Below are 113,510 nucleotides of genomic sequence, written 5' to 3'. Positions count from 1 at the left end.
GCACATTGGCAGATCGGGACTCGAACCGGCTTCCTTAACCGCTATGGCCACCCCTGCCCATAAGTTGCTCTGGATAAGCGCGTCTGCCAAATGCCTTAAATGTAAATGTTGCCGGTTCTAATCCCGACCCGCCAAGGTGCCGCTGAGCAAAGCACCGCCTGTCATGGCTGCTCACTGCTCATCAAGGGTTAAAAGCAGTTGTTGAGTTTCGCTCCATTTCTCCCAACTAGTGAGCGTGAGCGGCGCCATGCGAGCACAAAACCACATGGACACCCAGGTCCCGGCCCAGAGCCCAGTTCATATGCAAAATCAATATCGGTCCATATTCTTGAGATTTCTCTTGCAGTTTTGTGTGTTTTGACACAGTCTTGTACAAGACACACACATATCCGCCACACACACACATATATATGTATGTATGTGTGTGTGTGTGTGTGTGTGTGTGTGTGTGTATATATATATATATACACACACACATATATACACCACACACACACACACATACATATACATATATATGTGTGTGTGTGTGTGTGTGTGTGTATATATATATATATATATGTCCGTGTGTGTGTGTGTGTGTGTAGCCTAGCAGTTAAGGAAGCGGCCCCGTAATCAGAAGGTTGCCGGTTCGAATCCCGATCCGCCGAGGTGCCGCTGAGCAACACACTGATGGGTTAAATGCAGAGGACACATTTCACAAGTGACAATCACTTCAATCCACGTGGTCCGTCTTCGTGGTCGGACGACTGTTGTCCGAGTTCCGCAGGCCGCAAAGAATAAACGTCCCAAGCAAATAAAAGCGGCGAATGTTCTCAGCCTGTAAATAGCTCCTGAACGCGCACGGCCACAAGGACGCCACTTCCTGTCACCACCAGTGCCCCCAACAACCTTGTTTTCATTGTAAATCTCATTTCATTACCAACGGCACGGACTTGTCCTCCCCCCGGGGGGGTCAGCTTCGAGGGACCGCCGATGGCAGAAATAACGTTGGCTTGCACTCCGCTCACTTTCCACAATGCTCGCGTCGAATCTCCGACTCCAGGAGGAAACCGGAGGACCTAGAGGGACGAGGAGAGCATGCAAACACCTTCGTGCGAGGTCCAGGAGGGAATGGAGCCACATCACTAACCATTCGGCCTGGAGGGACACCATTAGACACAGTTTAGGATCATCGAGAAAAGCTGCAGTAACGCTCGCTGGCCAGAAAAGGCTGATTCGGAGTTCAATCCGAATTAAAATGGCGAATCAGCATCACTGCATCTGGGACGTATCGGGGATTTCTGCTCCTTTCCAAAGCTTCGTGGCATCAAGACGTTTCCACAATTTCCCCGTAGCATCATGTATAAAAAGCACATATGGATAAAATATGTCATTCCTGAGCTCATTTCTCTCTTACATTTTACATTTACAGCATTTACCAGATGCCCAGTCCCCCCCTGGAGACACTCAGAGTTCAGTGTCCTGCTCAGGGACACGATGGTAGTAAGTGGGGTTCGAACCTGGGTCTTCTGGTTCATGGGCGAGTGTGTTACCCACTAGGCTGCTACCACCCTGTGTGAAGGTGCCCGGGGCGCTCCGACGTGCCCCCAGCCGCGCCGGGCGTTCCCCGCCGTCACACACACAAATGACGGTTCCTGCATCCAGAGCAGATGCGACGGCCTCAGCTGTCCCCTCGGAGCAGGAAAAGGACCGTCGAGCTCGTGCCTCAGGGCCTTCCCTCACACACACTCACACACTCACACACACACCCCATCTCAGCAACACTTGTTCAGCGGATGTGAGGCGCCGGGTCTCCGCGCAGACTTTTAAACCAACAACAACATTTATTTCTTATAAAGCCCCAAATCACATCCAGTACGTCTCAATGGGCTTCGACAGGCCCTACAGATGACATCCCCCCCACAAAAAAGAAAGGAAGAAACATTGGGAAGGAGCGATACAGAGAGGGACACCCTTCCAGGGTGGAGTGGGCATGCACGTGGTGTCGGTGCAGGGTTACCGTACAATATAATAAAACGAAGGGACCCACTTAACGTCTGACCCGCCCCTCCGTTCATCAGGCGACAAATGCAAACTGAAATACAGGACAAGCGCTTGTAAAATGAAGAAGGTTAAAAAAAAAAGAATCTGTACACTGAAGCACAGTGACCACACGGAGTCTGGACAGACTGGTCCATCTGACACATACATGAGGAAGGTGACCAGGGGAACCAGGGACATTTTCTAAAAGGATGGGACATGAATCTGGGGAAGGTTCTGGGGAACCTGAGAGCGCAACAGGTGACAACACGGACTCTGGACAGACTGGTCCATCTGACACATACATGAGGAAGGTGACCAGGGACGTTTTTTTTTGCGTCGCTCTGCCGTTCTAAAAGGATGGAACATGAATCTGGCCGTCGGGCATGTTCCGGGGAACCCGAGAGCGCAACAGGTGACAACACGGACTCTGGACAGACTGGTCCATCTGACACATACATGAGGAAGGTGACCAGGGAACCAGGGACATTTTCTAAAAGGAAATGGGACATGAATCTGGGGAAGGTTCTGGGGAACCCGAGAGCGCAACAGGTGACAACACGGACTCTGGACAGACTGGTCCATCTGACACATACATGAGGAAGGTGACCAGGGGAATCAGGGACATTTTCTAAAAGGATGGGACATGAATCTGGGGAAGGTTCTGGGGAACCCGAGAGCGCAACAGGTGACAACACGGACTCTGGACAGACTGGTCCATCTGACACATACATGAGGAAGGTGACCAGGGGAACCAGGGACATTTTCTAAAAGGATGGGACATGAATCTGGGAAAGGTTCCGGGGAAACCGAGAGCGCAACAGGTGCGAAGGTCCCCGGCCGGACCCTCGCGTGGAAAAAAGACGGCAGGGAACCTGCTCTCCACTCACACGAACGCGTGGTCGAACGCCCAGCCCCGCGGCCTCTCCAGCACGTTGTACAGGTAGTTCTGGAGCCTCCGGTACCGCGCGTTCCGGCGGCCGCTCTGCGCGCTGTAGGTCAGCGGCTTGCCGAGCAGGCTGAGCCGGGCGCCCTGCTTCCTGCGCGGGCAGTCCACACCTGTTGCGGCCGGGGACAGCGGCCCGTCCCCCGTCATGGCACCGGCCTCCACATCGTGCGCCCGCCGGCCCGGCGAGGTCTTCATCCAAAGGCCGGGGCCGCCGTCTTCTCTCCCCGTGGCTGCGCGGCATGGCATCACCGCGCTCCGGGGACCGCACGCATGGGCCGGAGGGTCGGGGGTTCGGTCCGGGGCGACGCGACGAGTCGCCTTCACCTGCGTCCGAGAGGCGCGACGTTTGGAGAGCTCCGCCCGCGGCTCGGAGCGTCTGCGTAAAGGGCGCCGCGATTCGGGGTTCTGGAGGAGTTTCCACCTTGCGGGTAGAAATGTGGCGAGAGGAGGGCATCGCCGCACACGGACGCTCTTTCTTCCCGCCTCTCTCCCTCCCCGGGTTCGAACTCCGTCCAGACGCGCACGGCAGTCGAGCGCCGCCGCGGCGGGGTTGCCAGGTGGAGGCAGAAATTCCACGTTCGGTCTACAATGAACTGTTCTAAAACTCAGCTTTGCTGGTGGGGCAGTTGTGTATTAGCGTCCTCTGCATTTGTGGGAAATATGCATATGAAATAATATTATATTTTTTTCAATGTCTTATTTCAATGGCTTAAAATTACATGAGTAAAATTATATTTTGTTCGCATCTGTTACTACTGATTTTAACATTTACTAACCTATACTGAATAATTTAATAAAAAATTTAATGTAAATAAAAAGTTTCAATCATGTTTGAAAGGGTGGCAGTAGGCGAGAGGGTTATGAACCAGAAGACCCAGGTTCAAATCCCACTTACGACATTTATAGCATTTTATAGCATTTACATTTACATTTACATTACTACCATTGTGTCCCTGAGCAAGACACTTAACCTTCAGTTGCTCCAGGGGGACTGTCCCTGTAACTACTGATTGTAAGTCGCTCTGGATAAGGGCGTCTGGTAAATGCTGTAAATGTAAATGTAAATGTAAATGAAAGTATTTACACCAACCAATGAATTGGCTGTGCATCTTTCCAGCATTACGGACCTGACGTGAGGACAATTTTGAGCAGAAAGGGTTCTTGTTTATATTAAGTAATTCTGTGGAAACAGATTTTTAATGTCGAAGTAGATTTACATTTATGCCATTTAACAGACGCCCTTATCTAACGCGATGTACAATCAGTAGTGACAGGGACAGTCCCTGCTCAGGGACACGATTGTAGCAAGTGGGGTTCGAACCTGGACCTTCACAGTACCACCCTGAAAGATAATGTCACATAAACTGTCCCTATTTTCGGTACGTGTTCCAGCCTGTAGTTTTGTCTTTTTCTTTCCTGCCCCCTTTTATGAGTCCCCGTCACTCTGGTTTTTTTTAAAAACGCCCAACCTGGCAGCCCGGCGCAGACGCGCGGAGCAGCTGCGACCCCGGACCCCCGGACCCCGGAACCCCACCCCGTTATCTCGCCGAGGTGCGTTTCTGCAGTGCTGAGCTTTTTTTTTCAAATAAAGAATGAACAACTTTAATTGACTATAAATAAAGCGAATAAAGCGGCCGATCGAGGGATTTTTACCGATGAACTGGCGGGACAGGGACACCGGGGACAGAGTGTAAATGCTTTTTTTTTACATGGAAAAGCAGCAGACCTTTTTACCACTGCAGCTGTCGCGACCGCTGGGGACTCCCGCGTCTCTCTCTCGACCACGTGGTCTGTCGCCAAAGTGTCCCCAAGGGAAAACACGCAAATTGACGCCCCAGTTTATAATTCCTACTTCCGTTTTTTACTATATCTATTTTATAACGTGGAAGACAAATCTTCAGCCTAGTGACGTCCTCACGTGACCACATGACCCGAGAAACCCCTTCTGCCGAACCAGAGCAAAGGGACATGGTGGCTTTTGGTGGCTAACACGCAATTCGTTTAGATCAGAATATACCGTTTTAATTATGGATTGTTAATGTGTGCTTTGTTTTTTTCATAAATTCCTGGAATTAAAGATAACGCTGAATATTTATTTATCGAGGAGACTCGGTTGATTAAGCTACTGGGACTGGGATTCATTTTGGTTAAATTATGAGGAGAGCTATACGTCGACATGGCGCTTATTGGCTGTTTGGCGTGGAGTGGCTTCATGGTGTCGTTTTTATTCCCGTACTGTCGTCAGGTCTCCGTGAGGCGTCCTGTCCCCCCCGGGCCTCTTTTGTGAGTTTTCCGCCCTCTGCTGGTGAGACGTGGTCATCACCACGAACCGCTCAGCGCCGAAATCATTTCGGTATTTGTGCGGTTTGGCGGTGGTTGAAACCCGTTTAAGCAATTTTCAGAAAATGTCCATTTTAATGTTAGAATGTCGTCTTTTATTTAGATATTTCCTTCGACCTTTGGCTGAACACACGGGTATTTTCGTGGATGGAACCCACGTCTACGTATAAATGTGTAGATGACAATGGTTATGAGTAACGTCTTTGAACCGTTATGAAAAATACAGTAGCGTTCGTCTTCATATCTTGCTTACACAGTAATATGAACATAAGGAGAGATGGCTGGTGATAAATCGAGAGATGCTGATGCAGGTTTATCATTGAGGGTCTCCAGGAAGCGTCCACCATCAAATGCTCAGGAGATTACATCGCCGTTGGAAGCAAGGCTGAAGAATATGAATTTGTTATATGTTTAGTAAGGCGTTGCAGGCCAGGTACAGTACAGGCCAAAAGCTTGGACACACCTTCTCATTCAACGTGTTTTCTTTATTTTCGTGACCATTTACGTTGGTAGATTCTCACTGAAGGCATCAAAACTATGAATGAACACATGTGGAGTTCTGTACTTAACAAAAAGTGGAGACCTGACCTCCACAGTCACCGGACCTGAACCCAGTCCAGATGGTTTGGGGTGAGCTGGACCAACAAGTGCTAAACACCTCTGGGAACTCCTTCAAGACTGTTGGAGAAGCATTTCAGGTGACCACCTCTTGAAGCTCATCGAGAGAATGCCAAGAGTGTTCAAAGCAGTAATCAGAGCAAAGAACTAGAATATAAAACATGTTTTCATTATTTCACCATTTTTTGTTAAGTACGTAACTCCACATGTTTCATTCATAGTTTTGGTGCCTTCAGTGAGAATCTACCAACGTAAATGGTCACGGAAATAAAGATGTCATGATCCGGACCGGAGTTTTACGTTTGTCATGTGTAATGTTCCCTAATCGTTTTCAACTGTGCCTAATGTATAAAGCTGCCCTGTTCGTTTCTGTTCGCCATGGGGTCTTTGATATGTTCCATGTTCACCAATGTCTCGGATGTCTCCCCTGTCCTGTTCTTCACCCATTAACCCCGGTTTCGTGACATCGTGCGATTGCGTCCTTCTTCCTTGTCCAGTTTCGTCATCGTCTCCGTTTACCTGCCTCGTCATGCCATCATGGTTGTGACAAAAGAAAACACATTGAATGAGAAGGTGTGTCCAAACTTTTGGCCTGTACTGTATATGTATACATATTTGCATGAATAAATATAAATCTAACAGATCTGGCTCAGCTGGTAACTTGTAAGACACAGAAATAAAGTAACGTGGCAGAATTGTTGATTCCCTTTGCATCATTATACACACTTTCATCAGTGTGACCAAACAAAGAATATTTAAAAAAAGTTCATAGCATTGTAATAAAGGCCCATGATGGGGTAGTAGTTATTCCTTGCTCTCCCCATGTTGGCATGGGTTTCCTCGGCGTTCTCCGTTTTCCTCCCGCCGTCCAAAGGCACGTACACGTACGGCAAGTCTGGATTGTCTGTATATGTGAGTGCGTTAGTGAACGTGTGTGTGTGTGTGTGTGTGTGGGCCCTGCCCTTGTGGAGTTTTCTCCATATTTATGATTCCCCGCCCTGCACACAGCCTCTTCGGATTCTAACAGTCACTGCAGGCGCTGCCACACCGACCGGAGATGAAGGGTCTACAGCTACTATACTGCCAATAAATGTTATTTTTTGACTGAACGTGTCCCAGGTTTGCACCTCATGTAGTCTGATTGTTGATGTGGATGTAACGTTGTTTAAATGTTACATGTAGGCTCCGAACTTGAAGGGAACTTGAAGGGAAAAGGAGTTTATTACATTCTACATGCCCTTATGAAGCAAAACCTCCAATCAAAATGGTTTTTGCAGGCTACGATATAACTGTAAAAATGAGATGATGACGATGATGATATTGTGGCCAAGAAAGTCTGAAAGCAGCAGGCAGAAGGCGATGTGTCTTCCACACAATCTTTTTATTTGTAAATCATAAAAATGAACTCTCAAATATAAAACATACACATCTTTTTAGCCACATGTGTTGTACAAAGGAGAAATGTTGCAGTGAACACTTTCTATATGTTTCAGTGGAACACATGGATTGTAAACAATCAGTATTGTCGACTAATACTGACAAAGTAATGAAGTCAGTCTCAATGGACACCAAAAAGGAAATGGTTGTTAGAAAAAAAACGCCGCGGGTCGGGACTCTCTTTTTTATTTACTCTCTTTCTGAAACTGTCATATACGCGATCGGTTAAAGAAAACGGGATATATGAAAAATCAAATAAAAAGCAGTCCAATTTAGATTTTTGGCCTTTATTTTTTACATAAAGAATAAAAAAAAAAAAAGAACAAGAAAAGCAACAAAAAAAAGTGAAGGTGTCCCTTGGTGGCCTTGGCTCCGTTCAACGGACCTTGGGGACCTCGCGCGCGCTGACCGGGGGGGCTTTCGTAGGTACCAGGAAGCGAAAGTTACACTTCACGCCTGTGTGTCTCAGCGACACACTCTTCTTTTCAATATATTTCGACATATATCTCTCTCTCTGCCATCATTTCCATATAACCATAACTACAATTTATACACGCGTCCTTGCTCGCTTCTAGTCCCTCTGTAAAAAACATTAACGTTTGTCGGTGTTAAGAAGGGGGAGGGGCTTGTGTTTGCTTAGTACTACTGTACAGTAGAGCACTTGTTAAATCAAAAGGGATTTTAAAAAAATTGAGGAAGAAGGAATGAAACAGAAAGAATAAAAAAAACACCCCATAGGGCCTGAGCCTCCACACGAGGCCAGCGAGGGTGGGGCGCTGGACCTGGCCAAATGTCCACTTATGGAATGGATGGCTTCGGTTTATTGGTAATCAATTATATTAAGTACAAGCAAACTGTACAAGTACATGCAACACACAAGCTGGCCTACAGTATGTGGAACTAACACACGTTGTTTTTCGTCTCTTTTTGTGAGTTTTTTTTTTTTTTTTTTTTACTTTCTTTTTTTGGACTTTTTATTGGCTGTTTTATTGTCTTGTTTTAGAAATTGTGCATGCACCTTGGGACAGTTCCAACATCATGCTGCTCCCCTCCGAGGGCGAGGAGAGGGTGGCCGTTTTTTCTCATTTGTCTCCAAGACACGGCTCTCAGATTGCTGCCGCGTGTAGAGAAATGTGTGAGGGGAGTGTGTAGGAGTCATTAAAAAACAAGGATAATCGTTTGACCTCCTCGGTTTTTCAAAATGGGTTGTAATGATAAGCTGTTGTGCAACATAAACTGCTCTCGGATATTAAAAATGAAATTATAAAAATGAAATTAGACGTAGATTCAGCATTCAGAGGTCACTTCCTGAAACCAAATAAACCATGACTGGCTAAAGACGAGGCAAACAGAGGTGTCCATGGTGACTCATTCCGTGATGTCATAGCAACCGTTCGGAATGCTGAAGCTCAGCTTGATGATCAACATCTTTGATGATGGGTGTGCATAGAAAAAAAAAAAAAAAAAACGAGAAACGAAACGAAATGTCCGAATTGCTCAGGAGGCGTCTGGAGCTTCCGGGATCTGTTGCATGTTCCGTACCTTTTTTTTTGTCAGAGAACATGCTGTCACATTCCACAAGTGGGTGCCCATGTACAGCAAGAAGGCAGAGCAGTGGGAGGAAGCTGCTGTAAACAAACGTGTTAAGGTCAGCGTTCTCCGGGGGTCAGGGTCTATGAGCAGGCTCACCCTTTCCCTTTGACCCTTGAAACTATGACGCATGGCACTCCCTGGCCTGTGCCATGACTATGCTGAGTGGGACAGGGCAGTGGCTAACCGTAAGACCTAACCCCTGAACACGCCTTCAGTGCCCCACCCACCTCTTATGATCACTGACGCCGGGCAGCATCCCTTCTCCACGTGTGCGAAGGCATCACATTCCATGTGAAAGAAGCCAATAGTACAAAAAAGACGTGAAAGGAAGAGGAAGGGGTGGTGATTGTCAGACTCCAGCAAAGCTTTGATCGTGATCCTGTGGGTCGCTCTGTCCTTCCGGCTCGGATTTTTGCCACTGGCTCCTTGGTCCTGTTCGTGGTCCTCGTGGTCTCCTCTCCTACATTTGGTACTAGGATCGCATGCCCGGCGGTCCCGAAGAGCTATCAAGTGATGACTGGGAAGCACGACGAGTGAGGGGTGCTAACGTCGGGTCCACCAATGACGAAGGGGGAAAGAGTTTGTACCAGCCAATCACTGTGCTAGAGAGGTCCAGCTCCTCCAGTAGGATCTGTGCAACTCCCATGAAGCATTTGTGGTCCATTCGGCCGTAGTCACCCCAGACAATCACCTGAACAGAATGCATGTCTGAGTTCGAATTCGAACATTTACTCATTTCATCAGTAAATGAATCAGGATTGTGATTGGAAAACAAGGTGAAGCATTTTATTATACGTGCAACTACAGCAAGAACTGACCTGGAGAACTTTACCCTGCGGACTCTCGTCAAAAAGCAGCGATTGCTGGTATAATGGGTCGAGGGTTTTCCGTGCAATCTTGGTTTTCTTTTTGGCTTTGCACACCCCATTATCGAGTAAGTAGACCTTGACGTAGGGAGCTGTTTGGGGACAGACAGAGTTTATTTTAAACCCTTTTAATCACATTTCACAACTCGAGAAACTGGAAAACCCATGACCTGAACCCACGAAGGCCTCGAGGTAGACATGCTGAAAGACATATGCATGGGACAGAGTACCTGGGAGATTTTTGGATCCTGGTTTGGGTGTAAGGCCACGGGCCCTGATCACCTCAACCTCTAATTGACCTTTCTTATCCATCAGGCCAATCTGAACATCTCCTGAAGGACAGGAAGGCGAAAGAATTATGTGAGCATGATCATTAGCTGCATAGTTTAATAAAATGTCTGTGTAATACAAAGCTCACCCATGGCAGGCGTGGCCAGGGTTTGCCTCCCGACAAGCTGGCCAGGTCCAAGGCCATCCAGGAAGTCACTGAACTGGCTGTCGGCACCAAGCCTCATTCCTGAGAAGATCAGGCTGGAAAAGGAGAACAAGAACGTCTGATGGATGCCGTGTTCAACAATTGGGCACCAAAGTAAACAAGATGCAACTGACATACTAAAACAAACACGAGGCGAGATGTAAATGCTGGTCATGTGACGTTATTACAACAAAATATATCATTTAATATTTAAAAACGTGACTAAATATGGTTTACAAGATAAAAACGAGACAAAACGTGAAATGAGATGAGACATTATTTCCAATCATTTAATCGTGTTATTATACCGCGGTTTTTGTTTCCTGTATCTCCCATTCAGTCGCACGAATGACGTCACTACGCAACCGTGGCATTAATTAGACTTCAGGATTCTTCTGATACTTTAGCAGATGGTTGGGAGAAAATGACGAAGCGATCTTTGGGTGCACTTTCGTTACAATGAAGTGGAAAAGAAAACAGAATGTCGAGTATTCTTCAGTCTATAAGGTAGCAATAATATAATAATCAGATAACCTTGTTTTTATTATGAAATGACTTTTTTTTTTTTTTAAAAGACTAAATCTAGACTATAATATTCATGGATAATTATGACTAAAATAAGACTAAAACGCTCCAATGAAACTTGACTAGACTAAAATGAGTCTTGATGTGACTAAGACTAATATTGACCAAAATGACAGCTTGACGCAAAGACTAGACTAAAAGTAAAATTAAGACAGGCCACAAAAAAAAACTCGAGTTGCCACATTACCCACCCAGTGTCCCGCCGAATTTAATTTAACATGAACTATACCACAGAAAATTTTACAAAGACTACTCGTGAAAAAATGAATGTGGGCGAGGCAGGCATAACAATTAAGGCCACAAAAGCCGATGACGCCCTGCCCTTCCTCATATTCCAGGCAGCTGTACCAGCAAGGCCTAGGTATCTGAAACATGTCCTCTTCTCCTCTGTAACACAATCAACATTCCCTTTGAAGCCAGCAACCTTTCCATGATCTCACCGCTTCAGGAATGTCAGCGGAATGTGCCAGCCGTTGTCACGTATGAGAAGATGGGCGCATTCGCATTTATTCACCGCTCGGAACCCCCGAAAGATCTGAACCTCCAGTGCCCGTTCCATGAAGGAGCTGTCTACGGTTCTGACTGCTCTTTTTTTTTTTTGCTTCCCCTGGTAGGCGCTGGCGTGTTCGGTTCTGTGTCAATACAGCCACAAGGAGGCCGCCTTTTCACTCACTTCCCCTCGGAGCTGTAGCTGTTCATGCTGCCATCTGTGGGCTCGCGACTGGACTGCCGCGCCATGGCGTTGCGCGGGAACTCCACCGCCATGCCCGTCCCTGACTGCGCTGGATCTGGCTCCCCTTCGTCTTCTTATTGACGGCCTCTGGAGCGGTGAAAAGAACAATATAAATGTATTGATATCGTAGTAAGGACAGAAAACAAAAAGCCATTCAAATGAGCAACATTTTAGCTACACTGATGTTAAGGGGTAGGGTAAGGATTAAAAAAACCTTGTTTTAAATAGTATTTACACATTTATAAACCACATTTATAGTTTTTCCCTGCTCGCCTAAATTTTTCGAATAATTTTTTACATTTAAAAATGGTTGTGAATGGTAGGTTGGTGAATACAGGCCATTGTTGGGCCCATGAATAAGCTCCTTGACACCTCCCAATGCTTCAGTGCATGGTGTGAGACGGTCCATCATGCTCTTTGACCCCAGCCTCCTCTGGCATTCGCAAAAAAGCAAATCGGTGTTCGGCATTAATGCAAATAAAACGACTTATTCTAACAATCAAAGCAGGCTACTCTACCCATCAGTCTCCAGGTGTCCTTCACCTCATCGTACAGCGGCGTAGTATCAAGCCACAAAGACACAGCACCGCAGGGCCATGATATCCTGCCTGTTTTCCTGGCTGGAAATGACTACAATGGACCTTCGGCTGCAGGCCAGCAGAGACGGTTAAAAAGGCCCAGCTCTCAATCTGATTTATCACCCGAAGGGCCTTTTAAGATATTATCTAGGGGTTTGGCAGCGAGTAAAGCCAAAAACTTTTTAAAAATCCATTTATTAAAATATAAATAGGCTCATCTTAAAATATGGGATTTTAAAAGATATCAGATCCAGCTTCAAAGCACTCATCTACATTACATATGATTAGTGTCCAGAGATGATCTCTGCATGACAGGCTCCAACTTTGCCAAGGCCAACAAGAACCTGCTGTCTCTGCTTACCATCTACAGTATCAGCTTGGAGAGAGGGAGGCTTTTTACATTCGCTTAAAACAAAAGGGCTCATTTACTCCCTGGAAAATAAATACAAAATGTTCCAAATCTCTAACGTACCACCCTTGAAAATATTCTAATTAGGCTCGCCTTTCATACAGCCATTTTTAAATGATAGATGATTGTATAACAGATATTGATATGAAGCCAATGACAGATGTCTCATCCATGACACTGCAGTCAGGTGGCCTATATTTTGGTTCCCTTGATAGCATCTTGAGCCCCAAACAGAAAGTTTTAATTGCTTTATATATCCAGCTTTACCTACTGCCGGGGTTTATCGTCACTGAAAATGGCGGCTGATTGCGTGACAAGTTAAGGTGACCTGCCTGTCTGGCCGAGCTGCGAGGTGCTCCGGCTGCGTCGGGACGGAAGGCCCACGATGGCGACCACCCGAGCGCTCAGACTGGAGCGACGCTTCTTCCCGCCGCCTCCCAGCGATCCCAGAGCCGTGTCCGACTGGCTGCCATCTGTGCGCTCCAGAGTGTAGATCTCGCCGCTCACACTTGTGCTCTTCAGCATGCTACGGCTTGAGGGACGTATCTGACGACTGAGGGACAATCTTGTCAAGGAGGAGCGCTCTTTTTTGTCATGTCCTCAAGTAGTGTTGTTTTAGTCAACGAAATTTTTGACAAAATATCTTCGTCAACAAACATTTATGACAACACGTAAATGGTGGTCATGTGACAATAACTACAACAAAACGTCATATAAACAACATATCATGTAATATTATTGACGAATAAAAACAAGACTAAATGTGGGTTACGAAATAAAATTTTGATGAAACAAGACAATGCATTATGTCCTCTCATTTAATTGCGTTATTATTATTTTATGCAGTATTTCTATTTCCTGTGTTTCCCATCCGGGTGGGAATTGATGTCACTTCCACAATTCCCGTTCGTGCATAATTTAAATTTCAGAATGCTTGTGGTCGGTCAAAGACATGGTGGCAGATTATCAGATGGCTGGGAGAAAAAGACAAAGTGACCTTTAAATGGACATTTTTTTTTTTACAATTAAGTGAAAAAGAAAACGGAATGTGTGGTCGAAAAAAATGGGGAGAAATGCGGACACTGGAATGGATGTAGAGTATTCTTGAGTCTATAAGGTAACAGCAATGTAATAATAAGGTAAGCTTGTTTTTAAGATAACCTTTAATTGTTTCATGGCTTTTCAAGTTTTTCTCTATTCTAGTAGGTACTTGTACTATATTGGCTTGGTTAAATAAATTGCATTACTAAAAAAAGAGACTAAAATATATTTTTCAACCTGACTAAAATTGTGATTAAAATGAGACTAGAATGCTGAAACTTGGCTTGACTAAAACGAGCCTAGACACGATTAAGACCAATAAAAACTAAAATGGCAGCTTGACACAAAGAGTAGACTAAATCTAAATCTAAAAGGTGAACTATTTTCAAATTTTCAGGATTTACATAAATCAATCGAACAAGAAGAATCTATATCTTGCACAAGCGAACAAAGCCCACGCTTTGTGGAGTTGCTCATCTAAAAAATACGTCCCTTGTCTAAAGAGGAATAGCCGAGGTTTGGAATGGGGATTGTCTTGTTGAATTCATATAGATGTTATCAGGTACAGGGGAAAGGTCAGTGCCAGGTCTGCCATGATTTTTTTTTTTTTTGGGGGGGGGGGGGTCACTACAACAGGGTCAACTAAATGACCCCTGACCTTTACCTCAGGTGTACATCATCAGAGTGCCTTCTCGGCTGCTCTTCCTCGGTTCCGTTCAACCCCCACGTTATCCTCCTCTCCTTCCTCTCACTCTCACAGCCTTCTAGTGACTTAGATCTGCATGTTTCCGGCACGTGAAGTGCATGCAATGTTCACAAAGTATTGACAAAAATGGAGACATGCAAAAAGAAGCAATGGATAGTGAAAAAGAAAAAAAGATTAACAAACAAACTGAAAACTAAAACTGATGACGCAATAAGAGTGTAGAAGAGAAATAAAGAAAGGAGGATGGGGGCGGGACTCGCACCTGATTCTGCCCCTTGGCCGTTCTGACTGGATGGACATATAGCTGGTGCTGCTGATCCGAGAGGCACTGCTGGCTCGAGAGATGGCTGACACGTCACTGACGTCACTGTCTGAGGACTTGTGAGACACGTTTTCAGAGCTCCGCCGCTGCTCCTTGTACAGCTGCAGGGTCAATCACAGCAGAGCGAGGCTTGAAACAACATGGCGGCCCCGGAAGCCCGGTTCCAGCAGAGTGACGGATGGAACAAAAATGAAGCGTGGCCACCGCCGGCCCACGGAACAGAGCATAAATCACTAAATTGTTTTAGAGACACTCGGCAGTGAAAGTGCAGGGGGTGAGAGGTCACCTCGCGTTTGTTCTTGGACGACCGCTCTTGCTCCTGGCTGTTACCGGGAGGGGGCCGGAGTTCTGCAGGGATGAACCTTCATCGGCAACCAAGCTCTGTCGTCTCCAGCAAGGGCTGCAAACAGAGAACAAGCGGCAGATGACAAAGTGAGAAGTGAGAAAGTGAAGTGATTGTCACATACGATACACAGCAGCACAGCACACGGTGCACACAGTGAAATTTGTCCTCTGCATTTAAACTGTCACCCTCGGTGAGCAGTTGGGCAGCCATGACAGGCGCCCGGGGAGCAGTGTGTGGGGACGGTGCTTTGCTCGGTGACACCTCGGGATCTGAACCGGCAACCTTCTGATTACGGGGCCGCTTCCTTAACCGCTAGGCCACCTGTGAGTTGAGGCACGGACGCCTGAACCAGGCCTTTCTCTGGCGTTCGAGGCGTTCGGACCGAACTTCAAAGCGTCCACACGGGGGATCAGAGGACTGTATGTTGGGATGGTGTCAAATAAACACACCGACGTGGCATCAATTTCTGCTGAAATCCAGATGAACACTAAACAGCATCGAGTGGACGGCAGTGAAATGGCAGCTAGACGGCGCGGCAGAAATGCCCGTTCGGCGCTGTACTCAGATCAGGCCGCAACAGTCACTACTGGCACTACGTTTTAACCAGAACTACATTTACATTTACATTTACGGCATTTATCAGACGCCGTTATCCAGAGCGACTTACAACCAGTAGTTACAGGGACAGTCCCCCCTGGAGACACTCAGGGTTAAGTGTCTTGCTCAGGACACAATGGTAGTAAGTGGGATTTGAACCTGGGTCTTCTGGTTCATAGCGAGTGTGTTACCCTAGGCTAATACCACCACGACTCACATGCAACGTCGTTATGACGTTAATATCGATTTGTTCAATGCAGAATCCCACGTCGCGATGCGGCGACTACGAGATTAAACGCCCCTACTTTAGTTGCCAAGTGGGTAACACACCTGCCCATTGAGCAGACAACCACAAAGTCCCAGGTTCAAACCCCACTTACTACCATTGTGTCCCTGAGCAAGACACTTGACCCCGATTCCCTGTCACTACCGGCTGTAAGGGCATCTGATAATGAATGCCGCGATGCACACCGTCGCTGTACGTTTTGCGTGTTTTACTGCGTACTTGACTTTTCACTTGTGCCCCCGACTCACACACAATGTGTTAGGAACCAGAGGGAGAAGCCCAGGCTGAGGCTCACCTTGTTCTATGCTGCTGCTTTTGGCAGGAACGTGTGGCAGCTGCCTGCCCCTGCGTGCTGCCGCGGGGGTCCCCGCAGACGACGGGTACGAAGGCCCGGGGTGTGGATGCGTTCTGCAGGCGGCGAGAGACAAATGAACCGCGTTAACAGATCGACTTACCTTTATTAATTACACACATATTGTATAGTCATGACGAGTCAACACAGAGGAACATTTGGGAAAAGCTTATAGTCCTACACACACCAGCAGAGGGAACAAGACAGTCACCGCGGAGCACGGTTGCTGCGAGGGGTGCGGTTAGGTATCAGTCGGAGAGGAGCGTATTGAAAGAGCAGACACGGCCTACTGGGAGCGGGCGGGTAATCGCCACCGCAGCGACGGCTTGGAAAGGGGAGCGGGTTGAGCGTGGGGTCGGCACCTGTCCAGATGGGGCGAGCCTGGGACGGGCCCCCCAGGGACCGCCTTGCCCAGCGGGGGCAGGGCCACCAGTTTCCGTCTAGAGCCTCTCAAGATAGAGGTCGGCTGTATTCTGGAGGCCATAAATGACAGCGGCGTGCGGGAAAAGACAGCAACAACAAGCGTTGTAAGTCGCTCTGGATACGGGCGTCTGATAAATGCTGTAAATGCTGACAGGCTGGTAATAGCCTGTGAACCAGAAGACCCAGGTTCAAACCCCACTTACTACCATCGGGTCCCTGAGCAAGACACTTAACCCTGAGTGTCTCCAGGGGGGGACTGTCCCTGTAACTACTGATTGTAAGTCGCTCTGGATACGGGCGCCTTGTAAATGCTGTAAATGAGTAAAAGAATTAACGGGTTCCGATTCGTCTGGTTTACCAAACAAGTTCCTAGTAATGACACATTTACGGCCTCAAGCTTCCGGTGGGCTTTCGGTAAACTCCACCGTCAAGTACCACACATGTCCATGTGGTCCCACGAGGCCAGTATGTGCGATGGGTGCTAATGAGCAGGCAGCTATTTTTGGACCGTTTTCTCGGCCGCAAGCTGGGGCCTGAACTTACTGCGTTTACAGCTCTCCTGCGCCGACTGCTTAAATCCGACCGCCGTCCTCGTCCCAGTATGCATGCATGGGAGGGAAGGCGGTTTCTCCACTGACTTGCACGAATTCCACAACCTTACTTCTCTGTGCTTTTTCAACCCGATGAGAGAGTTTATCCAGATAATTTCAATAATTTGATTTTCTCACGTAAATACACTAAATAGTTTCGTGACTAGTATTGACTTTTTTAAATTAAAAGAATCTTGACAGAATGATCAAACATTAAAAGTTCCAGTAGTAATGCAGTAAACAGATGAGAAGATGTCATGGAGAAATATGGACGGAGGACACTTTAGAGGACACTTTAGAATGCAGAGCCATTTTTGTTTTTTATATCAAATGATAAATGGTCACTAGTATTTTCTGAATACTTTCATTACCAACCAGTAATTGACGAGCGGTGGTCAGTAAACTCTCAGTCGCGCTCTCACTGAAGCTCTCATTTCTAAAGTGTGTCCAGTAGGTCATTGGGGCGACATGGAGGATCTCCTTACCTGTCACTGTCAGAGAATTTCTTGCCAGGTTTCTGACAGCCAGGCTTGTCCAGAGATCTTGGCTGCCTATGTCGTGGAACGTGAGCGACATAAGAAACAAATTTTAAAGAACAAAAAAACAAAAAGGGCGGCAGAGTGATGAGAACGATGCGGCAAAAACTCTATTGTTCTGGTGCTTCCAGAAATTGCGTGGCCGCACACCAGAACATCGTTTTTTTTTCCAAACGTGTGCATTTGAAAATAAAAATAAAAATCCTACATGTTGCAGATGCACAATGAGCTGAAGGAACAGCCCGCTTTACTGTATATACCTCCGGACCCCCGGCTTTGCGCTCAGATGGTTTACTGTCTCCTGAGCGGGAAAAATAGGCTCCGCCATCCAGCTGCTCAATTCAACCGGGCCAGTGACACGGGAGTGAATGGGGAGAGGAGACAGGACAAAGACACACAGATGTGGATGGTTACGCCACACAGAAGGATTCACTATGGGGTGAAGTCAAGTTTTCACGGCGGTCGCTACAGTTCTATCGTTGCATTAAGCTGGAATTGGGAGGCGCGGCACGGGCAAGAAGGCGGCGAACCAGACGACAGACAACAGACTCGGCTCTTGCGTAACAGGAGTGCGTGTACGGCTCAGGGTGAGTGTTAGTAGCGCGCCTCCTCGTTCGGAGTCAGTGGCAGGGCATTGCACACCGAAACGAGTCCTCGGGATGAAGGATGTAAAAAAACCCCAAAAAGGTGCACCCGACAGCAGGCCTGCAAGAACGGGGAAATAAGAAGGCGGACGCGCACACCACATCGGAAAAGGGGAAATGTGAAGAGCACACAGCAGGAGCTACACGGAGCGTCTACGGAATACAGAATGGTCTGGGGAAGAACGTTATTTTGCGACAGCAGGGAGGGTCTAGGAAGCGTCTCTGCAGTTTAGGTCGAAGCGAACAACAAAGCACACGAGAGTTAGATAGATCTAGAAGCAGGGACAGCTACATCAGCTACACGTCACAGTGTCACCAAGGGCTTGGGATGGGGTTGGGATGGGGCAACAGAGGCGGAGACCTTGGGGAGGGGAAGTGATACCTGTCATCCTCAGGGGAGGCGTGTTGGATTAATATCCGGGGGCTGGAGGGTCTGGTGCGGGGCAGAGACTGAGTTGTCCTGGGCGTGGCGTGGGGTGGGCGCACCAGCAGTGCCCCCGTAGGGAAGACCAGAGAGAGACAGGGAAGGGAGGATGGTGAGTGGAGTGGATGAGCTCTGATGGGGTGGGGGGGGGTCAAAGAAAAATCTCTCGGATTTCCCAACCGTAAAAAACTACCACAACTGTCCAATGCAGACAACTTCAATGCACCCATTTTTAAAGACGTATGAGTCACTGTGGACACACGTTGCATTACACTAAATGTGCTAAAACAGCTAAACACACAAACATTTCATGAAAATAAAAATGCATGCATTTGGTTCATGATTCTTTACTGTGGCGATGCTGGTCAGTGCATCATGGGAAATCTGGTGCTAGACCTGGTGCATTTAGTGACTCACTTTCAGCACATGAACTACCAACAGGAACCAAGCAGCGCGGGTACCTTTCTCTCTCAGGGAAGAGGACTTAGTGTCTGGCCTCAGACAGTTGGTACTAGCACTCCTAACCCTGTCAAGAGACGGCTGCAGACCACTAGCGCCACAACATCCCGTCCAATGGAGGCAGAGAACAGTGGGAAAAGGAAGGAAAGAAACCAAAAGAGTACAAAAACAACATAAATCATCATGTTAGATCAAAAAGTTGGACAGGTATATCTCAACATGGTGATTAAGAGGATGAGACAGGTTGACTGGAATGCTTTTTTTTGGGGACAGGCTGCACCACTGCAAGAGAATGGACTCTCTTACCCAAACGAGATCTGGTCAGTGAACCTGAGCACGCGGTTTGTGGCGGTGCTACGAGTGGCCGTGATGCCATTCAGTCTCAGACGGGACTTGCTTTTTGCACATGCAGGGAGTGTAGAACTACACACATATACACACACACACACACACCACACACCACACATGCAAAAAGAACCATGCAAACGGTAACATTTTACAGCTCAAACATTTAATATAACTGAACCAATTAAAGTGTGATGCTCTTGATCTAGGCTACTGGCACCAACGTAAAGAAATAGGGCACTATTTTCAAAATGGCGCCAAGCACAGGGCCTGTTCGCGAGTGCAAGATGTTTATGTAAATCCTTGATAGATTTCTGAATATTTAATATGTAAATCCTTTTGTAACCCTTTTGTTTTGTTGGTGTGAATACAATCTTTAATTACATTTTTTCTCCTAATTTTAGTCTAGTTCAAAATGGGAGGAGCCAGATGACTGGCAACTCTCACACACATTACTTCCTTATTCTGGATTATTTAAACCAACACCGCAGTGATTCCTTCTTCTTTTATCCATTTATTTTTTGCAAATCCTGACTAGTGGACTAGCGACACGCTTACCGTGGAGCGCCAGTTAGAAAATTCCTAGTAATAATAGTGACAGGTTTGGGATGGAGTGGGTACTGTGTGCAAGGTCACTCTATTTAAAGACATGGCAGACATGTTTGCAATAGAGTCGTTCACTTCTAATAATTATCAGTGTGTAAGAGAAAGGTGCAGCCAAATGATCTGAAAACTCTAACGGCACTGTTTATAACCATACCTAGGATTTGGTTGCATAACAGCTCAGGATACCAGTCAGGGTCAGACTATGGTCGGTGGAGTGTTCGATATGGATAAAAAATGTACAGGTGGGCACTGGGGTCATTTCTCACAGTGCCACTGCGCTCTTACCTGTAAAACTCTTTATGAATGCCATTGACTAAACAGAAGGCATCTTAGGTGGGAGGGTGCTACTGTGCCTAGACCGAGTCCTGGTCACGGGTGTGCGGTGTGCATGCATGCAGGGGAGAGAACATAAAAGTTGCCAAGCGAACAGATACACATACAAACCACTAAGCAAGCAAAGCAAACGTGTACTCGGCAAGTGGCCTAAATGGATTCACAGCCATTAAAAAATCCAGCCACAGAGACCCATTACTGCCCGAAATGAATTACATTGCATATATGGCAAGCATAAAAGCTATAGCCAAAGCAACAGTGTCATAATAATTTCACATTTTCTGCATGTAAGTATGCTTTTTTTGCTGGCATTAGTGAGCTATTAGAAATATTAATACCATCTGCCTTTCTAACCATGTCCCCTCTCATTTTCAGGAAGTTATGTAAGTGAATCTAACCGTAAAACCCCATTCACGGTTATTTCCTTAAAATAACTTAACATTATTTGCAGCATTTCTCTCATAAATCACTAGCCACAAAAGTGGTTTTGGCGATGTTGCCTATGCTGCCTGTTAAGCACATGAAGGTGTGAAAATGTTTTAATTATGTACACTAATCTGGCAAATTGGATTTATTACCATAAGCATTTCAAAGCAGCATCAGCGAATAACCTTGAAGACATTAACACATTATTATTGTGTTTTTTCCCCTGCTTTATAGTTTTTTCCTTCCCGCAATAAGTGCATTTCCTTCGCACTGTTGGCTGGTTCACTGACAGAATCCTCCATGGTCCCGCCCCCAAACTGTCAAAATCACCCACGTGTCAAAGTGTCTGTGCAAAGAACATTTGGGGAGGAAAATTCCCTGCTGGGAAAAGTCTGCACGGTGCCGGTGCCTGATTTTAGACCAGCACGACCAGCATAAAAGTGGATTTATCTGGTACAATCCATATGTAAAACTGGTCAAGCTCGCTGCTCTATCGGCTTAATGAATCGGGTCGTGCCGTTCCTTTTACCACGATAAAACACACACACGCGAAGATTTAACCTCGAAAGGGGAGGAAACGAGGAATGTGACACCGTTGTGGAGCCACACGAAGCCAGTTTGCCTGACCATGTTAGGTGCAGCGATTCCAGGCCAGCGTTGCGTGAAGTGCTGCGGCCTGCGGCTCCCGGCCGCGCATCATATTTATGAGAATGGGTTCAATGAAGTCAATCTGGCACAATAACACTTGAGCGCGCCACGATTGTTATTTGGACACCGACTAAACCGTGTCCTTTTACAGGAGGCCGGCAGGGCGCCACCAGCCAGTGGAAAGTTCCACTGGCCAGGAGTCATGTCTGATGGGCGCTGATGGACGACGGCGCGGCCTCCGGACTTTGTAAGCACTCGGAGGAAGGGGCCCCAGGGAATATGGAAAGAACACGATGCCGGCCCATGCATCACCCGCACAAATTCGACCTGACGAGAGCGGCCCGAGAATCGGGAGAGCTAAACAGAGCAGAGGCCGTGTAAACATCTTGGGGCGGCGAAGAGAGCCGCACTTCATCACGACTCGCTTCGCGCTGCAAAAAGCAGGTGCTAGTGAATGGCGCGCGGCGTTGACTCAGGGACGGTCCTGGGCCTGGCGGTTTTACCTTCTGTTGTGCAGGCACTCGGCGCTCCGACCTCGCATTGAGCTCTGCATCGGCACGCCCTCCCTGTAATTACCACGGTGATGGACGGGATGTGAGGAGACAGACCCAGACCACAGAAAGAACATCAACGGAAACATGAAGCAAGTAAATGAGTAATTTGACATTCAGTCACTGCTCTAGATGTGAGTCTCTCTTTTCAGGGCATTCGTTCATCGACTAAATTTATATATCAGGAAATGTGACCCAGCCATAGACCTAGAAATCAGTCTACATCTACACTTGCCTTTCTGAAACCAGTTATTTATAGTTTGCCATTAAATATATTTTTTTCATGGATTTTCCTTATCCATGAAAGATGAAAATAATTTTCAATGGGTAACAAAGATTTCAGAAATTTAAAATGTTAAAATTCAATGTAGATTATACAACTAGCTCTAGATAGATTGGTGGATTGATAAATGCTGGTCGCTTTGGATAAAAGCGTCTGCCAGGTAAAGTAAAGTAAAGTTAAGTAAAGTGAACTGGTGAGAAGGTCCTAACTGTCCTTGTTCTCCTGTAATAATGAAACAGCAATGGCGGCCGCGCCACCTTGCAGAAATACACACAGTATTGTTCCAGATAATATCAGTGAAATGCGACTAACCAGAAGAATCCAGGTTTTTAGTATATTTTCACGGGGTTGCTAAATCCTAGAAACAAAAACGTTTGTATTTATTACATATTTTACACATCCATATTTTGGAGTTTGTGCAGTCAATGGCACACGCTGCTATTTCTTTTTAACACACCCCTTCCAACTAATTGGCCAATTGCACAGCCTTAAGAGCGTGCATATCATGAACGCTGGGCCTTGAGTCTACTGCACCTACTGCACCAACTTCTTTAGCCATGTAGCAATAAAAATATACTAAAAACCTGGATCATTCTGGTTAGTCACAATTCACTGCAATTCTTTTGAACGATACTGTACAATCATAGTCCGATCATATGTTCCTAAAAGGAAGATTAGGGGGGAAACATCGATCTGAATGCAGACCGAACATCCGGTTTACCTCTCATCCAGGTACTCTCGCTCCGGCTGCCCGCGGCCGTGGTCGCTGTAACGGGTGGGGGATCGAGAGCGGCGCCCATGCTGCGTCTCATCCAGGCTCCTGCCGGGCCGGGGGACAGAGAGCGGGCGACAGGGTGAGACACCGTGTCCCGTTTGCTCGGGTAAAGCGTGCGCGGCGAGCGGGCGCCCTACCTCTGCGAGGGCACATTGGGCGGTCGGGAGCGCGCCCGGCCCTGCTCCTCTCTGTGAGGGGACACCGAGCGGGACCGGTGGTGGGGGGACCGCGGCGACTCCGGGACCTCCAGGGTGGTGGACCTGTCCCTCTCTCGCTCTCTTTCTCGCTCCCGCACTCGGCCTTCTACAGCTGCACGCGAACACACACACAGAGGACACGGTGAACACCACGCTCGTCCACTCACCACCTTCCATGCCACTGCTGTGGGTGTCTGGGGATCTACTCATGCCGGTGAGACTAGGAGGAAGACAACCGGCTTCTTCTTCTTCGTCATAAACACATCCAAATAAGAAGAAAGAATGGAGCATTAAAATCCACTCCATTCATATTCTAAAATTCTTTTTGACACTATTATTGCAGTTCTCAATGCTGCTTGTTCTGTTTCCTTTTTATCAAGCTGTTATTAACAGAGACAATTGCATTTCTTTTTCTTTTTTCTTTGCGCAATTTACATATAATGGCTGGTCTGTTGGCCAAGTGGCTGAATTGATCTTACAGATATTTTAAACACACAGTCAAGAGGTCACTAAATAACAGTACATCTTGATCACAAATATTAAGAAATGATATTATCTTATCTGTTGTTATCTGTTAATAGGCAGACTGCACATACAGTGCAGTGTTTCTCAACTGTAATTTTAGGTGATTTCTTTCATTCTCAGTGGTAATATAGTGAAAAGAACTAAACTGATGCCAGGCCTGGCACAACAAAATCAACCAGCATATGGCCAGTCAAGGGTCAACGCTGCTTTCAAGCAGAAATGAAAAGAGTTCTCATTTCATTCTCAGTGAAACGGCTTCCCTGTAGCTTCTTAATGATGCGTTTGCTTTAGGGAAAAAAAGCGATGAAGAAGAAGAAGAAGAAGAAGAAAGGCGTTGTCGTTCGCCAAACATTTGATTTGTACCATGCAAACTGAAAAGAGTCTCTTCTCGTTCTCCGTTCCACGTCTCATGCACCAGGGAGTGTGTGCATGGTGGAATTTATGCTACCGACTCCCGAGGGCTGCGTTGGGACCGCGGCTTAGAGCCTCAGATGCCACCACTGGCTTTAGGGCAGTCAATACTTTAACACGGATTCTTTTTTTTTTACGCATTTCAGGTTTATTCCAATATCTAATTCTGGCTTGTACAATATTAAGATCGAAGCTATGCAGTTCGGCAGCTGAGGGCTCACAGGTCCGTTCTCCAGGACGACAGCAGCACCGCGACGTGAGGTGCTGTGTCTCCGCCCCCTTTCTGACTCCGCAGACATCTCTACAGCAGGAAACACAACGTCACTTCACTCACACCCCCCACCCACCTGTGGCCACTACGCCAATACCATCATCAAAATCTGTTTCTGTGACGCGCTGTGACCCTGTATGGTGATGGACACACACAGACAATAAAAACAAGACACACATTTACATGGCAAGAGCCGATGATTGACAGAATACAGATCAAGACAGAAATGTTTCTCTTGTCACACACACACACACACACACACACACACACACAGAGAGAAATAAAGTATGCTCTCACACACACACAGAGAGAGAATTGACAGAAATATACACAAATTCACAATTTTGTCAGTGTTCCAGTGGCAACAAATCAAGTTCATCCATCAGTGAGCTGCATAATCCTGGAATAAGATATTCAGCCATCATACATCATACATATTTCCAAAAGTTCCTGGACAGTTTGGTGGCCTCTAGCTATGCACTTACGTTGAAGCTTTTTGCCGGGTGTTTCGGGCTGCGCGTGCCTCCGAGGCAGGTACGGCGAGGGGTGGGGCAGTGGAATGGAAGACACATCATGGGTCTGGAGTTTATACCAGTGGGGTTTATCGTCCAGCAAGGCAGTCTCCAGCTCAATCAGGATCTACGCAGCACAGGAGCATGTTGGGAATTAAACTTAACACCTTATGGTGACTCCATCATACCTGTCACGTTATCTGCTGTCATAATCAATATACCTGAAATATGAACCATATTAACCTACACCTACCTAGTGTTGTTTTTAAAATTTTTGATGACATATTGTAGTTAAGGAATCTTTATGACATAAATGCTGGTCATGTGACAATAACTATAACAAAATATATCATGTAATAATGTTGACGAATAAAAACAAGACTAAATGTGGTTTACAAGATGTTATTTATCTATTCTACTATGTTGACTGGGTTAAATAGAATTGCATTACTAAAAAGACTAAAAATACTATTTTCATTGACTAAAACTAGACTAAAATTCATTGATAATTCAGACTAAAATGAGACTAAAATGCTCCGACTATACTAAATGAGTCTGGACGTGACTAAGACTAAAAAAAACTAAAACGACAGCTTGAAGCAAAGACTAGAGGTCACTAAATAACGTAAAATTAAGACAGAACAACTATACACCCACCTCTCCTAGGAAGTCGCTCGCCTCCTCCTGAACCCTGGGCTGGTCCCACACCGTGATCTCCAGCATTCGCTCTCTGAAGTCCCGCCGGTGCACGTGACAGTACTGGAAAGTCTGGTTCCACTTTGGTTCCAGACTCTTCTTCACCGTTTTTGTTCGCCGTTTGCTCTTATCGCTGAGTAGGAAGCCGGACCACACACACACACACACACACTTTATATAACAACATTCACATGCATATACTGACCTATTATAGGATGACATGAAGGTGAAGTGCAGGCCTACCTGCGGTCAGGCAGGAAGTACATTTTCACGTAAGGGTTTCTGGGTCGTCCATCGAGCCTTGGTGGCAGGTCGGTGGCCTGGAGAACGTTGACTATCAACTGGTGTCCTGCTTTATCGTACCACATCTTCACCTGCAGAAAAAAAGCATAGTCACCCTGGAACCAAACCAAACAGAAGAGAATTCGTGGCATTGCAAGAATGTAGTCACACACCGAGAGCTGCCCAGGCAGAGTTTGAGGGGCGTCTCTCAAGGCGCCAGGGCTGGTGGGGGATAGGACAGATATTGAAGGCCGCTCCATCTTCTGTGACTCAAAGGAGCTTGAACCTGCTGGAGAATGCAAAATCAAAGGATGGGACGTTATCTTCAGTTGCTAGAGGCTCACGTGCATTTCCACGCAACCTGTGTGATACTTACTAGATTCTAATGGCGGATGCGATGTTTCTGGAATTCTCGGTATATCGCTGAAAACAGCACAAAAGACAAGAGCCTCGATGGTTCAGCACAGGGCATTTGCTGCGCAGAGGCATGACATATTTCTGTTCTCTTACCCAATTGGCCTCGAAACCACCAGTTCCACTTGTGGCTCTGATTGGGAATCCAGAATTATGTTGTAAACTTCTTTGTTGGTGGCTCCTGGCAACGACTTCCCATTCCACTGAAGCACCTCATCCCCTAGAAAGAAAAAATAAAAGCCATTTAACACGTTCAGTGCAGCATCCAGCTCCAACAAACATCAAAAATCAAAGCACTTCTCCATCTCCATGAAAAGGGCCTCAGAGCTAATGTCACATTCGAGCAATAAAAAGAGATGTGTTACTCAAACCAGGGTTTACGCAAACCCGGCGTGAAAGAACCCAGACTCGCCTGCTCGGAGATGGCCCACGACGTCTGCCAGGCTGCCCTTCTTAACTTTGGTGATGAAAGCCCCGAGTCTTCCTGTTTCCGTGATCTTTCCACCAACCACCTGCTCTCGCGCAGAACACACGGCCGGATCAATTCACTACGAAACGAATTCATTTAAAAACAGGTCTTGATGGCTTCAACATTCAAAAAATTTATATATATTTTTACATGATGTACACACTTCTTGTCATGATCCGGTCCAGAAGGGTTTACTCCGGGTCCGGGATCCGGACCAGAGTTTCATGTTGGTCCTGTGTAATGTTTCCTGATCGTGTCCACCTGTGTCTGATTGTATAAAGCTGCCCTGTTCGTGTCTCGTGTTACATGTTACTGGACGTCTCTCGGGTCCTCTTCATCATGTATTCGTGACGTCACCCCTGTTTCGTGACGTTGTGCGTATGCGTCCTTCTACACCGTCATGTCCAGCCATCATTCCAGATCATCTGCCTCACCATGTCATGATGGGTTATGATGATGGGTCATGTTGTTATGATGCAATACTTTTTCTTACACTCACACTATTACACTGACTGCACTATGCAGCCATGTAAAGATGTATATTTCTTACTTTGCCGATCTGTCTGAAAGCACCGTTTGTCCTGTTTGTGTTGGATGTACAATACCAGTAAATGTACAATCATCACCGCTTGCTCATTAGATGCTAATTAACGTGGGTAAACGATAAGAGAGTGTTCAGCATGAACCTTCAGGACTGGTGGAAACAGTCTTTGTTGTCTAACGTAAGGTTAGAAATGCTGACTGATTTTGGAGAGATGCAAAACTTTTTGCTTTGTTAGTTTTTTTTTTCTATATTACATAACCTCATGTGTGTTATTTCATGCATCCAAACTTTTGACTGGTAGCGTAACACTTTTTTTGGTCCAGGAAGATAGTATTTTGTCTCGGCACTGACTGCTGTCATGTATTCATGTAATACGAAGCTCTACTTGACTTGCCTAGACATGATATATGAGGACATTTTACTTTTAATTTAGGCACAAATGTTCCGTTAGGAAGCACCCCGAAAAACAGAGTGAGTGACAGCATGGGCCTGACCTTTAGGCCGAGCAGCGCTCCAGCCTCCTTGGGCATGGCTGTTCTCTTGCTCAGGATGATTCGGCCGATTAAATGATCACCTTCCTTGGAGGGCTGCCATGTAACCGGATGCTGAGGAGAACAAGGCTGCGATTTAATCCCATCAGAGAGCGGAGCTTTTCATTACAGCTAACCCTTCACCCCACCCTTAACATGCACACACGCACAGACACAACGGAGAAAAAATATATATAAAAATTCTTAACGAAAAAGCTCTTCAACACTCACATGCCACACAGTGGGGTCCAGCGGATAACACTCCCAGTCACCTACAGCGGGAGGAACAAACGCAGTTATGAGTTCGGGACAAAGCAGAGCGTAGCTGGGGACCTGTCGTCTGTTTACCGGCGCTGCCCCGACCACCACACCGGCGGAGCGTGAGGCAGCTTCCGGCTCTGGCTCCTGTGTTTAGGTCCCGGGAGAAACGTAAAGGTAAACAGCAAGCTGTATACGGTCCAGCACACGCAGGAGTGTGCCAGGCCGATGGGTGCACGCGACGTGACGGAATTATTCACACTATGAAATTATTCCCAAATTATCCAATGAGGGAATCATGGAGTCATGGTGTCATTTGATTTCCAGGAAAATGCACACAGAATTGACTACCAACCACACATGTGTTCTAAAAATGAACACAACAACACTAAAACCGGGCAATTTCTTTAAACGTCCTTCCTTGTAAAGCGGGATGAGCGGCCACAGGCCTGACGAGAAGCCGTTCATGTCCTGCCCCACCCCGCCTGCCTGGCCATTGAGCAGGAGCTGCTTGTGCAGGTCCAACGCCGAGCTAAAAAAGGAATCCCTGCTCAGCCAGGCCCGCTGCTGCTCAAAGCCCCGGAGCCCCAGAGCGGCAGCGACTGGACGGCCTGATTTACAGCCGACAGAGGGGTGGATGGAAGTGAAGGGCGCTCGCTGAACATCTAAAAGACCACGTCGCTTATGGCGAACGCCACTAAATCAGCGATCTGACAGTTCCGATCTTCGAGCGGGGCGCGTTGTTGAAAGTCGATTGTACCGGGAGATTTCCCAGACGTTGAGCACATTGAAGGACGTCCATCGAACGAGTACGTGGCACACGGTCATAGGCAGGCAGTTCATTACCTACAATATGGTAAAAAAAAATGCTTTTCTAACGCGCCCCAGTTTAAACTATCACAAAATCCAATTCTAACCCTACAGCACTGTGCAAAAAGCCTCCAGCCAACCCCCATTTCTTTTGCCCGTAAAACGAGACCACGTCTGCAGAGATTTATTGCATACGGTATAAAGCAGCGGTTCCCTACCGTAAAGCCCCCCCCCCTGCCTGTGTCCAAGGTAAGCCAGGTGCCCCCCAAACCCAGTTTCTTCCCTCATACACACAATAAAATAACACAATGATTAATTACAAACCTTTATTTGCACAGTTGCGGGTTTTTTACTTATTCTCCATGTTTTACACTGCGGGCCATATACAGTACATATCAGACAGTTTGCTCCGTGGTGCATTTAAATAAATGCATAAAGCCCGGCCACAAGCGCTAGCCTAAACGGGAACGGAAATGTGCGGGTTTAAAACACAATCAGCGGAGGCCGGCCTCCGTTTCGCATCCGTATGTTGCCCTCCTCACTCAAAAATTGCACCGCGTTTAATAAAACAAATTTTCAAGATGTGAAACACTTTCACCAATCACCGAAAACAAATTTACGAGCAGCGAGCCCCACTAAACTGATAGAGATTGAATACGAACCCGACCTGGGTCACCATTTATGGATCTGGTCTATATGACATACAGGATTATAGGGATTTCATGCAATTAATGTTTTGTTAACCTCTGCGACCCCTGACCCCCCAGTACGACGTATAGAGATCTAGTTTAAGTCTGATGAGCGTTCATCTTGCTGTTTTGGTAAATTTGCAACGTTGGTAACTGCACCGGTTTTATCTACTGGCTGACACAGGGCCTCCATCGTGTTTTATAGGTGGGTGACCTCCTCCGTCCAGCCCAGCAACGGTCTGAATGATCTGAAATTGCATGTGGTTAAAAAGCCCGTGCGGAAAAGAAAGAGAAAGAGTAAAATGTGGTTATTTCCTCCCGTACGTCCCCTCGCGTGTCCCCTACTGCGCAAGGGTCACACCAGGTCACATCACACTGCGTTATGCTGCAATATATTCTGACACGTGTGTGAAAGGGTGATTGTAAGCGAACGATGGCTTCTGGTGGCGAAAACATCCAGTAAAGCGTAACTCCCGACGGCACTCAAGCACTAATTAAAGATTTATAACCCGAGGGCCACGCCGGGATGCCGTCGGCAGGCACGCTTAGCAACAAAACCGTCCTAAATCCCTCCCGGCTGTCGTTAACAACGGCGGCCAGCTTACCTGCGGAGCAGCGGGGTTCCTTCGGAGGTTCCAGCCCTGCGCCCACCAAGCGGGGCAGTCTGCACTCTCTACTGTTTACATTTCCACCCCGGAGCGCTCCAGCGCGCGTGTGTGTGTGTGTGTGTGTGTGTGTGTGTGAGAGAGAGAGAGAGAGAGATGCTCAATGCTCTGACCTTTTAAGTCTGTGTTCAGTCACTCTTCCCCAGCAAACCTCGGCTCTCTGGCCACTGTTAAAGAGCGATGCTGGCACTACGGGACGCGGGTGTTTACAGGGGAAAAAGTGCGGAGTTATAGCCCCGGCAACGGACTTTTAGAAACCGGGCGACTCGTTCCGGTGGGGTTTCGGTCAAGTCACACGATTAAAGAACATGAGTAGATCTGATCTTTTTTTTACAGTAAAATTTACAGTAGAAGTCAGTCAAACAAGTAAATGCACACTGGAGGCAGCGACTGGATATAAATTCATCCAGGCAGTGGTGGCTTTTTAACATTCAACGTTTTTTTTTACATTTAGCCAGACTAAATTAGCGGCGAAACATTTTGCTCGTCTTTGTTTGAGTTAAATTTGAATTTGAAGAACGACACAACATGCGTGCGCGGGACACCATGATGTTTGGAGACGTGGGGCTCTGCGATTTAATGGGGGACTACCACATGGGTGGTTAGTGGGTGAGACACTCGCCTGTGAACCAGAAGACCCAGGTTCAAACCCCACTTACTACCATGGGGTCCCTGAGGAACACTACTGATTTTAAATGCTTTTTTGGCATGAATTGTCCTTGAGGGACGGGGGAAATCGGGCGGCCTCATGACACTTCGACTCTGTGGATTTCGTCCGTCGTGAAACCTCAAATTTTGGGAAAACGAAATGATTCAGAAAGATTTTGGGTGGAAACCTTGGCCCTCACCTCTCTCGCTGACACTCTCGATCTCCACGTCCTCGCAGCTGGTGTACTCGGGCGTAGAGCCGCCCTCCTCCTCCGAGCTGCTGACGGACGTCTGCCTCTTGTTGCCGCCGCCGCGTTTGCTCTTGTAAGGGCGGGGCGGCGGCGGCCGCAGGGACTCCGATTGGTCGGAGCTGAGCGAGTCGTTGCGCAGCATGGTCTCCGCCTTCTGCCTCTTGGCGCGCCGCAGCAGAGAGGCGGAGCCGGGCTCCGGCTGGCCGGGCTGAGGCTTCCTGAGGTCCGGGCCGGGGCCGGCCCTGGGCGCGAGGGGCCCCGCGTGGAGCCCCGGCGGAGGAGGCTGCACGGCCGGCGCCGGCCCCTGCGTCCCACCACCTCCCACGGTCCTGTCAACCCTACAGCCCTGCTGCTGCTGCTGAGGCTGCTGGTTCTCCAACGAACCCTGCCGCTCAAGAGCCTCGGGCCTCCGCCGGCCCACCGCGCGATGGGGCTCCGGCACCCCCGTTTCCCTGACCTCCTTGTCAGGGTCCCCCAGCCTGCCACGAGGTACTTTAGGATTTGTCCGCGCCTCCTGCTCCCCTGACTTTGCAGGATGCCGAGAAGCCCCAGCTTCCCTTACTGTCCTGGACTCGTCCTCTGTCCTCCTGGCGTCCAACTTGACCCCTTCCAATGCTCCCTGGTCATCGTACTCCTGAGATTGGCCTCGTGACAACCGGCGGCTGTCCCGATGCTCCTCTGAAGCCTGGGGCTGGAGTTTTGTTGGTCCCCGACGGCGCTCTGCTTTCTCCCCAGGCTTCCCGTTCTGGTCTGGAGCAGGTTTTTTCCTGAAGGGTCGAGAAGAACAGAATCAAACAAAAGCACTCAAATAAAATTTGGTTTAAATCACATTTTCCATGACCGGGAAAGCACCGCTTCTGTCACACTGCTTGTGTGTGTGTGTGTTTGTCTGTGTGTGTGTGTCTGTCTGTCTATCTATCTGTCTAGCTATGTATCTGTATATCTATCTATCTATCTATCTATCTATCTATCTATCTATCTATCTATCTATCTATCTATCTATCTATCTATCTGTGTATCTGTCTATTTATCTGTCTGTCTATCTATCTGTCTATCTATGTATCTGTCTATTTATCTATCTGTGTATCTGTCTGTCTGTCTATCTATTGTCTATCTATCTATCTATCTATCTATCTATCTATCTATCTATCTATCTATCTATCTATCTATCTATCTATCTATCTATCTGTGTATCTGTCTGTCTGTGTATCTGTCTATTTATATGTCTGTCTATCTATCTATCTATCTATCTATCTATCTATCTATCTATCTATCTATCTATCTATCTATCTATCTATCTATCTATCTGTGTATCTGTCTGTCTGTGTATCTGTCTGTCTGTCTATCTATCTATCTATCTATCTATCTATCTATCTATCTATCTATCTATCTATCTATCTATCTGTGTATCTGTCTATTTATATGTCTGTCTATCTATCTGTCTATCTATGTATCTGTCTATGTATCTGTCTATGTATCTGTCTGTCTGTCTGTCTATCTATCTATCTATCTATCTATCTATCTATCTATCTATCTATCTATCTATCTATCTATCTATCTATCTATCTATCTATCTATCTATCTATCTATCTATCTATCTATCTATCTATCTATCTATCTGTGTATCTGTCTGTCTGTCTGTCTGTCTGTCTATCTATCTATCTATCTATCTATCTATCTATCTATCTATCTATCTATCTATCTATCTGTGTATCTGTCTATTTATCTGTCTGTCTATCTATCTGTCTATCTATGTATCTGTCTATTTATCTATCTATCTATCTATCTATCTATCTATCTATCTATCTATCTATCTATCTATCTATCTATCTATCTATCTATCTATCTATCTATCTATCTATCTGTGTATCTGTCTATTTATCTGTCTGTCTATCTATCTGTCTATCTATGTATCTGTCTATTTATCTATCTGTGTATCTGTCTGTCTGTCTATCTATCTATCTATCTATCTATCTATCTATCTATCTATCTATCTATCTATCTATCTATCTATCTATCTATCTATCTATCTATCTATCTATCTATCTATCTATCTATCTGTGTATCTGTCTGTCTGTGTATCTGTCTATTTATATGTCTATCTATCTATCTATCTATCTATCTATCTATCTATCTATCTATCTATCTATCTATCTATCTATCTATCTATCTATCTATCTATCTATCTATCTGTGTATCTGTCTATTTATATGTCTGTCTATCTATCTGTCTATCTATGTATCTGTCTATGTATCTGTCTGTCTGTCTATCTATCTATCTATCTATCTATCTATCTATCTATCTATCTATCTATCTATCTATCTATCTATCTATCTATCTATCTATCTATCTGTGTATCTGTCTGTCTGTCTGTCTGTCTGTCTGTCTGTCTGTCTGTCTGTCTGTCTGTCTGTCTGTCTGTCTATCTATCTATCTATCTATCTATCTATCTATCTATCTATCTATCTATCTATCTATCTGTGTATCTGTCTATTTATCTGTCTGTCTATCTATGTATCTGTCTATTTATCTATCTATGTATCTGTCTATCTATCTATCTATCTATCTATCTATCTATCTATCTATCTATCTATCTATCTATCTATCTATCTATCTATCTATCTATCTATCTATCTATCTATCTATCTATCTATCTATCTATCTGTGTATCTGTCTATTTATCTGTCTGTCTATCTATGTATCTGTCTATTTATCTATCTATGTATCTGTCTATCTATCTATCTATCTATCTATCTATCTATCTATCTATCTATCTATCTATCTATCTATCTATCTATCTATCTATCTATCTATCTATCTATCTATCTATCTATCTATCTATCTATCTGTGTATCTGTCTATTTATCTGTCTGTCTATCTATCTGTCTATCTATGTATCTGTCTATTTATCTATCTGTGTATCTGTCTGTCTGTCTATCTATTGTCTATCTATCTATCTGTCTATCGGTCTATCTAGCTATCTGTCTCGATCTGTCAGTCTGTGTATCTGTCTATCTATCTGTGTATCTGTCTGTCTGTCTGTCTGTCTGTCTGTCTGTCTGTCTGTCTGTCTGTCTGTCTGTCTATCTATCTATCTATCTATCTATCTATCTATCTATCTATCTATCTATCTATCTATCTATCTATCTGTGTATCTGTCTATTTATCTGTCTGTCTATCTATCTGTCTATCTATGTATCTGTCTATTTATCTATCTGTGTATCTGTCTGTCTATCTATGTATCTATCTATCTATCTATCTATCTATCTATCTATCTATCTATCTATCTATCTATCTATCTATCTATCTATCTATCTATCTATCTATCTATCTATCTATCTATCTATCTATCTATCTATCTGTCTATCTGTCTGTCTGTGTATCTGTCTATTTATATGTCTGTCTATCTATCTATCTATCTATCTATCTATCTATCTATCTATCTATCTATCTATCTATCTATCTATTTATATGTCTGTCTATCTATCTATCTATCTATCTATCTATCTATCTATCTATCTATCTATCTATCTATCTATCTATCTATCTATCTATCTATCTATCTATCTATCTATCTATCTATCTATCTGTGTATCTGTCTGTCTGTGTATCTGTCTGTCTGTGTATCTGTCTATCTACTCATCACAAGACTAGACTAGAACTGACCTGTCCCTGGGCGGTTCGCTGCGGGAGCGGGATGATGGCATATCGCTGTGGTTGGCAGCTGGGTTGGTGGTGTTGGCGGAGGGGCCTCTGCCGGGCTCGGGCGTGACAGGCGTGGCGTGGAGGGGGATCTGAGACCGGGACCGTACCTTCTTCTGGCCCGCGGGGTCACCGCACATGGCCGGGTCACTGACCGCCGCGCCCAGCACCCTCGTCGGCCCGGGGCCCGGCCCCGGAAGCCATTCGCCCGACCGGGTGAGGATGTCCTGCTGCCTGCGACACCGGTTACACACCCAGATCACCTGAGCAGAAAAGACATTTTTTTTTATTATATTACATCATCACACATTACATCGCAGGTTGTTATTAAGGGACGGTGCTTGGGTGGCTAGAAGTGCAGATCCACTCGGCATGCGATGCAACAACATGACCTGCACGGGAGCTTAGCGTGTAAAGCTGCTTATGAAAAAAAAAACGTTGAAGATCGTTATGTAACGTTTGATGCGCGAGCGTGGCGGAGCGCTGCTGCAGTTCGGTTAATATCCCTCAGTCAGAATGACAGAAGTCGCGTGGGTTTGAAACACACACATACACACACACATCAGTACAAACACACTCACACACACACACCAGTACAAACACACACACACACACACACCAGTACACACATAAACACACACACACCAGTACACACATAAACACACACACACAAGTACCCACACACCAGTACATACACACACACACACACACACACACACACACATACCAGTACAAACACACACCAGTACATACAGACACATACACACACACACACACACACACACACACACACACACCAGTACATACAGACACACACACACACACACACACACACACACACACACCAGTACATACAGACACACACACACACCAGTACACACACACACCACACACCACACCAGTACCCCTCACACCAAATACATACATAAACCACACTCACACACACACACCAGTACACACATAAACACACACACACACACACACCAGTACACACATAAACACACACACACACACCAGTACCAATACACCAGTACATTCATAAACACACACACATACCAGTACATACATAAACACACACACACCAGTACACACACACACAACAGTACCCCACACCAGTACTTCACAAAACACACACACAACACCACTACATACATAAACAAACACACACCAGTACCCTACACCAGTACATACATAAACACACACACACACACCAGTACCCACATACCAGTACATTCATAAACACACACACACACACCAGTACCCACATACCAGTACATTCATAAACACACACACACCAGTACCCACACACCAGTACATACATAAACACACACACCAGTACATACACACACACACACACACACACTCACACATACCAGTACACACACACACACACACACACACACTCACACATACCAGTACACACACACACACATGGATGATTCACCACAATAAGAACGGCGCACTTGCGCTCTTGACTATTTTTATCCAGGCAGCCGCCCGGCCCCCGTCAGGTCCCCCGTGCCGGACTGCGATGCCGGCGCACCGGGCCAACTCACACAGAGAGCCCGCACATGCCACCCGCCGCGACTACAGGACGTCCTACGTTCTCTCCCATTTCTCCACACCGGACACCGCAGTTCGCTTCTTCTCGTACGGCCTACGAGAGTACACGGGATCCACCGATCCGGTTTGCGTTTTGTTTTTTGAAATAAATAAATGAAAATCACCATCTGCACGCTGCGCTCCGGGCCGAACCGGCGGGTGGTGACTGTCGGATAATTATTTCATTATGGACGACTCGCGACCTGACAGACTTGTGTCAAAAAATAGACGCGGCGAGACAGAGACAGTCCGGAGGGCCTCATTACGGATGGCCAGCTGAGCACCGGAACGTTGCCGTCCTGCTCGGGTCCGAGACAGGCAGGCTGGGTAAAAGGCCGCGGGGTCAGCGGTGACACGGAAAGACGGGGATTTTTCCCGGTCCGGTACTTACCGGCAGCCACGGGGACGTACCACTCCTTCAGCCTGACCGGCCCAGGCGCTCTCAGCAGGGACGGGACGCTCCAGGGGCAGGGACGGGCGGACGGACGAGAAGCATTACGGGCCGATTGATTGACGCTGGCGCCGCTCCAAACTAATCTGGACTAAATGGGCCGCCGGCCTCAGAGCGCAGATTAAAGAGGCGCGATAACGTCCCGTCCTCGGCGCTGGGCGTCTCTGCCCGTCACCGCGGACACCTCCTCCGCTGTTGCTGTGGCCCTCTGTGTGTGAAACTGGCCCACCGATCAGGTCCTTCAACAACGGTGGCTCCAAAAATGAAAAAGGTCGCGATATCAAGAACGAAAATCCGGTGATCTGAGCTGGAATTAGATCCCACTCCGATATGGTGGTGACGTCATAATCCCTGACAATGGTGCATGGATGCGTGGGCATTAAATGAATTGTAAGAGGTAGCTTTGACGCCAACGATGCTCCATGCTGACAGGGGATGAAGATTACCGTGGTAAATATAAGAGTCACTGGTTTTAATTATTTAAACACAGAAGTGGAATTCCCGAACTGGAATTCAAAATCAAAGAAATAGCCTGCGCGCCATTACGGTCTTACCTTGTGATGGTGGTGGCCTAGTGGGTAACACACTCGCCTATGAACCAGAACCAGAACCAATTTCCCACTTGTAGGACTAATAAAGGTTGATCTTATCTTACCTTAAAACCCAGGTTCAAATCCAACTTACTACCTACCGTCCCTGAGCAAGACACTTAACCCTGAGTGTCTCCAGGGGGGGGACTGTCCCTGTAACTACTGACTGTAAGTCGCTCTGGATAAGGGCGTCTGGTAAATACCGTAAATGTAAATGCAGTCAGAAGTTTATTTTGGTAAATTGATTTTTGTTTTTTCAAACGAATCTTGCGCAATCATGCAGTGGTGGCGTAGCGGGTAAGGAAGCGGACCTGTAACCGGAATCCTGAACCACCGAGGTGCCACTGAGGTCCCCTTGATGTAGGTCACCATGACACTGTATGACACATGTCACACGTACCGTGTTGTGTGGCACAAGGACAAAAAAAACCGGTCATTTTCACTTTTCATCATTCCACCCCAGAAAGCCCACCCCAAATGACCATGACATTCCTCTGCCTATGACGAGTGAATATGAAAGCGGAATATGCCTTTTTTTTTGGGCACAGAGTGTGTTCAGCTATCAGGTCGTTGTTCTTTACTACAGCAGAGCCAGTGTCTTACAAAGCTCACAGTGTGAGGACGTGTCCCCTGTGCTGCCCCAGGCCGAGGACATCCCGCTCCTGTGCATGGTGGCAGAGTGTCTGTGTGTGATGATGTGAAAATAAGCCAGTAATAGGCTGGTGGTAGTCAGACTAATTATCGTCACATTTGCTAATGCGCTGAACACCAGTTTTTACCCGGCTAAGTACCAACCCCTGTCCTTAATCTATAAAAATGATCAATTCATATTAATATTAATATCTATTACTTAACCACACACCTTATCTCTCACCATGACCAATTAATTAGCATTCAGTTCACTTAAAATAAAAGGATACCGCTCACTAAAGTTCATCCTTCAGGCTCAAGCTGTGTCTGCACACACGTTTATGGTCTAATAAAAACAATGAAGCGCTCTATTCCTCCCTCGCCGTCCCTCAGTCTCACTGAGCTGATGTCCATGTAAAGAGGGTATTGATCTGCACGTCCTTCACACCCGAGTTCTATAACCTCGCCCCGCTCCTCGACGATCTGCACCGCTCCCTGAACGTCCGTAGCCCAACGCACCTCTACAGGGTCCAGGGAGAGGGAGGACCTTTAATGGGAGTCAAAGGCTCTATGTTTACACCGGTAAAGCGCATCCCTACCCGCCTGTCACCGTCCCCGGAGGGACAGGTCACCGAGGACCACCCCAACAACTACCACAACTGCACTGTGATCTATATACAGCTTATTACACTACCATAGCAGATATTCTTTACAAAGAACGTGTTGGTTAGGGCTGTAAAGAAGTGAGTGAAAATCGTTTCATTTCATCAAGATGATGTGTTTGGAGTGTTGCTTGCAAAGCTTGTTTTTAAAAGTATTATAGAAATAATACTGCATGCTAATGTTGCACAAATTATTACACTTACACTTAATAAAAACAAGTGAAAAAAATAAAATAAAATATCCAAGTCGCATATTTACTCTGTGCCACCGGTTCAGATTCAGGTCAGTGTGAGAAGAAATGTCCAGCAAGCAAAAACATATCCCACTATTTCATGAGCCTCAAAAGTGCGTAAATGGTTCTACTCGGTCTGCAACATTATGGCAGGAATAAACGAAGACGGTGCTGAATACTGAACAACACAATTGCACCGTGAACATACAGCATGACAGAAAGGCAGGGATAAATTCTACAGGACGTTTTATACAGCCCACTGGCGAGGCATGCAGAGATGGCACTACTTTCGAACTGGCACGAGCTAAAGAAACATTCAATTTAATGATGTTGGCACACGTGACATTCTAAATCATCTTAAATCATCCGCAGTTATGGAATAGCAAGCATGAGAGCTGTCAATCATTGGGCTCCTCCCACTCATACAATGATCGTTAAAGATCGACTAGTCACCAGCAATAACGCCACGCTCAGCGGAAGTTCTAGAACAGTTCCTGTCACATTTACATTTACATTTAAGGCATTTGGCAGACGCCCTTATCCAGAGCGACTTACAACGTGCTTCCATGGTACCATCGATGAAGTGATCAATTCTGGTTCATTAGGACCCTTAACTATGAATACAATCTTTTTATTCACTCTGTTGTAGTTTCTATACAGAAGTCAGACAATAAGAAGGTTACAAGTTCATCTAAATATTCTCTAAAGAGGAAGGTCTTGAGGTGCCGTGTGAAGGTGCTCAGTGACTGAGCTGTTCTGACCTCGAGGGGAAGTTCATTCCACCACCGAGGGGCCAAGACGGAGAAGAGTCTTGCTTTTACCTTCAGAGATGGAGGGACCAGGCGATCGGCAGATGACAACACTGTCAACTGCATACAGAGGATGGGCTGCAGGCCTTCAGATGGGCAGATGACAACGTTGAGTGCTGCGTCCAGCCTGCACAGCTCGGATTATTGCAGGAAGAGCACAGTGTGGCTTTGCACGTTTCTTTTTTTTAAAAGCGCTTCATTAAAACCGTGTGTGCGTGTGTGTTTTTCTAAAACAGGCACTTCCTGGACCACACAGTCGCTCTCCGGTGTCAGCCTCCTGCCGAGCACCATGAGATTAAGGGGGAAATATGGCACGGTGTGTATTTACACTATTTCTGGACATTTCCAGCAGATACAAAGCAATCTCAGTCGATGCCATCAGCTTTGGTGATCCAACGTGTTTCAGATTGTAACGTTCAATCAACAGGGATAAAGACAAGCCAAAGGTCAAAGTTCACCAAGAAATCCATTTAAAGCAAGACCCTCCCTATAATACAGCCAGTGTCTACACCATGCAAGTGCAGTTCCAGAGGGGTCCCCTTCAGCAGGGTTACACCGCAACCCGGACCAGAGAGACGCCCCTTTCGTTGAAAGGTTTGAAACATAGACTACTGAAGAGAGACAAGCTGGTTGTCATTTATCAGTAAGACCCACATTCCTCCCCCTGACCCTGAAAAAACCACCAAATCACCATTTGTGGTTGGATCGTGGGCAGTTGGAATGTGGTGCAAACGTCCAGGACCATCAGTCCCAGTCAAACAGGTTAGATGGATGGAGTCCCGAGAGCAGGAAGCAGCCGTAAACGTACCCCGACTCCGCCCCTCTTTTCACCACATCCTGACAGCTGGACGAATGGGGGCATCGCCCGCCGCTGTCCAAGGAGTTATAAATTTAGGATAAGGATGAGCATCGGCCATAGAAGACATTACTTTTCATTGGGTGAAATGAGTTCGTATATCAACACCTCGAGAGCGTCCGTCTCCCCCCTTCACATGTGGGTCATTTCACTTGTTAAAAAGCAGATCAATATTGTAAATAATGCATTACAGCTCCCTGCGGATGGTACAGAAGTCCACCTCTCACTCTTTTCTCAGCCAGACGTACATTTCTCTTCTGACAGGGCGCATTGCCAATCAATAGCATGATAAGTTTTGCACAGCTCCTTTTCTAAACATTGCATTTACTTTAAATTAGACGTATTGATCAGGCCTATGAATGCGGGCAGATGTACACCCCCTTCAGGTCTTCAATCGGCCGCGTGTGGGCGTGATCCTATTATGGGAGGAGCCAAATCTGAATACGGTAATTGTAAAAGCAGGAATTTTATCAATAATTAATTTAGGTGAATTTTTTGTACGGAATGTACTGGAAACAGCACAGAACATAGCTAATTAATCACACATTTACTATTTAATTGCAATTAATTCTTAATACTAAATGCATATTTAAATGCATATTTGAAATAGGTTTGATGCAGCTTTCTCGTTTCTGATACCAATACCTGGAGTTTGGATATTGGCCGATCCAGAGAACCAATCCGATACCAGTATTTAATAAATAAACTGTCTTATTGTGGGAAGGAGACTGTTATTGTGTTACATAAATTTTCACTTAAATACAGTTTTCAGTACTAGAAAGACAAAATAAGAATTACTCAAACGTATGCATCCAATTATTAAATACACAATATCATACACAACATTAAAATAACACATATTTGTACACAAGCTTTTTTTGTATACAAATGACTTACATTTCAAATAATAAAAAAATGCAACAAATGTCATAAATAAAAATGTACTATGTAAATTATAAAAATCCAATCACAAACTAGGGCAAACAAACATAAACGTAAACCGATTATATAAACAAAACATTCAATCAAGAATCAATTATTGTTCAGCGCAAGAAGGATCATCAAATATTGACGTGGGACTCGAGGGTGAGAGAGAGCGAGGGTGACCTGTCGCTCTGACTGCTTGCCAAAAAGCATGAAGTGGGCGTGGTTAAAGAGTCACTGTGCCCCGCCCCCCAGATAATAATTATACCTGAAAAAAAGTCGGTCTGTAGGTATCACGTGCTGTTTCTACACTGCCAACAGAACACGCCTGGCAATCGATTTGCCTCGATGCTTTGCTTCTATTGGACGCGATTCCTTTGAAATCGATTCCTTTGATCGACACACTGTTACCAATTGGTGTCCGATACACAAAACGGACATTTGAAACTATGACAAGTGTGGGAACGAACTCTCTGTAGGTAAACGATGCTCTTTATGTACGTGCTGTCTCTGGCTAGGGTGAATTTGGCATCGATGTCATAAATCAGATAAAAACTGATTTATGCTGCATGATTGCCATTGCTTTATTTCAGACAGGCCCATTAAGTGTGTATAATGCAGTATTTAACAGTTGTAATTTCTTTAACATACTTAAATAATGACTTTGTTCCTAAACGCACAATCTGGCAAAATTAACATGCGTTTGTGCCAATTATGTTTCTGAACTGAATATTTAACTCTACATAATTATAACTAATATCTTATTGACAATACCTGCAAATGTTAAAAAAAAATATTATCTATTATATATTAAAATACAGTAGGTAGTACTAGTACCGCACTCAGCCAGCCGATGGCACTATGCCTCCCTCCTCCAGGGCCGAAACGGCACCGGGGCTACCACAGAGACACAGGCTGTCACCAACACCAAGCCAAACCGAGACAGGTACCATTTCCAAACTGTCCCACCGACCGGGGACTCGTGGCATCGGAAATCAATACTAATCATCACATGGCGCTGGTCTCAAGAAGGAAATTAGAGTTCCGTGCCGGTCTTTTGGACAGCCATCAATATTCAGCGGTGAAGAATGCACAGAATGAAAAAAGGAAGAAAGAAAGAAAGAAGGAACACGCCCAAGGGAGCAGAATCCAACTGGCAAAAAGAAACCAACCTGAAAGATGGTCGGAGAGAAGCGCTTGGCTGAAGAAGAGAATGCAAATATTGCCTGGAGGCGAGCTAATCGTTTAGCTAATGAGCTCCGGATGGCGCTTTGCCGCGGTCCGTAGAAGCGCCGCTTTCATTAAGTAATGCAGCAAGCGGCTTCGGGTAAGAGGAAGTAAGGGGGGACTGGAACATGCCATGACTGACGGCCAGGTCCTGCGTCACATGGTGGAGGTTCGAGGAACACGGTTCTAATGAACAGCAGGCAGTAGGCAGGGATTCTTGCTACCCTCCAAGCTCAGAATAAGGTTAGTGCCATGCCGAGAGGTGCAACACGGCCACCGACGCCCTGCACTGGGGGAGTTCCTCGCTGTAAACGCATATCCAGAAGCAGGGGGGGTCGTTAGAAGCCATGCGCTGGTGTGCTTGGCACGCATGCAGCAGGCGCCGATCATCTGCTGCTTACCCTGCCCTTCAGAATCAGGACCTACAGTAGATCGGCCCAGGGATCGGTCAGACAAGACAGAGCAGTCAGGACGGGTCAGAGGCAACAGGCCACAGACAGAAGAGCTCGGACGGTGCAGACATCTACGCAACAGGGTGGTACGGTGGTAGTAGCCCAGTGGGTAACACACTCGCCTATGAACCAGAAGACCCAGGTTCAAATCCCGCTTACTACCATTGTGTCCCTGAGCAAGACACTTAACCCTGAGTGTCTCCAAGGGGGGACTGTCTCTGTAACTACTGACTGTAAGGTGCATCTGATAAATGCCATTAAATGTAGTCTATATAGGGTGTATATAGTCTATATAGGGTATATACTATATACTATATATAGGGTAGTAGCCTAGTGGGTAACACACTCGCCTATGAACCAGAAGACCCAGGTTCAAATCCCGCTTACTACCATTGTGTCCCTGAGCAAGACACTTAACCCTGAGTGTCTCCAGGGGGGGACTGTCCCTGTCACTACTGATTGTAAGTCGCTCTGGATAAGGGCGTCTGGTAAATGCTGTAAATGTAAATGTAAACAACAGCATGTTCGCACAAGTAAAGCCACGTCCTGTGCAGAACCAATGGCTGTATTACAAAACCTCTGCTGTAGTCAAAATTCACGAGCAGCTAGTGTCTGAATTTGATTTTATTCATCTAGCAATGATCAGTGTTGGGTGGCCACAGGCAGAGGATGTCCTTCTATGGAGATATCTGCACCAACGTCCAGAGATACTGTCAAGTGACTTTATTTGATACAGATTGCTCTGAAAGTAGATGGACGGTTAACAAACTGTGTCCTACAAGCGTTCTGTAAGACAAATTCCAGTGAGCAGGTGAATAAGAGGGGTGCTCACCACTTTGTCTTCCTTCTGTTACAGCAGCCCAGCATGGTCGCGGTCAGCAGGGAAACAGAAGAAGAAAAGAGAGAGATGTTAGAAATGCAGGGTGTGGTTTGTAATTTAGAGATGTGATAAATGAAGTACGTGGGGCTTTTTGACTACTGGATTTACATAAATACAAAAAAAAAAAGACAGAGCCGCTCGGCAGTTATCTGTGTCTTGGAGAGGAGTATCATCTGGAATTAAGTTTAAAGTGGGAGGATTGTTTCAGCCCAAAATGGTACTAAAATGCACCAAAACACACACAAAACAGTAAGTATATTTACATTTAGAGCATTGACCAGTAGTGACAGGGAGAGTGCTCCCCTGGAGACACTCGGGGTTAAGTGACTTGCTCAGGGACACAATGGTAGTAAGTGGGCTTTGAACCTTTAACGCCTGGTTCATGAGCAAGTGTCTAATATACTAGGCTACTACTTATCTGCTACAACTACTTATGTGAATTGACTTTCTCAACATCTGTTCTCGACAAGAAATATGTGTTTATCCTCCTGTTTATCCTCCAGTTTAAATCCAGTTTAAATCCAGACTAATGAGGTTTCGGTCATAATCATCTCAGATGAATGATTATCAGCCCTTTATTAAATAATTATGACTGAATAAACATTCCCGTTTCCACGAGAGAAATATCTCTGCAGGAGGCCGGGTCCGGACCTTTCTCGATGCTAATTACCACCCCCACCCCCCCCACACACGTGCATTGGTCGGCTAATTGCTTATGGCCGTACCAGACGAAGAACACCCGATCTCGTCCGATCTAGGAAGCTAAGGAGGGTTGGGCCTGGTTAGTACTTGGATGGGAGACCACCTGGGAGTACCAGGTGCTGTAAGCTTTAACTATTACGGGGCGGTGGTGGCCTAGCGTTTAAGGAAGCGGCCCCGTAATCAGAAGGTTGCCGGTTCGAATCCCCAAGGGTGATGGGTTAAATGCAGAGGACACATTTCGTTGTGTGTCGCTGTGTGCACAGCTATGTCATTTTTAACGTTAACTGCAATATCTAAAAAAAAACACACACACACACACACACACACACACTCTCTCTGCTGTGCTCATTAAGGCGGGGGGGGGGGGGGGGGGGGCGCTAATTAGCCGCTCGGAGTCGGTGGCAGCACCGCCCTGCAGAACGGGAAGCGTGCAAATATCACGCACCGGGAGGAGGGCCGCCGTTTCAGGGGCCGCGCCACAGGAGGCGCACCCACCCCGCCGAGACGCCGCGCCCGCACGTGGGGGGGGCCCCCCGGGGCCGGATGCCGTCACATCCTCCGCCCCACGCCCAATTAACCTTTCGGTGATCCGGGTGGGTCTCCGCTCCCTGCCCACCCTTTAGTATTATTTATTCATGTTTATTTCTTCGCCACAACTGCCCCTCAGTCTCGGACGAGAAGCTTCAAGGTTGCGTGGTGACCGCCAGACCTCCACGCCGACAATATTACACCGCGCACTATTACTAAGAACTGCATTTGTGGTGGGATTAAGAATAAAAATAATGTTTCCAACAAGCGTGTGGCAAAATGGATCTGGCTGTCAAATCATTTAAAATGCCATGTTACAGTAAAGTACAAGTTGGGCCATTTATATGGATACACCTTAATAAAATGGGAATGGTTGGTGACATTGAACACATTTTAGTGGTCAGAAATAAAGTTATGTTAAAACCAAGCACTCCGTTGTTTTTCTTGTGAAATTACCAATAAATTTGATGTGTCACATGACCCTCTTCCTATTGAAAAAACAAAAGTTGGATCCAAGATGACCGACTTCAAAATGGCCACTATGGTCACCACCCATCTTGAAAAGTTTGCCCCCTCACATATACTAATGTGCCACAAACAGGACGTTAATATCACCAACCATTCCCATTTTATTAAGGTGGCCCACCGTGTATAACTGTACACAGCAAAAAAAATCCATATATATATAATATTATATATTTGAATATATTTTGAAGTGAAATTCAAGTTACGATACCTTAAAGTGAATGTACATCTATCCTCCAAAAACTGAATAAACAAATAGCAATTATGATCATTGAAATTCGAGGTTAAAACGTGTAGGTGACGTTTCGGCACGTCTCCACGGGATGAGAGTTGTCCGGAGGCCGCGTTTAAGTTTTTTTTTCCCGTGTGGACTCACGTTGTTGGAGCGCAGCGAGACCCGTCCCCCGCAGCGGGCGCAGAACTTGGTCTGGCAGTAGGAGCAGAGGTTGCCGCAGCCGTCCGCAAACTTGGTCTTGTGGCAGATGCCACAGGTGGGGGCGTCGTCCTTCGCCTGGCCCTGCTGCTGCTGCTGCTGCTGCTGCCGCGTCTCCGCGCCGATCCGCCGCGCCTGCTCCTTGTAGGTGGAAAGCTGTTGGTGCAAAGTCCTGACGGAGAGAGAGAGAGAGAGAGAGAGAGAGAGAGAGAAAGAGAGAGAGAGAGAAAAATTTTATAAAAAATTACAGACAAAAAGTATCTGCATATCTCTCCTGAGAGGCGGCACCAGTAAATCCGGTAAATATCCAGCACACAGGAAGCCGGTAAATCCACCTACAAGCCCGGCGTTCCCACACCGGCACCCCGCATCACAACTCAACGCACCTCTTCACTCCGGCCCACGCCAGGGTTACGGCAAAAACGGTCCGACCGCAGGCGCACTCCGGCCTGGCGGTAGTCCGACCGTACTCACGCCAGCTCGGTCCTCCCTCTGCCCTGCTCGCCCGTCTCCACACCGCGGCGCGGGGCACCGTCTCCACACCTCCCCGCCATTCCGCGCGTGGCGAGGGGTTCCCCCTCCTCCAGCGCACCCTTGCGCTCTTCCTCCAGGAGCCGCGGGCCCGCGGCTATCACAAGCCGGCTGAAAGGTCAGGGAAAGGTCGCATGTAGAACTTCCCACCACGACCGGGTGGAGATCATTTAAGCGACGCTCTCTGGCTTCTCCTGCACACCTCTAGCCACCCAAAATTCTTTAAAAGGGGGATGATTTAAAAAAAAAAAATTATCGCCTAGTGGATGGGTGGCAAACTTGCCAGATTCCTTCACGGTGACTTTATTTTCAGCTTCTGAGTTTACCTTCGGGAAAGTGGTGAAAGGGAGATAAACATAAAAAAAAACCCGACATGGAATAAAAAAGCTGAGGGTCCATCACATGACCAGAGGTAAGAGTGTGAAGTCGTAACCAGGGACATCATACCTGCTGCCGTGTTCGGCCTGTGGTTGAACGTGAAAATAACGGCTGTAAAACCTGGCCCCCAACTCGAGCTCTACGCTGCTTACGTACCCTTCTCAGTCCTGCCCTACAGGGGCTCTGGTCTCATGCTCGGCTTTTTTTTGTCTGCCAATGAACCATGACCAAACAGTAGAAAGGAATGGATGGAATTTTCTCTACCTTCAAACCACATTAACAGATAATACATTTAAGTTTTGGTCATTTAGAGTCATGGTGAAGGTCAGTACCCAGTCTGTGTTGGCTACTCAGACAAGTCCTGTACAGATCTCATACATACTCGCATCGTGGCTGAGCAGTGGTGAGTAAGGAAGCGGACCCGTAATCAGAAGGTTGCCCGTTCCAATACCCGAAGCGCCAAGTGCCACCGAGCAAAGCACCGTCCCCACACACTGCTCCCCGGGCGCCTGTCATGGCTGCCCACTGCTCACCAAGGGAGATGGTTAAAAGCAGGGGACACATTTCACTGTGTCACCGTGAGCTGTGCTGCAGTGTTTCACAATGACAATCACTTCACTTTTTTTTTTAAATACAGAGGACACATTTACATTTACATTTACATTTACAGCATTTATCAGACGCCCTTATCCAGAGCGACTTACAATCAGTATTTACAGGGACAGTCCCCCTGGAGCAACTCAGGGTTAAGTGTCTTGCTCAGGGACACAGTGGTAGTAAGTGGGATTCGAACCCGGGTCTTCTGGTTCATAGGCGAGTGTTTTACCCACTAGGCCACTACCACCCATTTAGTTGTGTCACAAATTAACTTATTTCTCTGACAAAGCCAAACAGTCCTCATTAGTGCGGCATGAATTCACACCCTCAATGACAAAAAAAAAAAAAAAGCATCATAAAGACCCGTCCTGCATTTCCTGTTTAAGCGGCGTGGTTCGTACATGTAACACAAGGTTATATGAAAGTGAGGTGCAGCTTTACTTTTTCAGCGGCACAGACTGGCCTCCACCACCTCCGCTCCGCGTCACGCTTTCTTCCAGCCTTAAACTCGGCGTGTAAAAATAAACCTTTTGTGAAATGCAAATGAGGCCCGGCGTCTCCAATCCACAGAGGAATCCCGCATTAGCATACAAACTGTAATTAAGGTACGTGGCGGGCCTAATTAGCGTGGCAAAGAAAGACGGGCTTGACGACGGCTAGTCTCCGTAGCGACAGATGGCGGGACGGTGGGACGCTCCGTGTCCACCCGCTTCAGAGTGACATGTGGACAGTAGCAAGTAACAACGCGCACGCTTCATGCCCACCAGGCAGCGTGTTCTGAGACCCAGTGATATTACTCACGGCGTTATGCAAGAGTACGTGTAGAGTATATACAGTACGGGCCAGAGGTTTGGAGACACCTTCTCATTCAACGTGTTTTCTTTATTTTCATGACCATTTACGTTGGTAGATTCTCACTGAAGGCACCAGAACTATGAATGAACACATGTGGAGTTCTGTACTTAACAAAAAAAGGTGAAAATACTGAAAACATGTTTTATATTCTAGTTTCTTTGCTCTGATTACTGCTTTGCACACTCTTGGCATTCTCTCCATGAGCTTCAAGAGGTCGTCACCTGAAATGCTTCTCCAACAGTCTTGAAGGAGTTCCCAGAGGTGTTTAGCACTTGTTGGGGTCCAGTTCACCCCAAACCATCTGGATTGGGTTCAGGTCCGGTGACTGTGGAGACCAGGTCTCCACTTTTTGTTAAGTACAGAACTCCACATGTGTTCATTCATAGTTTTGATGCCTTCAGTGAGAATCTACCAACGTAAATGGTCATGAAAATAAAGAAAACACTTAGAATGAGGTGTCCAAACATTTGGCCTGTACTGTATATGGAGCGCACTGGGCACTGCTGTACATGGGGCTTGTTCGTTAGTTGGACAAGATCAAGATTCCAGGTAGAATCTGAAGTCGCGTTCGCCCAGGATGCAATTTGCAACGATGTTATTATAACCATTCATAATTTGTGGAGCTCTCGCATAGAACGCATAGAACTCAAGCCCGCAGCCACCAATTTGTCACGTGAGGAAACCTGGTGTAAACAGTTCCCAATATCTCAACGTCATTATTCTGACTTCTATCCCCAAAACTTTTAATGATTAATGTATGACGGAATATTTCTGGCCGCTCATAGCCCATGGTGAATTATTGAAAACAATATTTAATCAGTACACAGGTCCACCCATTCAATTAATCTTAAAAAAAAAATCTATATTTACAAATAATTTAAGGACATAAAAATCGATGAAATAGGGCCTTCATAAACAGTGTAAATGTACTGTCACGCCGGAGTAAATGCATGAGGCACAGTTGCACGTGATAGTGACTTTTAAATGAAATAATCAGAAACTGAACTATTTTCGTGGAAAACCGTAAGTAAACTTACGTACTGGGGATGCACACAACAAGCGACACGAGAGTAGGTAGTAGCCTAGTGGGTAACACACTCGCCTATGAACCAGAAGACCCAGGTTCAAATCCCACTTACTACCATCATGTCCCTGAGCAAGACACTTAACCCTGAGTGTCTCCAGGGGGGGACTGTCCCTGTAACCACTGATTGTAAGTCACTCTGGATAAGGGCATCTGGTAAATGCTGTAAATGTAAATGCATTTGGGGAAAGAGAAGGTGGTGAGACCAGCACAGAGTCATTTCACTCATGCGCCACAGAACCGGGCCCCACACATCATATGATTAATCACAGGCCCTCCCACTTCCTGTCTGCTTCCTTCCGTGGCGCGACTCTGACCTGGCACTGGTGCTCATCTTCACCGAGAGCACAACCTCCCACATCCTTAATACACATAATGCTGTGCTTAGTGTCAGTTCGAAAATAGTCATTGCTCTTATTAATATGTACAATATTTATATTTGATATTCAGAGTCAATTTCAGTGTTTACAGACAGACGATATGGAATATTATTTGCATTAATGTTCCTTTTAACAGCCTAAAGGTACCTCAGGTTTCTTAATCTGTAAAGTATTCAAGCTTGAACAGAACTGAACTTGAACCGAAGCTCAAATCAAATTTTTCCCCAAATCGTACAGACCTGAATCTATTAAATACACGTTTTGGTTCTAGGTTCTGCTCATGATATATACTTTATCAAACAACATTACACGTCCCCTTTAGATAAGAACAATTCTGTGCAAGGCGCATGTATGATTGTGAATATCGACAAAGACACAGAAAGTCTGCTGGAAGTCAACACAAACCACACAGAAGAGAGCGAGTCCAAAAAAACGTGTCGATCATGTCGATCATAGAAAATGTTCATTGTTTGCACGAGTGACTGTGTTTCATCTGCATTTGTGGAATTTCAACGGCTGAAATTCCTGGGAACATGGCGTTTCTCCCAGCCCCTTTCCCCGCAGCTGGGAAAAAAAAAAAAAAAAAAACAGACAAAATGGAGAGGAAAATACATAAATTCTTGGCCCACTTCTGAGGGGTTGACCCATATAACTGCGGAGCTCCGTTGGGACGCGGCTTCCATCTGTTCAGTCATAGTTAGGCTGGACCTAAATGCAAAGCGGCACACACAGCCACGTCAGTGTTCGGCAGTCTCCCGAGGCCCGAAGGCCATGCATCCAAATCACTTTTAGTCCAATTTATCCCCCTTCATCCGCAAGCAACTTGTGAAAATGTTACATTATGCTATTTTATACCAGAATTGCATGGAACAAAACGTTTTTTGGTATTTTGTAATCCCTATTTACTTGCGTAGGATAGAATCGAATGGAATAGAATGTAGTGTTAGGGTGTTAGGAGGGTGGTAGTAGCCTAGTGGGTAACACACTCTCCTATGAACCAGAAGACCAGGGTTCGAACCCCACTTACTACCATCGTGTCCCTGAGCAGGACACTTAACCCTGAGTGTCTCCAAGGGGGGACTGTCCCTGTTGTACGTCACTTTGGATAAGGGCGTCTGATGAATTCCCTTAAATGTACATGTAGAGTTAGTGCACCACTTACGTTATTTAATAGACGCCGTGAAATCTGAAAAGTGATGAAATTGATATTTTCAGGATCTGAAATGTGGGAATTTCAGTCAGCGGCCGCATCACACAAATCTCTTCTTTTTCACCCCGTAAATCCTCCTGTGAGTATTTTACGGGCCTGTTTACGGCGGCCATTAATTCTTTGCATTTAGCAGGTGTTGGAACTCATTCTCTAACGAGGCCTCGCTGCATAAACCCATAAATCGCAAAGCGCCGCGCCCGCCGAGCGGCCGGGGACTCGTGATGAACGCTCCGGCGTCCAGAATCAATGGTCAAAAAGCAAACAGGGATCCATCAAATAACAATGTGGGGACACGTCAACCCGACAGAGTGAAAATCACTGCAGAGCAATTTAGAAATTAAGGCTCCTTTTCCGAGAGGCCAGCAGTCCGGATGACGGATTTTTACCAGGCCGACGCTAATAAATAAGGGGCAAAACGGGCGGAATGATTTCTGTTTCCGTCGCCATTTGCCTTATTGGAGCCACCTTCCTTCCTGCCAACTTCGAACGCCTCCCCAGAGTGCCGTTCCGAGGACTTCGAGACAGGGTGCCACCAGGCAACGGAGTAATGTGGCGGCCGAACGCTACGCATCCCGGCAGTGACCTCAGCTACCCCGCCTTGCTGCTCGCACATCACGCCTCCTAACGCACGGTGATTTATGGGGCATTAAGGCTCTCGTAAATCAGCGAGGTGTGACTAATAATAAATTAGAGCGGCCTTTCTCTGCCGCAGCAGCAGCAGCAGCAACGGTTGCTTTGTCAGGAACGCAAATGGAACGTTCCACAAACAGATCTGAACATGATCTAATAATAGCCACGAGTGTCTAATAGCATATTTCACTGTTTTAATTTGTCATTTGAACATAGGTATAGTTATAAAAGCAACATAAAGCTCATTAAGATATGTGTGTGTGTGTGTGTGTGTGTGTGTGTGTGTGTGTGTGTGTGTGTGTGTGTGATTGGTGGTAGTAGCCTCGACTATGAACCTCGACTATGAACCAGAAGACCCAGGTTCAAATCCCATTGTTCAAAAACCATTGTGTCCCTGAGCAAGACATTTAACCCTGAGTCTCCAGGGGGGGACTGTCCCTGTAACTACTGATTGTAAGTCGCACTGGATAAGGGCGTCTGACAAAATTCCATAAATGTAAATGTGTGTGTGTGTGTGTGTACTCCGCTCAGTTCAGAACACTCTTGGTCATGGACACAAATAAGTTGATTCAAAATGTGACACAACTATTCATTTACAAATGGAAGAATGTGTAATATTGTGATATAGTTCTTTGCAGAAAATGCACATATTGTTTGCATGTAAATGGCCCAAGTTGAACTGTGATTAAATGTGATTAGTCATATTGCATTTGTTCCTTTTTAATCACAGTGTTTAGGCAAATGCATACGTTTAAGTTAAATGGAAAAAATGGAATTTAGGAATTTGCCGAGACTGCCACTGCCTTTAAGAAACATTTGAAAACTCACTTGTTTTCAAAATGAGTCTAACGCTACCACACGCATACACACTCACAAAAAATAAAAAGAATAATTAGTCTAGCACTTAGCAATTCCCTTAGCATGTTCTATTCCTGACAAGTTAGGCCTTATCAGGGCTCAAAATCTACGGAAACCAAATGAGAATTTCTGGTGTCTTCCTCTTGTAAGTTGCTTTGGATAAAAGCATCTGCCAAGTAAAGTAAAGTAAAAAATAAAACAGATTTTATAGGGCCCTAATAAAGCCGTCCGAGTAAAATTGCCCCACATGAGGTAGAGGTGTCCTTGATGAAGTCCTTCAATTGAGTTGTATCGATCTGGGTATGATGGGGGAATCTAAGGCCATGATGTGGCAACCTTGTGGTGAGGCGAGGAGCTTTTCTTCATCGCCTGTTCTCGCCGCTGTAATAAGCATCCTGTGTGCATTTGAAGGAGGAGGGGCAGGTTGCTAGGCGGCGCCAGGCTGTGACGGGCATGTGAGGGTCTGTGCCCGTGCTGGGTGGTCGTGTGGAACCATATGGCACCAGCAGTTAGCGGCTGAGCTGCCAGCGCGTGGCTGCCTCCCCACCGGAACCGTCCCTGCCACGGGCCAAAGAGGCCATGTGGACGCGTCTCCCCCAACACTCATCCTTCCTGTCAACGGTGTTCTTCAAAAGTGCCTTAAATCTATACCAGGGTGATGCATTCATATTTCATTTAAATATCAGTCATTTTTTTCTGAAAACGATGGTCAGCGTGACATCTAGCACGTTCGTTTATTTCTAAGTGCAGTAACGTGCTTGGACAGAACCAAGATTTCAGGTCTGTCGTGTTCAGCTTCTGATGGAAAACAAATAGCACTTGAACCAAAATGAACTACCGTTAGATGTCAAAAGGAACAAAAGGAGCCGAGCAAAAAGGAACTGTTGAGCTTGACACAAATTGGAATTTGATTCAAATCGCCAAACCCATTTATTGACGTGACATGAAAAATATCAGCCAAGGGAGTTGCTTGGCCTTTCACGAACGATAATGTGCAAATATGCTCCTTTCATATTTTTATACTGTGCACTTTCGTTTTTTTTTTCCCCATAAAATGGTACACTTCAGTATTCACAGTAACAGACATTTCCAGCTGAGGTGACCACGCTCTAGCGGTACGAGGTGTTCAGCACCATCCTTCTTCTTCTTCTACATCTTGTTCCTCCACGCGAGATCTTTTCTCGTCTCCTCTCACGCTCGCCCCGCCACTCGCTTCTCCGCCTTCCGCTCTCGTCGCTTGGCTTTGATGTTTCCGATGGTCGCCAGTGCCAAACGGCACTCCCACTCGCATGTGCTCTCTCTCTCTCTCTCTCTCTCTCTCTCTCTCGCCATGCGCACACGCCCCCGGTTAATAGACAGGAGGAGGTCATGTGGCCGGGGGGTGTGTGTGGGTCACGAGAGTGAGGGTTTGGAGGCAGAACTTCGGTGAGAAGCACGCGATGCCCTCATTATGCTAAACAAAGAGCGGCCTGGGGACCGCGCCTACTTCCTCTCCTCTCTTAAAGGGACAGTGTCCCATTCGACCCACCTCTCCCTCCCTCGAAGCGAACCTGGCAAACTTTACACGTTACTTTTCCACACAGTTCATTTAATCCGTAATTCTCGCCCTTGCAGAAGACTAGAAAGCAGGTGCTGCCCAGCACGCGCCCAGGCGGAGGTGGGAGGTCCCACGGGCAGCAGTGGGAGGTCCCAGCGCCTGGCAACCTCGCCTCGGGCGGTGCGGATGCTCTCCGCGTGCCCCCCCCGTGGGGCTCGTTTCTCCGGGTCTGCCCCGCGCCGCCCTGTCTGGGGATTAAGCTCTTTCTAAATCCGACGCCTCACACCTCCCGGGGGGGAGGGCACGCATGTCGGCCATAGCAAAGTGCGACCTGGGAAAAAAAAAACCATGCACACTGCGTTTTCTTCTGAGAACATGGTCTAAAACATTACGCAAATCATGCAAATCATTGTTCGAAAGGCTCAGTTTATGCATATTTCATATATGAAAATAAAATAAACGAACTGTTCGGATGAGACAAGTTATCATTATTCTCCTGCTGCAGGAGAGTAATGATAACCTCTCCCCATTTCATGGAGGGTTGAGATATAGACAGGGCCTCAAAACCAATCCTACATGAACATAAACGACTGTTTTTAACACATTTAGTCGTCTTTTCTGCTCTCTAACTGGAAACCCGGAATTTGGTTATGTGCTGCCAAAAAGATTTAGATAAAGTACAAAATGTAAAATGTCGTACTGCACCCTGGTGACCCCTCGACACATAGTCCAAATAACCAAAATCAGCGGAACAGGAGAGATGCAGAAGGTGGCGCAGAAGGGGGGACGATGTGAAAATAAGTGTGTGTGTGTGTGTGTGTGTGTGTGTGTGTGTGTGTGTGTGTGTGTGTGTGTGTGTGTGTGTATATATATATATATATATATATATATATATATATATATATATATATGAGATAGATGAGCTTCTGGCCAGATCCCAGAATAAGAGAATAAGAGAAGATAAGGCGGCAAGGAAAGACGGACTGAGGGAAAGGGAGGAAGTATGAAAGGGGGGGGGGAAGGAAGGAAGCAGATGGAACGAACAGGCCAGCGTGGCAGAGTGTGTGCTGGGTTCCCTGGACAGAAGAGTCCATATGGCCTGGCTGTGCTGCTGCTGAGCTGAACCAACTCAACAGGACAGAAAACACACACACACACACACACACACACACTCCATAGGACAGGAACAGAGTACGATACCAACTATAGGGCAAATACTAATGGCCTGTAGGGTCACAGAAAATACAGATAATCATACATTTGGATCATGCTAGCTAACAAACACACACACACACACACACACACACACACTGCTTTAAACTCATCATCACAAGCCCACAAGAACACAGCATATTACTGGCAGCGGCTCAGACGACACACCCCACCCACTCACTGAGCATAAATACACAGCGCCATTAACCAAACACGCACTGGTACGCAAGTCCCTGTCTATATACCCTACTGCTAAATATACCCTTGCAGTAACCTAACCCACAGCCCATAACAAACCCACAAAATCAGTAATTAGTGCGCAAAGTTGCTGTTGTGTTGATCCTACGCATGATCCTAATCTATATATTAAGAATGATATCTGTCTGTACAATTATGAAAAAACAATAATTTGTTGATGATAATATATGTTCAGTAGACGTTTACACGTAACGCATTTGGCAGACGCCCTTATTCAGAGAGTACTGTATAGTACTGTAGAGTACTGTATACTGTGAATATTAAAAATATATATTAAGAAGTTTCAGAAAAAAAACTCTTTGATTGATGGGCAGTGATTGTCTTTTTAAGACTATTCTCATGGTCTTTCAGAGGAGGGATGTCCAAAAGTCTGGACACACCTCCTCATTCGATGTGTTTTCTTTATTTTCGTGACCATTTACATTGGTAGATTCTCACTGAAGGCATCAAAACTATGAATGAACACATGTGGAGTTATGTACTTAACAAAAAAAGGTGAAATAACTGAAAACATGTTTTATATTCTAGTTTCTTTGCTCTGATTACTGCTTTGCACACTCTTGGCATTCTCTCGATGAGCTTCAAGAGGTCGTCACCTGAAATGCTTCTCCAACAGTCTTGAAGGAGTTCCCAGAGGTGTTTAGCACTTGTTGGGGTCCAGCTCACCCCAAACCATCTCGATGGGGTTCAGGTCCGGTGACTGTGGAGGCCAGAACTCCACTTTTTGTTAAGTACAGAACTCCACATGTGTTCATTCATAGTTTTGATGCCTTCAGTGAGAATCTACCAACGTAAATGGTCACGAAAATAAAGAAAACACATTGAATGAGAAGGTGCGTCCAAACTCTTGGCCCGTACTGTACGTACTGTGCATATGTGGATGAGAACCTCCAACAGGTGGATATTTGTTATCTGTTAAAATCTCTGCCTGTCCAGCTGTTGTGGAGCTGCGCTGAGCCCCGGCTCCCGTGATGGAGGAGACCCAGGGGAGCAGGGGAAGCATAAATAAAGAGAAATGGAGGAAAGAAGGGCCATCTGTCTCAGGCAAACACGGACAAAAACACACACACACATACACACACGCCACAAGCGCTCACCGCTTCACACGTTGGTGCAGATCTAAGACAGTCTCATCTTTCCTGCTCATTATTGCACAAACACACGTATTAAAGTGTGACAAAAGAGACAAAAGTGAGTGAGAACGACTCGAGTTCTGCCCACACAACACTGACCAAATTAGACTATTTCTCTGTCCCAGCAGTTCAATAGATAATTAGGGTCCCAGTTCTGAGAAATAAGCTCTGCTGAACTTTCCAGAAGGAAACAAAAGGTTGTGAAAGGGCTCATAGACACAGTCTCCTCCTTATTAAATAATAATCAGCGGCGTTTGCAGGAAGGGATGCGATTTTGGCTAACTCAGGAACCTTTCTGATGATGCCAAGGGAAAGTGACACCCCGCTGCTACAGCAGGAGAAGACACCAGGGGAGAAGGATGGAAACTGGAGAAACGCACACACACACACACACACACACACACACACACACACACACACACACGCGGCATAGCACAAATACACTCACGAAATTACATTCACCCCACGCCGGCAACATTCATTCGTGAATTGAAAAGACGGAAGTGGAAAAGGTAGAGAACATAGCAGCAGAGATCATTACAAACTGGTTATATGCTGAATAAATTCTGAATGAATAAATTAACTATAGAAATATAAGTGTATCTGGAGCCCCTTTTGGTGAGGCACTGTTCACGTTTCTTTTTTTTTTTTATTATAAAAGTTATACATGGTTTTATATCCGGCCTATGACTCTACCGAAACCTCGCTGACAAAAAACAAAATCTCACTCCCATTCACACAAATTACGTAGCACAAGCGCCAGCCAATCCGCTGAGTTTATGCAAATGTGCCAAAGACCTTTTTCAAAAGCACGGAGCAAGTCGGCCTCTGACGGGTTCCTGACAGATTTCGATTGCAGCTGAACTATGATTGGCTGTCACCCCTGCGTTCCCCGTGTCACCGCCTGCCGCCAATGCATTATCATTTATATCAAGTGAAACGGCAAGTTTTTCGTCCGACGGCCAAATGAGAATTTGACATTATTCGACCTTTCGTTTCGACGCAGAAATCCATATTCCGCATGATCTGTACTAAGATAAAAACACACACGATCCTCGTGCCAACTACTTTAATAGAAATAAAGTGAAGTGATTGTCACATGTGATACACAGCAGCACAGCACATGGTGCACACAGTGAAATTTGTCGTCTGTATTTAACCATCACCCTGAGTGGGCAGTGGGCAGCCATGACAGGCGCCCGGGGAGCAGTGTGTGGGGACGGTGCTTTGCTCAGTGGCACCTCGGTGGCACCTTGGCGGATCGGGATTCGAACCGGCAACCTTCTGATTAGGGGGCCGCTCCCTTAACCGCCAGGCCACCACTGCCTGTATAATAACATACTGCCTGTCTGTATGAAAATGAACACACACAGAGGCGCGTATGTTCTGCCGCCCGAGAGGCTGTGCCAGCCAATGCCACCCTTCACATATGCCGACTGCCAGCAGCATGGACGACCGCTCCGTGTCACATCGCTCACTCCTCTCGAGCTGAGGGAACCCCGCCGGCCTGGACGAGCTGGTGACCCCTAAGTGTGCCACTGCCCTGTCCAGCCATAAATGCCAAGTGCTATTCCCTTTCAGCAGTGATCATGTGGCTGGAGTGCCGAGGCCGATGTGTGGACATGGTGCGGAACGGCCTGTTTCTGCTGCCAAATTAATAACTGATATCTTCTGAAGAGCCTCTGAGATGAAGTCTGGTGTGGCTGGACCTCAGAAACGGGTGCACATGGGTTCCCGGCCATCGCAGTCCGCCTTTTAGTCGGGCAGTGGTGGCTTAGCGAGTACGAAAGTGGACTCATAACCGAAGTTCAAATTCTGAACTGCCAAGGTGCCATTGAGGTCCACTTGATCAAAGTACCGTCCCCGCACGCTGCTTCCCGGGCACCTGTCATGGTTGACCACTGCTTGCCAAGGGTGATGGGTTAAATGCAGAGGATACATTTTGTTGTGTCACCTTGTGCTGTGCTGCAGTGTTTCACAATGACAATCACTTCCCTTTCACATACAGTACAGGCCAAAAGTCTGGACACCTTCTCATTCAATGTGTTCTCTTTATTTCCGTGATCATTTACGTTGGTAGATTCTCACTGAAGGCATCAAAACTATGAATGAACACATGTGGTGTTATGTACTTAACAAAAAGTGGAGTTCTGGCCTCCACAGTCACCGGACCTGAACCCAATCCAGATGGTTTGGGGTGAGCTGGACCCCAACAAGTTCTAAACACCTCTGGGAACTCCTTCAAGACTGTTGGAGAAGCATTTCAGGTGACGACCTCTTGAAGCTCATCGAGAGAATGCCAAGAGTGTGCAAAGCAGTAATCAGAGCAAAGAAACTAGAATATAAAACATGTTTTCATTTATTTCACCTTTTTTTGTTAAGTACATAACTCCACATGTGTTCATTCACAGTTTTGGTGCCTTCAGTGAGAATCTACCAACGTAAATGGTCATGAAAAGAAAGAAAATGCGTTGAATGAGAAGATGTGTCCAGACTGTACTGCATGTGTTCGCTAGTTGTATATGTGCGTGGATTTTTTGCATGTACAGATACGCACGTGTCTGCCTCTGCGAGCACGTTTCGTGGCTGAACAGATGGACCCCCCTGCCTCTTTCCTGTGACAGAACCCAAGCGCACACAAACGAGCACGACAAAAAGGGCCAGCACTGCGATCTTCTGTGATGCAGGAGGATGCGGAATGCGCTGCGCATTGTGCATTTCTGGCATCCCACTCCCACACCATGCAGAAAGCAGTGATTCATGTGACGATCTGGTAACTTTTACATCGGAGGGTTCGGCTGAGACCGAATAGCCCTGACGGCCGTTCAGTTCAGAGGAAGCAGCATCAAACATGCCCAACGCCAAATTCGATATAAATCCGCTCAATTAATTTACCGTCCGGTACGTTTTGAATGAAATTCAAGCGGCATTAGATGGAGTCAGATTTCTGTTGTCGGCCACGCCGCAAACAGCGAGCTGAACTCCGCGCGGCGGCGATATAAGCAGTTGTGAGTTCGAATCCCGGCTTTCCGTTAATGCCAAGTGCTATTCCCGTTCAGCAGTGACCGTGACGCGGAACCTCCGGGTTCCTCCGGGTTCTCCTGTTGTTCAAAGGTGTGTAGACTAGGCGACTAGCTGAACTGGCCATAGGTGTGAAGTGAGCGCTGGTCACATTTTAAACCCTAGTTACACACTAGTAGCCCCGTGTGTAACACACTCGCCTGTGAGCCAGAAAAACCAGGTTCAAATCCCTTAATACCATCGTGTCCCTGAGCAAGACACTTAACCCTGAGTGTCTCCAGGGGGACTCTGTCCCTGTAACTACTGATTGTAAGTCGCTCTGGTAAAGGGCGTCTGGTAAATGCCGTAAATGTAAATGATCATAGCACACAGTGCTCTGTATATAGATTCATATAAGAATTTTATTTAATAGTTTTTTTTATTGTTTTATTTAGTGATTTATTTATTTATTTAAGTGCTTGGTTTAAAGTGATCATTAAGTGATCATTTCAGCAGCCTTATTGGTGAGTCAAGCTTGGAGGCCCAGTGTACAAAACTAGTACTGGCCACTGTATTATTTTTGCATCACAGTGTATATATTTTTTTGTAATTTCATTTGACTTCTTCGATATCTTATTGGCTATATTTTGCTGCTTATAAAAAAAAAAAGCGAGATGCTACACCCCCAAACAGAACCGCTCTAGCCTGCAACTGGTCCACACTACTACCGCCAGCACCAAACCAACGTACAAGATGTCTCAGCGAGGCTCTAATTTCATTCTCGAAGGTCTCCGAAGCCCAGCTCTGGTCAAACAATACACTTCAACTAGTGAACTCAGCGTGGCGTCCGGGAGTGTTAATGCACATCGCAGGCCTCCGTGGTCAGGCCCAAGCCATTGCTGCCGCTGACCCATCACCGCGGTCATCCGAGCATTTCCATACACACACGTGCCATCGTAAAGTATCACAAGAAAGGCGTTTACCTGACGTCATTTTGCTGGGGCGGCTTGTTCCCGACCAAGTTGACGGTCCGTGCTTGAATCGGCTTCTCTTCTCTGCAACACAAGGTGGAGGAACGCGGTTAGACAGCACCGGGCAGGCCTCCGGGGGCCGGCGAACGTGACGTGAACGTCTCCCTGCATTATTGATCTCCGCAGGAGGGGGGGGGGGGGGGGGGGCGATGCGTACATTTTCCAGACTTTGCCTCACATCTCGTTCGGCTTTCGGACGAAGGACGTTCACGCGGTACCAAGCCTTGCACTTGGTGGGGACGGAGGAGTTCTCAGATACATTTCAGGCACCTGACACTGCAGGTCAAGAGGAATCAGATTACAGTATTTACAATAAAGTTTTGAATATTGTAATAATCATCTGCACTGTGAAGCATGTGTGGTAGTGGCCTAGTGGGGTAACACACTCGCCTGTGAGCCAGAAGACCCAGGTTCAAACCCCACTCAGTACCATCGTGTCCCTGAGCAAGACACTTAACCCAGAGTGTCTCCAGGGGGGGACTGTCCCTGTAACCACTGATTGTAAGTCGCTCTGGATAAGGGCGTCTGGTAAATGCTGTAAATGTAAAAATGTAAATGCATGGATGACATGCTGAGACCAGCGAATTCAAAATGCGTTTTTGCAACAGTTGGCTTTCCGTACGTTCAACTGGATTCCCAAGGAAACCTCAGTGAACCTACCATCTTATCCAGAGTGACTTACAGTCAGCAGTGACAGGGGGACAGTCACTCGGGGTTAAGTGTCTTGCTCAGGGACACAGTGGTAGTAAGTGGGGTTTGAACGTGTGACTTCTGGTCGGTAGGTGAGTTTGGTACCTGCAACGAACTAAAACAATCTACCTCAGTCGGACTCTCCCACTTTTCCGGGACGCCGTGTCTGCATGCTGGAGACTTCCAAACGTGCAGTGTGCACACTCAGATACACTGCAGCGCGCCCAGGACGCCCACCACACCCACCACACCCAACACGTGCCACCAGGAGACCCAGGATGTCTGCTCCTCACACTTAAAGGCGCGTGGACGTACCGACGTAAAACGGAAAGAGCGTGTGTGTCATGAAGTGCTGGAGGAAATCTGGGACTATATTCCCTGTGATCGGCGGGATGAGCGCCGGACGCGCTCGTCACACGCAGTCAGAAGGTTCGTATGCCGGACCCCAAACCGGCCAAACCACGGTTACATGGCACGTGACCGAACCGAAGATCAGACAGGAGCCTGGGCCCGGACACGGGAAATTCCCCAACACACCTCCCCACCATGCACAAATATAATTCTGGACTCGGCAACAAATTTAACAAGATTCAAACGAAAAAAAGGTACGTGATGCAGAAATGTCAGCGCGGTTACATCTATTCACAAACCCATAAACCTGCATTTACAAACCACCGGATATACATCTACCTTTTTTTCGTTTTTTTCCAGGGTTCCTGTCTGATCTTCGGTTCGGTTAAATGCCACGTAACCGTGGTTTGGCCGGTTTGGAGTCCGGCATTTGAACCTTCTGACTGCGTGTGTGTGTGTGTGTGTGTGTGTGTATGTATATATATGTGTGTGTGCATATGTGCGTGTATATATGTGTGTGTGTATGTATATGTGTGTATGTGTATATATATATATATATATATATATATATGTGTGTGTGTGTGTATAAGTGTGTGTGTATGCATATGTGTGTATATATATATATATATATATATATATGTGTGTGTATAAGTGTGTGTGTATGCATATGTGCGTGTATATATGTGTGTGTATGTATATATGTGTGTGTGTGTGTATAAGTGTGTGTGTATGTATATATGTGTGTGTGTGTGTATAAGTGTGTGTATATGTATATATGTGTGTGTGTGTATATATACATATTTATGAATTCCCTTTGAAAAAATGCTTACAGCCCAATGAAAAGGAAGTTCAAGTGCAGATGTCCACTACGAGTGTCCATTGCCAAACCATTTTGTCTCGTGTGTACTCACGTCCGTTGTGTGCAGGGTGACCACACTAAACACGGCCCGAAACAAGTTAACGTGAGCGTGTCCAGCAAATCGCTGCAGGATTTGCGTTATATCTATGAATTCATTTTATGAAACTCGTGTTGACAATGCGCAAAGGTAGCGCTACGGTGTTGACATTAAATCCGACGCTCCAACATCGGTTGATGTGATTGGCTGTAAACTCTGGAGACATTTTGACCTTCTCTCTTTTGAAAAAAAAAAAGACATTTATGTCTGAATTGTGAACGCAGGTTTATCGGTGTGTGAACGAGTGGAGAAGTATATTTGTGAACGGTGTCGCCTTTATTTCTATGTCATAAATGATATTTGTGAACGGTGTGATATTTCTTCGTGAATTTTTTTAAAGCCGAACTAGCTCCATAGGAGGAAGCCATCGTTCAACGGAGCTCTCGCGGTTCGCCGGGACCGAAGCAAGGCCGTGCCAGTCGTGCTGGGCGAGTGCCGCACTTCAGCGACCTTTGACCCGCGCCGCGGTTCCGCTGCTCTGGCTCTGGTGGTTTCGGCACCATGGTCAGAGGTCAGAGTTCTTCTGTGTGACCAAAGTGCTTAAAAGTGCGGCCGTGGCATTAAACCACGCTGTACATGGCACCCACCCGCCCGTGGGTGCCGTTCTCCAAAAAGGCGTGGGCGTGCAGAGCCCCCCTTGCGTCACTCTTCGTGCAGAACTGCGCAGGCGGACCCCGCCGGGCTCGGCGTGGGGCCAAGTTCACGCCATACGCCAGAAATACCGTCCGGCGCCACCAGATGCAAGGGAAGAGGCGTCTTTTTGCGGGCCGCTGCGAAGTCTCTGCACGTGAAGGAGATGTCATACGCCGCGCTCTATTAAAAGCCCGCTCTGCCTCCCACAGTTCGTCAGGTGACCGTGTCCATCAACACCCTGGTAGGCGTGAGAGGCGGTACCCGGAGCCGCCCCGCCTTCGAACAAGCGCCGTTTGCACAGGCCTTGAAGGGAAATCGGAGCCAACCGGCCCCGACCCGCCCCGCCCCGCCCCTTTTCCGGCCGAGCAGATGAGAAGGAACAGCGTGTGCCGGAGACGCGTCTCACTGGCGGGTCTGGCTGCGCCGCGCCACGCAGGGAGGGAGGGAGGGCGGCGGGAAGGAGCCGGAGGCCTGGCGTGCGTCGGGAAATGATCAGGATCCCGGCGTCAGAATCGATTAAGGGGGGGGCGACTAAACGGGGTCACGGGTAGATGCGAGCCAAGTTTACCGCACATAAGCACATATATACACATATACACTTAACAAATGCGTGTGCATTACACACTTTTACACAGACGCGTACCTGAACGTGTACGGGTTACATATATGTTCCCTTTGGATGGAAATTCTTGCAGAATTTGCAATCAGTTTCTCCACCTCGTGCCTCGTGAACTCAAATTTTTGACGCGCTTATTGTTCGAGTACTCGACTAATCGCCGATTGTTCGTGACCACGCCCCGGCAGCGCGGCGAAGACCGGCGGACGCGACACACCCCTTCCCTCCTACCCAGGGTACACCTGTGACGGCCGCAGGGCAGGGACCCTCGTCCCGTCCACGGGGGGGTGGGGGGGCGGAGAGTTCGAATCCGCTCACCTCGATACACGCCTAGCGACCGAGAAACGCCCAAAAAAAGAGAGAGAAGATCTCCCCCCTTACTTTAACATGGCTTCCTCTTTCTCCTCTTCCTCCCTCTGCCGAACCATCACGGCCATGATGATTTTCCTCTCCTCCTCCGTGAGGTGGCTGAGGTCCGGCAGCTCGGGCATGGACGCCCGCTTGGTGGGCTGCCGCGGGCCTCCGCGGGAGCCCACCGAGGCGGACATGTTTTACCCCCCCCTCCTTGGTGGGGATGAGGGTTCGTGGGGTTTTTTTTTTTTTTTTTTTTTTTTTTTGCCCCCCTCCTCCCTCCCCCCCCTCCTTCCCTCCAAAAAAAAAAAAAAAAAAAAAGCGTCGCAGCCCCGCGGTTCACGACATAGTCCGCGGGAAGCGCGGCGGCTCCTGGCGGCGTTGCGACCCCCCGTGCATGGTTGCGGGCTCCCACGGCGGTGCCGCTGCTCCAATTCGGCGTCTCCGACCCCCCCCCCCGGACCCCCGGCCGCCCGCCTCTGCCCGCCGGTTACGGAGCGCCCATGTCCGCCGCTCGACGACGTCCTCCCCGGCCGCTGAAGGTGGAGTCCCCCTGCGCGGCTCCTCCGCCGCCGCCGCTGCCGATGCTGCTGCCGTGGGCGGGGTGCGGGACGCGGGAGTCAATGGGACCGCAGCCCCTCCGTTCGAGAATGGGGGGGCGGGGCTCTCCGTCGCGTCGTCCAATCAGAGCGGCCGCCGGGCCCGGCACCCCGAGACCGAGCGCGCAGCGACCTTTGACCCGCGGCGCGGTTCCGCTGGTGGTTTCAGCACCATGGTCAGAGGCAGACTAGTTTTGAAATAGATTTTCGTGCTTGAAAGTGCTGTCGTGAACTCTGTGGGGCCAATTAACATTAAACCACGCTATACATTACAGTAAACCATAGTATCCATCATATAAACATATATTGCATTATTCGGAAATAAGTTATGTGTGAGTTTGTAGTGAGTTTGTTACTATTCGTATAACTTTATTGTTCAAATTATGTTCCTTTTTGACGTTTTTACAGATTGAATGTTGCATTTTTAATAATACACAAAAATCAAGCCTGGCTGCCATTTTCAATATAATTACATTATTATTAAAGCACTACATTTATACTACATTTAAAGCATTGGTAAATGCTGTAAATGTAAAGGAAAATGTAAAAACGCCCTCATCCAGAGTGCCTTACAATCAGTAGTTTCAGGGACAGTGTCCCTGGACACAATGGTAGTAAGTGACTTCTGGTTCATGGGCGAGTGTGTGACCCACTAGACTACTACCACCCTCTATGCCACAGTACTATGGTAGGGATCTGGACTGTTTGAGAATATTCTGGACCTCCCCCATTGTATTTTTAATTTTTAATGTTTTTGTATTTTCTAGTATCCTTCATGTTTGGGCGCCGAGTCTGTATATTTATTTCCTGTATTCTGCCAATGCCACACCAAACCCCCGCCACTAGGGCGGCGCCCAAGGGCCAGCAGGACGAGAGCGCTGCACCGGCCGCTGATTTAGAGCCGAGGCAGCCGCGCTGTTCATTTCGAGTTTCTTGTGGGTGAATGCAGGTAAGCGAGTCGGTCGCAGAAACACGTGTAGAGGAAAGAGAAGAGAAGAACGTCTTGTTCCCATGTTGTGTGAATGGATGGAACCTGCACTTAGAAGATGAAAGTGAAGCGTTTTGCCCGTTGTACATCATGGGTTTTGTACTGGAGCGATTTGGGATCGAATCAGTATGAGACGGAAGGCAATGTATGTTAGTGTACCAAATATGTCGGTGTAAAAGTACGTCATGTGACCGTGTTTTAGGTAAGAGTGCGCAACACGGCGGCTGAATTCCAGCAGAGGCAGCCGGAGTAGCGTTCATGTGTGATTGCAGTTGTGCAATGAAGGAGTGAAGGAACCCAACCCTCTCCCGCACTGGTTATTGTTTTAACCAAGTGTGCTACAAACCGATCGGCTGAAGCACCCGCAAGCTGTGTGGCGGCTTGTACATTGCTGTAATGGCCCTGGTAAACGTCACATGTCCAATAAAATTTTATTTGCACCTTGGCCCCTGTCAGAAAGACTCTTTAGGTCAGCTGAACTGTAAGCTCATAGTGCTTTGTTTGTGTGCATTCAATTCATCCATCCAAGTATTTGGACATCAGTGTGACCCACTGAAATAATTTCCACAGAGATAATCATGTTGCCGGTGGTGGCGGTGCACGGAGGAGCTGGGACTATCCCGAAGGAGAAGGAGAGAGAAATGGCTGTCTGCGCGGGCATGAGAGATGCAGCCCGGGCGAGCTACGGCGTCCTCAAGGCCGGCGGCAGCGCCGTGGACGCTGTGGTGGAGGCAGTGAGGCTGCTGGAAGACAACCCCCTCTTCAATGCGGGTAAACACACACACTCGCACACGCCGAGCAGCAGAATTACGAGGAAATGCCGTCATTTGCTTGGCAGGACGGGGTTCGGTGCTGACGGTGAATGGAGGGGTGGAGATGGATGCCATTGTCATGGATGGACGTACGTTGGCCAGCGGGGCGGTGGCTGCGGTCAAGCGTGTGGCTAACCCGGTGAAGGTGGCCAGGCTTGTCATGGACAAGGCACAGTACTTTTGTCACTTTTTTTCTTTTGTCAACGTTTTGACGTTTAGATCACCTGGTTGTTATGATTAAGACTAGAATACTTTTTGCGACAAGTTCAACGCAAAACACATGCGCATGAACAGTGCAACCAGGCAGAAGCTCCTTAAATGTCCTCTATTATGAAAATGTGACTTTGTGAGATGATTGAACATTAATACGAGTTCCCCCGGCCTGTCTATGGTCCCACAGTGGCTAGAAATGGTGATGGGTGTAAAGAGTGCTTTGACCATTCTGCTTCACCGTTCAGAGTGGTCTGATCTGGAATTTGTCATCATAAGGGGAAAGGTTACCTCTGCCCAGGGCAGATTCCCACCCCTCCCCTAAAACATTATTCCCACTGACCGTCATAGCTTCCAAACCTGATAAACATTCCAGTTACTCGGTAATTGGATGTAAAAATGAGCACAAATAAAAAAATTTTTTTGTTTTGTCACGTGAGACTCAGAAGAACCTTTTTTTTTTTTCTGGAAAAACGGCAACACGACATCCTGTCTGCACCAAACGTTGTGCTTGGTGGATGTTGTTCATGACGTCATTTCAACTTCTATAGGCCGCTCTCCTCCCCGATCCGCCTCTCTCCTCCTCATTAGCATTTAAAGCTACAGACATGGAAACGTCTGTAGAAATCCTGGGAAATCTCATCGTGGGACTGGATCAAAGTGACCGTGATTCTGCACCACGGCTGCAGAGTTTATCTTGGTCTCATCAGACTACAGGACGCAGCGTGTGGTCCGATCTCAGGCTTCTTATAGACACGGCCATCTTTCTGTAGATCCCCAGAGAGTTCTTTGACATGAGGCGACATGTTGAACTTCCAGTGACCGGTATGAGAGAGTGTGAGAGCGACAACGCCGAGTTTAACACACCTGCTCCCCGTTCACACCTGAGACCGTGCAACGCGAACCAGTCACATGACACCCAGGGAGACGCACTCGCACTAAAATGTCTGGTCCCCTCATGCCTTTTCTCTGCAGACCAGCCACATGTGTCTAGCGGCTGACAGCGCGCTGCAGTTCGCCAAGGAGATGGGCATCCCGGAGGTGTCTGAAGAGTCTTTGAAAACGGACTATGCCGTAATGCGTTGGCAGAAAAACCTGGCTCCAGATGCGGACCCCGTGGTGTCTCAAATGTGAGCAACGTGCCCCTCTTTTTACGTTTTATTTGTCTATGTCGGAGGATGCGTTGTCTTTTTGAACGGGTGTCTCTGTGTGCTGTCCAGGGGGAAGATGGGCACGGTGGGGGCAGTGGCTGTTGATGTCGAGGGCAACATCGCCTGTGCCACTTCCACCGGGGGCTTCATCAACAAGATGGATGGGCGAGTTGGGGACACTGCCCTCATAGGTGGGTAATACTTATTTGAGAAGTAACCCTCACGATACAAGGCAGCCATGCGTAGAGGCGTTATTTGGTCCGTGATAATACACATCCGTTTTTATTTTATTACATACAATGCCACAATTAAAAAAAAGTTTTCAACACTGACCTATAAGCCGACATGATCAGTGTTAACAACCTGTACTTTCCCATGATGCCCCTGTGTGGAGGAGAGAGCTGAATATCAGACATGGTGATTCTGATTGTCATTGTGAAACACCGCAGCACAACACACGGTGTCACGGTGAAACGTGTCCCCTGCTTTTAACATCACCCTTGGTGAGCAGTGGGCGGCCATGATGGTGCCTCAGTGGTACCTTGGCAGTTCGCGATTCGAACCGGCAACCTTGCGATTACGGATGCGCCTCCTAACCTGCTAGGCCACCACTGCTCTAAAGTGAACCAAAAAAAAGACACTTGTCAGTCCAGCTATCAGGGAGTACAAAGCGTAACGATTGGTTAAGTGGGTGTGGTCTGATTTACCCTGTCCCAGAGTGAAAAGTGCATCAGGGCAAGAAGTTTTTTTTTTTTTTTTTTTTTTTTTTTTTTTTTTTTTTTTTTTTTTGTTAATGGTTCAGGGAGCATGAGGCATTTTGAGAATTTTTGAGAGGTTTCTTGCTTTATGCAGTAGCTTGATTTATTTATTTTTTTCCCCATCACTGAAACGCTTGTGCTAATCCCAGGTAGTGGTGCTCCAAATAATAATAATTTTAATAGTGATAATAATAAGACACGGTGAATTGACTGGGCAGGGAAGTTTAAAGAATGTGCTTTAACCAGCACACATATTAATTCATGTTAAAGGGGTGGTGAACCTTGACCCCCGCGATGTGAAGGAATGTGCAATAATGTTCAGCCAGTCGTGAAAGATCATTACCTGCTGGGTTAATGGTTGGCTTTCAGGATTCCATCCACCAATAAGAACGCAGGGCCTTAAAGGAGCTCGAGTCATAAACAGGACATGGATTCATATTCATGGCAGGAAACACACACACACACACACACACACACACACGCTCTCTCTTCCTACAGTTTGATGCGGACTTTCCCTACTTTCCCTGAATCATGCTGGCCCACCAGAAAGCTTATCTGAGTGACTCCCCTTCAGCCTACAGTATCAGCTCATTTAAGATTGCTAATTAAATTCTGGCCTAAAAGCCGATTTGCGATAGAAGTAGAGGGGGAATCGCCATGAACTGCGACCGACTGTGTAGCACCGCCCTCTAGTGGCCAAATGTCAGGACAACACTTCTTCCAAATCCTCTCCTGTCCCACATCCTGTCCATTGCTTTGCAGGGTGTGGAGCCTACGCCGATAACAGGGTGGGGGCTGTGTCACCCACCGGCTACGGGGAGGCTATCATGAAAGTCACCCTTGCCAGGCTGATCATCTTCTACATGGAGCAAGGTAAAGTACAAAGGGAATGTCACAGAGAGGACCCCTCAGCTCTCTTCCTGTGTGCCCTGACCGCACGGTTAGTTCCACGTTATCACAAATAACACGGCGTCAGGCCTGCAGCCCTGAAGCGCCACCGTCAGCTGTTCCTGAAAGTCAGCGTGTCCCCTGCTCTGTTTATGTAAACATAACCCGGGCCCCGTGGGGTCAGGGTGGAAATACTCACCCCAGCTCTGAATTTTTGGGGGCGCGGGCCCTTATCAGCGTGGAAGGCGCAACCGCAACACCTCGAGTAGCCGGGCGCTGCCGAGGACACGGACGTTTGCAGTCGCCCCTCCCAAGCGGGCAGTGGCTTCAAAGATTAACCGTTACCCACATGCCGCGGCGGTTCCCAAGAGGACGCGAGGTTATTCGTGCATGTCGGGCCGTGCAGGTTCAGCATGAGAGGTCACCTTCAGGTCAGGTGACCAGGAACTGTTCCAATTATCCAAACCGTGGGTCAGTAAGAGTCATGCCAAAGATGTTCAGTAACCATAATCCAGATTCGACAGAGGCTTATTGTCAATACAACAGTATACAGTGTCTTGAAATGATGTTTCACACAGACCCACCACTCTGCCATTACAAAATATAGATTTAGATTACACATAATATGAATTTTAAAAATTGCACTGAAATTAAACTAGAATTAAGTACCTATTTAGACTACAAAGACTAAAAAAATGTCTGTACACTAAACAAGGACAACATCATATAAGACGTTATATAATTTAGCAGTTTTATTGTATTTTTTGTGTCACTGTTAATCTAGAATAAATCGTGGCAGCACTGAAGACGGTGCCATTTCCCCTTCACCTGCAGTTGTAATGGGAACGTAACGTTGTGCTCATGGTGTCTCCTGGCAGGAAAGTCCGCCGAGGAGGCCTCTGACCTGGGCTTGGCCTACATGAAGGAGCGGGCGCAGGGTCTTGGAGGGGTGGTGACCGTGGACTCCCGGGGGGTCTGGGCAGCTCGTTTTACCAGCCTGCAGATGGCCTGGGCCGCGGCGCAGGACGACGTGATTCACTACGGCCTGTTCCATGGTGAAGATTTCACCCAGCCGGCACAGCAGCAGTCATGACGGCGGCACGTTGCATCGACCCCGTCCACTCACACACAGATTCCTGATCGCTTTTAATGCAATGTAAATTATAGTTTACTGGACTTAACCAAGATGTTGGTCCCGTAATGATTTGTGATTTGTCAGCGCTCATTATAATACCCCTGAGCAGTGCTGATTATCTGTTTCACTGATGTCAAAAAGACGCGATTTTGTAGTTGCGGCAATTAAAAACGTGACAGAGATTTCCTGTTGACTCACAACTGCGGTTTAAGAGAGGCTTTTGGCCCTCTGGAGTACAAAGTGGGCAGTGGTGGCCTAGCGGGTAAGGAGGCGGACCCGTAATCGGAATCCTGTGAGTTCGAATCTCGATCTGTCGAGGTGCCACTGAGCAAAGCACCGTCCTGGGTGCCTGTCATGGCTGCCCACTGCTCACCATGGGTGACGTTTAAAAGAAGAGGACACATTTTATGTCACCGTGTGCTGTGCTGCAGTGATCCTGAAAATGTAATGTAATAAGCAATCAGTGCAATCAATAAAAACCTGTTGGTCTTTTTGCAATGCAAATTATTGCATTTAATGCTCTGGTCTTGGAGAAAGACAGGAAAGCATGTTAAACACACTTCGGTTGCTAAAAATACCACTCACCATCTCAGAAATATTGATAAAGTGCAACCATGTATTCTGTGCATGCTGTTATTGCTGTAATGCTGACTTCATTGATTATTATGCAGCATGAGAACCGACCAAGACATGGAAGCAAGGCTACATTTCACCTCACTAGGCTGTTCGCGTCTTGATAGATTTTAAGCAGTGTTGGCCTAGCGGTTAAGGAAGCGCCCCCTGTCATGGCTGCCCACTGCTGAGGGGTTAAATGCAGAGAACAAATTTCACTGTGTGCATCTTGTGCTGTGCTGCTGGGTATCACAAGTGACAATCACTTCACTTTATTTATTTTTATCAGTTTTTATCAGTATACATTTTTTAAAACTCAATTTAAATATTAAGTCTTTCCATGGTATATTTAAATATAAAGGCATACTTTCCTTCTTTATTAGAATGGGAACAGAATGTCAGGGTTTCTATACTATTTCAGTTCGTGTCTGTTATTTGCAGAACTGAAATTCATCAACTCCAAAAATGACCCGCACAGAGTCACATTTCCCTGGCAAAATCTTGACCTCTATCAGAGGAGAGTGTTGTGGTTTGAAACACGGAGGTGGGTGGAGGTGAGGAGCGTCACATGACTGGTAATGTTCCACAGATGGATCACCAGGGGCTGCTTATGGTCACAACAAAGAGGGAGTTGCCGGTGGCTACAAACCATTCTGTGTGTGTGTGTAGTGAAAGCTGGTTCAATCGTTACGGAACCTGTTTCTGTCCACTTTCTGGGTGTTTGTGAGCAAAATATGTTGGGTGATAGTGGTAGGTCCCACACCCTAGTATTAGGCCTCACTCTCAGTTCAAGGACATCTTTCTTTGTAAAATGCACAATTTATGCATGTTTCGAAATAATAATAGTCATGATTATCATCATCATCAAAGTCTTTAATTATCGTGCAAAGCTGTGCTTGGAGTTTCCTTTAATGATTTTCTTTCACTTCTTTTTCTTTTTTCACTTCTTTTTTTAATCATATAACAAACTTCAGCCCATTCTGCCTGATCTTCAGCCACGTCATAATTACCATAGATGTGTTCCTTCAGAGCTAGACTGCCACATTATTTGTGAACAGGGCAGAATAATGTTTACATCAAGTGCCACTTATTAGCAAATTATTGATTCAATACCAGTGGCCAGTTCAAAGTTTCAATCTTCAATCTATAGCTATTCAAAAAGTGTAAAGTGAAGTGATTGTCAAATGTGATACGCAGCAGCACCGCGCACGGTGCACACAGTGAAATTTGTCCTCTGCATTTATCCCATCACCCCGGGGAGCAGTGTGTCGGGACGGTGCTTTGCTCAGTGGCACCTCAGTGGCACCTTGGCGGATTGGGATTCGAACCAGCAACCTTCTGTTTAACCGCTAGGCCGCAAGTGCCCCAAAGTACCTTTTTAGGCTAAACTAGCACTGTATTCAAAACATCTATAGGCTCCAATATACAGTAATAAAGTCAAAATTGTCTTTCAGCTGATTCCATATATAGTGCACTTTGTAGTGAATAAGTGGATGGTTCATCCACAACATTAAACCCCGGCAAGGTCAAAGTTTTAAGAGACAGTGTTGTCCCCTGTCGGTTTGTTGATGTGTCAGTGGATTTCAGATCTGACTTCTGTTTTCACATATGCGGCATGTTAAATTAATTCCATATCATTGTGTCAAGCGATGTTGTAATATGATGTGATGTGTACTTTATGATATGTATGTTGCAAATTGCATGTGAAGCCATTTATTTGTGTATAAATCATAATTATATTTGCATCCCATACCAATGATAAGGCATCAGGGGGTGTACCCTTAAACATCAGACGTCTTGTTTATTGGTCCCTGCTTGCATTCATAGCACATGGCTGTTTGTGTACAGTAGGTTGTGAGCACAATGACATTGAGCTTTCCACACACCGCCTGTAAACAACAGCTCGCCAAAAAAAAAAAGCACTGAGCGAATTTATTATAATATCATTATAATATTTATTATTAACGGTTTCTCGCTGGAGGTGCCTGCGAGAAAAAAAATGACTTTGAGCCGCCGAACCGGCGCAAAGGTCACGGGGGGGAGACGCTGCATGCGCGGCGCTGCAAAAAGCAACGGACGCCGCGTCACCGGTGAGCGCGCCGCGGCCTCCCATTGGCCGGGCGGCGGAGGGGCGGAGCGACGGGGCGGCGCTCCGCTTAGAAAAACTCCGGACTGACAGATTGGCCAGTGCGGGTGACAGCTACAGTACGGTCGGTCGGACGAGGAAGGAGCCGAGCGGCCCCCACCCTTCCAGTTGCCATTTTTCTTTTTTTTTTTTTTTTGGTCAAGTTAGTTGTTTTTTTTTTTTTTCGTTTCTTTTTTCTCCGCGTTACGTAACTATTCGCCGCGGAAGACCGCTTTTTATCCCCCTCTCACGGCGCGTCTTCAGCGGCGGAGGGGAGACGGGCGCCTCGTCGCCCGGCAGCGCCGAAGAACACGGACGAGAGAGAGAGAGAGAGAGAGAGAGGGAGGAAAAAAGAGAGAGAGAGAGAGAGAGAGGGACAAAAGCGGGAGAAAGAAAAAAGTCAAAAGAACATGGCGATTGTCGCCTGAACGCGGACGGGTTCTCCCAGGAGCGTAGCGGCGACGGGGAGCGCGACGTCGCCGACTCCGCCGAAGTAAGTTGGGGAGAAAAGTTGCTGCTGCTGTCGGTGTCGCGTCGTCCGGCGTGAAGTTGTCGAGTTGTCGCCTCGTTGTCGTTTGTCCGATGGACGATAGCGGCGTGTGACAGGCCGGTCGCCGTCCTTGTTCAGGAAACGGAGGTAGAAAATTAAAAAAAAAAGAAAATCTACATCCAGACCCAGATCTGTATTATAGTCACCTGAGGTGTCGCGCCACAAGGCTGCGACACGGGACAGATGTTCGCACAACATCTGCAGGCCGCTGTGTTTGTAAAGCCAGGACAACAGGAACATATTTTAACTGGTGACATATGCTAATTTATATATAATATAAATAAATTGGTCTGTTTATTGAAGTCATTGGGCGGTTTCCACGGTAACAACTTTGTCCCACTGGTCGTGGTTAAATAATGGCCCGGTGGTGGGAAGTGGGCACACTGTGCGTGTCTGGCAGGGCTTTGACCTCTGAGCGACCTTTGGTAGGCTGCGTGGTTAATCAGTGTCGGGGTGCCACGGTCGGCTGGTCCTGTCACCTGCCAGGGCCGTGCTCGGAATCGGGCCGCCGCGCTTATTCCCCGACCGGGAGACGGGCGCGAGCCCCTGACCCCCATCGCAAGGTCACCCGGGCCCCGAGTCCTCCGGGACGAAACGGCGGCGTGGAAGAATGAATGGAAACGTTTTTTTTCCTTCGTCTCTCGAGGGACGCGGGGCGTGTCCCATCAGATAGAGGACGGAAACGCGTGTGACTGACGCTGAACAAACGGCGGCACAGGAAAAGGGCCGGAGGTGGGGAGCGAGTGGACGGGCGGGCGGAGGCCGCTGGAGTTTGCCGAACCTCGCTGCGAGGTGACAGCCCGATAAAAGGCCAGAAGCGGGTCTGTCTCTCTCTCTCTCTCTCTCTCTCTCTCTCCCCCCCTCCTCGACCTCGCCCCCCCTCGGAAGGAGTTGTGCGGCGCTGGCCGTTCGCCGTCACGAGGGACGCGGCTCAAGTCTGATTTGGAGAAGAATGCTTTGATGGGGCCCTTGGTCTTAGGGGAAGTCTATTTTTTTCCCCCTCCCCTTCCTCAATCCCAGAATACTTTGTGCACCATGAGGGCCCGCCGACTCCGGAGCCGCCGCTTTTCCAGGCGTTTGCTCTTTTTTTTTTTTTTTTTTTCTTTCTTTCTTTTTTTTTTTTTTTTTTAAAAAAACTCCGATTTCCACGCCCCCAAAAACACGACCTCGGCGCGTCCTCGTCCACCTGAGAAGATTTCCCGCCCTGGCCCGTCTGGGCCGTTCCAGCTGTCCAGCAGGATCTGGCGAACCACACAGCTGAGGAAGAGTGGATTGTAATGGCAGGTGCGGATGGGGGGATAGTGGGGACGTACGGAGGGGCGCGGCCGCCTTCTGCGTCATATCTGTGTTAAAAAAAACAAAAATCCGACGGCCCTGCGCAATTAACGAACTGAAATAATGAAACTTTTGAGGTGATTGTCACAGCAGCACAGCACACGGTGCACACAGTGAAATTTGTCCTCTGTATTTAACCCCTCACCCTCGGTGAGCGGTGGGCAGCCATGACAGGCAGTGTGTGGGGACGGTGACTTTGCTCAGTGGCACCTTGGCGGATCGGGATTCGAACCGGCAACCTTCTGATTACGGGGCCGCTGCCTTAACCGCTAGGCCACCACTAAAGCTCCATGACACCGAATTACCTGTTCCGCGTCTGCACACGGAACCCGGAAACCAGCTGTTAAGTTAAGTTGTTGCCGTGCAACCGGCTGGCGGATGCGGGCCCAGTGGTTTCGGACGAGTCCACCAATAGGGGCCGGAAAAATCTAAAGAAAAGCGAGCGGCGGGCAGGCGGCCTTGTAAACGTCACCCGGACGCTGAGCAGCCGCTTCAAACGAGGGCCGGAGAGGAGAATGGACGGAGTTTTCCCTTTCTTCCCAGAAACCCTACCTCGCCCGGGGCTCGCTTTACTATCTGTTAACAGCGCTTTCACTTTTAATGGCTGCCGTCAGAGGGGAAGGAGCGAGGGAGCGGGCGAGCGAGCAGGCGAGAGAGAGAGAGAGAGAGAGAGATAGTACAGTGGAGAAGGCAGCAGGCCGCTGCTCTCTTCCTGCTCTCGGCCCCCCTCCCTTCCCCGCGTCTTACTCCACGCTTACACGGTCGCCAAGTGCCAAGAATCCCGGGAATGCGGGATTGCGGCGGTCCGATAAAAGTTTGCTTTGTTCCAGCCGGTGACCTGGACTGCTGGGAGGGACACGAGACGCTGGGAGTTTTTATTATAGCGCGGCCCTTTACTACGGCACGTACACACTGTCCCATGGACTACACGCTGCACAACACTATGCGCTATGCCTTTAACACACTGCATATTCACTTCCTGTATACTTTTATAAGTAACCTATGAGTTTCTTTCGTCTTAGACACGTCTGAAGATTATGAGTAGGTCGCTTGTTTACGTTAAGGTAATATTCTAATAATCTGAGATACTGGAATTTGATTTGATTGAACAATCAGGTTACCTACGTTTTACGTATTAACTACGTTAAGGTAACATTCTAATAATCTGAGATACTGGAATTTGATTTGATTGAACAATCAGGTTACCTACGTTTTACGTATTAACTACGTTAAGGTAACATTCTAATAATCTGAGATACTGGAATTTGATTTGATTGAACAATCAGTTTACCTACGTTTTACGTATTAACTACGTTAAAGTAATATTCTAATAATCTGAGATACTGGAATTTGATTTGATTGAACAATCAGTTTACCTACGTTTTACGTATTAACTACGTTAAGGTAACATTCTAATAATCTGAGATTTGATTTGATTGAATAATGATTTGATTTGATTGAACAATCAGTTTACCTACGTTTTATGTATTACCTACGTAAACATAACATTTTAATAATCTTGAGATACCAGAATTTGATTTGATTTGATTGGCCAATCAGTTTACCTACGTTTTACGTATTAACTATGTTAAGGTAACATTCTAATAATCTGAGATTTGATTTGATTGTTCAATCAAATCAAATCATTATTCAATCAAATCAAATCTCAGATTATTAGAATGTTACCTTAACATAGTTAATACGTAAAACGTAGGTAAACTGATTGTTCAATCAAATCAAATCATTATTCAATCAGTTTACCTACGTTTTATGTATTACCTACATTAACATAATATTCTAATAATCTGAGATACCGGAATTTGATTTGATTTGATTGAACCATCAGCCTTAATCGTCAATGTAAGACAAACCCTGATCCAACAAAAGAAATCTTACGTTTGTGGTCTAGACAAGAACACAGCACTGGTAGATGGCGGCAAATGTGATACTTTTACTTACATCTACGGCATTTAAATGCTCATTTCACGTTACATCGGAGCAGCGGTGGCCTCTAGCGCGTAAGGAAACAGACCCGCAATTGGAAGGTTGCGGGTTCGAAAACCCGACCTGCCAGGCTGCCACTGAGCAAAGCGCCGTCCCCACACACCGGGTTGGAAGAAAGAGGACCCGCTTCGCTGCACGCACTGGGCGCTGTGCTGCGGTGTGTCACATGTGACAACTAATCACTTTCACTTTATCAGACGCCCTTATCCAGAGCGCCTCACAATCAGTAGTAACGGGGACAGTCCCCCCCTGGAGACAAGTGTCTTGCACAGGGACACGATGGTAGTAAGTGGGGTTTGAAGCTGGGTCTTCTGGTTCATATGAAAGTGTCTCACCCGTTTGACCTTGAAGGTTGAAAAGCAGTAATAATAAGAGGTGTTGTGACGTTTGTGGCGATCTATGTAGCGTAATGCAGCAGGCGGCGCGGACGCTTGGCGTAACCGGAGACGGCGCTGCGCTGGGCCGTTGCTACGCGCTCGACGTATCGCGTTTCCGCAGGTAGCGGCGGGGCGATGGGGCGGGGCCGGCGCGGCACAGCGGAGGGGGGACAGGGGGCAGGTGGACGTAAGGGCCTGGGTTCAGTCAGGCTGCCTTCCTGTCGTTTTTTTTGGTGTATTTTTCGGGTGACCTTCGTGTCATCAGTTCTCGGGCCTAGAGCTGACTCAAGCAGGCGGGAGTGTGTGTGTGTGTGTGTGTGTGTGTATAGGGGTGTAGGATGACCGAAAAAAGTGCCGACCTCAGCCCTAAACAGTGGGGGTGGGAGACCTTGCTCGCTTTAAGCATAAACACTGAGATGTGCACTAAGTGATTAGAACTCCGACGTGGAGGGGAGACAGGAAGCTGCCGGCGGTGTGTGTGTGTGTGTGTGTGTGTGTGTGTGTGTGGAACGTCTAATCAGATGGGATGCTTGTCGTGGGAGTGTTATGGCAGAAACAAGTGGCGTCCAGCGTCTGTCCCCGAGTGTTGTCGGTGTAAATACGCCGTTGCTGATGTGAGGGGACGGAAGGTTCCGGGTCGCCGGTTCCGGCGCTCCGGCCGGTTGGCAGTCGGGGCTGCTGTAAACATCCTTGACTGGAAGCTGGTGCTCACGATGGGGCTTTCAGTCGGATGTTTGCAGCAGCCGACTGCTATTACTCTCGCGCGGACGCCGCGTGGCCCTCGGGTTCCAGCTGGGTCTGTGGCGCGCAGTTGTATTTCGCATTTCTAATGCGGGCTGTTTCGTCGCGGTTGAACTGCAGGGGACATTTGAGCCTTCCATGGTCAGTAATGCATTTGTACGGCAAGGTTCATGGGCATCGCGATGGTCGTTTGTGTGAAATTTCAGACGGGCGGACGGATAAAACTGCCACAAAAGTCCCAGCCTGGGTCCAGTAATGCTGGTCGTGAAGTGAAAGTGATTGTCACTTGTGACACACAGCAGCACAGCACACGGTGCACTCAGTGAAATGTGTCCTCTGTATTTAACCCATCACCCTGAGTGAGCAGTGGGCAGCCATGACAGGCGCCCGGGGAGCAGTGTGTGGGGACGGTGCTTTGCTCGGTGGCACCTCAGTGGCACCTCGGCAGTTCGGGATTCGAACCGGCAACCTTCTGATTACGGGGCCGCTTCCTTAACCACTAGGCCACCTCTGACCGTTTCAGGTCAGGTGACATCACTTTTTCTGGTGGCCTTGCAGCGCCAGACACCCCCCCCCCATGGTTGCAGGGTCAGTCTCTATTACCCGAGCCCAGGCTGAAGGCCTGTGAAGCTCGAGCCGCGGTGGAGGCGCCGACACCAGCAGCTAAAATCCGAGCCCGCGGAGGCCGAGCTCGGCATGCGTGGCAGATTAACACCTCTGTTGACGAGAAAACACACACACACACATTCCAGATCAGCACCTGCGGTGTGCTCAGACCCGGATTAGAAGGGGTAACCTCTGAATGTGGCCTTGAATGTGATATTGCATCACCACTGGGGCAGTGGTGGCCTAGCGGTTAAGGAAGCGGCCCGGTAATCAGAAGGTTGCCAGTTCGAATCCCGATCCGCCAAGGTGCCATTACATCGGCATTTCTGGCCACTGCAGGGCCATGGACAGGCTCGGGGAACTCATATTACTGTCAAATCATATTAACATGCAGTGATTTTAACCATTACTGTATGGTCACCAGACTCTAGACACAAGGGGTGTTTATTGCATCTTTACAATGTAAGAATGGTTGGATAAAAATAACTAGACACCGAGTGCATAAGTAAAGGTTTTGGCTAGTGTAGTTTAAGAAGGTGAAACGGGAAGAGCAGTAATGAGTTAACCCATTCTAAACTCTCTGTGGGTACTCTGTCTGCACAGTAGCTGTCAGGAAGGATCATCACCTCCCTCGCAGCGTTCATTTACATTTACAGCATTTATCAGACGCCCTTATCCAGAGCGACTTACAATCAGTAGTTACAGGGACAGTCCCCCCCTGGAGCAACTTAGGGTTAAGTGTCTTGCTCAGGGACACAATGGTAGTAAGTGGGATTCGAACCCTGGTCTTCTGTTTCATAGGCAAGTGTGTTACCCGCTAGGTTACTAGCACCCTACCACGCGTTCAGGTGCGGTAAAAGTGATTTGCATTAAAACGTTTTGACCAACACTTATGTGTCTTGATGCAAAAGTCAGGTTGTGTTGCCAGATGCAACAACCAAAAAAAAAAAAAAAAAAGAGATATATGTAGAAGACCAAAAATGCAACAAAACGTTTGGTAAAGCCACGTACGGCCACTATTAAATTCAAATTCTAATTCAAATTTGAATAAGACATTGGCATAGGGAGGGCTGAGCAATCGAAGCAAGATCGTGTTCAGCTAATAAATGGACATGGAATGGCAGCCATTTTTATTTTTTTTCGGTCCATGGCTGTACGCTGAAGTTAACGGTGGGGAAGTGATACAGAATGTCGATCAGTAGCGCTCTGTAGAACTCCACGCTCGAGCCCTCGTTCTGATGGTCCACATGTCCTCTTCTCAACGTGCCTGGAGCCAGCACGACCTGTCGCTCGAGACGTCGTGGAAACCTGCAGGTCGGACGGTGTAGTGTTTCTGTGGTGGGAAATGGGCCGGGAGGGGGGCGGAGCTCTGTCTGTCATTGTTTTCACCGCCACTCCTCGGACTCGGCCCGTCCTGACCCCGAGTTTGCCGAGGAGAGAGGGAGGGGTCTCTCCTCCGGCCGGAGGAAACGGTGCCGAAGAATGCAGAAAAGCCCCCATTCAGGCCGGCCCGCGGCGGCCGGGCGCGGCTACATCCTCGGGAGGGTTGGGAGGGGCCTGGCTGGAGCCCAGGACCTCTGGGGCGGCCGATCAGATGACACGAGGGTCCGTGGGAGCGCCCGCCCTCCCAGCGTCCCCCGGGGACCTCGGTTCGACCTCAGTCCCCCCTACTGCCGATACGCTCGCCCGCCGAGCCGCAGCGTCCATTAGGCTCCGTTGTTATGGCGAGGGCGACGCCCGCTCTATTTGTAGCGAGGGGGTGATAAGCTGCAGCCCCTGTAATGGAGGTGACTGACGAGGGGCGGAGTCTGTTCCTCCGGATTTTTTTTAACAGCGTGAGACGGAGAGCTGGATTCGAAAAGGACGTTTTTTTTTTTTTTTTTGTCACACGAGCCGCCATCTCCTGCTTCCTCTCAGTCCGGGCGTGACCCCTGACCCCCGCGAGCCTCAGGAAGTGTAAACATCCTACACTCTCAGCTGGAGCCGAGCCGGAGGCTGGGAGTGGGATGTTTGCGCTATCTGGCTCGGGAATGCTGCGGAAGGAGACGAGCAGAGGGCCACGCTGCCTTTCTTTTCGGTCGCTGCGCGTGATCTGTTTTATGACCTGTTTACTTGCACATCCTCTCACTTTCGAATACACCATCACTGTCGGCAACCGCATATGATTCCTAATATGTGAGACCACATATTAGGAATCATAAAGTTTTGATGTTGTCATCATCCCGTAACAGCCCGTTCTGTTGCCTCGCTATGAAGCATAAATCTGCCCAGCAAGTTAGGAAGCAGACTTGTAACCGAAGGGTTGCGGGTTCAAATCCCAAACTGCCACGGTGCCACTGAGCTACCATTGAGCTGCGCTGTGTGTCACATTGACAAATGACACTTTTGTAGGGTGGTAGTAGCCTAGCGGGTAACACAGTCGCCTATGAACCAAAAGACCCAGGTTCAAACCCCACGTACTACCATCGTGTCCCTGAGCAGGACACTTAACCCTGAGTGTCTCCAGGGGGGGGGGACTGTCCCTGTAACTACTGAATAAGTAAGTCGCTCTGGTTAAGGACGTCTGGTAAATGCTGTAAATGGAATGTAACAAATACTATTAAGCGATGTAAAAGCTTGAGCATCTTTGCATTAGATAAGCGGCAAATGAGGCACTTCGGGACTCCGGTGGACCTGCATCTCAGGGCAGGGAGTGAGATGAACCAGATCCGCAGGCAGGTGGTGGGTGGACGTTCCCTCCCAGTCCGTGGAGCGGCCAGAAAGGAAGCGGCTATTTATATTAGTCCCACGCCGGAGCGGCACCCTACCAGAGGGTGTTGCTCTTCCTCCTCTCCCTCACACGCACACTCACGTCCAGCCCCTTCTCCAGTCTTCCACGTCCCTTCTCGCCCTGTCTCCTGCCCCGGTCGCCGGGTATTCGGAATAAATCAGCTCTCTGGGCTCGCCACCTCGTTCTGTTGTGCACGCCGAGGTAAAGTTATGAATTGTAAACTTGGTTCTGACCACCAGGGGGCGCACATTCCACACGTACAGACTTCTGGTGGGGTTTCCTGCCGAGTTGCACTGATTGTCTGAAAAAGGTCGTGGGTCAGGGGTCCCAAATCAATTTGTAATGATTATGACTCGTATTTAATATAATATAACTCGCATTTAATATAATTTCAACCATATTTTTAAACATGTGGTAAATCATAAAATCTTCATTACATTCCAATAAATCAAAAACTCAATTCATGGGGGTTCACAACCTCAATAAAACTGCAGGGACATCGATAAATCATCACAGCGGTTAATTTGGTGGAAGAAATGTTTCTTTGCTCCCGCTGAGCGCCGTCGGGGGGCATCAGAGCGCCGTCACACGGAGCGGCTCCACCCGAGCATCTCAATGCCAGATGAGGCGTGGGACAGGCTAAGTGTAATGAAGTGGCTATAAGCATTAGGCCGCCCCGCTGGAGTCCCCCCCCCCCCGTTCTGTCACGGAACCTAAACGTCTGAATTGTAAATGGCTGTGGCGGTTTGTGCCCGATTCACTGGTCACCTTCAGTGGTCGCGGGTAGCAACACCTCCACCTCCTTGTCTCTGTCTCTGTTTCCTCAGGCTCTGTGGATGGAGGGGATGGACTTTAAAGAGGACGAACAGAAATGACGCTGGCGCCGAACTGTCACCAGGCCTTTGGCGGCTGGTGTGAAGGTTATTATATAACAAGCCTGGTTATACGATGAGCCGAACAGGCTAATTCTTTTTTTTTTTTATATAAAGTTTGTTTATAGTTCCATTTGTTTGATGAGCAGACAATGAAGGAGGTGAGGAGAAAACCCCAAACGATGCCCCAAGCGGGTTGGGCTCTACTCTTTTCCCCACAAATTCTGACAACGTGAAATATTTCAGTCCAGTACCAGTGTAAAGAAGGGCAAAGTCAGAAGATATGAATAATATTGGCCGAGGACTGCTGACATCGGTCACACAACGGACTGACGCCCTCATAGAATATGTGACAACCGCACCTTAGCATAATATGAACGGTGTAAGATCTTAAACTGTATGAGGCCAAGTCTAGAACCCGCAGCAGAACCTCCTCCCAAATCTCATCAGGAATTTCCTCCTCCCAAAGTGTCTTCAGAGGGGTTAGTGAATTGGAACAGGCTTATTCTAATTTGTGATTGTCTTTATTCCACTGTGCAGTGATACAATATTGTCCTCCGTCTGTAGACTTTTGCTTGTAGGTCGTTCATTTTTTTTCGGGGTCGGGAGAGCTCTTCTCTACACACCAAAAAAAATAGCTGCCACTTTAATAATTATTATTGTGGTGTTACAATAATGTCCTTTGTCCTTTGCTGAACTAGTTGAAAAGCCATTTCACTACTGACTAAGACTTTTGCACAATACCGTAAGTGAATTAAAACCAAGATGAACACAGAATTGCACTCAGGTAAGTAGCTGAAGAAAAACCCTTTGTTGTCTATTAATGTTGTTTCTCGCCTATAAACCATAATGCCCAAACCCCCACTTACTACCATCGTGTCCCTCAGCAAGACACTTAACCCTGAGTGTCCCCAGGTGGGGACTGTCCCTGTAACTACTGACTGTAAGGCGCTCTGGATAAGGGCGTCTGGTAAATGTCGTAAATAAACCGTATTCTGCACGCGTAATGTCTCCAGTGTGGTGTCTCTCGAGGGCGCCGGGTTCAGCCGAAACTCACCCATGTGGTTGTGGTGTAAAAATGGCCTCTTTAGTTCTGGTGGAATGTACGCGCGTCCTCTCGCCCTCGGCGGAAAGAGGAAGAGAAACTCTGTTGCGTTTTCCGCGGCGTCAGACCGGCCTGGGCCTCCAGTACCAAACAGATTCTATTCGTTAATAGACTCTTCTAGGTCATACTGTCACTGCGGATTACAGTAACTCATCCCCGTGCTTAACGTCCACACGAAACATCTTCCGGCTTTTATTGCATTTTATCTGCTAATGAACACAGGGCTGGTAGTAGCCAGGTGGGTAATACACTCGCCTGTGAACCAGAAGACCCAGGTTCAAATCCCACTTACTACCATCGTGTCCCTGAGCAAGACATTTAACCCTAAGTTGCTCCAGGGGGGGACTGTCCCTGTAACTACTGATTGGAAGTCGCTCTGGATAAGGGCGTCTGGTAAATGCTGTAAATGTAAATGAACATATTTCAGGCAAGGCCAAATGTTTGCTCCAATTATCTCCTGGACCAAAACGTGGCAATTCGTGAAAGCGATTAATTGTCACATGTGACACCACAGCACACGGTGCACACAGTGAAATGTGTCCTCTGCATTTAACCCATCACTCTTGGTGAGCAGTGGGCAGCCATGACAGGCGCCCGGGGAGCAGCGTGTGGGGACCGGGAATCGATCCGGCGACCTGATTACGGGGGCGCTTCCTTAACCGCCAGGCCACCCCTGCCCCGGTGTTGAATTGGTGGATTTTGACACAGACAAACCTTTTTTCTCTAAATCGCTGGCCCACTCGCTATAAATAAATGCTGATCGTGGATTTGGGTCAAACTCACGACCTTGGAGGAGTGAGGCCGCGATGCTAAGCGCCGCGCCAGCTTTCGACATCCTTTTATTGGTTTTCAAAGCACTCAGTGGACAGAGCACTCCTATGGTACAGACTATGGGGGTGTCTGCGCTTGCCCCGTTTGCCACAGCCTGCCAGGTGGTCTGTGGGGGGCAAAACGTTTAAGGATCCGTAAAAGAAATCGCTTCAATGACCGTCTCTCTGACCTGTCAGACAATAATGCACTTTCAGTACCAGTAAGATTGAAACTGGCGTGGAAAAAAAATCCCTGAACCCTGCATTAAATCGGAGGAAGGGTCAAGCGAAGAAGCTCGTCCTCATGTCCCCATGTTGGGGACAGCTACCTCGTCTTCCGCAGACCCTTTTGAGTCCCAGGGCAGCTCTCACTGCAGAAATGGAGGCAGGGCCTCATCTTTTTATTCTAAAACAGCTTGAGGTGCAGGTGCCTTAAGGCACAAACACACACACACACACACACACACACTCATTTATGTGGAACGGGATTTGCCCGGACAGATGTTTATGCACTCAGCACAGAACCACTACTGACGTCAGATGAATAAATCAGGCATTCTCTAAATGGTTATGCTCACTGGCTGTTCTTCATGTACTGGGGCTGAATCTGGCATACAGTACAGGACAGAAGTCTGGACACACCTTCTCATTCAACGTGTTTTCTTTATTTTCATGACCATTTACGTTGGTAGATTCTCACTGAAGGCACCAAAACTATGAATGAACACATGTGGAGTTATGTACTTAACAAAAAAAGGTGAAATAAGTGAAAACATGTTTTATATTCTAGTTTCTTTGCTCTGATTACTGCTTTGAACACTCTTGGCATTCTCTCGATGAGCTTCAAGAGGTCGTCACCTGAAATGCTTCTCCAACAGTCTTGAAGGAGTTCCCAGAGGTGTTTAGCACTTGTTGGTCCATCTGGATTGGGTTCAGGTTCGGTGACTGTGGAGTTCAGGTCTCCACTTTTTGTTAAGTACATAACTCCACATGTGTTCATTCATAGTTTTGATGCCGTCAGTGAGAATCTACCGACGTAAATGGTCAGGAAAATAAAGAAAACTCGTCGAATGAGAAGGTGCGTCCAAACTTTTGGCCTGAACTGTTATACATTCCATGTCATACGATTCTCCTTCTCCATCCTGTTCCTCTGAGACTGTTTAACAGCAGGAAAGATGCAACGAATCGCCACAAAAAGGAACGTTCTTCCATTTTGTTTTTATTGTATTTCCTTCTGTACTTTAAGAATTAATTCAAAAGGAGATTATTCTTCCATTTAATTCCTAAACTTAATTTAATTGTGGCGTGTATTTTCTATATACCCTTTTCTTAATGTAAAACAGTTTCTATGAGACATCGGCTGTAGAAAATAAAATGGCGATCGCTATTTTTAATTTAAAACGTTTTACACAACTGTGCACATTGGTACAAATTAGACGGAATAATCACCCAGAATAAAATGTTGCCGTCGCTCACTTGTTTGCACCCCAGATGGATCTCTGGTGCCTGAGCGCACATCACAGTTAGTTCTCTCCTCTCAGCTGTAAAAAAAAAAAAAAAAAAAGACATTTTCCTCACCGGCAGGTTATAAAAAAAAAAAAGCGCCACCTTTTCCATTATCAGCCGGCAGGAGGGCTCGCACGCCTGGGGAGCGTTTCAAATGAGATCTCGTCCGCCTTCCGTCTTCCGAATCCTCTCCCTTCCCCCGTCTTCCCCTCGCCCCCCCGTCCCTGTGTGGCAGCGGAGACGTCATGTGATCAGGAGGTCACCGGTTCGTCCTCCCGGGCGGTACGGTTGATCGACAGGCGGGTCTCTTCCTCTGTCCTGCTGCCGGACACTCCGGTCACCTATCGCGAGGCGATGAGCGTGTCGGCTTTTACTGGGCATGTGGTTGGTTAACCTACACGATTGTGTGTGTGTGTTGTGTGTGTGTGTGTTTCGACAAGACGCCCACCCCCACTACAAGAGCCTGCTGCCTCATTCTGTCAGAACCAATCAGTGTGTGTGTATGCGCTGCCTTTAACACATTAAACACACACTACTGCACCGAATACGGCCCAGCCCGGTGCAGAGTATCTGTCACTGTTACTGGGAGCCCGCAGTTCACACACACGCACACACACACACACACACTGCAACATGTTTCAATTACATATACAGTACAGGCCAAAAGTCTGGACACCTTCTCATTCAACGTGTTTTCTTTATTTTCATGACCATTTACGTTGGTGGATTCTCACTGACGGCATCAAAACTATGAATGAACTCATGTGGAGTTCTGTACTTAACAAAAAGTGGAGACCTGACCTCCACAGTCACCGGACCTGAACCCAATCCAGATGGTTTGGGGTGAGCTGGACCCCAACAAGTGCTAAACACCTCTGGGAACTCCTTCAAGACTGTTGGAGAAGCATTTCAGGTGACGACCTCTTGAAGCTCATCGGGAGAATGCCAAGAGTGTGCAAAGCAGTAACCAGAGCAAAGAAACTAGAATATAAAACATGTTATTTAAACATGTTTTCTGTTTTTGTAATTTTTGTTAAGTACATCCATAGTTTTGATGCCTTCAGTGAGAATCTACCAACGTAAATGGTCATGAAAATAAAGAAAACACGTCGAATGAGAAGGTGTCCAAACTTTTGGCCTGTACTGTATATATTATCAGTGTTGACCTACACTGTCAGGACTGGACCACACCACCTTCTTCACCCTGCTTGTGTTCCAGGGCACACAATTCTTTCCACAAGCCAGCAGCAATCTTGATTTATATGCAATTATTGTGTACATTCTTGAATCCCGGCGCGGTACTCCGGTCTCCTCCTGCCATCCGAAGGCACGTACGCCAGGCGTCTTGTGTAGATTTGTATAGTCTTGAGCACAACCCGTACTTTTTTACAGTCGTGACTGCTAGTCTTTTATTAGCACCATTTATTTCCATTGTGCTGCCCCAACCTCGGCTGTAACTGTGGCAGTAATAAGGGTGTTAGTAGCCTAGTGGGTAACACACTCGCCTATGGACCAGACCCAGGTTCAAACCCCACTTACTACCATCGTGTCCCTCAGCAAGACACTTAACCCTGAGTGTCTCCAGGGGGGGACTGTCCCTGTAACTACTGATTGTAACTACTGGATAAGGGCGTCTGGTAATTGCTGTAATTGTAAATACAATGTTGCTCCCACACACATCTTTATACAAAAATAAAGCCGCACAACTCCATGTGTGCGTCTGACAGGTGAGCCTGCAGTGAGACGGGCGCGGGCCTGACAGCGGACCTGAGAGAGACCAGATCTATGGCTTTCGCAGCGTCGCGGCACAGAACACACAGTGACAGGCAGAGAGGAAATGTGCTGATGCACACACACACACACACACGTATACACACAGCCAAACCATATGGTCCTTAACTCCCAGAAGTTAGTTCTGTCACTTATCCTTGTATCGGCCCAATCCCTCCACAGCACGCAGACTCTGCACAGACTGCAGCAGTTCGGTTTATTCTGTGTGTGTGTGTGTGTGTGTGTGTGTATTTGCAAATGCAAACTCCTCTTAACAAGAATCCTCTAGTCAATTCTTGCCGTAGGTTCTAACCCTAAACCTCCCAAACCAAATCATTTATTTATTTCAGATGTCTTGTTCATCTTATATCTGTAATTCCTACGAAGGACCAGAGGAAATGTGGTGACCAGATATAAGATGAAGGACACACACACACACACACACAGGCAGTGTGAGGAGTTCTCTGGCATGACAGTAGAAATAGGTCAGCATTTTATTATGATTTTTTTTCCCGTAAGATTTAGCCGACTCGTGTCAGAGCATAAGGGGTCCGAGTTGAGGGTCATTTATTACGTGCTTATTCAGCACACTCTGCCCACCCAGGCGAGTGTGCGTGCTGCACAATGACCTACACACCCCACACATCGAAACATAACCACTCAGCATCCCAGCTAGTACAGAACAACAAGGTTCTGACCTCAACAAGGTTCTGCAGGAGTGAACAGGATATTAAGACAAATTGAAATGATTGCAATGTTTAAATATAAATCTAAATTCTGGTTCTAAATCTGTATGTTCAAAGTCATGGTAAGATTACATTTACAGCATTTACCAGACGCCCTTATCCACAGTGACTTACAATCAGTAGTTACAGGGACAGTCCCCCCCTGGAGACACTCAGGGTTAAGTGTCTTGCTCAGGGACACAATGGTATTAAGTGGGGTTTGAACCTGGGTCTTCTGGTACACAGGCGAGTGTGTTACCCACTGGGCTACTAGCACCCTGATGACTGCTGTTATTAAATCATTATTATGGTTAGGTATCTTGGAATTGCTCGCAATATATTGAGTTTGACGAGACACCGTCAATCGGAATCACATTCCTTGTACGTGACCAACGAGCACAATTCTGATTCCGATATTTTCCAGACCTTTTCACGTACCGGTCCTAGCGGACCTCGACCACTAGAGGTCGATATTGGGCCAATTCCTCTCTGCGTGCTATGATCAGTGGTTTCACCTGCGTCTATACCTGCTTTATGTCTCCAAGCCTTGTCAGTAATCTGTCAATCTGTTCAAATTGACTCACTATATTAAAAGAAGAAATACATTATCAATCACTCCGTAAAATGTATTTGGTACAACTTTCACAATCGTAAGCATTCAACTTAAACCTCAAACCACCAATCGTGAAGGGCAGTTTATTGATAATAACAAACATCACTATTACTTTATTACTTCATTTTAACATGGCTGCTGTGTTGTTGGTGTATCTGATTGTAGTCCACACGTGACTGAATTATATAACATACATAGTGTTCCAGCGACGATGACCCGGTGCTGAACGTTCTCTGCTCACGCAGCGTTTATCTGTGATGTGCAGAACTTCGCAGCAGCCTAGCAGCGGCGTAATCCACCGTGGCGGACACATCGCCTCGCGTTCTGACACAAATCCAGTCCCTGAAGAACCATGAAGGAACCCGCTAAGGCCCGTCACACACGAGGAAAATGAACAAGTACGCACGCTCATTCCTTAATAGTACGAACGCGAAGGCCCTTCGTCGGAAAATCGGCCAACTTGAGTCCGTTAATTCAGAAGGCCGCCGTAGAAACCTTTCATGTTTCCCGATTTCACACACACACACACACACACACACACACACACACACATTAAATACTGCAGCAGAACGAAAGTACCGAATATACTGCACCACAGGTACCACAAAGTAACAACAGTGTCAAACCACAAAAGCCCTCCCCAAAAACCTCGATTACTAGAGTGAAGACACAAGGAGTGTGTGTGTGTGTTTGTGTGTGTGTGTGGTTTTAAATGCATGTTGCAAAATCAGAATAACAGCAGTGGAGCTCATTCACTTGACATCTCAAATCAGTATAAAACACACCGTCATGTGTTTTCTTTATATGGTAGACCTACACACTCGAGTACACTGCCCTTCCAAATAATGCTGACACGTGGAGTTGACAAAAAAGATACAAAAAACTCTCTCACACACACACACAAGCATGTGTGCTTCTCGTGAAGAATCTACTCCTCCATTTTTAAATCCTGACTCGTGTAGAAAAAGCTGACAGCAACACTTCTTTTCATTTCGAGTGGGAGTTCAAGTCACTTCCGTTCAGTCCTCCCTCAAAACACAGTGTTTTATAAAAAGGCACTTAATTTCAGACTTTCTCACCACTAACATATGCTACAGTGAACATCTGAAATGACCTGCCAGTACGAACACAAAGTGGCCTGAACCTCCAGCACCCGAAATGTAAAAAGCATCGCCTTCATTAATAAAATATATTTTTAGAAAGTCCTTAAGTGATGATCTCGGTCAAATGAATGCGGGACGTCCATCAGTGTATCAGGAATTGAAGCTGAAATGTGATTGGGATCATTTAATTCCATGGTTTACCCCCTAATATCCTTTAATGGATTAGTGCCATGGCGAAGAGATGATATGGTTCAGCCTTTGTCTCCATTTGTGCCTTCCGTGCCATGTAGCCGACGCTCCGGTTTATGGCATTGTCCCCTGACCGGACCACATCTGGCAGGACGGGTTAAAACACGCGTGGCTTAAACTGAGCATCAGAGTGATCCGTCACGACCAGGAGCTACAAAGCCGGGCAGGAACAGATGACTTCTACCCCAGGCAGCAAGTGCAAGTAAAAATGACCGAATGTGGAAATCCACACACATTGATGGATTTGGTACTCCCTGGTAGTGCATAACACATCGAGGAATGGTCTGAGCTGCTTGACTTGGCCTTCGGATCTCGATCTGGTCAAGTAAAATATTTTTCATATCTGGATGTAGAAGCCAGCCCAATCCTCGCGACTTCTGAGGACTCGCAAAGCCTGCCAGGGATGGTTTGGCAGCAGACACCATCGGACTGGGTCAGAGTTGGGTCAGGCAGCACAGAGGGAACACAATTTTTGACAATATTCGGTTTTAATGTTGTGGTGTAAAAAAAAAACAGCAATTTATTATTTTTTTTTAAACAAAACCAACATAAAAAGGAAGACTGGATAGTCAAATGTGCAAGAGTTGACACAGAGAATAGGTACATGTACAGCATTTCCCCTGACTGTGTTCTCAGAGTTATCACATGAATCGTACGGCTGCCATAAACAGCTACAATTTCTCTGAAAACGGAACAGGAAGAACCGTGGCGTTCCAGGTTCCTTAAAAGGGTTCCCGTTGTAACAGCCGCCCGCTGGGAGGCAGAGACGGGGAAGAATATTGCTGCGGGTTCCCACAGTTCAGCCCTATCCTGGATAACAACGTGGTCTCCTCGCTACCTGAGATGCTGTAGGACCTTACAGAGGGACGGTCTGGACGTAATCGTCCGCGTCCATCCTGCTTCTTCTCTCCTTGCCTTTGCTCCGCTGGCCCGCGGCTGATCTCCCATGATCCCTCGCCCCCTCCACCTCGTCCTCCTCCCCCTCCCCCTCGCCCTCTCTTGTGGGGGAGTGACGTCCCCTGCCTCCCCTCCCCTCGCGAGGAGAGCGAGCCCTGGACGGGGCCGCGGCACCCGCGGAGAGGGCGGGGCCGGGAGCCTGGGCCGCTCGTCTCCTGCCGGGCGGGCCCCAGAGGAAGTTGTCGGGCGGGTGGTAGTGGCGGCGGGCGAAGCGGAGCAGGGCGCGGCGCTGGGCGCGGTCGCGCAGCGTGTAGACGAAGTACTCCAGCGCGCTGTGCCGCATGTTGGGCAAGGTGCCCTCCACCAGAGACTCCTCCAGCAGCAGCCGCACCAGCGCCGGCTTGAAGGCCTCGAAGCCCAGCTCGCCCAGGCTCTTCAGGATGCGCGTGATGCGCAGGTAGTTGTGCTGGGACCTGGGGAGTGGGACGGAAGGTCACAAATGCGGACGACAAGGACGGGGACCTTCATGTGAAGTGATTGTCATTCAGCAGCACAGCACACGGTGCACAGAGTGAAATGTGTCCTCTGCATTTAACCCATCACCCTTGGTGAGCAGTGGGCGGCCATGACAGGCGCCCGGGGAGCAGCGTGTGGGGACGGTGCTTTGCTCAGTGGCACCTTGGCGGATCAGGATTCGATCCGGCAACCTTCTGATTAAGGGGGCCTTAACCGTTAGGCCACCACTGCCCCTTCCTCCTGTCAAGATCAGCCATCATCTGCCCATCCAGTTGGTTGCCGCTTTTGAAAAGTACATGTTATTATTATGTGGAAGGGTTGTTGGGTTTAGAATTGCACACGTTATCATTATTGTTCTTCAAATATGACTAAATTGCCATTTTTCCTATAATACTCTACTGCAATGTTACCCGATCTTTGTAACTCTTACAGAATTGATTAACTTAGTGAGGATCTTTTTTATATTGTGTGTATTTTTGTCTTCTTTCTTTTTTTGTTCTTGTCTTTCTCTTGCTTAAAGTAAAGTAAATAAAAAATATCTTTGAGAGAAAAGTACATGTGACGGAAAAAACAGAAGGTATGGAAGGGCGAGGTCCACGTGGGAGAAAGGGACACTGGGGCAGTGGTGGCCTAGCGGTTAAGGAAGCGGCCCCGTAATCAGAAGTTCGAATCCCGATCCGTCAAGGAGCCACTGAGGTGCCACTGAGCAAAGCACCGTCCCCACACACTGCTCCCCGGGCGCCTGTCATGGCTGCCCACTGCTCACTCAGGGTGATGGTTAAATGCAGAGGACAAATTTCACTTTGTGCACCGTGTGCTGTGCTGCTGTGTATCACACTGAAACTCCTTGATCAGCTGCTTCTTTTTAAAGTAATTGGTGCCAATTGGGGCCCAAATAGGAAAATATACTTTTTTTTTATAATAAAATACACTATGTATACTATCGTCCATGTGGTTTTATTTTGTATGAAATGTCACTGTCCTTCTCATGTGGTCCTTCCCTACCTACACGAACGTGACACCAGGGTTGTGAAATTGTCCAGTGGAGATTTTACCCAACTCAGACGAAGGGAATAAAAAAAGAGAGGGAGGAGGAGAAAGATGTAAATTAAGTGCGTGTGAAGGTGAGATAACCAGAAAAAAGGTGAAAAGCTGTCAGGAGACAGGGAGGCCTGGGTGTGGTTCACGTCCTTTAGTGTTACAGCTCCCAGGGCAATGACACACACACAGAACGTCACCCTAAACCACATCCTGACCCCGGCGTCCCTGCTCCAGCTGGCTACAGCCTAGTGAACTGCACATAATCTCACACTTCCCCGCGTCTTTTCGCCACGCTCAGATCGGTTCGATTTCCCCGTAACAAGCTCCGCCCGCCCTCCCTTCTGTCCCCAAACACCGCGACAGCGGTGTGGGGGTCATGCACGGCAGCTCACTCGTTCAGGTGGCGGAAGCGGTCCTGCCAGTTGGCAGCGCGCGCCACATTCCCGCTCTTGTCCACCAGCTTGATCCCGAAGAAGTCCAGCATGATGGTGTACGCCATCAGGAAGCGCCGCTTCGCCTCCCGGGTGCTCTGGAATTCCTTGATCTCGTCCTGAGTGAGTTCTTGAGCAAAGAAATTGAGTCCCTGTTCTCGCAGTGGGAACAGCCTGCAAGTGTGTGAGGAAAAAAAAAACGAGCGAGACTTACACCAGAGTTGCACAATTAGGACAAAAAATAGTCTGGTTTAAATATTTACCTCATTGCATTAAATGTCAACCCTCAATTGTTCACCTTTTTTCCCCCAGAACCGCTCGGACGTTCCTAATCACAAAACATACGCTTCCCGCTGCCAAGTAGGACGCAAAGCTCGATAACCGTGGCCCATGCGCTCACAGCAGGCGACGAGTTCAAAAAACGTAAACTAATATTCCCACATTGTGCAATTAACCACAATTAAAAAGCTCAGGACCAAAGCTCGCAAAAACAAGCATGAGCAAGAGGCTCGGACGGGGCAAATTGACGCGAGTAGCGTAAGTAGCGTAACCTCTTTACTAAATTTCAGAAGAAAAATACGTAAAAAGACGCGTCCAGACACTGCAGGTGTCAAAGGGTCAGGCGGCCGCATTAACAGCGTTCATTTCAACGTGCTACACACTTCACGGTAAAGAGAGATAAAGTGAAGTGATTGTCACGTGTGATACACAGCACACGGTGCACACAGTGAATTTTGTCCTCTGCATTTAACCCATCACCCTTGGTGAGCAGTGGGCAGCCATGACCGGCGCCTGGGGAGCAGTGTGTGGGGACGGTGCTTTGCTCAGTGGCACCTCAGTGGCACCTTGGCGGATCAGGATTCGAACCGTCAACCTTCTGATTACGGGGCCGCTTCCTTAACCGCTGGGCCACCACTGCCCCTGGATGGATTATGAAGATAAATAAAAACTAAATATGTTTCCCAACACTGGATTCTATGGGTGGTAGTGGCCTATGAACCAGAAGACCAGCAAAGTCACAGGTCCAAACCCCACTTATTAGCATTGTGTCCCCCGAGCAAGACACTCTGAGTGTCACTTCTGCCTCGAAGTAGCCCTGGATAAGGGCGTCTGATGAATGTAACTGGCCGTTTGCGTGTGTATAACATGACAAGTGAAAGTGAATACTTGTCACATGCGACACCCGTCATCCTCGGTGAGCAGCGGGCAGCCATGACAGGCGCCCGGGGAGCGGTGTGTGGGGACGGTGCACTAAGAAGATTTTAAATGATTACACAACACCTTCACCGCCCGGTGGTGTAAACAAGTGACATTCTTTGCACCTCACAGTGTGGAAATTCTCAACAATGCTAACTTTGTGCAAATGAACGTGTTGAGGGTCACCTGGAGGTGTGAGATACTAAATTGGACACGTTGCACCCCGTTCTTACACTCACTGAAGCATGCAAATGCATGCAGATGAGCAGTCTTTGACTTCAGGGTCCATGTTAAAAACTACAATTGACCCATGCATACATTCAGTAATTAACGCATTATTTTCCGTTCTGTTCGTTTTATGTACAATTTCAGCTTGTGCTATAAAAAGCTGTATCTTAGATACGTCTGTTACCTCCACATTAAAATTCCTTTTCACACTGTGGGGGTTCGAGCTCTGGAAGAAAAGGAGGGCTAGAAGGGGCCTTCTAGTCTGTTCTCTCCCCCTGCCATCCAGGCCCCGGGTCGTGGGCACTGGGCACCGCCCCCCGCCGCCGTCTCGCGTTAACGCCATTAAAACGAGGAGCGCCGGCGAGCCGCCTCGTGTTGCGAAACTCGCTAATTGCCATTATGCAAATGGTCCTCAGCGGTGTCAGCGGAGAGCGCGAGGGTGCAGCGGGGCGGGGGGGGAGAGGAAGCTGATGCGTTTTTTCGGCGCCGCGGGGGCGGGTGCAGCTAGATTGGCGGCATATGTGCCGGGCTGACTGCTCTGCGGCTCCTCTCTCGCGGTGGCGGCGGTGGCACTTGCCGCCACGTCAATGGCAGGAAGCTAGAATGGAGCACGGCTTGCGTCACCCCGACGCATCATGTCCTGGCGATGTAGTCAGGCCTAGAAAAAAAAGTTAGGCCCGACCCGAGCCCAACAGAATCCGATCTGGCCCGACCCGACAAGTGCGGCTTTACCAAAGTCCGGCTTTCTGGACTAAGAGGAAACGGAAATGCGTGGGAAAATGACCATTTCACCTCATCTCTCATGGGATTAAAACAAATCACGAGAAATGCAAATCGAATGAACATTTCGTTAAAAAAAAATTTTTACATTCAATAAAAATGCGGAAAGGATAGGTACTATAGACCGCCCCGACCTGATGTAAGCAATAGAAACTGAGCCTGGGGGTCTCTATCGCGTCCTGATCACTCAGCCAGCGGGGTGGGGGACAACCTACCACTGGATGTAGGTGTGGTTGTGCTCCAGCTGGTCGTAGTCGCCTCGCCACTTGGTCAGGATTTCCTCCACGTAAATGCCTGAGGGGAACATGGGAGCACACATCAACCGTGAATAAACTTTTTACACTAACCTGTAGGGGTAAACTCCCACAGTAGAGAGCCAGAGACGTGATTATTATTTTTATTTACATTTAACAGCATTTACCATGTGCCCTAAAGTTAAAGTGAGTTAAAGTGAAGTGATTGTCACATGTGATACAAACAGTGCACACAGTGAAATTTGTCCTCTGTATTTAACCATCACCCTGAGTGAGCAGTGGGCAGCCATGACAGGCGCCCGGGGAGCAGTGTGTGGGGACGGTGCTTTGCTCAGTGGCACCTCAGTGGCACCTCGGCGGGTCAGGATTCGAACCGGCAACCTTCTGATTACGGGGCCGCTTCCTTAACCGCTAGGCCACCACTGCCACTAATCCCTAATCCAGACATCGTGTGGGATGCAACCTGATTAATCATGGGATCAAATTTGGCATCCGTTACTTTAACGCCCCCAAAAATTTGTTTATTGATTCAGGTGTTCAGGATCACCAACAACATGGAGGTGGAGCACCGAATACAGGAACGAGGCGACGAACCAGAGGATCGCCCCAGCCACCCACGCTATCAATGCCGAAGCAAAAAAAAAAAAAGATTTCACAGTCGACCAGCATCATCATTGCGGACCATGACTCTGGACCAGTTGAGGCCTACACTGGGCTGTCCAGCGTCTTCTAACACGGACAACGTTTCTCTACCAACCCTGCTCTGACACCTACATGCTCTACCTTGGAAGGTGGTCCCGCGTTGAAGTTAATTTGAGCCTATCGAGATGTACTGTATGAGATAATAAGAAATAATTGTTGCTTTGGTTGCGATACGGAGCTGGAAGGAATTCAACACAAACTCGTCACGACAACATCTGTGCAACTGTGTCCAATTTAAAGCGCAGAATGAGAGAGGGGCAGAGAACTCATACCTGACAGCGTCAGATATTCAACAGCATTGTGCTCAGTAAGTGCTGTGCGCATACTGACAGCAGCCATCTCTGGACGTGTGTGGCCCACTCGTTTAAACCGCCTCCGCTGATGCTGACCAGCACAGACAATTCCCTGCACGTTGTCCCGATCCTAACGGCACAACGTGGCAGCGGGTCACCGCTCTAGCATCGAGGTGACCCCTGCGACTCACCGTCAGGCACCAGGGGTATCTTGTTCAGGTAGAACCTCAGGTTGCGGTACTCGTGCGGCTGCCGAGGCTCCTTGTAGTTCTGTGAGCAGAAAGGACAACGGGGTGACGGGCGGGGACGGGTCGGGCGGGTGTTGAGATGGAGAGCGACAGACAGGAACAGAAGGTGAGTTAAAGAGGGAGCGAGGGTGCGAAAGTGTGAAGCGAAGTCGGCGGGAGAGAGGCGTGTATGAGGCGGACAGGGAGTCGACATCCACTACTTCACGTCAAACTTTATATTACAGACATTCCCATCCTTCCCATCCTATTTTACTACGAATATTTCTCTACTCGCAATATATTATTTATGTTTTAATATATACATATTTCTTTTTAATTCTCTTTTTGTAATATTGAGTTCATTTGCACATCTTGTCTTTACTACAAATATTTTTCTACTCGTTGTATATAATGTATGTTTAAATATATTTATTTTATTCTCTTTTTGTAGGTCAACAGCAGTCATATCAGCATTTCACTGCATATCATACCATGTATCACTGTGTACGTGACAACTAAATATTAATTGAATTGAATTTGATTCTCTGGCTGCTACCAGAGTCCTGAAATAGACATATACTGAGCAGCCCGGACGTGTGAATATTATCGAAATTTTATATTTACAGCATTTGGGATCCAGTGGAGGGGGTGTAGCAGTGTGGTGGAGTGGGAGAAGTTGGGAAGGTGCTGCTGGGTTCTGTATTAGTTGTAGAGGCCGGATGGAGCAGATTCTGGGATTTTGGGATCCAGTGGAGGGAACGTAGCAGTGTGGTGGTGTGGGAGAAGTTGGGAAGGTGCTGCTGGGTTCTGTATTAGTTGTAGGGGCCGGATGGAGCAGATTCTGGGATTTTGGGATCCAGTGGAGGGGGTGTAGCAGTGTGGTGGTGTGGGAGAAGTTGGGAAGGTGCTGCTGGGTTCTGTATTAGTTGTAGAGGCCGGATGGAGCAGATTCTGGGATTTTGGGATCCAGTGGAGGGGGTGTAGCAGTGTGGTGGTGTGGGAGAAGTTGGGAAGGTGCTGCTGGGTTCTGTATTAGTTGTAGGGGCCGGATGGAGCAGATTCTGGGATTTTGGGATCCAGTGGAGGGGGTGTAGCAGTGTGGTGGAGTGGGAGAACTTGGGAATGTGCTGCTGGGTTCTGTATTAGTTGTAGAGGCCGGATGGAGCAGATTCTGGGATTTTAGGATCCAGTGGAGGGAACAGTGTGGTGGTGTGGGAGAAGTTGGGAAGGTGCTGCTGGGTTCTGTATTAGTTGTAGAGGCCGGATGGAGCAGATTCTGGGATTTTGGGATCCAGTGGAGGGGGTGTAGCAGTGTGGTGGTGTGGGAGAAGTTGGGAAGGTACTGCTGGGTTCTGTATTAGTTGTAGGGGCTGGATGGAGCAGATTCTGGGATTTTAGGATCCAGTGGAGGGAACGTAGCAGTGTGGTGGTGTGGGAGAAGTTGGGAAGGTGCTGCTGGGTTCTGTATTAGTTGTAGAGGCCGGATGGAGCAGATTCTGGGATTTTAGGATCCAGTGGAGGGGGTGTAGCAGTGTGGTGGTGTGGGAGAAGTTGGGAAGGTGCTGCTGGGTTCTGTATTAGTTGTAGGGGCCGGATGGAGCAGATTCTGGGATTTTAGGATCCAGTGGAGGGAACGTAGCAGTGTGGTGGTGTGGGAGAAGTTGGGAAGGTGCTGCTGGGTTCTGTATTAGTTGTAGAGGCCGGATGGAGCAGATTCTGGGATTTTAGGATCCAGTGGAGGGGGTGTAGCAGTGTGGTGGTGTGGGAGAACTTGGGAAGGTGTTGCTGGGTTCTGTATTAGTTGTAGGGGCCGGATGGAGCAGATTCTGGGATTTTGGGATCCAGTGGAGGGGGTGTAGCAGTGTGGTGGAGTGGGAGAACTTGGGAATGTGCTGCTGGGTTCTGTATTAGTTGTAGAGGCCGGATGGCAGTCAGAGGCAGACCTGCTAGAGGGGAGTTACAGTAACCCAGTTGTGAGATTACTCGGGACTGAAGGAGTATCTGGTGGCCTGTGTTGATAGATAAGGGTGGATCCGTCTGATATTGTAGAGAAGGGATCGGTTTTCAGCTACATGCAACATTGTGAGGCGGAGGAAGACCGGAAAAAAAACATGAGAGAGAGAGAATAAGTCACTACTGGATAGCTGTGGCGATATTTGTAGAGGTCCTTGGCAGCATAAAAGCTTCTCTTCATCTTGGAGGAGGACTCTACTGTTTCGACCAGCATCTACAAATGACAGAATAAAAGAAAGAAAAAAAAAAAAACACTTAAAGGTGCATTTAATACCGTAAAGAATAAAGAAGAGTGTGTAAGATGTATTTATGGAAGTTAGCATGCTAACCAGTGAGCACCAACACAGCCTGACTCGTAATACCACTGTGCACCTGAGGTGGCGATAGTGAGTTACAAAGTGGTGTCAAGTCTGTCCTTGGTCTCAGAAGCGAACCATCGCAAGGCACTAAAGAGACTAGGGGTGTTGAAATGAATCTCATAATCGATGCATCGCGAAGCATACGTGCACAACATAATCGATTATTTCATAATGCCGCCGCTTGTTGATTTTCCGGCCGCGGTGAATAAATTCTGGTAAAGAAGTAGTGCCGGTTCGATCGGCGCGTCCCTGGCCTGTGCTTGTTGGGATTTCCGTAGAAATTGACGGCAAGGAAAACGTTGTACGCAGCGCTTATTTGACGCCATCGGAATGCGCAGCCGACCGAACGCTTTTGAAGAACTGTTTCGCACGCCCGTGTGACGTTTTTGAAAACATACGGTGAAGTAATGCAGAAAAACGCGTGGATACTCGGAATCATCGTGCCACGGATTGAAGGTTTTGCATGAAATTTCTGGTAGAGTAAGTGAGGCGAAACTGATTAGTCGGGGTTCAAGTCTGCCCCCTGCTGTCAAAGTGGCGAAATGTGACACATTGCGCCTTTAATGAAAGTCGCCACCCTTTAAATGACACGAGAAGGCACGCCGCGAACCGCACGACGTTGGCGGACAGAATCCTCCCCCCTTTTTACGAATTTCCGTTCGATCTTCGGCCCCTGGCGCTTCACAGTTGCTGCTTTTGTTCCCGCTCGGCTCCCTGGTGTGAAGATAAATGTCATTTCATCTTCTCTTTGCACACTTCCATCAACCGAGAGGGACAGGAGGAAGTGGGTCACCTTCATCACGAGAAACATGACAAACTCCAGAAAGAAATGCTATTAAAATCACACATATTCGAATAATAATATAATCTTCTGCGATTGTGACGAGGACGCGTGGCTACTGTTACGTTCCAGAATGAAGAAGTGACGTCACGGACGTCAGGCGACAGAATTACCGCGTTGTGGCGACAACGTGGCGAACCGACGCCAGCTCCGTACGACGCGGCGTCGGACGATATGAGGGACCGTCGTCGCGGAGCGGAGCGCCTACCTGCCGAGCGGCGTCCAGCGGCTCCTCGGCGACGCCGCCGTCCCCCTCGCCCTCGGAGTCGCTGTCCCACGTCGAGTCGCATTCCTCCACGGTGCTCGGCTCCTTGTACCTCAGGCTGGCCGTCAGGTTTCCCATCGAAGACCCCGCGCAGAGCCTACATGTTCCTCCGCGGCGCGTCCCGGCTGCAGGCGTCCGGCGCGAACACGCCCCCCGCCGGAGAGGCGAACACGCCCCTCGCGAACACGCCCCGCCCGCGGCGCCGTTCGACCCCACGATACTCTGATCGATACTTTACTGTTGTTTTCAGCCGTAGAAACTGGGGGCGACGTAAAATCACGTGTTGTGAATTATTTGCGTCTTTATTTAACTATTTATGAGCCACCAGGTGGCGATAAATAAATCGTCTCATTCATTGTCTCAGACCAGGTTCCTCCTGGTTTTTATTTGAATTTGCACCCATTTGACCAACCACGGACGCGTCCTGTCTTGCTCGAAGACAGAAAAGAAGAGAAGTATTCGGTGAAAAAATTTGATAAAAACAAGATAATTCCAGAAAATCTTTTGATTGAGATGTTATTTTTTTATGACAAACAGACCCTAACCCAGAATGTGAAACAGCAGTGGACAGGACACGCGGTTCTCTGGAGACCTCCAGAAAGAGGACTTCCAGATCCGTCTCTGGTCCCCATGATAGCACCACAGCATGGGACTCCTGTCAGGCCGTGGGTCCCACGTTGCATTTGTATTCGTTATGCACGTCTACTTACACTCTTATACCTATAACAGGTTCAGTCCCCGAGGAGCAACGCAGGGTTTATGTTGGACACAGAATTTATGAATTGCTGAAATCTACTATAACATTTAGGCCTTCTACCACTATACGGTAAAGTATTAATATTTATATTTTTACATTTCCAGTAGTATTTATCAGAAGCCCTTATCCAGAGCGACTTACAATGAGTAGTTACAGGGACAGCCCCCCCCCCTGGAGACACTCAGGGTTAAGTGTCCTTCTCAGGGACACAATGGTAGTAAGTGGGGTTTGAACCTGGGTCTTCTGGTTCCACTGTATGTTTTTGATATATTGTACTCCCGGCCCAGGCTGCGTTTCACGTCCGTCCATCATCTCAGCCGCTTCTCCCTGATGGCGGCGGGTGATTATCTTCCATCACAGGCACCGCGCCGCTGACTCCAGACAGAAGAGAGGAGATCAGCCACCGGGGGGGAAATGACGTGTGTGCATCTGAAAGTTTTTCAGCGGGCCCGGTGTTGTTCGAATGAAAATGTGAATGGCAGTGGAAGAAAAGAACAAGGGATGAGAGACGGAAAAAATACGGTTGAGAGGTGACATAAAGGGATGGAGCGGAGATCCGGAGGTGAGGTCTGGGTGGTGACGCCGGCCATGATCGCTCCTGGCAGCCCGGTGGCTGATTGACGGGGACCGTGACAGCCAGAGGGACAGTGGTTAGCAGGCTGCCATTTTACCGCCGCCGGGTCCCCCCGAAGGCCCTCGCCTCGGACAGACCACAGGCCCGGAGGCTTCTCGCATCCGGTCGTCCTCTGCATCAGTGAATCCGATCTGCCTTCTCAGTCCGTGTAACTGAATCAGTGGCGGCCAGAGGGGACTTTTCTCCCTCCGAGCGTCTATGACCCTCTCGGTGTAAGTGTTTCATGGTTTTAATATCTCAGCGATGATGACTTTATTATCTTTATGGCACCCTCGTGATTGATTGATCAAGCCTTTCGAACGGGGGCCACGCTTTAGGCCTGGAGGTAGGTCCATAAAGCGGCTTCCTCGCGAGCGTTTCATGAGCGCAGAGCACATTTTCATAGATGTAAACTGTGCGCTCAGGGGACATTACACACGCTCCTGGGGGGGGGACATATACGTTTCGATAACAAATCACTGTCCAGGTAATTAGCAGGAAGTGCAGAAATACCCTCCAGAGAGCCATGCAACCGTTTGCTGCATTAAAATGCAGGTTATATATTTATAACTATGTATGGAACAGTTAACCGATAAGAGTAAAATGCTCTGACGATGGGGGGCCACAGAAGAGCTGCTTCAGTACCAGAGACAGCACCTCTCCACATGTCAGTACCTTAATGGAACTAAAGCAGGCGAAGGATCTTGTTGATTGCAGAGTTGAAAATAATATCTGTTGTATTAATAACATGCAGAAAAAAACAGATGTGAATTAGATTAAGGTCTGAGAGTCGAGGAAAGGCTGAAAACCTAGAAGTAACACGCAGTGGTACGTTAAAGTACAGTACAGTAGAATCATAAATACGGATATTAATATACATTGCATATACGAAGTAAAATAATGAGACCGCTATAAAATATTACATGCAATTTAAGTTGAATGAATTGCAAATTAATTTTTTGTCGGTGAGGACAAACGTTCTATTATGCACCAGCTCCAATTCTACCTGCAGAGGGCAGCAAATCACCTACAATGGCACCCCAACCCTCCGTTCAAAGCCCAATTCTTCAGACATTGAGCCCCAATTCGGTTTGAGAACGGTTTGAGAAACGCCACCGACGTTGAGAGCCCGAGGTCTGTGGTGATATGGCCGTTGTGTGAGAGTGGACGGGCCACAACGTGACCAGAGACATCCTGCCTCTTCGTGCGGGGGATGATCCCCATTCACATTCATAAAACATGCTGGGCAAGCACACAGAAGGTTGTGGTCATGCCCCCCAGAAGGACAGCCGGGGATACGGGGAGAGGGGGGTCAGACATGATGCCGAGGGCAAGACGAGGACCTGAGGACAAGACGCACACGGCAATAAAAACTAATCCGGAGTGTTGAAACACACTTCTCTTCCTTCCAAAGAGAATCAGGAGGTCCTGAACCAGGAATTTTGGTCAGGTGTCCACGCGAGGGACGCCATGACAGCCTAAACACATCGGCCTACTGCCTCATAAACGTGAAAACATTGCACAATCTGATCATGTACACACACACACACACACACACGCATGTGCATACACACTGGAATGAACACACACAGCATTCCCCTCCCCGGCAGCACAGAAGGTCGTTATGGCCGAGTTAGTGCTGAAGCAGTGGCCCTGTGGCCCCACGTCCATTAATATCATAGTCCCCTAAATAACCCGCGTGAAAAAGGGTGGCGACGCCCTACCTCAGCTAACCTTAACGGACTCGCACACAAACATCCACCTCCATCGCCGGTCTTCTGTAAACCGTGCTGTTCAACGAACTAATAAATAATACAAAAACGTACCTGAATTCACATCTTTGTCATTGCACACATTCAGGCCAGGCAGACTGATTTAAACTGGAAAAAAAAAAATCAATCAATATATATGATCAGGCTCATTAAACCAAGTCCTTCGCAAAAACTGAAAGGCTGATTTGCACATTTCTGTGCCAGTTGTGTACTCAGCAGAACCGGGCAAAAATGGATAGCAAGCAGCTGCTGTCTAGCAACCACCATTAAGCTTAATGAGAGGAACCACAGAGTAAAAACACCAGCAGAGGCACGGGTTCTCTCACATCAATTCATACAGTTAATTGTACATGGACGGAACACAGATGGATTGCATTACTGTTTTCACACGTTCATAAATCAGAACACCTCCCAGATTCATATTAATGCATTTCTCATATAAATATAAACAGGTTTGAGTAAACAGACAAACCCTGACTCTCACTTTCGAGTCTGATTGGCCTACATTGTCATAAAAGGAACCACCACTAGATGGCACTATATGAGTAAACAGGAGGTATGTCTCAGCAACAAGTGATCTGACAAACTGTCCCAATTTAGAAGGTCAGTTAGAAGGATAACATAAAAAAATCAAGTGATCAAGATCATTTAATATACAAAGCCTGTAAAGGTTATACCGCCCTCTTGTGGTCTCCAAAAGGGGTGGTAGTAGCCTAGTGGGTAAGACACTCGCCTATGAACCAGAAGACCCAGGATCAAACCCCACTTACTACCATTGTGTCCCTGAGCAAGACACTTAACCCTGAGTGTCTCCAGGGGGGGACTGTCCCTGTAACTACTGATTGTAAGTCGCTCTGGATAAGGAGTGTAAATGTAAAATGTAAATGCAAAAACTCCAAATCTAGACAACATTAAACAGGACAGACGAATGACGAGGAAAACACATTTCATCCCACAGGGAGTTGGCCCTGGAAGAGCTGGGGAGGATGACCGGAGGGAGGTAGAAGGAGTGTGGGAACTGAAGTGGGACAGAGGACGTGCCACAGTGCTCCGTGTGGAGCAGCGGGGAAGGAGGCGAGGGGACCATGCCGGGGTGGACCAGGGCAGAGGAGAACAGGAAGACGGCTGGCGTGAGGATGGTCCGGGAGTGTGGGTCGGATGGGGGGGTGTCTTGGGTGTTGGTAGTCTATGGGTGGCAGGAAGGCGGGGCAGCAAACACGAATAGTCATTGCAAAAGGGGGCAGGCAAAGGTCGTGATCAAAAGGCAGGATCAAAAAAAGTGTTTCAACGAAGGCGGGCGTCTCTGAGAAGGTAATTCGCTTCCCCCCAGACCACCTGACTTTCATACCGGACGCTGACCCCCCTCACTTCCGCTGATCTTGCTCCCTCTGGTGGGCTGGAGGTGGTACGTTGGCCGTGACAAGCATGTATCAGACGGACTTGTCCAGAGGGACAGGGGACAGTCCCCCTGGAGACACTCAGGATTACATTTACATTTACATTTATGGCATTTGGCAGACGCCCTTATCCAGAGCGACTTACAACGTGCTTTCAAGTTACCATCGATGAAGAGATCAATTCCGGTTCACTAGGACCCCAACTATGAATACATCTATTTAATTCACTCTGTTGTAGATTCTGTACACAAAGTTCGACAACAAGAAAATTACAATTTAATCTAAATATTCTTTAAAGAGGAAGGTCTTGAGCTGTCGTTTGAAGGTGCTCAGTGACTGAGCTGTTCTGACCTCGAGGGGAAGTTCATTCCACCACCGAGAGGCCAAGACGGAGAAGAGTCTAGATGAATGTCTTCCTTTTACCTTCAGTGGTGGAGGGACCAGGCGAGCAGTACTGGAGGCTCGGAGTATACGAGGTGCAGTGCGAGGTGTAATAAGGGCTGTGAGGTAGGATGGTGCTACTCCATGTTTGGCTTTGTAGACCAGCATCAGTATTTTGAACCTGATGCGTGCAGCTACTGGGATCCAGAGGAGGGAACGTAGTAGAGGGGCGGTGTGGGAGAATTTGGGAAGGTTGAAGATCAGTCGTGCTGCTGCATTTTGTATGAGTTGTAGAGGTCGGATGGTACATAGTGGTAGACCAGCTAGAAGGGAGTTACAGTAGTCCAGTCGTGAGATTACTAAGGACTGAACCAGTAGTTGGGTGGCCTGGGTTGACAGATAAGGGCGGATTCTTCTGATATTGTAGAGAAGGAATCTACATGAGCGGGAAAGATTGCTGATGTGAGTTGAGAAGGAGAGTTGGTTGTCTATTGTTACGCCAAGGTTGTGGGCTGTTGCAGAAGGAGAGAGCTGCGAGTTGTCTAGGTAAATAGCAATATCCTGATGTGGTGAAGAATCTGCTGGAATGAATATTAGTTAATATAAGTGGCTGCAATTTTTGACATGTCAGCATATCAACCACTAAATGACAGCTTGTAAACCCGTGCACTAGGTGGCTCCGCCCCTTCTCCACACGTTGGCGTCCCACTGGTCAGATACGACACGCCCACAGAGTGTTCGCGATCGCCTCAGCCTAATTAAAACGAGAGGCCGGAATGAAACCATTATGAGTGGGGGACCTTGACGAAAGCCTCTGATCTCGTTCACAGGAGCCAATTACTTTTCTCTAATTCACTGTGTTGCTTATCGGAGATTGAGGCCGATTGAGGCTGTTTGGTCGGTAACGTCCCTGAATGTTAAACCTCTGTTTACCGTGACAGACAAGCAAAGATGCGCATTCCAAAACACACGCCGCGCCTTCGGCATGGGCCGTGGTGGCTTTCCTATCTGCGACTCTGTACCCGAGGGTCCCTGGCGGCCACCAGCCGCCTCCAAGCAGCTCAAAGCAGCGGCGGACGCCAGAGGCCAAGAACTTCCTGCCTCCCCGGCTCTCCATCAGCATGGGGCTCACACACGAAGAACGAGGGGACGCTGCGGGTGGAACAAGCCACCTCACGGAGTTTTAAAACCCAAACACGCGTGTCAGGGAGGATTTGTGCACGGTGGAAGGATTGAGGGGGCGAGAAAGAGAGAAAAAGAGCACACCCAGCATTATGTTGGAAGCACCTGAAAATCGCTGACTCCCCTTCATAAAACACACACACACACACACACACTCAGCATACAAGCAAACTTGGCCGCAACAGCAGGCCGCAGATGGGAGTAGTGTGAGAAGAAGGTCTCTTCACAGCCGTATGCTTTTCGGTGCTGTTTCCAACATATCAGGACACACATTTACATTTAAGGCATTTGGCAGACGCCCTTATCCAGAGCGACTTACAACGTGCTTCCATATTACCATGGATGAAGTGATCAGTTCTGGTTCACTAGGACCCCCAACTATGAATACAATCTTTTTATTCACTAAGTTCTAGTTTCTATACAGAAGTCAGACAATAAGAAGGTTACAAGTTCATCTAAATATTCTCTAAAGAGGAAGGTCTTGAGTTGCCGTGTGAAGGTGCTCAGTGACTGAGCTGGAAGTTCATTCCACCACTGAGGGGCCAAGATGGAGAAGAGTCTAGATGAGCGTCTTCCTTTTACCTTCAGAGATGGAGGGACCAGGCAAGCAGTACTGGAGGCTCGGAGTATACGAGGTGCAGTGCGAGGTGTAATAAGGGCTGTGAGGTAGGATGGTGCTACTCCATGTTTGGCTTTGTAGGCCAGCATCAGTGTTTTGAACCTGATGCGTGCAGCTACTGGGAGCCAGTGGAGGGAACGTAGTAGAGGGGTGATGTGGCAGAACTTGGGAAGGTTGAAGATCAGTCGTGCTGCTGCATTTTGTATGAGTTGTAGAGGTCGGATGGTACATAGTGGTAGAACAGCTAGAAGGGAGTTGCAGTAATCCAGTCTTGAGATTACTAAGGACTGAACAAGTGTCTGGGTGGCCTGTGTTGATAGATAAGGACGGATTTGTCTGATATTGTAGAGAAGGAATCTACATGAACGGGAAAGGCTGCTGATGTGTTTAAGATGAAACATCAGAGTCAGAATATTTTTTTTTTGGTGCAAGGAATTTGATTCCAACAGTTCAGGTCTCTCAATGAACAGAAGAAATGCAACGTACAGCTGGGATCTGTTACTGGCATACACAATACACAGAGTATAAAAAGGACAACACAATGTAGATAAAGTAGAGCAAACGAACCGATATACGTTCCCAGATCAAATGAAATGACTTTCTTGAAATGAAATGATCTACTTCCAAAGTTTTTTCCCGACATTCCCAGACTGACACCGGAGACACTAGACACAATAAACAGTTTATTAACATATGAAACCCTGATTTTTGCCAATTGGAATATTATCGCATCCCCCAACCCCCCCGTTTCCATCAGATTTTGACATTTTCTCAGCCTCTCACTTTCAAACGCTGCTTCAATACCGAAAGAAAACCGATGCTTCTGAATGTTTTGCCTCTACGATTTTGCTGTTTCTGTGTGTAATTTCCAATGCCAATAAATTCACACACCAAATTTTTTTAATATTATTCTCCACTGTAGTGATAACAGTTATCGGAGTTAAATAAAATGTGATTCACACATACACACGTTTCATGCATGCTTTCTTTTTTTTGCTTGGGGTTTTTGGGGTATTTTTATGCAATTTGCGGGCATTGGGGAGCTCTTATCAATATGTGGGACATTCCCGGGAACCTTCGGGACGCTTGGGATATCTGAGAAGGGTCTGTGTCAGGATTGACGGCACCTGGAGACATCGCCTGTGCCCAATCAGGACAGCTTTTACAAAGCCCCGGTCGTTCCGGCCATCAGTAGCAGCTGCATTTTCACTCTCCCCTTTTATTTCACTGTTTTCGGCCGTCAAACCTGCATGTGCGGAAGAGCGGAATGCATGCGAGTGAACCGAGCAGCATGGCGGCCGTGGAACGGTCACCGCAACATCTGCACACACAGGCGCTGCAAAGTCTACAAAAACCCTGCCATTCATATTTCATCGCCCATATTGCTGGCCATCCATAATTCAGAGTGGAGCGCACTCAACGCACAGTACTCGGCGAGAACAGTCCAATTACGGAGGAGGGTGGATTCGGACGAGGCCTTGACTGGTGATTACAGGAGTGGAGGTGAAAGTGCAGGCGCCATCGGCCGCGGTAATTAGAGAGAGGGGTCACCATGCTGACCAGCTTAAATGACCCGGGCCGCTGTTTTCGGACCTGGCGCTAAGCGTGGGGGTTTGTTCATTTCTTCCGTCGCCAAGAACACGGTGTTTGAAACGGTGCCCTCAATGTGTGTAATGATGTAACCTCTCCTTATTTACGGCAAAGCCAAAGCCCCTCCTCCCCAGCATCCCTCCGTCAGGATCCCCGGGGCCAGATGTCCTGCGGGCCTTCATTCCAGCCATGTCCCGCTCCACCTGATTTACCTAATTAGCACGCGGCACGAATCAAGGCAGGTCCCTAATTAGCTGGATCAGACCGCGGCTTCAGGTCGGAATCAATGGCTGCAAGACATCCGCCCTCGGGGGCCGCGATGGGCCCGTCCGCCGACAGCTTTTCTCACTTTCTCAGGGTCTGAACCTTTTTTTTAGGCAATTGCCCTAATGAGCAATGCAAGGAGGAAACCGGGAACACCAGAACCGAACCGGCAAAAGCACGGCTTAATTATAGTAATGAGATTCGGATCCTGAGGCGAGCCTCGAATTTGCATCCAAGCCAAACAAAAGGGAAGGAAAATTTGCACGTGACCGCCGCCAGGGTCGCACCAGAAGGAAAGGTCGGGCTCTAAATCAGGCCTCCGGCTTGTTGGTGTCCTACATGCGAGGGTGCACAGGCGCCTTCCCCTCTCCAGGACCCTGCGAGGGCCGAGAGAGAGCTGTAATCGACCGCGGCGTCACCAGCCGCGGTGACAAATTAGAGTGTTTCAGGCTGTCACGCGGTGAGATGTGACCCGGTGCATCGATGAGCCTGAATTCTGAACTGGGTAGAGTACCAAAACGGCGTCATCGAGGTTCTCAGGACATGGGATGCGAAAGTGATGAAAACGAACAAAAAAACAAAAAAATCTATAAATGTGACGAAGAAAAAAATATCACGATGACCAAATTTCGACTGGCACACATGCATTTGGACAGCAGGACGAAACCGAAGACCCAAAGGAGACCCACAGCATGCAAATTCCATTCACATGTCAGAACCCAGGACCTTGGAGATGCGAGATGCACCAAATAAGTCGAAATAAGAGAAGAATCAAGCCAACAGGGCGTGGCCAGGCCCCCAGTTCAGCCCAGGCTGCAGTAACAGATCACTGTGACCATGACAGATCAGTGATGCAACGTCCTCTAGCGATCTTCACATCATAAAACACCATTAGCGATGTACTGTCGCACATGCATGCACTTAACCGCGGTTTTGCACATGTTTCTCGGTCCGGTAGAGTTTAATTAATACTGCAGAGACTCCTAAATAAACCCGGCCCAAGGGCGCGTCCCAGCGAGGTGCTTTATGGTCCTCGTTACGGCTCTGTACGGGACTACAGATGGTCATGCATCACGATACCACCAGCCGAGGCGCACCGGCGGAATTAATATGCTACATGCAGCAACGAGCGCAACCCAGAGGACGGGCCGGCCTCTCCGAATAGGCCCAATCGCGCCTGAGCTAATGTGCGTTTATCTGGTCATGGCTGTCGCCGAGGCGAGTGTGGCAAAGCAGGCAAGCATTACATTTACATTTACAGCATTTACCAGAGCGACTTACAACCAGTAGTTACAGGGACAGTCCCCCCCTGGAGACACCCAGGGTTAAGTGTCTTGCTCAGGGACACGATGGTAGTAAGTGGGGTTTGAACCTGGGTCTTCTGGTTCACAGGCGAGTGTGTTACCCGCCAGGCTACTACCACCCATCGCCGGCAATCAGCGCGCTCCTCCTGGCAGCTCTTTTTTTTTTTTGTTATGTAAATCCATCCCTCCACCGCGACATTACCGGGGAGCTGAAGGCAAGGCCTCGCCTAGTCTACGCGGCCCAGATCTTTTAATCCTCTCGTCACATGGCACCCATACAAAAGAGAATAAACACGCTACACGCGAAACGACAAAACTGATCAAGGAAGCGAAGATATTTGCTGTTTTTTTAGAGTTTCATTGCGACGCTCACAATAAATCTGGCTCCCCAAGCGATTCAAACGGCGTAAACAGTTATTGATCAGCAAATTAACAAACAAAATTGAATTTACAGTGACGTGGCTTTAGCGGGTCCAATAAAAAGCAGAAATTAGGCAGGGACTGTTCTCAAATTTACAGGCAGACGAGGACAAGGGTTGAAACCGCTCGATCCGGAATGGGGGGGGGCGGACGTATACGTTCAATACCGATTCCCGTCCCCCGGTTCATAATGCGGGGAAGTAGCGTTATAAACTTCAGAACAGGGGTCCACTGAGTCACGCTGTGGAAATGTATTTAGCTCCGGTTTCGCCGCGCGAGCCATTTCTATGCAAATGCCGTTAACAAACGCCTTCACTCTTCTGCATCCGTTGAGGGGATCTCAATTTGCCCGGCTTCGCACTTATTGAATTGGGCTCTAAATTATCGCTTAATCTAGTTGTGCAGTGATCTATTTTCACGGCGCAGGACTTTAATGTGCTGTTATTGCATATTCTAGGCCAGCATTGTTGGTGGGGGATGTTGGAAGGACGTTACTCGCTAGTCCTCTTTTCCCGCCCTCTTTTATTCCCATTATTCCTATTTCAAACACCGCACAAGCCTTATGTGAATTCCTGCCACTATTGTGCTTTTATTTCTTTTTATTTGTCTCTGACATTTTACTGTTATCACAAAATACCACACCACCACACTGCTATGTTCCCTCCACTGGATCCCAAAATCCCAGAATCTGCTCCATCCGGCCCCTACAACTAAAACAGAACCCAGCAGCACCTTCCCAACTTCTCCCACACCACCACACTGCTACACCCCCTCCACTGGATCCCAAAATCCCAGAATCTGCTCCATCCGGCCCCTACAACTAATACAGAACCCAGCAGCACCTTCCCAACTTCTCCCACACCACCACACTGCTACACCCCCTCCACTGGATCCCAAAATCCCAGAATCTGCTCCATCCGGCCCCTACAACTAATACAGAACCCAGCAGCACCTTCCCAACTTCTCCACACATCCACACTGCTACGTTCCCTCCACTGGATCCCAAAATCCCAGAATCTGCTCCATCCGGCCCCTACAACTAATACAGAACCCAGCAGCACCTTCCCAACTTCTCCACACCACCACACTGCTACGTTCCCTCCACTGGATCCCAAAATCCCAGAATCTGCTCCATCCGGCCCCTACAACTAATAGAGGACACAGCAGCACCTTCCCAACTTCTCCACACCACCACACTGCTACGTTCCCTCCACTGGATCCCAAAATCCCAGAATCTGCTCCATCCGGCCCCTACAACTAATAGAGGACACAGCAGCACCTTCCCAACTTCTCCCACACCACCCCTCTGCTACGTTACCTCCACTGGCTCCCAGTAGCTGCACGCATCATGTTCAAATGTCATGGCCGCCCACTGCTCACTCAGGGTTAAGTGCAAGTGATGGTTAAGTGCAGAGGACAAATTTCACTGTGTGCTGTGCTGCTGTATATCACATGTGACAATCACTTCACTTTACACTTTATACTTATACACCTATACTCCGAGCCTCCAGTACTGCTCGCCTGGTCCCTCCATCTCTGAAGGTAAAAGGAAGACGCTCATCTAGACTCTTCTCCGTCTTGGCCCCTCGGTGGTGGAATGAACTTCCCCTCGAGGTCAGAACAGCTCAGTCACTGAGCACCTTCACACGGCAGCTCAACACCTTCCTCTTTAGAGAATATTTAGATGAACTTGTAACTTTCTTATTGTCTGACTTCTATATAGAATCTACAACAGAGTGAATAAAAAAATTGTATTCATAGTTGGGGGTCCTAGAGAACCAGAACTG

At 47.6% G+C, this 113,510-nt stretch overlaps 2 protein-coding genes and 2 pseudogenes across 3 annotated transcripts; 2 read left to right on the top strand and 2 right to left on the bottom strand.

The window, feature by feature from the left end:
- Positions 1-8,322: 8,322 nt before the first annotated feature.
- Positions 8,323-65,213, bottom strand: LOC114796068 (regulating synaptic membrane exocytosis protein 1-like; annotated as a pseudogene).
- Positions 45,200-45,318, top strand: LOC114796244 (uncharacterized; annotated as a pseudogene).
- Positions 65,214-66,426: 1,213 nt separating the features above from the next.
- Positions 66,427-72,002, top strand: LOC114795802 (isoaspartyl peptidase/L-asparaginase-like). 2 transcript variants are annotated; one of them, XM_028989455.1, is made up of 7 exons: positions 66,427-66,515; positions 67,125-67,325; positions 67,393-67,535; positions 68,552-68,706; positions 68,797-68,918; positions 70,248-70,358; positions 71,252-72,002. In XM_028989455.1, the coding sequence occupies exons 2-7, from the start codon at positions 67,133-67,135 to the stop codon at positions 71,464-71,466; spliced, it is 939 nt and encodes a 312-aa protein (XP_028845288.1). In that variant the 5' UTR covers positions 66,427-66,515; positions 67,125-67,132; the 3' UTR covers positions 71,467-72,002. The 2 variants fall into 2 exon arrangements, with proteins under 2 accessions (XP_028845288.1, XP_028845289.1); XM_028989456.1 differs by lacking the exon at positions 66,427-66,515 and adding an exon at positions 66,522-66,699 and having other exon boundaries at positions 71,252-71,466.
- A 20,234-nt stretch (positions 72,003-92,236) lies between these two features.
- Positions 92,237-101,678, bottom strand: LOC114795729 (opioid growth factor receptor-like protein 1). The gene is made up of 6 exons (XM_028989307.1): positions 101,368-101,678; positions 100,084-100,173; positions 97,911-97,989; positions 96,686-96,764; positions 94,227-94,439; positions 92,237-92,750 (listed from the first exon to the last, which is right to left on the bottom strand). The coding sequence occupies exons 1-6, from the start codon at positions 101,500-101,502 to the stop codon at positions 92,237-92,239; spliced, it is 1,110 nt and encodes a 369-aa protein (XP_028845140.1). The 5' UTR covers positions 101,503-101,678.
- Positions 101,679-113,510: the final 11,832 nt, after the last annotated feature.

This window comes from Denticeps clupeoides, chromosome 8, assembly GCF_900700375.1.
Source record: "Denticeps clupeoides chromosome 8, fDenClu1.1, whole genome shotgun sequence".
Classification (NCBI taxonomy): domain Eukaryota; kingdom Metazoa; phylum Chordata; class Actinopteri; order Clupeiformes; family Denticipitidae; genus Denticeps; species Denticeps clupeoides.
This window is presented reverse-complemented; position numbering and strand designations above follow the sequence as displayed.

Coding starts and splice junctions, on each gene's coding strand:
- LOC114795729 (XM_028989307.1), bottom strand. CDS start 101,502: ATGGGAAACCTGACGGCCAGCCTGAGGTACAAGGAGCCGAGCACCGTG. Junction 97,990..100,083: donor AATATCGCCACAGCTATCCA/GTAGTGACTTAT, acceptor TTCTGCTCACAG/AACTACAAGGAGCCTCGGCA. Junction 92,751..94,226: donor CGCTTCCGCCACCTGAACGA/GTGAGCTGCCGT, acceptor CCCACTCCCCAG/GTCCCAGCACAACTACCTGC.
- LOC114795802 (XM_028989455.1), top strand. CDS start 67,133: ATGTTGCCGGTGGTGGCGGTGCACGGAGGAGCTGGGACTATCCCGAAG. Junction 67,326..67,392: donor CAACCCCCTCTTCAATGCGG/GTAAACACACAC, acceptor TTTGCTTGGCAG/GACGGGGTTCGGTGCTGACG. Junction 67,536..68,551: donor CCAGGCTTGTCATGGACAAG/GCACAGTACTTT, acceptor TTTTCTCTGCAG/ACCAGCCACATGTGTCTAGC.